General features: G+C 31.6%; 2 protein-coding genes and 2 long non-coding RNA genes across 10 annotated transcripts; 2 read left to right on the forward strand and 2 right to left on the reverse strand.

Annotated features, from left to right (window-relative positions):
• Nucleotides 1–3,931: 3,931 nt before the first annotated feature.
• On the forward strand, nt 3,932–26,924 carry LOC142334100 (uncharacterized). 3 transcript variants are annotated; one of them, XM_075381796.1, is made up of 4 exons: nt 3,932–4,022; nt 5,570–5,722; nt 6,512–6,661; nt 26,748–26,924. In XM_075381796.1, the coding sequence occupies exons 2-4, from the start codon at nt 5,573–5,575 to the stop codon at nt 26,757–26,759; spliced, it is 312 nt and encodes a 103-aa protein (XP_075237911.1). In that variant the 5' UTR covers nt 3,932–4,022; nt 5,570–5,572; the 3' UTR covers nt 26,760–26,924. The 3 variants fall into 3 exon arrangements, with proteins under 3 accessions (XP_075237911.1, XP_075237909.1, XP_075237910.1); XM_075381794.1 differs by lacking the exon at nt 26,748–26,924 and adding an exon at nt 24,461–24,608; XM_075381795.1 differs by lacking the exons at nt 3,932–4,022; nt 26,748–26,924 and adding exons at nt 4,033–4,253; nt 24,461–25,914.
• Nucleotides 25,953–58,119, reverse strand: LOC142334103 (uncharacterized). The gene is made up of 3 exons (XR_012758768.1): nt 57,922–58,119; nt 27,787–27,921; nt 25,953–26,346 (listed from the first exon to the last, which is right to left on the reverse strand). It is a non-coding gene; the product is annotated as an uncharacterized LOC142334103 (long non-coding RNA).
• On the reverse strand, nt 40,171–51,263 carry LOC142334102 (uncharacterized). The gene is made up of 3 exons (XR_012758767.1): nt 50,051–51,263; nt 47,546–47,956; nt 40,171–40,384 (listed from the first exon to the last, which is right to left on the reverse strand). It is a non-coding gene; the product is annotated as an uncharacterized LOC142334102 (long non-coding RNA).
• On the forward strand, nt 49,189–111,892 carry LOC142334101 (uncharacterized). Of its 5 annotated transcripts, none has more exons than XM_075381798.1 (5): nt 51,790–52,080; nt 65,054–65,238; nt 77,243–77,371; nt 81,319–81,447; nt 109,988–111,888. In XM_075381798.1, exons 3-5 carry the CDS (start codon nt 77,294–77,296, stop codon nt 110,090–110,092), a joined length of 312 nt encoding a protein of 103 aa, XP_075237913.1. In that variant the 5' UTR covers nt 51,790–52,080; nt 65,054–65,238; nt 77,243–77,293; the 3' UTR covers nt 110,093–111,888. The 5 variants fall into 5 exon arrangements, with proteins under 5 accessions (XP_075237914.1, XP_075237913.1, XP_075237917.1 ...); XM_075381802.1 differs by lacking the exon at nt 65,054–65,238 and adding an exon at nt 105,390–105,460 and having other exon boundaries at nt 51,791–52,080; nt 109,988–111,892; XM_075381799.1 differs by lacking the exons at nt 51,790–52,080; nt 65,054–65,238 and adding an exon at nt 49,189–49,220.
• The last annotated feature ends 27,887 nt before the right edge of the window (nt 111,893–139,779 follow it).

Here is a 139,779-nt window from a genome sequence, read left to right on the forward strand (position 1 = left end):
TTGTATACAGAGTGTATAAAAAGGTTCTCCCGGGATTTTCATAACATATTCTACACCTTAAATTTATGGAAAATTTCATATAAATGTATGCCCTAAAATGCTTCGTTTGTGAGTAACGGCTAATAACAGATTTCACTCAGACTTCAGCAACCCCGGTGAAACAGGTCATACTGAAATTTTTTGGACATTGATTACGGGGCAGAACTAGTGATTTCAATGGTTTTTTATCTTAAAAATTAAATAAAATACCTAGCAATTGTTCTTCTATCTCTGTATTTGAACCCTAATTTTTTTTAAATGCTGAACATTTTATTCCTGTCTACGTTATCGAATGGCTTTTCTAGGTCTATAAATCCCAAGTATGTTGGTTTCTTTTTCTTTAATCTTTCTTCTACTATTAATCTGAGGCCTAAAATTGCATCCCTTGTCCCTATACTTTTCCTGAAACCAAATCTGTCTTCTCCTAACACTTCTTCCACTCTCCTCTCAATTCTACTGTATAGAATTCTAGTTAAGATTTTAGATGCATGACTAGTTAAACTAATTGTTCTGTTTTCTTCACATTTATCTGCCCCTGCTTTCTTTGGTATCATGACTATAACACTCTTTTTGAAGTCTGACGGAACTTCCCCTTTTTCATAACTATTATACACCAGTTGTATAATCTATCAATCGCTTCCTCACCTGCACTGCGCAGGAATTCTACAGGTATTCCGTCTATTCCAGGAGGTTTTCTGCCATTTAAATCTTTTAATGCTCTCTTAACTTCAGATCTCAGTATTGTTTCTCCCATTTCATCCTCCTCAACTTCCTCTATAACATCATTTTCTAATTCATTTCCTCCGTATAACTCTTCAATATATTCCACCCATCTTTCCTTTTCGTAAACTTTCCTTTTCGTATTATATATTGGTGTACCATCTTTGTTTAACACATTTTAAGATTTTAATTTATGTACCCCAAAATTTACCTTAACTTTCCTGTATGCTCTGTCTATTTGACCAATGTTCATTTCTCTTTCCACTTCTGAACACTTTTCTTTAATCCAATCTTCTTTCCCTAGTTTGCACTTCCTGTATATAGCATTTCTTAATTGTCGTTAGTTCCTTTTACTTTCTTCATCACTAGCATTCTTATATTTTCTACGTTCATCCACCAGCTGCAATATATCGTCCGAAACCCAAGGTTTTCTACCAGTTCTCTTTATTCCGCCTAAGTTCACTTCTACTGATTTAAGAATTTTCTTTTTAACATTCTCCCATTCTTCTTCTACATTTTCTACCTTGTCTTTTTTACTCAAACCTCTTGCGATGTCCTCCTCAAAAATCTTCTTTACCTCCTCTTCCTTAAGCTTCTCTAAATTCCACCGATTCATCTGACACCTTTTCTTCAGGTTTTTAAATCCCAATTTACATTTCATTATCACCAGATTATGGTCGCTATCAATGTCTGCTCCAGGGTAAGTTTTGCAGTCAACGAGTTGATTTCTAAATCTTTGCTTAACCATGATATAATCTATCTGATACCTTGCAGTATCGCCTGGCTTTTTCCAAGTGTATATTCTTCTATTATGATTTTTAAATTGGGTGTTGGCAATTATTAAATTATACTTCGTGCAAAACTCTATAAGTCGGTCCCCTCTTTCATTTCTTTTGCCCAGCCTGTATTCACCCACTATATTTCCTTCCTTGCCTTTTCCAATGCTTGCATTCCAATTTCCAACTATTATTAAATTTTCATCTCCTTTTATGTGTTTAATTGCTTCATCAATCTCTTCGTATACACACTCTACCTCACCATCATCATGGGCGCTTGTAGGCATATAGACGTTAAGAATCGTTGTCGGTTTAGGTTTTGATTTTATCCGTATTACAATGACAATTGTATTACAATGAGTATCGCTATGCATTTTGAAATATTCTACTCTCTTCCCTATCTTCTTGTTCATTATGAAACCTACTCCTGCCAGCCCATTATTTGAAGCTGAGTTAATTATTCTAAAATCACCTAACCAAAAGTCGCCTTCCTCTTCCCACCGAACCTCACTACTTCCTACTACATCCACATTTATCCTATCCATTTCCCTTTTTAAATTTTCTAGCCTACCAACCTTTTTTAAACTTCTAACATTCCACGCTCCGACTTGTAGAATGTTATTTTTTAATTTTCTGATGACCCCTTCCTTAGTAGTCCTCACCCAGAGATCCGAACGGGGGACTAGTTTACCTCTGGAATATTTTACCAAGGAAGGCGCCTCCATCATTGCTATATGAAAATGCAGAGATCCACATTTTCTTGGAAAAAAAGCAGCTGTAGTTTTCCATTGCTTTCAGCTGCGCAGTACTCAGAGTACTGAGTGATGTTGATATGGCCGTTTAAGTCATCCTTACTCCCACCCCTAACAACTACTGAAAGAGCTGCTGCCCTCTTTCAGGAATCATTCCTTAGTCTGGCTCTCAGCAGATACCTCTCCGATATGGTTGCACCTTCGGTCCAGCTAATCTATATCACTGAGCACTCAAGCCCCCTCACCAACGGCAAGGTCTCATGATTCATAGAGGAGGAATAAATATATATTAATTTATTTATTTAGTGTATGGCTCCAACATGCAACACCAATTACAGTAAAAAATTACAAACAAACATTCAACAAATTAATATAAGCTACTGATTCTGGAATTGTCATCAGGAAATCTTCAGGATTCCCTTCATAAGTTGTCCTAGAGCAAACTTCTGTAATGTGTTTAACAGTATAATTTTCACCACATTCACAAAGTGGCGTCGGTGTTTTACCCCATTTATACAGGAAATAGGCGCATCTACCATGCTGAGTTTGTACTCTGTTTAGCGTTGACCAAGTCTTATGTGGCAAGTCAAAACCCGGCGCTTTTGAGTATTACATGGGATTTCGTTAGTCTGCTCTGTGGTCCCGTTTTCTCCTGGTCAGCCATCAGGACCTCCTGTGACTCCTCAAATGATCTACATTTTGTTGTTAGCACCCAGTCATCGGCCTTTTAAGCCGATGGGGAAGCGTGACACTTCTATTTTACTAGCATTTGGTTGGAGGCGCAATCTCCGGAAGTACTTTTCCAGTTTCTCCAGGTCAGCCATCAGGACCTTCTCCGACTCGTCAAACAATCTATATTTTGTTGTTAGCACCCAGTCATCGGCGTAGCCATGCATTTTAGATCTTGTCTCTGGCATGTCTGCAACACAGTAGCTGAAATGAGAGGCACAAGTACCGATCCTTGTGGCAGGTCGTTCTTGAGTTTCCTGGGTGAGCTTATATCAGATCCCATGATAACTTGGAACATTCTGTAGTTCAACATGTTATTAAGGAGGCGAGCTGTTACTGTTAGTTTGCATGAGATTACAGGGAGGACCTTACAAATCATGCTATCTTCCCCCCACACAAACATTAAAATATATGTTTAAATGTATAATTATATACACGGATTTTTGAAGACGGATATTTCAAACAGTGAATTTTGTTGTTCATATTCATAAACAAAACAAAATTATATATGCTTTCATATATGCTTTCACAAGCCGCCGGTAACCTTCCTGCCTATTAAATCGTCATCCGAAGAATTAATGGAAAAAACATACTCAAAATATATTCTATGAACTTGTTTTATATGACGAATATTTCAATCATTTTTAACAGTATAAAATAAATATTATTCAAATTATTAAGTGTTATTCAATTAAACTTTTATTCATGTATTTAATGTCGATAGTTTGACTCAAATATGTTTGAACGTGTAAAAACAAACAAAATTAAAGACACGCGTATTCAAATTGTAGAAAAATATTTATTAATTAAAACATAAATAACAAAGACAAAAGTGAAAATTGAAAACAGATTTTATTGACTGGCTCCAAAAGTTACATCGATAATCTACATACATCGATAAATCGAATTGGTGCGATACAACAAAAACTAAAAATGACGTAGTAATTAACCTAGTAACCTAGACGTAGTAACCTATTTAATATTGAATATATTAGAAAAAAAGAAGGTAAGAAAAGTTTAGTTATTTTTTTGTGAAATAATGGGTCCGAGTGATATTGTAGACTGTGGTGTATGATTACGAACACCCCAATAGCACAGTAGTATAACTGATATGCATTCCTACCATGTGCTGTCACTGTTTACACCCTCGGTTATATATATATATATATATGAAATCTATTCTGTGATCTGTGTGGTGTTTGGTAGTCATTAAAATTATTTTTACAGAGTGAAAGATGTATGTATTATTTACGTGTCGTAAGTACATTAATATAACTAAATATAATATAGTAAACTGTATAATAACAGATTTAATAATTAATCATATTTGGATACCCAGAAGGTAAGAAATCGCTATGTTACTTTTTGTGAAATTACGGAAGCTCACCCGGGACGGAGTCAGAGCTTAGCAAACGGGAAATTAGTCGTGAACACCAAGAGAGAGATATTCAGAATTATTCTGTAGGCGAAATAGTTTGAAGTATTCTCAAACAAGTATAATTAAAACATTAAACATATTTATGGAAATAGGCAGATTTCGATGTGCTTGTGTTTTTTCAGTTGAAATCATATCCTACATATAAATTATATTTTTGATTAAATTTGATGTACTTGTGATTGTTCAATTATGTAAAAGGTAGTTGTAGAAGGTTCTCATAAACTTTCTATAAGAAGAGATAATCTCATATTTTTATGTTAAATTTTTAACTTTTACACAATGGCTTCTTTGTACCACAGAAAATTAATGCAGTCTGGCTTTACCAGAAACACTGTAATAAATTTAGATGTTAAGTTAATCGAATGCTGCTCCTGAATATTTCATGCAAAAAATCTGTAATGTGTTTATTAATGGTTGGTTTGGTTGATAATGGCATATGAGAGTCTGCAGTTTTACAAGTTTTCATGTCTAATGTGACAAAGTTATAACTAGGGTCAGGTTAGGACACTCACTTTTGACTCGCATTCTTCTAATAGTTCATGTTATATATCCTTATTTTATGTTACTGGCTTCTTAACTCATTAATTATGTTTTTCTTCTGACAATTTTTTGATTGTCTAAAAATTAAATTTTTGTTTTTAATACAACTGAATTGACTTCCACTAGTACTTTAAAAACATGCAATAATCCTTGTTTAATTTAGCATCATAGTCTATATACATAGCATATAGTCTATATTTAGGTTTTCTTTTGCAAAAAATTGTATCAATATAGGTAATAAAAAACCATCACCTCTACTGTTATTGCCTACTCATAAAGATTTTTTGGAGATTTAGAAATTCAGTTATACCATAAAACTCTGGTTTTCATGTTGTCTTAGTTATAAATATAAATTATATGTATAGCAAATCATTTCCATACATAACTGATGCATTTTAGTGCTTTAAAACCCAGTTTTACACATAACATATCTTAAATTATCTTTAACAATATATGTAGTTCCAAGCTCTTAACTTCATCAGATGTTATGTTTCAGTAATATTTCATTTAACATGCTTATTTTAAGTCACACTTTTGTAGTAGGATATTAATATATATTTATATTTTTTTTGCAGAGTATGGATGCACAAACTAACGATTCAGTTTTGGAAGAAAATCCATTATCCTTGCCCATTAAAAAAGAAGACATGCATGAAACTGGGCAACAAGAATATTTGTTTGTACATCTTGCCAAGACTGATGATGATAAATTGACAATTTTTAAACAAGTAACCTATTTTCTTCTTTATTTTGGCTTAAGTGAAAAACATAAAAGCTAGTTATTGTAAGACTTTTCAATTTTTCTGTTCGTAAAGATATTTTTATTTACTGTTTTTAGCCCACATATTATTGAGCATTCATGTCTAACAAGAGATATTTTCATTTATAGTGTAAAAAACATTTATTAGTGGAGTATAGGGGGTTAAATAGCGTTGTTTAACAAATTGCATCTAACATACTATGGTAGATAAATTTTGTACAACAATACGTAACAAATAAAATACAGTGAGCAGATGCCTCATGCCTTAAACAAAGGTGACTAATTCATTTTATACCCACATTTAACATTGTTTATATAAATGTTTAAAAGAGTACAAAGCTATCCTTGCCTTTATGAAGCATGTTCAGTTACAAGAAACTTTGTTATAGGTTTCAATAATCCTTATTCTATGTCACTGCAATTTTTGTTTCCAAACAAGGTTGATGTGCTTCTTTATATTTGCACCAGCAACCTGTATCTTTTACCAAACAATTTAGATTGTGCAAACATTTTTCTATTGATCTATTAATTTAATGCCAATGCCTCCAATATTTCCCTTTTCTTGCACTATCATGTGTGATTATATACTGCAAATTCCAGTTGAATATTATTGTAGATGTACTCACACGGATGAGTTATTTCTATGAAAATCAATTTATTTTATAATTGTAAGAAAAATAGATATATTATTAATAGATGTTAATTATATAAAGATAATAAATTATTATTATTATTATTACTTTATATTTTGCTGCAGAGTATGGATGCACAAACTGATAGTTCATTTTTTGATGAAGATCCATTATCTTCCAGTATTAAACAAGAAATCAAGCATGAAACAGAGCGAACAGTACATTTGATTGCTCCTGTTGCTATGATAGATGATAAACTGACAACATCTAGACAAGTAAGATATTTTCATTTACTATTTGATGGTTTACCTAATATTTAGCATTCTAAATAATATCTAATAATTAGTTATTTTGATTAAAAGCTTAAAAAAAGTGATACCAAAGTGTATGTGAAATGATAAAACAGTATTTGTAGGATTGAGAAGTCACACGTCACTCCAAAAGCTACGAAAACTCGTGGCTTTTGATAAAGAATAACCATTCCGAGTGAGATTTTATATGAGGTTTCTTGTTTCTATCTTTATAGTGTCAAAATATGCTGTTTCTCATCACATAACAAACCTACTGAAATGCAGCTGATATATTCTTGCAAGTAAATTTATAATCTTTTCACAGAAACCAGTTTTATAAAGAACATTATTGTCCTCAGAGAAACTACTTCATTGTGTCTCTTATGATACTGTAAATGTGGCACAGCCAGAAAAAATTGTTTGTTTACCTCCCAACAGACAGCATGTTGCATTATTGCTGTGCAACATCCATAAAATCAATAAACGTAAGAAATATTGTACTTCTTAATACCATTCCTATTGGTCTTTGGTAACAGCCATGAGCCTACTATTCCAAAATCTGTACTTCTTGTATAGTTTTTAGTATGGTATTTATGAGTTTTCTGAGGGTTCCTTGGGATTTTTTAATGTCGTTTTATGCCATTTCTCTAGGGTTTTTCAGTACTCATGGATTGGAATCTTTTTTTCATGTGTATTAAATTATAATCTGTAATTATAATAAAATGATTATTCAATAGAAATATGACTATTGCATGATATAAATCTGAAAATTAGTAGAATATATTGAAATGCTACTATTTTTTAGCAAAGTATCAGCTTTCTCAAAACAAGGTTAATTTCTTAGAGTTTCTTTTCACAGAGAATTGAATTCATATTTAAATGGTAGTATAAATTAAATTTGTGCTTAAATAGTTGGCAGCTCACAAACATCCACTAGAAACTGTTGAAACCATTCCCAGTATTGAATTCTCTTTGCACAGTCTCTGGCCAATAACCTTTGAATCGCTTTATATGGGACAAGACTGAGCTTATTATAAATTGCCTTGTTGCAGCTGTTTTTCTGTTAAGCTAACTTTTGCACGGATTTGTTAAGACTACATCACATAGTAGTCGATACGTCTTCATCGAGTACTTATGGTCTACCACTTCACTCATATTTCTTTACTGATCCAATCTCCCCAAAGTGTTCGATTAGTGTTCTTACGCCATATCGATTAGGAACCAGTGTACCTGGAAATCTAATAAAATACTAATCTTTCATTGTCTGTATATACCCATTATGCTTATGAAGATGTATTAAATGAGAAATATTCACTGTTCAGTGTGCACATGGAAAGACAGCCTCAATCATTTAAATACAATGAACAAACAGTGACAAGAAAGAGTCGTATCTTCTTTAGTTGACACATATTCTTGTCACAACATCCTGATCGGGTCATGGAAGCTAACTGCATTCAATACAGAATTACAAACCTTTGTAGAAAACATTATTCATATTAACACAGAATAAAATCCCTCAACCTATAATCATTTTTATGTAGGTGTGTAGATACTTTTCGAATACACTGGATTATGAACTTCCTGTTAGAGCTCGCGCTTTAGAATGGTATATTTTCAAGTTAGATGGTAGCAATGAATTTAATTTAAAGAATGTGATAACTTCTGAATATTTTGTCTACAAAGATGCTAATCATGTTACTCAAAATTTTGTCACTAAAATAGCTGTGAAAAAATGCGTGAGTTCTTTGTGCGAGTTGTAAGGGTGAAAAAAATTCTCTCTCCTTCTTTAAAACGCAATCAACGTAGTGATTGATTTGCCCTCTTAACCAATTTTAGAGATCTTAGCAAAGAAATTTATATAATTTATTTATAAAGAGATCCTTTCATCATTACTCGAAATTTGATCAATATTGATTGTTGAAGAAAAATAAGTAACTTCATAATCTACTAATTTTTTCTAAATGATGTGGTATTGAATTTGGATCTCAGGTGTTAAATTACATGCTAAGATGCATTTTATGATGCGTTTTATCACATTTTATCACACATTTACAGATGTGTTTTATCACATTGTCTGGCCAAAATTGTGCAAGAGTTTTTCCCAAACCTTGACACAATGAACTGTAGCTTTGATACTACAACAAATCCACAATTAACTCGAAGTGATGTTCACTTTTTTTTTGTCTTTAGTCACTTGACTGGTCTGATGTAGCTCTCCAAGTTTCCCTTTGTAGTGCTAGTAGTTTCATTTCAGTATACCCCCTACATCCTACATCCCTAACAATTTGTTTTACATATTCCAAATGTTGTCTGCCTACACAATTTTTTCCTTCTACCTGTACGTCCAATATTAAAGCGACTATTCCAGGTTGTCTTAATATGAGGCCTATAAGTCTGTCTCTTCTTTTAGCTATATTTTTCCAAATTCTTCTTTCTTCATCTATTTGCCGCAACACCTCTTCATTTGTCACTTTATCCACCCATTTGATTTTTAACATTCTCCTATAGCACCCCATTTCAAAAGCTTCTAATCTTTTTTCTCACTTCCATATAAAGCAACACTCCAAATGTATACTATAAAAAATCTTTTCCTGTAATTTATATCAATTTTTAATGTAAACAAATTATATTTCTGACTGAAGGCACGTTTCGCCTGTGCTATTCGGCATTTTATGTCGCTCCTGCTTTGTCAATCTTTGTAATTCTACTTTCCAAATAACAAAATTCTTCTACCTCCATAATCTTTTCTCCTCCTATTTTCACATTCAGTGGTCCATCTTCGTTATTTCTACTACATTTCATTTCTTTCGTTTTGTTGTTTATTTTCTTGTGGTAATTCTTGCATAGGACTTCATCCGTGCCGTCTTCCATTATCATTGTTGCTGTTTGGTTCCTGTAAATGTTAGCAGTCATTCTTCTATCTGTATTTGAACCCTAATTTTTTAAATTGCAGAACATTTTATTCCAGTCTACATTATCGAATGGCTTTTTTAGGTCTATAAATTCCAAGTATGTTGGTTTATTTTTCTTTAATCTTCTTCTACTAGTAATCTGAAGCCTAAAATTACATCACTTGTCCCTATACTTTTCCTGAAACCAACTGGTCTTCTAACACTTCTTCCACTCTCCTCTCGATTCTTCTGTACAGAATTCTTGTTAAGATTTTTGGTGCATAACCAGTTAAGCTAATTGTTCTGTATTCTTCACATTTATCTGCTCCTGGTTTCTTTGGTATCATGACTATAACACTTTTTTTGAAGTCTGACGGAACTTCCCCTTTTGCATAAATATTACACACCAGTTTGTATAATCTATCAATCGCTTCCTCACCTGCACTGCGCAGTAATTCTACAGGTAAATAGCCTATTCCAGTAGCCTTTGTGCTATTCAAATCTTTTAATGCTTTCTTAAATTCAGATCTCAGTATTGTTTCTCCCCTTTCATCCTCTTCTTCTTTCATCCTAAAATTGCTTCCCTTGTCTCTATACTTTTCCTGAAACCAAATTGGTCTTCTCCTAACACTTCTTCCACTCTCCTCTCAATTCTTCTGTATAGAATTCTAATTAAGATTTTTGATGCATGACTAGTTAAACTAATTGTTCTGTATTCTTCACATTTATCTGCCCCTGCTTTCTTTGGTATCATGACTATAACACTTTTTTTGAAGTCTGACGGAAATTCCCCTTTTTCATAAATATTACACACCAGTTTGTATAATCCATAACACCATTTTCCGCTGTATAACTCTTCGATATTCCACTCGCCTATCGACTTTACCTTTCGTATTATAAATCTGTGTACCATCTTTGTTTAACACATTATTGGATTTTAATTTTTGTACCCCAAAATTTTCCTTAACTTTCCTGTATGCTCCATCTATTTTACCATGTTCGTTTCTCTTTCCACTTCTGAACACGTTTGTTTAATCCACTCTTCTTTCGCTAGTTTGCACTTACTGTTTGTTGTATTTCTTAATTGTCGATAGTTCCTTTTACTTTCTTCATCACTAGCATTCTTATATTTTCTACGTTCATCCATCAGTTGCAATATATCGTCTAAAACCCAAGGATTTTTACCAGTTCTCTTTTTCCACCTAAGTTCAGCTTCTGCTGATTTAAGAATTTCCTATTCAAGTTTACCCATTATTCTACATTTCCTGCCTTATATTTTTTACTGACACCTCTTGCGATGTCCTTTTCAAAAATTCTTTACCTCCTCTTCCTCAACCTTCTCTAAATTCCACCGATTCATCTGACACCTTTTCTTCAGGCTTTTAAACCCCAATCTACATTTCATTATCACTAAATTATGGTCGTTATCAATGTCTGCTCCAGGGTAAGTTTTGCAGTTAGCGAGTTGATTTTTAAATCTTTGCTTAACCATGATAGATTCTATCTGATACCTTGCAGTATCGTCTGGCTTTTTCCATGTGTATTTTCTTCTACTATGATTTTTAAACTGAATGTTGGCAATTACTAAATTATACTTTGTGCAAAACTCTATAAGTCAGTCCCCTCTTTCATTCCTTTTGCCCAGCCCGTATTCACCAACTATATTTCCTTCCTTGCCTTTTCCTTTCTTCATATACACTACATCATCATCATGGGCGCTTGTGGGCATATAGACATTAACAATCGTTGTCGGTTTAAGTTTTGATTTTATCCTTATTACAATGATTCTATCGCTTTGCATTTTGAAATACTCTACTCTCTTCCCTATCTTCTTGTTCATTACGAAACCTACATCTGCCTGCCCATTATTTGAAGCTGAGTTAATTATTCTAAAATCACCAGACCAGACGTCGTTTTTCCTCTTCCCATCGAACCTCGCTAATTCCTACTACATCTACATTTATCCTATCCATTTCCCTCTTTAGTTTTCTAACTTACCAACCTTTTTGACTTCTAACATTTCACGCCCCATTTTCATGATCAATTAATATAATTTTGGATCTTCAGTATATGACTCTTTCATTATTAACTTGATTCACCCATCCAGTACTAAACCTATTTTCTCTTATTTTTCATTTCATTCAGTTCTTCCAGCGGATGAAAATCTAATAAAAATGATAAACCGATCTTATTACTCTTGTTTGATTTTTTAAGAACAAATGTAATGACTTTATCTGGGGATGAGTTTGGAAAATATTTACACTTATTGCCAGGTTTCTATTTTCAGTTAATATTAACAAAACTAAACTACAGTAATTTTTTTTTTTATTTGCCATTATAAAATTGTCTGTTGTCAGACCAGTTTTAGTTTGTATGCTATGTAGCATGTAGTTTGGGGATTGTTAAATTTTGTTCCTTATATTTTAACTGTTTGTACTAATGAAATTTCTATCTTTGCTACTTTGAAACAAATATATTGTGCTTCCTTAAATATGAACATAAGATATTTAATATTAAAGTATAAAGTTTTCAATTTGTAGATTTGTCAATTCCGATAGATTTTTAACTTAACAGTTAAATTTTTTTTTTTATCTTATTGAAGAAATTATCGATGATGTGGAGGAAAGAATTACTGAAAGTAGTTTACAGACATCAAATTGTGTGGTTTGCAATAAATTAAAATATAATTGCATTTGTGATAATGTCATCGATGAAGAATATGATGATTTTAACAGTTTTTCTTTTAAAAAAAGTGCTTGCAAATTACAGAAAAACGTGTTAAAGAAAGGAATGTTATATCTTTTCATCTTCCTATTCACACATGTGTTCTTTGTCAGGAGTCTTTCACTCGGAGATGTATATTATAGTCACACTTATCTATTCATGTTGTAAAAAAAAACTTAAAATATAATTTTTCTAAAAAAACCTTTATTCGACGCAGTAAGTTAAAAACACATATCTCTACTAATACAAATGAGAAAGTTTTGTAAAAAAAACTTTTAATGAAAGCTCTAATTAAAAAACACATCTCTCTGTTCATAATGGTGAGAAGAAATTTACTTGTAATTTTTGTAAGAAAACATTTTGTCACAGGGATAGTTTAAAAAGACATCTCTATTCATACGGGTTAGAAAATTTCATTTGTAATTTTTATCTAGAAAGTTTTACTGAAAAGTCAAATTAGGTTACAAAGTGGTATAAATTGTCTCTGTTATAGGATCTTTGCAGTTTGTGGCTAGTTTTTTCTTTTTACATTATTGTATATACTACTCTAAACTAATTAGTTTATAAACAAGATCATTTGGAACCATTTATGTTATATATGTACATTCTGTTAATAAAGCTTTGAAATAACTTGCATATTACATAATTCGTATTTTCTTTATTTCCGGTTGTCTAAAAAGTACTGAGCCTTTGGAATCCAAAATGTAGAATACATTTATTGTTTTTGAAAAATTACATTTTGAGACTACCTGGACCATATTTTTTGATAACCTTCTTCCATTTTTCTGTCAACACCATAAATCCTACACTATAGAACTTCTAAGTTTTCCGTTCTTAAAATTGAGTTACAAGGTTTTCAAAGGCCTTTTTTGAAACTAATTTAACACCATTCAGGGAATTATTGCAGAGACTGAAACAAGTGCTATGCTACCGGTGTAGGTCCAGGCTATATGATGGACGCATCAAAATCTCCCAGTCAAGTTCTTGCAATTGTTGATAGGTTGTTAAAGATGTCGCTTTCTGGCGGTTATCAGTATGGTGTATGACATCCTTTCTATTTACTAATTCTGGCCGTTTTTTTTTTTTATTGATAAGTGCAGTCACACTAAATGCCAACAGTACAGGTTTGAGTCTATCATACTGCTTGGTAGCACCAGACTGTGAGACACGATGGCCTTCCAGTTACACCTAACACAACATAATCTTCCTGGCCATCAGTGTGGGCTTTGTCACAGACTATGGAGTTTCTCCTTGCTTCAGTCACAATCTTTTTCACCATTGTGTTCTTAGGTGATCCACTTTTCATCACTGATGATCATCTGGCTTCAGAAATGGCTCAGTTTTATTACGTTTCAGTAGAGATTCACAAATAGAAATTTAATTGAGTAAAGTTTTCTCAGTCAGATCATGTGGTACTCAAATGTCAAGCTTCTTTTTGTAACCAGCTTTCTCTGATTGGACTAACAGTGTTTGGTGATGGGTGTTAGGCCACTGACAATGTCATGAAGGCTCGCATGGCTAGACTTTTACCAGAATATCACTCACTTTTTCTGTGATTTTGTTGTTGGTCTTCGACTGCAAGGAGCATCTTGGACATAACAATTTCCAAAACAAAAGCGACTGAACAATCTTTTGGCTGTTGTGTTTGATGACATATCTTGCCCATAAACAGCACAAGTTTCTTCACGGTTCTGCGCAGCATTTGCATCTTTATCGAAATAAAATTGTAAGATCTCATCAGTTTTGCTGAACATCCACTGATTTTCATAGCACAATACCTTACGTCCAAGTATAAGAATTGCAACATTTTTTGCACATCTAGTAGCTTCAACTGCCAGCTGTCAAATAACATTCGGCCTGACTCACTGCAACTCATATACCCTGAGATTTAGGACATTAAACTATATAGTGTGCAAAACATTCATTACTTTTTAGACTTCCTATTATTAATACATAACAAATGAAAACTACAAGTTTAAGACATTGTTACTAAGATGTTCATTAAGTTAAGAGTATATTAGAAGTAATTGTGAAAGAATATTAAAAACTGTATCCAAATATATGTATAATTATAAAATAGCATGAGAGTCATTTATAAAAAACTTCTAAAAATACCTGATGAAGATTAATTTGAAATTAAGGAAATTTGTATACATGTCTTTCTTACAATGTAAGTGAGCACTAAGAAAGAATTCTGTTAAATTTTGAGTTTAAAGGTTCAAATTGAGTTAAATGTAATTTATTATTTTTAGAATTTTTCTTACCTCTACTTGATTTTTGGTGTGTGTGTGTGTGTGTGTGTGTGTGTGTGTGTGTAATCTTCATGTGAATATCAAAAGTGCAGGCAGTATATGGCATGGCAGCCCAACAAATACAGCTACTGCCACTCTTATTGTATGTACGATGTGATTGGCTTTACCAGCCTCTGGTTACTTGACTAAAAAACATAATGTTTTAAAAAATAATTGTCTATTTCACAGAATGCGATACAAAAAAAAAAAATATATTAAAAAACCTGTGTATTTTTATTAAAATTTTTAAAACGCCTTGACTTTAGAATAAGTTGTACGATACATACATATATTGTGTTTTTTGACCCTAAAACGTACAAATTTACAGAAAAAAACCCAATACCCTATATTTGACATGATCATTTTACTTCACCTTTCAATATAGCTGTTCTAGCAATATTTTACGGAAAAGTAATATTTATTTATAAAATAATGTTAAGCTAAAAACATAAAAAAAGGCCATTGTTGAAAACTTGTAAGTAGATTTCTTCACATAATTTAATTCAACTTTGATAGCTAAGATACTTTCTAATAGTATTTTATCTTAATCAAATCCCCATAAAGAGATGGGGGAAAAACTTGAATTTTATTATATCAATATATTCTGAAATACTGGCAGAGCAGGTACTACATATCTTATCAAAGCAATTTTATGTTTACATATGCACAAATTGATATCTGTTTCTATCTTTAATTTTTACTATTAAAATTCATAAAAACTATTGTTTAAATTTTTGCGCTAAATGAATGTTTACAAAGTTCATATTATATTAAATATATATATGTATTTATATAAATAATATCAATCTAAAAATCAATGTGATATTTGACATTCCATTTCATTGACCAGTGCCTCATAATTATTAGATCAGTATGATGATATTCTGTTCGTAAACACTCAACAGGATGCTCATCAGCGAGTTGAGATGTATATTTTATGTCTTCTGACACATTTTGATACTTTGATATTATTTGATACATTTTAATATTATAATATTTATTGTCAAAAATGATTCGCAAATATATATGGTAACTGAAAAATGATTCTGTCCTGCAAGCTACTCTTTTAAGAATGGAAACCTCTCAGTAGTGCAATACAAAAGTTCTTACCTGATACGTAGTATTTTAGCTTAATGTCATTACGAAGATTCAAAGTTGCTTGCCTCAGTTCTTACTTGAACAAGCTCTGCAAGGTGTGCACACATTCCTATTGTACTAGGTGAGTAAAAGGGTCCATTAAAAAAACCATTGGCTTGATGACTATTGACTATTGATGGCTATGAACTTTTTTTAGAATTTGAAAAATTGTATGCCTATTTAAATTAAATGTCGCCTACCATTTTTTTATATATTTAAGTATATATATATATTTTTTTTTTTTAATCGATGTTGTGGAGAAATACCATTTATGTACCCCCACGTGGTGGAGGAGTGTTGGACTCACATGGGTTCGGCTAGATGTTATAGAGCCTATGAATGCCTGCACCCTACCGCCGACTAAAACTCCGGTTTCACTGTTCCTTTCCACCCAGAGCCGGTTTTGCAATTAAGTATATCACAACACCGGGGGTGACAAGATAGGGGGGCTTAGCAGTCCTGTAGCTTCATCGCTGCCCCCACCTGCACAAGCGTGGACAGATGGCGACTCCACTGAAGGCTGTCCCTCACCGCCTCACCTTCTGGCTCTTGACGCTGCTTCTGACAGCTACATTATTCTGACTGTTTCTTCTTGGGCTGTTTTAGTTCACTGCTTGCTCTAATTAACTATAGTTTAATCAATAATCTAGATAATATAATGACTTCTACCAACTGTACTCACTTTAGCTAATATTCACACACTACATCGCTATTTACCTTCCTTTTGGACATTGGTTTCACTTGCAACTTGCTCAGAGGCTACTGGAGTCCCCTCGCTTCATCTACCACCCATGCATGTAAACACAAACGAGCGGCAACTGCATGAGGGGCTGTCTTTCACTCCCTTGCGACACCTGACCCGGCTGCCAGGGTTCTGTTGTATATTCAACTCGCTTGTCATCTAACTCTTCTTGCCTCATCATTTTCTTTCTGTTGTAACACTCTACAGACAAAATTAGCCACAGCTGCAAATCGGTCGCTTCACATCACATTGTCAGGATTAATTTGCCCTGTTACTGGTGTGTACTCACATCTTTCCTTCTCCCATCTACTACAGGAAAAGATGATGTATTCTGATGTTTCTGTTTCATTGCAGTACCGACACTCTGTACTATCTGTTCTGTGTCTTGCAAACAAGTACGCTCTGAAGGAGCTGTGGCCGGTTAGGAACTGTGTAAGCCAGTAGTAATTTATCTCGCCAAATTCTCTCCCGATTCACGGTCCAATCTCACATATTAATCGTCTTGTGTATTTATTTTTACACGAAACAGTCCACCCTATCTGCCACTTGTCTAATACCTCACGATATGTCTCTTCTTTACTCATATCATCATCTATCTTCACCTGTGAATCAGCCAACTGCCGCAGCAGAAACACTCTGGCAACCACAAGTAAAAGCCTCTGTGAACACCGAGGAGTAGGCACATGTAATTCTCTGAGCTATCCTCCTTTGTACTCCCTCCAGCTGTGGTCTGTTATGATCATACCTCAGAGATCTGTACCATACCGGTACACCATACAGCAAATTTCCTGCAGATATATTTGAATCAGTTTTCTCAGGTATGCAGGGACATTGACTTTTTTTCAACACCTTGAATATAGCCTTCCAACTGAGAGAATATAATATATTGTGGCCATCTACCAATATGACTACTGGGATTTGACACGTACACAGAGTACCTTTCATCGCATTATCGACAGTTTTCATCACCTCTTTTACAGCATCAATCGCTGATCTCCTCGACCGGAAACCAAATTGCCATTGACTAAGGGCACCTCTCTCTTCAATGTAATTCCTCAGCCTGGCCTCTAACATTCGCTCTAATAACTTGCAAAGATTTTTAACTAAACAGATCGGTCTATATGGTACTGCGCTCTCCGGCGCCCCAGGTTTCTGTATTAAGACCAGTTGTGATGTCTTCCAAGAAGTAGGGATAAAATCACCCTTTGTCATTTTATTCATTACGTCTAGAATAGTAACTGGAGCTTCCTCTACCAGGATCCGGACGACTTCAACCGAAATGCCAGCCGGACCCGTACTCTTATGCAGCTTCATTTTTTTACCTGCAGTCTTAAGCTCCTGCATGGTAAACAGCGGTATAATGTCAGCTAGTATTTCTTCTCTGAAAGGCTCTGTTTGTTTCAGAAAGAGCTTCCTGACGTATTCACATACCTTATCCTTCACGATCACCAGTAAACTGTCAACCTAATCTTTCTGATACCAACCGGTAGCCTTTCCCCCACAGATCTCTGTCAATGTCCTCGTGTAGTTCCTTCCAACATTTGGTCTTGGCTTTTTTAATAGCTGATGCATACACGGTTCTGGCTTTAGCATACTCCTTTTTTGCACTGTTTGGTTATAATAAAGAGTAGAAAAAGACGAAACAATTGTAAAACTGAAACGAGTAAAAGATTGATGAGCCTTATCTAGCCTTTACTTTTAAATTGATGTATAAGAAATCAAAAGAAAAATTAAGATCATGAAAGCTGTTTTTTTAAATATTTTTATTGTGTATTTTCCATCCAAAAACTCTACAGCAGGGAGGAAGCTTCGGCCTTGCACTGGGAAATACAAAATAATTTCTTTAATACACGTTTTAACACTTTTTTAGAGATTTACTCGTACAATGCTTCTTAAAAAGTACATTGTTTTATTTTGTGATGTAGAATTATCACAAAAGATGTACAACACTTTTCCCTTCAAAGTTAAGACGACAGGTGGTTTAGCAAAGCAGAAGAAATTTCTGGCTGCCTGGTGAGGGGGTAAAAATATTTTTTTTTGGTTCAACCGACGGCTCTTGAATAATATATTTTCCATTTGGAGTTAAGTGGTCTCATTTGTTCCACTCTTTGGTAACAATGTTTATCCCCAGCTGGGCTGTCCCGTTCGCAAAGAAAACACATGTACCTAGTATAGCCTAACTGCATGCCTAACAAAATAGCTGTAACTTTCAAATCACCACATATGTTTCAATTATGTTTTTTTATAATTTATTTTTTCAAGAACATCTTTCATCACATTGTATGTCTTTCAAATTAATACCATAAGCGATTGGTATCGAAGGATATTTATTACCGTTGTGTAGTAGAACCGCTCTTAAACTGTACTTGGATGAATCTATGAAAAGGCGCCAGTCCTCAGGTTTATGAACTTGTCCTCAGTGTGACATAAGCTCATCAATGTTTATCCAGTAAACTGAATTAATTTCATCAATAAACTATTAAAACAATTCTTTTTGTCAGTTTCGAAAACCCGAAATATTAGTATTTTTTTGAAGTAGATTCCAACCTTGCAGTCTTGATCCTAACAATTCAGCTTGATTTTTTGATAAGTTTAAGTCCCTAACAGAGTCGTTTAATTTACCTTGTGATATAAGATGCGGTATCGGAAGGTAATTCAAAATCAAAATCATTGTTGTCTTCTTCAGTACTGCCTGATTCTTCATCGCTGCTTTCAAAATATACATTCACAGGTGGCTCAGGAAATTGAATAATTTCACAGTGAGGCACAGGCCTAATTGCAGATTGCAATGAACGATATTTTACAGTATGTTTAGATTTTAGAAATGTTATGTAAAAAGTAGTGTTTTTTTACTTGATTTTTTTTTTGTTTAAATGATTTTTTAAAATAATGAATTTTATAAATTTAAAATTTCTCAAATAAAAGAATCAGTCAAAGATGATGTATTTAACTCGATGTTAAATAATGTAGATGTTGATATAATTGATGAAATTAGTATAATTAATGGAATTGTTGGTGCTATACAAATTGTTGATTTTATAATTATTCATTTTATTAAAAATCCTGTAGTTGGAGGTATACCTCTTATTGATAGTGATGAAATTATTAGGGATGTTTTTGTTAAATTTGTTTGAGTATTGATTTGGTTTAAAAAATTGATATTATTTTTTTTGAACGTGTTTATTATAGTTAAGTTGATTATGGTGTATATAATTAATAGAAGAATAAATTGTTGTTTTGAAATTATTAATGAAAAGATTATTACTGGTGAATTTGAGATTGATGAGTATGCTATTAATTTTTTTAGTGATGTTTGTTTTATTCCTGAGATTGGTGCCATAATTATTGATATTATTATTAGTTTAATTCTGGTTATTTGGGTTGCAATAATTGTGGGAATGATTTTTTGTATAGTTATCATTATTATACATATTTCTCATCTTATTATTTGCATAATTCTTGGTACTCATAGGTGAAATGGGATTATACTTATTTTTATTAAAATTCTCATTATTATTAAAATTCTTTCATTAATGGGGCAGTTAATGATAGCATTAATAATTATTGAGGTTATTATAATTGATGAGGATATTCTTTGAATAATTAAATATTTTATAGATTGTTCATTTATTTTATTTCTTTTTTTTTAAAAGGGGTAGAAAAGAAATTAAATTGATTTCTATAGATATTCATGAGAATATTATTCTGTTGGAGGATATTGTTATGATAATTCTTACGGTTATTGTTGTGATAAATATTGTTTTTGATAAATTTATTTTAATTAAAAAGAGAATTTATTCATCGATGGGGTATGAACCCATAAGCTTAGTTTAGCTTATCTTTTTGTAAAAGGATGTGTGATGCATTAAGAATTTTGATTTCCTCAGTTTCAGTTTAATTCTGGATTTTACAATTTAGCATGAGTGAGGTTTCACTTAATTTACTTCATCAAAGTAATCCTTTAATCAGGCATCTTGTTTGAGTATAAAAATCAATTGTTTTTATCCTTTTTTTTTTTTATATATCATTTTTTTTTATACGGTACATTATTTGCTTATTTGTTTTTTTTTTTTTTTTTTGCATTTATTTTGCAAATTTTTGCAATTTTTGATTTTTGAGTTTAATTTTTCAACAAAAATTTTTTCGTTATAATAAGATATTTATATTATATCATTCAATTGATTAATTATTATGTTACAAAAAAGAAAAAAGATAGTTATATTATAATATATATATTATATATGGTAATATATTTATTTAAATATATCTATTTCTCCCTTTAATATTTAATCTTATTAAGTATAATATTTTAATTCATAAGTGTTATATAAATTAAAATAATTATTATATAATAGATAACCTCTTATATTTAAATTAAGATTTTAATATAATATAGATTTTTATTTTAATGTAAAATAGTTTTTGTAAAGATAATCATCTAAAGTAAATTATTTAATTAAATGCATCAATAAGATATTTAATAAAAATCATTTTTAATTTTAATTAAATACTTATTTCATAAGAATTTAATTAAAATCAACTTTTAATTAAATTAAATAGGATTTTATTAAAAATAATTTTATTCATTTAAATAAATTTTAAAGTTTAAAAAACCTAAGGAATATAATTATATTCCTTAGGAATATTATTCCTTTGGAATTATATTCCAAAATCATCAGCAAATAGAGAACATGAGATAGGAGCCTGCACACATTTGGGTAATACTGTTTATGGCTGCAGAAAATAAGGTGGCACTTAATACACTACCTTGAGGCACTCCATTCTCCAAGATGACACTACCTGAGAGCGAATCGTCAACACGAACACGAGCTGTTCGGTGATTTAAGAATCCCCGGATAAAAGCAAGCATATTGCCCTTGATTCCCCATTCTTTGAGAGTGTTAAGAATACCACGTCGCCAGGCTGTGTCATATGCCTTTTTTATATCGAAGAAGATAGCAACGAGATGCTGGTGATTGAGGAAAGCGTTTTGTATGGCTGTTTGTAGTGACACTAGATGGTCAATGGAAGATCGTCCTTGTCGGAAACCACACTATTCTGGAGATAGAAAGCCATGTTTCTCCAAGTACCATGTAAGCCTGCAGTTTACCATTCTCTCCATTATTTTACACAAAACGCTTGTTAATGAAATAGGGCGGTAGCTTGAGGGATTGGTTTGGTCTTTATCAGGTTTTAGTACTGGTATAATAAATGCTTCTGACCAGCCGGGTGGGAAGACTTGTTTGGAAAATAAACCGTTGAAAATATTCAAAAGTTGTTGTAGTGCCGAATTAGGAAGGTGTGAAAGCATGGAAAGGCGAATGTTGTCCGGTCCAGGGGAAGTGTCCTGTGAGTTTTTAAGTGCATGTAACAATTCCTTAAATACGAATGGGGTGTTTAATTCACCAACCAAATCACCAATGTTTAACGATAATACTTCTATCTGTATCTTGTACCTTTGAAAATCGTTATTATACGATGAGGTGAGAGACACCGAGCGGAAAGATTTTGCTCGACTATTTGCCACTGCTGAAGGTGATGAAAGGAGTTCTCCTTCAACAATAAGATCGAGAATAGATTGTTTCGGTGATCTGAAAATTGCACGAATTTTTTTCCACACAGTAGACGTGGGAGTAGTGCGTGAGATAGTGCTCACGTATTTCGTCCATGAATTCCTCTTAGAATTCAAGAATACCCGACGGCACACTGCTCTAGCCCTGCGGTATAAATTTAGATGTTCAGCTGTAGGCCTATGATTAAATTTGCGTAGTGCCTGCCGTCGATTCCTAATAGCATATTTGCAATCATCGTTCCACCATGGAACGAAAGGACGTCTAGGATTACCCGATGTTTGTGGAATACATCTGTTGGCATTCTCAAGTATCATGGACGTAAAAGAGGAATATTGGTCAAGGATGTTCGCATCATCGTCATACTGCGATTGGAATGCTTTATGGTATCCATTCCAATCCGCCTTTTCAACAATCCATCTCCGTGGCCTTCTTTTAATCTCGCAATCTACATCGAAACCAATAATAATTGGTCTTTCACTACCGTGAAAGTCATCACAAACAGACCAATTAAAATGTGGGAGTAAATTCGGTGAGCATATGGAGAGATCAATGTTAGATACAGTACCAGATGATAAGGACATGAATGTGTGTGATCCATTATTCAGTAGACAAAGGTCAAAGTCTTGTCTCACTCTGTTTATCATATTTCCTCGAGTGGAGCAGAAGATTGAGCCCCAGGAAATATGATGGGCATTGAAATCTCCTACTATTAACAGTGGAGATGGTATTTGCGTGAGGAGATTTGAGACATCTAGAGCACTGAACTCAGTGTTCAGTGAGAGATACAGATTGCAGATATGCAATTTGAAGGGGATAGAGAGCTTTACTGCAATAGCAGGAATGATAGTGGTTAGTTGAATTCTTGTAGCCGACACCCCATTCTTCATGAAGATAGCCACTCCACCACTCTCCCTACTGTCTACTAGGCAATCGTATCTCTCACAGAACTATCCTCTGAGTGTAATTGGGTCATTTTGTAGAAGGTGAGTTTCTTGAAAACACATGATTAGTGGATCATGTGCATGCGCCAGTACTCTAATATCTTCAATGCGGGACCGAATACCTCTAACATTCCACAGAATAATGTTCATAAGCGTAGAAAAAATAAATAAAAAAAAATTAAATAATTAAATTTTGGAAATTATATAAAAATTAGCTGTACGTGATCTGGTTTTTATTTTTTGTATTTTTTATTTTAAAGAACTCTGATGCCCTAGGGTCGGGTGGTTCTTCAACCATATCCTCCAGTATATGAGGTGATGGTGGAGGAGATTTATTTGAATGGGATGCTGCAGTTGACATCCCAGAGGGGGTGGTTATGTGGGTTCCCTTTACGGGGAGCTTATTAGGTGGCTTACTGCCAGCTGTAATAGTCGCTACTCGTGCCGGTACGACTTTGGGAACAGGGACATTTGTATGTATCACACTGTTGGATTCACTAACTGCGATGGAGGACTTTTTATTCATTTTTGTCAGCTCTGAGATAGTGGCTGTAAGTGAAGCTACTTGTTCAGAAAGCATCTGAACAAGTTTTTTAAGCTCATTGCAGGATCCACACTGCTGATTATTAACATTTGTAGGAATTTGTTTAGATGTAACGGTGGCAAAAGATACATCTGGTTTAACCAGGTTCCGTGAATTGTTTATCTTTTTATATTCTCTGTGTGCAGCCGGGAAAGATAGTTTTTGCTCCGTACAGATTTTGAGAATTGCCTTTTCTTCTTTAAAAGTTGGGCAATCTCGGGAGCGGGCTGTATGTGGACCACTCCAGTTTGCACATTTTTCACTTTCTTCGCAGTTAGTGTCATTGTGACCTTTAGCACGTCGAGCACAGATCTCAGTTTTCATGCAAGATGTTGTAGTGTGACCAAAACCTTGGCATCTGAAACATCGCCGTGGGTTGGGTATGAATGGTCGTACCCGAACCGAGAGGTAACCTACTTTAATCTTCTCTGGTGGAACAGGAAGATTGAATGTTAGTATAAGAGACAGTGTCGGTTCTTCTGTTCCGTTCTGTCGTTTCATTATACGTTTCACTTCAACAACATCTTGGTGGCAAAGCTCATCAACTATTTCAGAGATATCTATATCTAAGAGGTCTCGACAAAAAATTACACCCCGGCTCGTATTTAATGTTTTGTGGCTTTCTGCACTTATATTTATACCACCCATTTTACGGAGATGTAAGATAGATCGACTCTGTTCATCATTGAATGTTTCAATCACAATCGATCCGTCACGTAATTTCCTGATATTCTTCGGGGAGCCACTTGCACCTGTTTTGGTTTTGTTTATTAAGAAAGGTGAAACCTTTTGAAGGGAGTCACCTTCCTGACTATTTCTGACAACAACAAATGTAATAATAATAATAATAATAATCTAATTTTTAGAATTCAGTTCTAATAATTTGCGGTTCTCTTTGGTAGGACTTTTATCCTCATCAGACAAAGCTGACCGAGGTCTCTTCACAAGACTAGATTTGGTGGTTTTTTCAGATGGACCACCAACCATCATTGTGTTTGTTATTGGAACTGAAATTTTGGTCCCACGAGTACCGGCGAAAAATGGACCACTCCAGCAGAGCGCATGCGTACTGGAGCTAGAGCTAAATACAACTAGGTTCCCTGGTGCCCAGTGGACATCGTTCGAGACTCACTACGTAGAGTCATTCACCCATCGGCACGATTTGTTCCCACCTTGGGTTACGGTTGCGTTTCATAAGATGTCGCAACACCACCGAGTGTAGATGTAAGAAATATAAGTATAGGTTGTTGTTGTGTAATTGTGTAAGTGTGTATGTTGTAATTTATGTAGTGTTCTTGGTGTAGTATATGTGTATTATGTAAAGTGTTCTGCAGCTCATTGTATAGTGGGAAGAAAAGCTGCAGAGGTCAAGAGAAAATTGCATCTTTATTCTGGACTACATTGGAGCATTCTCCATACAGTCTGGACTTATCGTCCAGCGATTATCATTTGTTTGGACCACTAAAAGTAGCACTTGGAGGACAGAAATTTGAAGAGGATGCTGCTGTTGAAGTGTTTGTGAGCAATTAGTTGACATCATGCTCACCTTCATTTTACGATAGTGGGCTTAAATGTTACCTTTGTGCTGGGAAAAATGTGTTTTCGAAAGAGGAAATTATGTAGAAAAATAATATTGTGCGTATATTTTTATTATCCAATTATAAAACAAAAATTCTGGTTTATATTTGATTCACCGTCGTATTAAAAAATAATGAATATATTTATTTTCTATATTGTTAATAGTCATACAATAGTTTGCGGTAAAGTGAGTGCAAGTTAATTTTTTTTTTCAGATATAAGTAGCGTTTTCTGTTTTTCTTTTGTGAACAGTCAATCATTATGTATGAATTAAATAATAAGTGAATTAAACAGAAGTACATGAATAATTTTTCAAGTTTAATTATTCACCCCAATATTATTAGTCTTAGATCAAGGCCCAAAAATTAATACCTCTAAGGTTAAATTAAAAATGTAACTTTAAAATTTTACAATAGACAATTAAGTTAAAGTAAATGTGTTGCATAGAATAAATACTAAAAAATACAAGTCAAATATTGCATTTCACATATTATAAGGACCAAAACCATATTATTGTTTGTTAATGTTCAGTCGGGTCATTTAAGTTGTAATCTGTGAACAAATATGGTAACTGATAATTTGATGTGTCTTTAAATTAATTTTTTTGTTAAATCACCTTTTATTTTTATTATTTTGCAATCGGTTATAAGTAAGAATGATGAGCTCTTAAGTGAAAAAATTACCTTGCTGGAAACTGAAGACTATTTGATAAACAAGGAGTCGGTTCCTTATTCTCTTCAAACTCATTATAAGTAAAATTAATTACATAATGAAAATACATCAGATAAAAAATAAATTATCCAAATAAATGTAATCTCATAACATTTTTAATAAAGTGTTTTCTAAAAATCTGTTTTTATTTATTAACTTAAATCAATTTTTGTAGAATTTTCTGGTATTATTATAAAACATTTACAAAAATATTGTTTGTTTTTTAAATAATACTAACATTTTAATTTTTATTTTAGAAAAAAAAATTATACAAGAAAAATACATATTAATGGCTTTAACCAAATTAATCACATAAGAGAAGATATTAATCTTATTGACTGAAAGAGTATTGATAAATTAATAAAAAAATAATCATACTTGCAACTAACAGCAGACATTCTCTCTCGACTTCTTCAGCAGAACCAGAAAATTCAATTGTTGAACTAGATAAATTCAACGCCTTACTAGCCTGTGATATTACTACCTGCTGACAAGATATCTGTAATAAATAAAAAGATATTTTTGTTAACGTTACCATAAGATTTAAATTTATTTTCAATAATATTAACTAATATGGTAAAAATCATTTTTAGTGTTACCATTTCTATCAATTTACTGTTCGTAACTCTTACAACAGGTAAGACCTGTCCAGGCCTGAAAAGAACAATATTAATATTTCACACCTCTAATTGACATAATTTTTTGTACATATTAACCTAATGACAAAAAGTTATAAAGCATTTTTTGATGTTTCTTAATGCTTTGTTTCAGATTTAAGTAGCAGTTTCCGGTTTTTCTCTTGTGAATCATTACATGTGTGAATTTTTCATAATTAAATTACATTTTTCAAGTCTTTTCCCTAATATTAAGTTTTAACCAAATTTAATTTTTTGTTTCTAGAAAGAAAAATGAGTACTGAAAAGGCAGAGGTAAATTACACATCTTTGTAAGTTGTTTAACTTCTTCAAGTTGATTAACAATGGTAATTAATTAGCAGCAGCAGCAGGTGCTTTAACATCTGGCTCAGTGAAATTATACAATGAATACATAGTAATAAAGATAGTTTTGCTTTTTATCTTTCATGTTTATTGATATTTAAATATCACTGGTAGAGATGTGCTCAACCTACAGTATGATTACAATAGGTACATAAGTACGTGGCAAAGAAATTATGTAATTATGCGACAATGTTATTATTAGATTTCCAAATTTATAAACATGCAATTACTGTAGATACTAAAAAAACAAAGCTTTCTTTTAAATGCCGTATAATGTAAACAGGTCCAAGGGTAAGACACGTAATTCAGTATTGTGTAGAATAATAGATAATAAAATTAGGTTGTTCTTGAAAAATCATTTTATTGAATGTACAAATCATAACATCTGACAATTTCTACTGACTTAATTTGTTATGCATTTTTAGTACAGCAATTATAGAAAGAAATAGATAAATGTATTAACTTGATTTATATATTGGAATAATAAGAATAATCATACTAAATTAAAACAAATAGAATATTTTACTTTATAACAAAATCACTTAATCCCCCACTAACTTCATGAGAGGGGATCAAATCCCATCTACAGACACTTTCACTCTCTCTCTCTCTCTCTCTCTCTCTCTCTCTCTCTCTCTCTCTCTCTCTCTCTATTCTCAAGGTCTTAATTGCACTTAATATTCTGTGTATTAAGTGTAAAATTTCTCAATTTGTTAAATGCTAATGAGTCAGTATATACAGTAAAACATCTATCATGTCTACTAATAACTTAACTTTAAGATTAATCTGTTTCCTTTGAGAAACCCTCTAAGCATATTTTAATTTAAGTTTACAAGCATCTACTAATTAGCATAGCTTTACAATTAATAACAAATTTTCAAGAGGAAAAAATACATTTCAACATTATGGTAACAGCCAAGAATTAATTAGAAACAGCAAACCTCCTGTTGAAGTTCAGCTATGCTTCTTTCCACTGCCTCCTGTTGCTGACAAATATCTTCATCTGAAGATTCTTCACATTCTTCTCTGAATCCATGATGTACAACGTGATGTTTTGGTGACAAAGGCTTGTGGCTCTGGAACGACAATAAAATATTTGCACATTCATTCTGGTTTAAAAAATAAATTATCAATTACAAGGTGAAATATAGATATAAGAAGAATTAAATACCACACAATCCTTAATTTCTATTAGATCATCACTAAAGGAACAGAGATACAGATAAGTGAGTAGTGATTGGCGCTTCTCGTTTTCATTGTATTATGAAACTCAAGAAGCATTTTGTGATATTAAAAACAAACACATTATTTTTATGAGTACTTCAGCAATATTGAGACTGATAAAGTGAGTTCTAGAAGAATTTTTATAGTGATATAATTGTAAATCAGATTTTTATAATTAGTATACCTGATTCAAAATCTGTTGTTTTCCCATTACCTAGTAAGCACTTTATATGTTCACAACTAATACACACACACTCACTATATGGTTCCACTATATGGTTCCTTAATATTTTGTTAATAACAAAATATTAAGGAACGTGGTGAAAGTAAAGAACTATATGGTCTGACAAAGGAGATAATTTAAAATATTTTTAGTTTATGAAAAAAGTGTGCAAAAGAGTAGCAAATGAAATTTTCCCCTGGGAGTCTTTAGAAAAAAGGAGCAAAGAATTTTAAAGGAAGCATTTCTTAAGGCAATTAAGAACATTACTTCCTGTAACCACACAAAAAGCAACCACAAGAAATAGAAACATAGGCATGAACGATTTTGTTAAGAGTATCATACCAAGTTTCTCCTTGCCAAAGATAAAAATTACAACTTTTCTTCCTGTATTAAATTTCATAACCAGAGAATACTCTATATAGAATATTAAATTTAGCAGGAAAAATCTAGCGTTTACCAAAAAATTGAAAAGCCTAATACCTACAAAGATAACTTCTCATCTTTGGGAATTAAAATGTAAAAATGATAATTTTATCCATGTTTACATAGATAAAATTTGCATTTTAATAATAAATTCTGAGCTCTAAATATAACATATAATAATTGAATTTTTTGTTCCTAGCAGTAATAAGAATGGTTTTGTTAAAATGATGTGTCTCATCTTCAAAATGGTTCAAAAGCCTGGAAATTACCATGACGTAGAGGAGCTTCTTAGATGAAAATAAAAGTTGATGATGATGATAGATTTGGTAGTCAAGAATCAAGTATGTTGAGAAAACCAAAAATTATTAATATAACCATCAATCAATCCATTTATGTAAGGCATATTATCTTTGAATCAATCTATTGAAAGATATAGTAGAAGCTCAATGATAAAGTCGGTGATGATTGTACAACTGATAAACTGAGGGTATGGAAATCAAATTAAATAGCATTTAACTTGCAACATTAAAATGTTTCTATATGAGATTATAAAAACTCCATTCCATAAACTTACACAATTAGCACTTACAATAATTAACACTGATTCTATTGTTTTTGCTATAGTTTTTTTTTCAAGGGATGAGGTATTTAGAATCAATTTTAGTGAATATGCAACAACCTATATTCTGATTTTTTAATTAGTCCTTTACATGTAAACACTATTGGCGACAAATAATTCCTGTTATTTCCTTTGTATATTCATCTCCAAAATAAAATCATAAATTAAAGCGGTCAAATTTTTCACACTGTAATATTAAGCAAAAAAATAAAATCTTCCTGTTAAGGCTAACATGTACTTCATTGTTTACATTTTTTTATTATTATTTTACTGAACCAGCAATCCAAAATTATTAACAGTATTGTGAATTAGCATTTTAGTTATTTAGTAATGGATGATGTATGTTTTTTGAGAACTACAATCTCTCCAAATTCATTCATAGAAAGCAGTAGTTGTTTTATAGAATTTGTTTTTACTTACAGCTTTGTGAGCTGTAAGTAAAAACAATGAGAACAAATAAATTTCAATATTACCTTCCATGATAAAATAATATTAAGCATGTTGTGAAATAATAATTACTTGTTATTATGCACCTTCAATAAAAAATCTTTAAGGATATTAAAAAAAATTATCTTGTTCCTCTTTTAAAATAAAATGTTTATGAAATAAGTTATACTAATATTTTAAAATTAGTACGATTATTAAATGAAGAGTTAAATAAAGTTTGTAGGTACAAATATGTATTAGGATATACAAGTTCAGAAACAATAAAAAAAAGTAGTGTAACCAAACAGGTATAAGTTTAATTTTATTGCTAGTAAAATATTTTTGTCATTAGCAAAAGAGTATATAAAAAAATGAAAAAAGACTATGTCATTCATTTAACAGAAAATCAAGAGGTTTTTATAAACCATTGGCGAATCCATACACAAAATTCCTAACAAAGAAAAATTTTTAATTAATATACTTTATGAAAGAAAAAAAAATTGCATAAAAGATACATAACTTAATACCTATCAGAATACAAAAAATTTCCCATACAAATAAACTGCTGTAGTTGTCAATTATCATTATCCTAATGGTTTAAAAAATTTAATTTTTCCACTGGCTGCTTTACTTTTCCCCTCATTATTAAATACTTTTACAGAGATCTCTGCTTTATCATAACATTTATATGGAGACTTAAATTAAAAATATAGGTTTTTTTTTTTTGTCTTCAGTCATTTGACTGGTTTAATGCAGCTCTCCAAGATTCCCTATCTAGTGCTAGTCGTTTCATTTCAGTATACCCTCTACATCCTACATCCCTAACAATTTGTTTTACATATTCCAAACGTGGCCTGCCTACACAATTTTTTCCTTCTACCTGTCCTTCCAATATTAAAGCGACTATTCCAGGATGCCTTAGTATGTGGCCTATAAGTCTGTCTCTTCTTTTAACTATATTTTTCCAAATGTTTCTTTCTTCATCTATTTGCCGCAATACCTCTTCATTTGTCACTTTATCCACCCATCTGATTTTTAACATTCTCCTATAGCACCACATTTTAAAAGCTTCCAATCTTTTCTTCTCAGATACTCCGATCGTCCAAGTTTCACTTCCATATAAAGCGACACTCCAAACATACACTTTCAAAAATCTTTTCCTGACATTTAAATTAATTTTTGATGTAAACAAATTATATTTCTTACTGAAGAATCACCAAAGATGCAAAAAAAATTATGATTTTGACCAGAGGAGGGCTAACTAGATTAGAAGTTAATTTTTTTAAATGGGACACATTTGCACCTCGAATTTGGATTCTAGAGACAATGATACATAAGTCTTGTCAGAAACATTTTTCCATAAAGTGGAATCTAACCTCTAAATAACCTTCGAACTTTACCTTTCTTTTCTTTTCTTTTTCCTGTTCAGCCTCCGGTAACTACCGTTTAGATAATACTTCAGAGGATGAATGAGAATGATATTCAAACTTTACCTAGTCCTGAATTCCTTTCAAAAACTCTTTTAAGCACCAAAAACTTTATATTTACAAAACTTTTTAATGTTTTCTATGCAAACACTATAAATAAATAGGATGTATCATTAAGCTCACCCGGGAATTTTGTAACCTATTCTGCATGTGAAAATAATGGAAAAATTCATACAAACATATGTCCTAAAACGGATTCTTTGCAAGTTACGGCTTGTGCAAAATTTCACTCGATTTCAGCTACCCAGGTGAAATGAGATCGTATTGAAATTTTTAGGACGTTAATTAAGGGACATAATTAGTGATTTCTTATGGTTTTTAACGTGAAAAAACTGTACTTATTTACAACAGAGAAATACACTGATGTGGTATACATTTTGGCTGTCTGTAATGGTAATGCTACAGCTGCAGCAGTAGAATATGAAATAAGTTTTCTGAATGAAGCCGATCGTCCAAGTTTCACTTCCATATAAAGCGACACTCCAAACATACACTTTCAAAAATCTTTTCCTGACATTTAAATTAATTTTTGATGTAAACAAATTATATTTCTTACTGAAGAAATATTCGTTTAGCTTGTGCTAATGATATGCATCATTAACTGCTAGTTCCATGTAAAGATTAAAAAGTAACGGAGATAGGGAACATGCTTGTCAGACTCCCTTTCTTATTACGGCTTCTTTCTTATGTTCTTTAATTGTTACTGTTGCTGTTTGGTTCCTGTACATGTTAGCAACTGTTCTTTTATCTCTGTATTTGAACCCTAATTTTTTTTAAATGCTGAACATTTTATTCCAGTCTACACTATCGAATGCCTTTTCTAGGTCTATAAACGCCAAGTATGTTGGTTTTTTTTTTTCTTTAATCTTCCTTCTACTATTAATCTGAGGCCTAAAATTGCTTCCCTTGTCCATATACTTTTCCTGAAACCAAATTGAAATCTTCTCCTAACACTTCTTCCACTCTCCTCTCAATTCTTCTGTATAGAATTCTAGTTAAGATTTTTAATGCATGACTAGTTAAACTAATTGTTCTGTATTCTTCACATTTATCTGCCTCTGCTTTCTTTGGTATCATGACTATAACATTTTTTCTGAAGTCTGATGGAAATTCCCCTTTTTCATAAATATTACACACCAGTTTGTATAATCTATCATCGCTTCCTCACCTGCACTGCGCAGTAATTCTACAGGTATTCCGTCTATTCCAGGAGCCTTTCTGCCATTTAAATCTTTTAATGCTCTCTTAAATTCAGATCTCAGTATTGTTTCTCCCATTTCATTCTCGTCAACTTCCTCTTCTTCCTCTATAACACTATTTTCTAATTCATTTCCTCCGTATAACTCTTCAATATATTCCACCCATCTATCAACTTTACCTTTTGTATTACATATTGGTGTACCATCTTTGTTTAACACATTATTAGATGTTAATTTATATACCCCAAAATTTTCCTTAACTTTCCTGTATGCTCCGTCTATTTTACCAATGTTCATTTCTCTTTCCATTTCTGAACACTCTTCTTTAATCCACTCTTCTTTCGCCAGTTTGCACTTCCTGTTTATAGCATTATTGCCGATAGTTCCTTTTACTTTCTTCATCACTAGCATTCTTATATTTTCTACGTTCATCCATCAGCTGCAATATATCATCTACCAGTTCTCTTTATTCCGCCTAAGTTTGCTTCTGCTGATTTAAGAATTTCTTTTTTAACATTCTCCCATTCTTCTTCTACATTTTCTACGTTATCTTTTTTACTCATACCTCTTGCGATGTCCTCCTCAAAAATCTTCTTTACCTCCTCTTCCTCAAGCTTCTTTAAATTCCATCGATTCATCTGACACCTTGTCTTCAGGTTTTTAAACCCCAATCTACCTTTCATTATTACCAAATTATGGTCGCTATCAATGTCTGCTCCAGGGTAAGTTTTGCAGTCAACAAGTTGATTTCTAAATCTTTGCTTAACCATGATATAATCTATCTGATACCTTGCAGTATCGCCTGGCTTTTTCCAAGTGTATATTCTTCTAAAATGATTTTTAAATTGGGTGTTGGCAATTACTAAATTATACTTCGTGCAAAACTCTATAAGTCAGTCCCCTCTTTCATTCCTTTTGCCCAGCCCGTATTCACCCACTATATTACCTTCCTTGCCTTTTCCAATGCTTGCATTCCAATCTCCAACTATTATTAAATTTTCATCTCCTTTTATGTGTTTAATTGCTTCATCAATCTCTTCATATACACACTCTACCTCATCATCATCATGGGCGCTTGTAGGCATATAGACGTTAACAATCGTTGTCGGTTTAGGTTTTGATTTTATCCTTATTACATTGAGGGTTGTAAGGTTCAGTTAACCCTGCATTTTTCCGCAGTTTATTTTATTAACTCTCAAGAAAAATCTATGATTAAAAAATGTTGTGGCACATTCTCATAAAGTCTTTGCCATGATCCTGCCTCTGTTCTGCCTACTTGATGCCAGTTAATAATAACATAAAATCAATGAATTCTAGATGAAAAGTTCGAATTTTAAGTGACAAAGCCTAGTGACAATATCATAACAAATTTTTTTTTTTTGTAACTTATTTAATGGAAAATTATAAGCAGAAGAAGCCATTTGGCATTCTCAGAGGTTAGACGTGGGAAAGGAGCACCTGATAATGTGGGAGTATATCTGGGTATAAGCAATTTTTCATGCAGTGCAACTTTACAAACTTCAATTGCCCTAAAGGTTGTCATCAGGAAGGGTACCGGCCATAAAATCCTGCCAAATTGCTTCTTCATAACCCAAAAGACAGGATGAAAAGAAAAAAAATGGAAATAAGAGTGCATATTTTTCATTGTTTTATTGTTCCAGACTCTTTTCAGTATATTAAAACACCATGCTGTACATCATGATAAAAATTGAGTATTTTGGTCTCAAACATCTATTGTGGAGAGGGAAGCAAGTTGGAAATTTTCATTATTAAAATACAGCGTTTAGAACTATATTTCAGTCATTTCACAATGCAACGAACAACATGTGAAACGACCGTAATTTGTTTGCAGTTATTTTTTTCTTTATCTGTAAAAAGTCTTTTTTTTAATTAACTGTTTATTATTAGGTTAAATTAAAGTTGTTTTTTTTTTTTTGTTTTTGAACTCTAGTGAAATTAATATTGAATCAATCCAGTTATTTGTCAAGAAATTAATTATTTTATTTTGTCTGTATTTACAGCTTAGATCTTGTTATTTCTTTAATTTAATAATCTAACTATTATCAACGTATCTTTAGTGTAGGGGACCAATACCTTGCTTTGTCTGCCAATACTTATTAAAAAATCATGATGTTGGTACCACCATGTAAACTCAGTCAGATACGATAATACAGCAACCTGGAGGGCTATATTAAATCTGCAATTTGGAACACCCCAAAACCTCAAGGTAGGTATGTTAGTAGACAACAGTATGTTGTGCAGGTAGTTGGAAATCAATGTCATGTTACAATTTACTAGATGGTTAAAACTGTATGGTTAAACTAGATGGTTTATCATGTTTTACACATGATAAAGTACAGTTTACCAGGCAACTGTGTGGATAATCATGTTAATCTTACGCATAGATATTCAGATGGATCATCAAACTAGTAAAGGTAACCCGTGAAGATGGAAAACAAGTCTGAACTGTTATAAATAAACAGAGGTAAGACTGAAGCAGTCCAACCTCTGTTTGTAAAATGATGAACACAGTATCAAAGTACGAGAAGATACACAAAATCATTTTGCAACAGAGAACGATTATAGATGATTGCAAATATTGATCAAACTTTAGTGAAATATTGGACAATACCTGTGTTCAGACATGAAATCAAGTAATGATTTCTTCTTTATTTAAAATTATTATTTTATCACTTATTATATCTTACACCTGTCACTTAATTTTGTTACATTGTAATACTGGTCTAATTAATTAAGTTTTACTGTGATTTCTCTTAATATATCCAGGTAAATGTTGGAACAATTTTTTTTTATCTGTGGAATATCATATCTCTTTCTTTTTTCTGTTTAGCCTCCCAAACCACCGTAAGGTATTACTTCAGAGGATATTTATGAGTGTAAATGAAGTGTAGTCTTGTAAGTCTCAAGTTAAACATTCCTGAGATGTGTGGTTAATTGAAATCCATGTAAAGTAATTCCCTTTACTAGGATTTGAATCTTAGAACTCTCAACTTTGAAATCAGCTGATTTGCAATGACGAGTTCATAGAGTATCATATATATCCATCCTGTATGTGATCTATATAATATGTTATGTAATGATTACAATAAAAGAATTATTTTAGTTGACAACTACATTAAAGAACTTGTGTAATAAAATATTTAGTCGATGTTAATGGATACATACCCATACTTATAGATAAAATGTTATATAAAAAAACACATTTAACATGAAATATTTAATGTTATATATAGATTGGTTGTAAAGTAACTATTTTAAATTCCTAATAGTTTTATATTTAATAATATATTATAATGAAACAGTTTTGTTCTGTTTCTTAGAACTTACTTGGGTAGAAATAGAACAGTACCTGTTTATCGGAGAATTTGCTCAACAATGCTTTATATCACTTCAGCTAATGCAGTCAGCCTTCCACTATGAAGTGTATTTAATATGAGTTCACCAATGGTAGCTGGACCACTCATCAAATATTGCTGTATTTGATCCTAAGAATATTACAAACTGCCATGTAAAGCCAATATGATCTGTAGAACAATCATATTGGCTTGATGCCAACCCTCTACATCCAGGTTGTGAGGTTTTATAAAAGGTGTGGGCTTTACTTGAACCTGAAGTCATACCCTGCAAAATTTTCTTAAGGAAGTGGATGTAGAAGTTTTATTACATTTTTAATTCTTAGTCGAGTGTTGATATAAATTTGATGCATTCTGATCAATATTCCACTGCAGAGTTCATGCTGAAATGCTTTGTAAACATTCTCAAAACTTACAGTCATGAGAAATGCTGGTGCTGATGTTATGTATTAATAAAATAGGTGATCTCTTATATTGTAAACATCTCTTATATTATAGCAAATTAAAATATGGAGGTAATTTACAACCTTTCTGTATACCGATAAAACTTCATAAAGATTTTTTGTGTGTAACTTTCAAAACTACACACAAACAAAAAGATTTACATTATAAGACAAATCAATAAAACACTGTTGATCAAACAACCCATAAACCCATGAGTATAAAATTAAATTACAGTACCTGTAGTTAATATTACATGGACAGACTGAGTGTATATTTTCAAAATACAAGGGACATGCACAAAAAACATTACTTCATATAAATGAAGTAATATATATTACTTAAATATATATATATAGATATATTTAAAACAGGTGTCCTAGACCTCCCCCGTCCTCCTTTTCTAAAATTGAAGGAAGTGATTTTTCTGGAAGATGCAAAAAAAAAATTATGATTTTGACCAGAGGAGGGCTAACTAGATTAGAAGTTAATTTTTTTAAATGGGACACATTTGCACCTCGAATTTGGATTCTAGAGACAATGATACATAAGTCTTGTCAGAAACATTTTTCCTTAAAGTGGAATCTAACCTCTAAATAACCTTTTCTTTTTCCTGTTTAGCCTCTGGTAACTACCGTTTAGATAATACTTCAGAGGATGAATGAGAATGATATTCAAACTTTACCTAGTCCTGAATTCCTTTCAAAAACTCTTTTAAGCACCAAAAACTTTTTAATGTTTACAAAACATATTTAATGTTTTTACATTAAATTTACAAAAGTTTTCAATGTTTTCTATGCAAACACTATAAATAAATAGGATGTATCATTAAGCTCACCCGGGAATTTTGTAACCTATTCTGCATGTGAAAATAATGGAAAAATTCATACAAACATATGTCCTAAAACGGATTGTTTGCAAGTTACGGCTTGTGCAAAATTTCACTCGATTTCAGCTACCCAGGTGAAATGAGATCGTATTGAAATTTTTAGGACGTTAATTAAGGGACGTAATTAGTGATTTCTTATGGTTTTTAACGTGAAAAAACTGTACTTATTTACAACAGAGAAATACACTGATGTGGTATACATTTTGGCTGTCTGTAATGGTAATGCTACAGCTGCAGCAGTAGAATATGAAATAAGTTTTCCGAATGAAGCCGATCGTCCAAGTTTCACTTCCATATAAAGCGACACTCCAAACATACACATTCAAAAATCTTTTCCTGACATTTAAATTAATTTTTGATGTAAACAAATTATATTTCTTACTGAAGAAATATTCGTTTAGCTTGTGCTAATGATATGCATCATTAACTGCTAGTTCCATGTAAAGATTAAAAAGTAACGGAGATAGGGAACATGCTTGTCAGACTCCCTTTCTTATTACGGCTTCTTTCTTATGTTCTTTAATTGTTACTGTTGCTGTTTGGTTCCTGTACATGTTAGCAACTGTTCTTTTATCTCTGTATTTGAACCATAATTTTTTTTAAATGCTGAACATTTTATTCCGGTCTACGTTATCAAATGCCTTTTCTAGGTCTATAAACGCCAAGTATGTCGGTTTGTTTTTCTTTAATCTTCGTTCTACTATTAATCTGAGGCCTAAAATTGCTTCCCTTGTCCCTATACTTTTCCTGAAACCAAATCGGTCTTCTCCTAACACTTCTTCCACTCTCCTCTCAATTCTTCTGTATAGAATTCTAATTAAGATTTTTAATGCATGACTAGTTAAACTAATTGTTCTGTATTCTTCACATTTATCTGCCTCTGCTTTCTTTGGTATCATGACTATAACATTTTTTCTGAAGTCTGATGGAAATTCCCCTTTTTCATAAATATTACACACCAGTTTGTATAATCTATCATCGCTTCCTCACCTGCACTGCGCAGTAATTCTACAGGTATTCCGTCTATTCCAGGAGCCTTTCTGCCATTTAAATCTTTTAATGCTCTCTTAAATTCAGATCTCAGTATTGTTTCTCCCATTTCATCCTCGTCAACTTCCTCTTCTTCCTCTATAACACTATTTTCTAATTCATTTCCTCTGTATAACTCTTCAATATATTCCACCCATCTATCAACTTTACCTTTTGTATTACATATTGGTGTACCATCTTTGTTTAACACATTATTAGATGTTAATTTATATACCCCAAAATTTTCCTTAACTTTCCTGTATGCTCCGTCTATTTTACCAATGTTCATTTCTCTTTCCATTTCTGAACACTCTTCTTTAATCCACTCTTCTTTCGCCAGTTTGCACTTCCTGTTTATAGCATTATTGCCGATAGTTCCTTTTACTTTCTTCATCACTAGCATTCTTATATTTTCTACGTTCATCCATCAGCTGCAATATATCATCTACCAGTTCTCTTTATTCCGCCTAAGTTTGCTTCTGCTGATTTAAGAATTTCTTTTTTAACATTCTCCCATTCCTCTTCTACATTTTCTACCTTATCTTTTTTACTCATACCTCTTGCGATGTCCTCCTCAAAGATCTTCTTTACCTCCTCTTCCGCAAGCTTCTTTAAATTGCACCGATTCATCTGACACCTTGTCTTCAGGTTTTTAAACCCCAATCTACATTTCATTATCACCAAATTATGGTCGCTATCAATGTCTGCTCCAGGGTAAGTTTTGCAGTCAACGAGTTGATTTCTAAATCTTTGCTTAACCATGATATAATCTATCTGATACCTTGCAGTATCGCCTGGCTTTTTCCAAGTGTGTATTCTTCTAAAATGATTTTTAAATTGGGTGTTGGCAATTACTAAATTATACTTCGTGCAAAACTCTATAAGTCAGTCCCCTCTTTCATTCCTTTTGCCCAGCCCGTATTCACCCACTATATTTCCTTCCTTGCCTTTTCCAATGCTTGCATTCCAATCTCCAACTATTATTAAATTTTCATCTCCTTTTATGTGTTTAATTGCTTCATCAATCTCTTCATATACACACTCTACCTCATCATCATCATGGGCGCTTGTAGGCATATAGACATTAACAATCGTTGTCGGTTTAGGTTTTGATTTTATCCTTATTACATTGAGGGTTGTAAGGTTCAGTTAACCCTGCATTTTTCCGCAGTTTGGCTACCAGACATGGCTCCCTGTGATTTTTGGCTATGCACCTTCCTATGTTTAAAATTCTGCTTAGAGGAAAGAAGTCTTGAAGAACAGAGAAGAGATCAAAAGAAATGCAGCAAAATGACTTATCGGTTCACTTAAAATGACTTTGGAAAAAGCTTCCAACAATAAAAACATTGCTGGGATAAAACTGTTACATCAAAAGGAGTCTAATTTGAAGGGAAAAAAGTCACTGAACTATGTTAACTATTTTTGTTTTTATGAGCCAAGATTGGATATTTTTTGTTTACACCTTGTATTTTACTTCATCTGAATATAAATCTGAAGCAAGTCTAATTTTACGTTTGTTAGTATCTTTGGATATCATTCCTTTAGTCTAGTATCTTACCAGTCAGTGGTTATCAGATGATTATTTTACAACCTAAAGAATTACAAATTTACACAACACTAAATTAATGGCCACTAATTATGGCTAATGAAAAGTTTTTTATAAATAAAATAAGCAAGCTATGAATAATAAAATTGTTTTTATTTGTTGTTGATTAGGGCTTAATGAATACAAGTGCCCATGTGTTACTTATAGCATGTACAAGGGATAAAATAATTTCTCACACATAAGATATCACATGAGAACAGAACCGATTGAACTGATGATGATCTAAACTGATAAATAATTTTTTTATAAAATCAAAATTATTTTCATAATCCTGTTAAGAATTCAAATCATTAATAATTTTAACCGTATAAAAACAATCTTTAGAAGTTTGAAAACATTTGAACTTAGGTATAAAAAGCTGCATAAATAATAAAACGTATTAGAAAAAGGTTTATTTGTTTATTTAAGTTGGTTCATTAAATTTACACAAACAAGGTTGTAAAATAAATAAAATGAATTTCAAATTTAGTCAACTGAAATTAACTTCCATGTATTTAGACTTTAAAAATTATGTTAAGAATATATTTAAAATTAACCGAAGTAAAATATTCCAACTGAGTAACTGGTTGGTGAAGCTGGAATTTAATTAATGGCCATACCTGTAAAAGAAAAAATATAAATATATATATATAACTGATTAATAATTATTTAAAAAACATATTTCAGTAAAAATGCTATTGAAAAACTAGCTTTTCTTCTTTTATACAGTCAATTCAGATGCTATACATGTAAAAAGATGATGCAAGGTTATAAAGCATGGTAATAACAACAAAGAATTGAATGATCCAAAAGTGAATGATGATTTTTAACAAAACAACCACAAATTGTAAAACTTTTTAACAGTATTTTGCTGTAGTTGAAGAAAGTGGAAAAAATTGAAAGATATATATGAGGGCCTTGCAGGCATAAGTCTTATTATGTTGCCGCATACTTTGCTTCATGTTGGCAAGTGCAGCAGTAGCCAGTTCAATGTCAATGTCAAAAACACATGGCTACCCCCGCATCCACCAATCTGGCCTTCCCCACCAAGCACTGGCAGCTATGTAAACAGCAATACAGGAAGGTGAAAGCATTTACTCTTGAATTCCCACCAGGGGGAGAAGAAAAAGATGGAAAATGTTTCCTGACCAGCCCAATGTGGGGCTAGGAGATCTGCTGATGGGATGCCAACATCCCCACCTCAGCAACAGGCCTGGTCGGCCCACCAAGTCACTAGGAGCAGACGGCACATTTCTGCCCCACCCTGCCAGGCTTCAAGCACTCTTGCTGGCAGCCTGACTAACAGGTTTACCAGCAGGAGCCGGCCCATCATGGGATCACCCAGCAGACGAACACATTCCCACTGGCCTAGCACAACAAAGCCTACTACAGCCAGGATACATAGTGGTGACAACAACAGATGCTGACCCAACACTGTGAGCACTGGGAGCCACACAGTATTGGAGAACAAACTGTCACTGAGGAGAAGCTCAGTCTGATTCCAATAAATGAGCTGCAACTCCCCACCAGCTGAACCAACCAACATCACCAGAGACCGGCAACTGAACTCAGCAGCCGTTTTCAGGGTTACCACATCAAATGCACAAATTGCACTTTTCAGGAACACCATTACAAAATCCCAAACACCCCTTTTCTGAGCTACAAGGTTGTTATAAGGTACCGTGTGCCATCAGAGGAATCTGGCAACAATTACAAAGAATCAATTCATAGAAGGTATTTATAAAAAAGTGATACTACAACCCTATAATTCTTCATACATTAGAGATGAGCAATGAAGAGAAGAAAAAATAGGCAGACAGCTTGCAAAATTAAATTTATTAATAAGGTATGTTGATGAGCAGGATCAATATTAAAAATGACCATGGATATGATGAGCAGTAATTAGAAAGAATAGGATCGTCAAATGAAATCATGATATATATTTTCTTTTTCAAAGAGTATACAGCGAAAAGGTTTTTACAACCTGAGCATCAAAATCAAAAGAATGCTATATTCAGAATTTATTGAAACAAGTATTTAAATTTTTGGTAAAGAAGAATGTTAAATTATTTAAAAAAGGGAAGACATTATAATGGTAAAAAAAAAAAAAAAAATGGGAATGGATAAGCTCCTTTTATTCAAAAAATTGTTAAAGTAAATGAGGTTATGTTAGAAAATAAAAACACCTTAACAATAAATAAATCTATTTCAGTTAAATCTACTGTCCAGATTGTTATAATAATATGAAAAAATCATGCACTAACTGCATTAACCACAATTCAAACAACAAATAACATGTTAAGGCAACTACCACACACTGACAATTTTCATGGCAATAAAGTATAATCAATTCATCATAGCTTATTATGTACAATATGTGGTTGCGTACTCATTACACTGCTTTTTTACCAGTATTTGTTACATACATTCTATCTACAGGCAATGACTAACTGTGGAGGCTATTCAGAAAGTAACTTCTGATTCGTTAATAAAAAAACACAAACTGATAAATGAAAAACGATTTCTCATGTACATCTTACAACTACTTTTCTACATAACTGCCATCTGAATTAAGGCACTTTCATATCTGTAAACAAGTTGTAAAATATCCTCATCATAAAACTTTGCTGTCTGTGAATTAAGCAGGTAGTAACACTGTTTTTCAAATCATCATTTTCAAAATACTGTGTTGCTGATTTCTTTATTTTTGGGAAAAGGTGATAATCACTGGGAGCCAAATCGGGGCTGTACAGAGGATGGTTAAACAAATCCCACTTGAAATTGTCAATTTGGCGTTGAGTGTGCACTGCAGTATGCGGACAAGCGTTGTTGTGAAGAAAAACAATGCCTGAACTCAGCATGCTGTACAGTCCTTCTCAATTTCTGTAACAACTCACGATAAGTTTCAGCATTGTCATAACTCTTTACATAAAATCAACCAATATCACACCTTCACGATTCCAAAAAACTGATGCCATCAATTTTTAAGAAAAAAGTGTTTGACGTGTCTTTACGGGTTTTAGAGAACTGGTGCCCCCACTGTATTGATTAAGCTTTTGTTTCCATGTTAACAAATTTAACCAATGTCACATCACCTGTTACAATGAGGTCAAGGATTTCATCCTTCTCGTTACAGCAACGGTGAAGGAAGATTAGTGGGTGACCTCATTCTCTTTTTTGTGCGTTAGTCAGAAAGAAGCTTAAGCACCTAGCAAAGCACAAAATTTGTAAAGCCTAACATATCAGTTACAATTTTACAGCACTTTTGCAATATGCAAGGAAAAAATTCAGATAACTCTGTTATTGATGATTTTCTCAAATTTTCACATTGACAATAATAATTGCAGGTGCTTACAAGAAGTGCAGAGTTAATCACTTCTTTCATTGTCTTGAATGTTTCTTCAACCTTTTTAAAAACATATAGCACCACTGTCTTACTTCACTGTCACTCATGATATTCTTCCATATACTGCAGAAAATTCACGATGAATTTCAACATCTGACAAGTTTTTTGCATGAAGGAAATGGATGAGGTCCACACACACTTCACAATCAATGAGATTTTCTAAACAGCAGCCATTTTGAATGATAGTTTTACAAGAACAAACAAGAGAGCGATATTTCCAGTAACACTACTATAAAACCTCACTGAATTGGGTTATTCAACTGTACAAAGATAGAATCACTATCCCCATTCCTTCACTCAATACCAAGGACCAGAAGTTAATTTCTGAATAGCCCTCCCAGTTCAGCGAGATGAGATGAGGAATTATTTTTTTCTCTGTGAAATCTAATTTCTCATTGCACTTGGTGATATCAAGCAAAATCTCTTTCCAAGATTTTAGCATTGTGTTCAGTTTGACTTTGCCAGTCATACAATTACATGAAATTGTGTAATGACAGTAACAATGAACGTGTTTATTGCACACTATGTACTGGAGAATTTTCTGTTGCACATAAAGGAAAGGGTGATATTGAAGACCATGTGAAAACAGCTAACCATAGGAGTGCTATTAATGGTACTGCTTCAGCAAACATGAGATTTTTTTTAAAGCCAAAAATGGGAATAACAATAAGAGTGATCTAGTGTGCTGTTAAAGAAGCTATAATTTCATACCACACTGCTAGACACAAACTCGGTTTCAAAACATCAGACTGCACATCTAAACCGGTTAAAAAGTTATATGACTCAAAATTTTCATCTGCTAGAACCAAAACCGAGGCAATTATTGTTTCACCATTTATTTGATATGTTGAGTTCTTTGGAAATTCATTAATTATGTAACAGTAATGATGGATAGCTCAAACAGAAGTGAAATAAAATTTGTTCCAATTTTGTACGATATTTCAGTCTGGAGGAGGGAATCAAGTTAAACTTTTAAATTTTGATGAAGTGTCAGGTGAAACTGCTCAAATTTAGACTCTGTATCTTTTGCAGTGTGTGAAAAAATACAAACTTGGAGAAAGGTTGATTTGTTATACTGCTGATAACACTAATAGTAATTTTGGTGGTGTGAGGAGAAGGAATGTGAAGAAGATGTGTTCAGAAAAGTTCAAAGTGATTTAGATAGACCTATTTTAGGAATTGGTTATTCAGCCTACATTGTACACAATTCAATACAAACACTCCTGGACGTAGAAGTTATTGTAATAAAAATTTATAAATATTTTCACATATATGCACTATAACTTATATTTTCACATATAACTTCCAAAGAATTCTGTGAATTTTTGGAAACAGATTACAAAAAGTACTATCTCATAGCAGTACGAGGTTCCTTAGTTTGATACCTGCAATAGAAAGAATTCTTTCCATTTTTGATGGCCTAAAATCATACTTATCTTGTCACAAATGCCCAAAATTATTATTTGATTTTTTTGGAAATCTAGAAAGTGAACTGCTTTTGAAATTTTTATATGGTACTCTACAATCGTTTAATAATATATTTCTGAAATTAAAAGCTAATTCTATCACAGCAACAGAAGCATTTCACACATATTCTGAATTAATTTGTCAACTTCAGGAAAGAAAAACCCACAGATTTATACCATCTTCTGCCAAAGAATTGCTATGCACTCTAAAAGAAAATGATGTTCAGGAACAAAAACAAAAATTCTTCTCAACCTTAGACAATTTTTATAATTCTGATATCGAATGCCTAGAGTTGTGGAAAGCCAGTTTTGACAAAGTTAATAAGTTTCAGTGGATAAAGTTACGAACTGAAATTGCCTGGTCTGATTTAGAAGAGTGCACAGGTTGTTAATGGAATTATAAAAGATTTTGTAACTATTGATGATCTATTTGATGAACTTACATGTTGAACCAGGTAATTCAAAACCAAAGGGTAGGTTGTGGTTCAAGTTCTGAAAAAGTACCAGATACTACTGAAAAGAAGTGGAAAGCAATTTTTAAGGTGTTTCAAAAGACTGATATTTCATGTTACAACATTTCTAAAATGGTGAGTTTGTGATGTCTTTGCCTGGGACATCTGCTCCAGTTGAGAGAATTTTTTCAATTACGGGGAATGTTTGGTCTGCAGAAAGGGGTAGACTTTCAGTATCTACTGTTAAACATCTGCTAAATGTTAAAATTAATTTAGAATTTTCTTGTTATGAATTTTATGATGTAATTAAAATAAACAAACCATTTTTGAAAAAAGTCATGTCTAATGAAAAATACAACTGAATAAAAATAGTTTAATGTTTCAGTAAACTGTTAAAACTTTTAAGTAATTTCAAAAATATGTCCTGGGTTGGACCCAAAAAAATATGATAAGCCTATTTATACTTAATAATCTCATATACTGTCATATGACAGTTAACATACTCTCATATACTATCATATGACAGTATATAAGATTATAAAGATTTCTCTTATTGCTATAGAAAGACACAGATTTTGTCCAGTATTACTGTACCAGTGTGAAAAATTCTGCAGTATTTTAAAGCATAATCCTTTCAAAGTTCATAGATTGATAGCAATCGTACATATCACCTCCCTATGCTTCAAACTTCATCCTTTGGTAGTACCCCTTCTAATATATATTAATAATATGATTAATATATATATTTTGAGAAAACCACTGATCCACTACACTTGCTATCCATTAAATTTTGTGATTAGATTCTTTATGGTCAGACATTCTGTTTTCATTCTTGGTTTTTCAACCAAGATGAAAACATTGTAACACCTTCAACTGTCTGATTTCACGGGGAAAAATAAAATATCATAGCATGTGAATTGTTCTTCAAGAAATGTTCTATTTTCAGAAAAAATTAAAAATCATAATAGGTCTAATATATTTGGGTCCCCTTGCTCCTCCATGGGACTCTTGCAAGAGTCCCTAATCCCTTTAATTAAAAAACTCTAGTGCCCTTAAATACCAAGAATTAAAATATTTGATGTTTGAATCATTCTCTTTGAAAATAATTTCTCTCAAAAAATATTTAAAAAAAAGCCGGGAAAAGTTTGCATATCCCAGGTTAACACTTTACAGGATATTTAAATATTTAGAGTACTACTGTGAAAAGGGTCAAAATGCTCATTAAAAAATTTTGATTTACTTGATCAACTGATGTTTTTACATTAAAAATTATGCAGTGTTAAATGCATAAATTTTTAGTAAAACATTTCCATCCCAGTAGATTCCCTTAACCAAATCATCAAAATTAATTTGATTTTATCATCAAAATTATTTTTATTTTAGAGTATAATTGCCAAAAAAAATTTTGGGTCCCATTTGACCCCCATCAGTCAACAGCTACTTCATAAAATATTTTGAATAATAGCCTGCAATTTGAAATCATCTCTGCTAAAAAGAATAGTCACAGATTCATAAATAATAACAATATTTACCTCCATCAAATCAGAAACAAAATGTTTTCATGTAATACAGTACAATACTTGGGCTTACAAGAAATAATGGTTGCATTGCCATTTTTAGTAAATTACTGGACCATTTAAAAACATTTCCCATCCATTTATTTAAAATATAATTAAAAAATGTTCTTTTACAGAAACAGTATTACTCTTGTTTGATGGATTTTTAAATAATAATTAATGAAAAATGAAAAAACCTGAATTTTCTGCATCTCTGTTCAACATATACATAAATGTAGGCTCATATAATTTTCATCACCTTTTGAATTGTGTTTATACGTAAATATTATTTCTAGTGTTTATAATTTTAAAAATACTGGCAAAGTATAACATGACTTTCCTGGCTATTAATAATAAAAATTAAAATAGTTAGAGCCAAAAAAAAAACATTATATATCTTTTAGAGTTGGGAATAAAATTTAAGGAAAGGTTTTCTAAAATTATTCATATATAGGTTAAGCTTAACAAAATTTACTTAAATAAAGTTTTCTCTAAATCTAACACCTTTTAATAACTCCTATAATAAGAAAAAACATTTTTTCAAAAAGACTTTTCTGCATTTTAGATCCAGGGTCTAATTTATAAAAAAATTATAGACATTTCTTGATGATCCTGTGTATGGTATATAAGTTTTAAAGATTTTTTGAAAACTGAAGGAAGTTGGAGCAAAAGAACAAAAACTTTCAATTTTAATTTACACAAAATCTCAATTTTAAGAGGTGGGGGTTGATTTTTAAAAAAGATCTTTTGGATTACTCATATATGCATTGTAGGTAATAAATTTACTTTAATACATTTTTCTCTAAAATGCCTTTGAAAAAAATCAAAATTGTTTTTATTGCAACCCCCTTAATGAAATTAAAAAAAAAAATTATCAGTATATATAGAAGAAATATTTGACCTGATTTGAAGATCCATTTGATCAGTCCTGAGAAGTAAGGTCAAAAGCGCATAAGTAGATTTTTTTTGGTTTAGATCAACTAGTTGGATCCTAAAATGTAAAAATTCACAAAAAATCATAAAAATGTAAAAATTTGCTTCATTTTCGACATGATCGCCATACCTTCTCTTTTAATAAAGTAATATAAACTTTATGATTTCTTTATTTTTATTTTTAACTTAATTAAATTAGTTTTAATTAAAAAGACTTGATCGGATTTTTTATTTTATGATTAATTGTTAATTTTTGAATACTCCTCTGTTTAAGGCTTTATCATGGATTCCCTCGATCCATTCAGGCAAGTGCTGGCGCTATTTATATTTCTTTTCTCTGTAGAATAGCTTATCTACCCATTGACACTCCAATCTGTAACTAAAATTCAAATGAATTGCTTCCTGAAATCTGTGATAGTATTTTGGTCCTGTTGTTGCAGGTACATTTCGCAGATATAAAGTGAATAAGAATATTGTTGGGTATGATATTCTCCTACAGAGAATTGCAGTTAATTCAGTTTTTCATAACTAATGACAGATAACTATCTTTCATTTATATGGCTTATGTTAGGATATTGAATTAGTAAATTATTACAGTACTCTTTCGGAATCAAAATGAAAGTAATTTTACCATTACTTGGACTTGAATGCTGCCCATAATATTGTGTAACAGCTGATCAGCAACAACACTGACGAAAAATGAAAAAACCTGAATTTTCTGCATCTCTGTTCAACATATAAATAAATGTAGGCGCATATAATTTTCATCACCTTTTGAATTGTGTTTATACGTAAATATTATTTCATGTGTTTATAATTTTAAAAATACTGGCAAAGTATAACATGACTTTCCTGGCTGTTAATAATAAAAATTAAAACAGTTATAGCCAAAAAAAAAAAAAACATTATATATCTTGTATCCGCATTAGTAAATCCTGTATCAGCAAGACAAAACTGTTTTGTTTGATAACAATTGGAAGTCTTGGGGTTTTTGATAAACTCCAGTACAGTTGTCATTTATAAATTTTTTTTCAGAATGTAATAAAAAAAACTATAATCATGATACAACTCTGTGCTCTTCAATAGGAATATCATTAAAGTTAATTTCTGTTTTATATTTATTCTTGCATGGAAGGTGTGTGTACATAACTCTCTGTCTGCCGGTCTTTCTGAGTGTGATTTTAGTGCAAAGGAACAAGCAGTAAGAATGGCTAAACCGTTTTTAACTGCTTGCTTGTACTATGTTAGTCTCTAAATTAAATCGGCTAGACTTATTAATTTTTTTGAGTTCTAAAGCAGATTTTTTTTAATGTGCTGCATGTATATAACTTAATCTATTATTAATTGGCCTCAGAATAGTAACCTTTCCCTGCCTAATTTAATTGAGAATGTAGAATCAGGTTAGATAATGTAAAAGGCCTGATGTGAACTTGTAAAAAGATATTACTGTTAAGCGATAGATAAAACTTCTTATTTGAGAAGTAATAATGGTTATCTTTTCTTTATTATAATGTATAAAATTTTAATTTAAGTTGGATTTACATAAAGAAAACTTGTATGTACATGTCTGTGTATGTTTTTTTTTATATTTCAGGTCTATTACGTACATGTATTTTCAGGATGTGTAATTAATAAGTGTAGTGGTGAGTGTACACACATATGATTAAGTTGCATATTATTTTTTAGTTACACTTAAATAGTACTTAAGCAGTTATTTGCATAGTTTTTAGATATGGTACATATTAATTGAATAGCTAGTTAAATAAATCAACATCACTATAAAATTTAAATAAGATATTTTTTGAGTTATCAGTTTACATTTAATTATCATTTTTAAACAGGCCATCTATTCGTTAACTAAGCCATACTTATTTTTCATTTCATAAATGTAAAATTTGTAATTATTTCAGCTGTTTATGCTCATGAGATGTTTCTAAAACTTTCAAGTTATTTTGGGAATTTACATTTGATGATTTATTTTTAATGAAATATTTTATAACATTTTCAATTTTTTCTGTTTATTTTTAAATTTATTCATTTATCAAAAAATCTTCCCTTCACATGGTCTTATGGATCTAATCGCAATAAATAGTACTTGTTCCAAGTTAAAATATTTCCTTCATCATTTAAAGTAGAGATTACCTTGTTCAAGTTGAGACCTCTGTTAATATTAAACAGTAAAAATATATTTTTTATTTTAAGACTAGTAAAAGGTTTTGAGAGTATAATGTTTACACGTGCCTGCTTCTTAAGTTCTTTTATTCTAATAATATGTATTGTAGTATTACTAAAAGTGATTTGTAATTTTTAAAAATAGAAAAGTTAAGACAAAAGATTACATGATCGTATATTATAATAATATTACTATTACGATAATTAAAGTATTACTAGTAAAGTATGTAATGTTCAGATATATTTGAACAATAAGAAGTTTAACTAATTGCTAAGTAAAATAATTAAATACTTTATTTACTTATGTAGTTAAAGTTCTGAATGACTTCCAACATGAAATGTTTATAATAATTAATTAGCAGCGATGCTAACAACTTGTCTATTTCATGGATTAAGTTATAACTAATTAGTGATGTTGCAGGATGCACATCCAAATTCAGTTTGTATCCAGTTTAAAGTATCATTACTTTTCTATATTCATGTTACCAGTGTTCTTGAACTGGTCACAATTTAATTAATTGATTTACATAACAAATGTCAACCTGAAAATTGGTGGCTACCAAGGTGATCACTGTTTTATTGTAACTAAAAAATACGTTGCTGAATAATCTTAAATTTAAAAATATATAATTGTAGTTACATGAGCTAAGTAATTTATATTTCTTTAATATTAATATAGTATAAGGATTCATTTATTTAGTTCATATTATGTGAAATAATTACTATTGATTATAGTCATATGGCATATAGTTAGAGTAGATCTATCTATTGCACAGATACTGGAAATGATTCACACCATCGCTTTTGGTGATGGAAATAATATATTGCTTTCAATCTTAATGTAAATTAGTAATAAATTAAAGATTTGCAGGCTGGAAATTGTTTTATTTATAAAGCAATGTTAAAAAAAGGGTTAAATCTTTATTATTGTAATATTCTAGAATTACATTTATCATATAGTAGTAAGTAATGTGAAGATAACGAGCTTTCTCATTCATATCAACCATTCCTACCCTATCCGGCTTCAAATTGAGAAAAAGCTTTTTCAGATCTTCACAGTTTCAGAAACCTCCATGCCTGCGTCTGAATAGAGGCAGTATTGACCTCAGGATGTTCCCTAGAAACAAATTAGGAATTTCCTGTTCTTCAGAAAATAAATGATTTAATGTATGTAATTCTGCAGTATTTGCAATTCAATACTCCCAAGTAAGATGTTGTCAGGGAATACGAGTTATTTTACACTTGGTGACCTTCATGTAACAAACCACTGCATTATCCTCAACTGAATACACTGTGGATACTGAAAGATTCATATTTCCTTATGTATTAATAAAGCAAGAGTACTTTAACACTTAGTGCTGGGGGTATCAAAATGTGCCTGTTTGTAGAATGGTAGCCATTTTTGCTTATATTTGTAACTTCGTAAATTTAGAACTAAAAATAATATAAAATTTGTACTTAAAACAACATATAAAACCTCAACTCTTCTAGTTTCAAATGATATATAATATATACTTCTACCATTTATGAATAAAAAGATATAGCAGATTTTTGAAAGCCTGTTTTTAAATAAAAAATTTTTATACATTCGGTTCACACTTAAACTATCACCAACACTAATATTTATTAAAATTACAGTAGGCCTACACCAAAATAGTTTTACTTTTTAAAAAATTTAATTTTTAGGTAATTTTTTTTTAATGAAAAGTTTTAAAACAAGGATCTTTACATAAAGCGATTTTGCATTCACAACATTGAAATGATTTATCCTTTCTTGTCACTTTCCCATTTTCATTCAATCTTCATCACTTTGTAAATAAAAAAAAAACATCGACTGCATCATTATACGAATTGTTAGATGCCATTACAACTGTATAAAACGCGAACGTAAACAAACACGTAATTTCAACGATTGTAACTGCACGATACCAAATCGATTTTATAATAATCGATATTACCAAAAGCGCACTCCTTGCCTTATTTAGGTACTAAAATGTATACGAAAGTAGTGGACTTGAATAAATCCAATCTTTTTTTTTTTTTTTAAATCTTTTGACGTGGCTTGCTAGCAATAACAAGATGGCTGCATGTTGTGTGGAAACTTGTCTTTCTAAAATTATTTTAAATTCAGTCAGATTGAATGCTAATTGACTTACTTATAAATAAAGTATTATTTTAATAAAGCTGTAGTTTTACTATAACATTTAACGTATATTAAAGTGTTACGGGCCGTATACTCGTCCGTTTGACTGTGATGAGATTCGGTGTCCAGGTTCATCGCTCGGCTCTACCCTGCGTATTTGTTTTTACATTAGACTGTTGTTATTGTGGGTGAGTACGTTACGTTAATTGTACATAATTGTTTTAATTAGTTATTAAATAAGTGATTTTATTGCATCATATAAAAGAATTGTAAAGAACAAATATGGCTGATGCAATACATTCGTTGTTTTGGTCTGCTTGGACAGTGATATTTTTATAGATATATTTTTTTTTTAATTTTATTATTTTTCCTGGATTGTAATATGACTTGAGTTTTAAATTATTATTTTTTCGATTATTTAATTGTAATTAATGTAGTGAGATGGACCAAACGTAAATTTATTTTCTAGCCTAACACTATAAATTTAGTGCGAAGTGTGTATTGAGTAAAAGTTTTATTTATTTTATTCGGTTAATTATAAACTTCGTGTACATTAAGTGTTTGGTGTTTCTGCCGGTGTATTGAGAATTTTTCGTTTCGCTTTCGCGTTCTTTTCGTCTCAGTATTATTAGTTGTCAAGTTCGTGTATTCATTATTTATTTTGTTAAGCCCTGTTAGAAATTTATAAATCATTACTTAAAGCATAATACATTTATAAAGCAATAACTTGTAAAGAATTTATAATTTTTTTACATTTTTATCTTTTGCAACTTTAATGTCATTTACATGATTTTATGGTGAAATGATTTTACCTTACCAGAGTAAAAAAAAATATTATATTTTAATTAAATTCATTCTTATTTTGTTGTAAGAATAATTCATGTAATATAGTGGTGTATGCCTACTTGCTGACATTGTGCTACAGTACCTGTACGTAATGTTTTGTAGCAGTATGAATTTATTTCTGTTATTTTTAATCCTTGGAAATTCCATTGAAAATTATTTTAATAGTACATGCTAGTTTCTTCTACAAATTTTACATATTCCTGAATTTGTGTTGACCATTGTGCCCTTCAACTTTAACATGTTAATTTTTACATATATGATAATGAAGAGGTAGGTTGTTTAGAAGTATACAGACAATTATTTATATCTACGTAGAATATAAAATTTAATTTTTTCATGCTGTGTATATGTGTGCTTACTCGATCATTGTCAAAAATATAGTATAGATATAAATTTTAAGATATCTTAAAATCTTTTTTTCTCTCTTTTTTAAATATAAGTTTATGTATATTTTATTGTATTTAAATTATATATTTATTTATGTTTTCTATTTTACTTTATGCTGTAAACTCAAAATTAGTTATTAGTCAGATAGGAGTACACCTCGGACATTTTTGTTACCACTATATTTTTTTTTAATAAAAAGGATTCTATTATTTGAACATGAGTTACGGTTCACTTACCGACTTAAAAATTATTTGCTTGACTTTTTTGTGGTGTGGTTGGTATAAATTTAATTGTTACTATTTATCTTCTTGATTAAGTTAACGTTACATTAGATTTTCTATTTTGTATGTATATATCAGGTGAACTTCTAATGTCATTACAATTAGAATCACTTTTACAGTTTGTCTGATGCCACGCCTTTTATGAATGTAATAACTTATAAAATTGTAAGCATTTTCCATAATAATTAACCGTTTGTCCAAACTAGAAAGTGCTGACTTTTGGAGTTCTCTACGAGTTGAAGAAAGATAGTTTCATAAAACGATTGTAATTATTGCTTTTTCTTAATGTATATGATTGTTTTGACTACTGATGGTATTAAATTGCATAACTAAAATTATTTAAATTCAAGAAATTTTTGTTGTAAAATATGGTAATTCTGAGCAATTGATCAACTTCAGTTTTTTTCATGTTAACATAGAAGATGTTTAGGATCTAAATGTCTGAAAGCATGTTTGGATAGCGGGTGACCCGTAAGTTCACACCATGTTAGTACTCTAGTCGATTAGTAATCAGTTTTTGGAGTTATTGAGATTTGTTCAGTTTACTGATTTGTTCTGTGTTGGGAGATTAGGGTTAAGGTTAGGAATAAACCGTAAACTAACCTTAATGGTCATTAGAGTCGAATCGAACTGTGATTCTGGTGTTGAAGATGACTGATTGTGTTTTTTGTAAGGTGACATCCATCATTCAAATGACTTATAGCATAGAAAATGTATTATAGTCTCTTTATAGTGACCATATTTCCATTTAAAAATAAATTCAGCCAAGCGTTATATGAATCCATTTAAGTATTGTCATACCTTGGTAATTTATCTCCAACCTCTCTTCAAAAAAGTGTAACCTTAACTCAACCTCATGACAGAATGGATTAGCATCTGAGCATGTATCGATGATTCACAGAACTGGTTGCTGATCGGTTAGACTACTGTGATAACACGCTGCTGACTTTAAAATTGCACAAGTCACCTGCTGACCAAACCTGCTTTCCAACATTTAGATTTTTTTCTCCTGATACTAAGCATATTTCCTATGATATATTAAAGTATGAAAAGAATTAAATTGATCTAGTAATTGCGCAAAATTACTTAAAATAAACTTTCCATTCTAAATTCTAATGCACGTTGAATCATTAAAACTATAAATTTTCATTTAATAATAGTAGATGATTTTTAAAACAAAAGTATGTTTATAAAGTTTCTGCATTCAAAATAGAATAAATCAAAATATGTGTGTGTTTCTTGAAAATAAAAATAAATATCGCGTTATAAGATAGATTAAAAATTTGTAAATAATAAATTACAGACTTTGCGTATAAAAATTCATAATTTCTCACTAGAAAATTTCTGTTTATCGAATCAGCATTTCATGATTATTTTATCTGCATTTAAGATAAAACAGATCTTCTGATTGTAAATGCTTTAGGATCTGTTTAGTGTGAGCAAAAAAGACCATTTATATCTTGGGAAAAATTTCTATTTCATTGAATATACTACTGTAATTTTACTAATATTATAACAAAGTAGCCGAATATTTCCAAATCATATGCTGTGTCTGAATATTTTGAAGTTATTCGGTTTGTTAAATTTATGTTTTCTATTTGTTGTAATTTAAACAGAATTAAATAAATTTTAATTATATGTTCATTTGGTTTTGTTGTTCAGTCAGAAACGATCTTCCCTGTTGTTCACAACCCTTCTCCCCCCAAAAAAGGCAATACATATATGCATTAGTTTATGATTACAGCTAAGACATATTTTCAGTTCTGTTAATTGACCACCACTGTTTTATAACTTACAACAAATATTAGTCTGCCATTAATTAGTATGCAACTGCACATTTACTCGCCACACACCTTTCTACACCTCCATCTCTCATGGTCGTCACTTACATCCGACACCGTATATTTGTAGTGATTTTTCTTTAGGTCAAATGTTAACATTTTGCATAAAAACAATACAACTATTTTTCGTTTTTATTAGCTCACGATTACTCCACGACTTATTATTTAAAACGATTAACTCCACTCTCTGATCGAACTAGTACAGTATTATTCATTTACAACAATGCACTTTGAAATAGAAAGGACCAGCCAGAACACGCTTAACTATTAAATTCTGCCGGTGTATGTGTATTATAAAAAATAGTAGGGAACAGCTAACAGAACCTGTCCCTTATTTTTTACGGTTTGTAATATATATTATTTAAAAAACAGTACATGTTACACCTTTTTGGGTCGAATGAATCGAGTCTTTTGACGGGATATTACACTTAATAACAAGTAAATATGAACTCCGTTAAATGACGTGATCCGCATTTCTCCGTAGTTACGACGTTCCGTCAAATGACGGGAACAGCACTCTAAGTGTTAAACTACAATGATTTGTGATTTTTAGACATGATGGTGAGGAATAATTGCATTATTTAATAAATAGGGGGTCTTAATTATAAAATGGCCGCCACATATTTGTTTCTAGAAGTAACAGTTATTACCGATAATTAATATCAATCAACTAATTAAAATACTATTACTAATAATAATAATAGTATCAGTGTTAATTAAGTATTTAAACATTTCACATATATAAACATACAAATATTTAACTTGATCGGTAAGTAAAGTATTTAATTATTATGTTTAATTAAATTCCCTGTTATAAAAACATATTCAAACGTTACATTAAATTTTACAAAATAGCCAATTTGGTAACTACCCCTAGTAATTACCTCTTAAGTAAGGGATGAATAAAATACCGAATTTACCGTCAACAGTTATTAATAAAAAGAAGGATTAACACAGTTTAATTTCATTTCATTAGATTATAATATAAAATTATTTATCTACGAAAACAAATATCTTTTTAGAAACACCTTAAATAAATAATTATATAATACAATTTAATGGAAAGTTGTGTTTACATATCGGTCTTACGTAAAAGTTATAAAAATTCCTCAAATAAATTTTTTTTAAATATTAGGCATAGAGAATTTAGATTGTCAAAATGTCTCTGCTACAAAACGGTCTAATTTTTACTTCCTTGTACGAAGTAAAGGAAGTATTGTAATCGCGAAAAGTGTCTGTTTTCAGATTTCAACGGAAATATCCATTTTCATCATCCCCGATTTCATTTTGACTAGTTTCGGCGTGACTTCTGTACGTCTCGTATAACTCAAAAACGATTAGCCGTAGGATGTTGAAATTTTTGGGTTTAGAACAGTTGTAACATCTAATTGCGGACCTCTCGTTTTGATTGCAATCAAGCGGACCAAAAATGTACAAAACAGCCCGAAATCCAATTTTTATTTGGATTTTTGAGGTTTCTTAATTGCAGTAATAAGTCCTCATCGAGAGCTTGTCAACGATATATCATAAGCGGTATTTATTTTCATCGGTTTCATAGTTATAGCTCAATAAAATTTTAATTAATGAAATATTTGGATCTTACAAAGGGAAAGGCACATCGGTTCAAATCTGATTTCATATACATATTTTTTTATTTATTTAAATATATTGATTTATTAATAATTATTAATCTCAGATTGTAATAATAGTTTTAAAATAAATAATGATTCAATAATAACAAAAAACTATATATATATATATGAAAAAAATCGGAAGTTATTAATGAAGTAAGATTTTATGTAATTTTCATTTAAAAAAAATATGTATATGTAATATAATAGGCGTACAAAGAAGTCATGTGGTGTCCACATTAGATATTTCCTCTATGACACAAGTACATCAGGGAGGCTTCATGGAGAAAATCTGAAGTTTTTAATCGAAAGAGTACCATAACTTAGAGAAATACAAAAAAACTATTTTAAAGTTAAAAAAAATTTAATTAAATCTTTGAATGGGTGGGGGGTGGATTTTTTCTTTACCTTCTGTTCACTAAGGATCACGTTTCCAAAATTTTGATCTCTTTTGCTTTCCAAAATGTCACATTTCTTCGGTCCATCTATTCAGGTTTATACCTTCTTTTTCTTTTTCACTAGAAACGTAGATTTTCAAATCAATTTTCTAAATTTATCTCTGTCTTTATACAGATCATTATAATGTTTATTATTTTTAAATCTGTTTATTTTTCTTTAAACCGGGCTCTGTTTATGTAGAGATTAAATAGGGTTTAGTCAAGCACCGATTCCGGTGGCGTCTCGTACTTGAAATTACTGGGGGTGCTGCTCCAGAAAAACCTTTTCTGGACCTTTTCAAGGGCGTGGTCAAATTTTTATGGAAATTAAAAGAACCGACAAAAATGAATCGAATAGAATAGCTGGAAGCAGGATATTAATCTAATTCTACACTTTATCGGTTTTTTAAGCACAGCACATTCTGCTTTAAAAATCGTATTCGGTTTAACCGTATTATTAATAAAATGTCAATACGGATAATATTTTTTAGTATTATTAGATAATAACTTAATAAAATGTCGGTTTAAAAACACTGCAGTCTAACGGTACTTAATTTAAATTTCTATTACATAGAAACAAATACGTAATTATTTTTTACTAATTACCTTCTCTTTTGCCCTTCCAGCGTATTTTTGGACGGTTGTGGCGATCAAAGAGTTCTTGCTTTACACAATCTTCTGATCGCTACTGAAAAACAACTAAACCGCTTTCGTATTCCTTCTACCGACTAAACTAGAAAAGGGAACGAACGTGGAACGTTCCACACACACGCGGAGTAAAAACAAAACTACCTTCTACCGGCACGCAAGGGTCAGAACTGCGGGAGCGACAGTGCTTTCTCTCCCTCAAAGCATCGTTCAGCGTTCTTTACGCGCATGCGTAGAATAGCCAAACAGTACGCCGCTGTAACTGTGAAGCTCACAGTTTCATATAAAGATTTTTGTATGTTTTCATACACGCGCAGTTTGTTTACTTGAATTCTATAAGCTAACCGAATAAGATATACATGAAAAATTGATGATTTTTGACATCGAAGTAACTTAACTAGGAAGATTTCCTTCAATTTTAACGCGATTCAATATAATTGTGTCAAGAATGCTTAACTTTTGAAAAGATTTAAATAAAACCTCTTTCTGCAATTCTAAATTATTTTATCAGAGCAAAGGTATTTAACTTTTCGCTGAAAAATAATAAAATAACAAACTGTAGTAAATCGTAATGATACCGTAATAGATTTAGACAGATCTTAGAACTAATAATATGATTCGACACCCCCCTCAATTTATTTTGTATATAATCGCATAATTGAGGGTATAAATTAAAATAAAGGACTGTATAAATTTTATAATTGAATTTATTCATACGTATAAGAAATTTTACACCGCAATAGATTCATTAAATAAAAAGTCGAACTCTAAATTCACTTCTTTGATTTTTCTCCTGTTCTTTCTATTTTTATTAAAACATTCCTTTCTTGATGTAATTAGCTTAAATTGTGACACCCTACCATGTAATGCATAGAAAATTGAAATACAGCATCTATTTTAATGACAATTGAACACCTACCGCAAAAAAGTTGACAACACAGTTGTAGGATTTTCCTGTCACGCGGATTTTCTCTGATGCACGGCTTACGCACACAACTTAATTTGAAATATTTATCATTTTATTTAAATATAATATTTTTTGTTTATTTAATTCGATGATTCTAACTAGAGTGCGCGCGCATACAGTGTATTATTCGCGCGTGTTAGGCGGTACTAGCGGTTACTTTAGATAATTTTTATACTTTAAACATAATTAATTAATTTAATTATACCGCTCTCTCTCTCTCTATATATATATATATATATATATATACTACTGCTGCATCAGAACATTTTGTAAGTAATATTGTTTCCTTAATTCATCATGTTCAAATTTTATTTTATCACTAGGATCCCTCGTCCGCGCTATATGCATAATTTGGCATATGAAAATATTACTACCAAATCGAATGTCGAATTTATGCCAATTACGAGAATGGCTTACCCTGATGATGTAAATTCTTAGTTCGGGAACTAAAAATATACAGAATGTTACTCTGTACAGCCGCAAATTTCTAAACTGTCGTCATTTCCTATAATTTTATTATCAAATTAATTTATTTTTACGTATATTATGGCGCTAATACAAACTGATATTTTATAGACGACGAATTAAATTTAGTAAATCAAATAATTACTGTTTGAAGTCGATATTAACATAGACATTAAATCTTGGTAAAGGAAGTTATAGATTTTTATCTATAAGGTTTTTATTTAATGATTTACATAGCAGTGAAATTGATGAGATTTAAACTGCGGTTAAGTTTCCAGGTGTCATAAGAAAGTTACAGGTAAAATTTCGTAATGACTGATTCATTAGTTTTTGCGGTTATCGGGAACAAATGAAACGCACGGCGTCAATATATGTATAGATTGAGGTTAATTATATTTTTTTTTTTTGCTGTTAACGTATATTTTTCGATTCCAGAAGATATCTGAAGAATTTTCCACAACTAGACTGTAACTTCTTCAATAGCTAATCATCAAAGAAAAATAACTGAACTACAAATTATTATAGATTATAAAAAGATTAACGAGTGATACATAAGGATGTAATGTGTGCGCGCTCACACACACACAGTGAGAGAGAGATTTATTTTTTATTAATACTATCAAAAAGTAATGTGTGAAGTTTATTCTATATCCACCACCGACAATTGTTTAGCCAGGTTTCATACATTAAAAAAAAATTAACAGGTCTTGAATTCAATTCTTGTCTTACAACGATCTTTTCAATAATTCCAATCGAAATAATGGCCACAAAGGATTTAAAAAAATAAATGCATCGGTGATGAAAACGTTTGCAATGTTAATTTTATATTTTTGGTTCGTTATAATTTTATAAAATACTGTAGTAATATATGGGATGCATTTAAGTTGTAACTGTGTAACCTTGAAAGGTTGTATGTAGTCGAAGTGACGAAGGGGGGACCTCCCTTCCTCATACAACGTACTAGGTTGCTAGGAAACCGATCGGTTTCCTAGCAACCAGAGTTGCCAGACTTACAAATACACCAACCAGAGTTGCCAGACTTACAAATATACATTACCAGATAGACAGCGGTCAAAGACTTTGTTATTATGTCTTCCGCGCTACTAAAACAAATATTCAATTAACGCGTCAAAATGCATCTATTAACAAACTTGAATCGACAGCATATCAACGTTCAATTATTATTTTTTTTTTTTTTTAGCATGCTAAAAATACAAAGACTGACTGGGATTCGACACCTTTATTTTAAAACGGATTATTTTTATAAACACAAGGGTCAACATTGTATTAATCTTTCATATTATACGTATTTTAAAGTTTATGTAATTTAACATTACATATTGTGTAGGGGGCTGATGATGATCGTAAAATAATAATAATAATAATGAAAATTATTTTATATTGAAACGGTTTTTTATACTTTTTTGCATTTGAGAAACACAAAACATTTGCTTAGATTTAATACATAATTTACTACGCAAATAAGAATCATAATGTTAGTATATCATTTTTTTCATAATTCACATATACTTCACACTCACACATTTACACTCCAATAAAAGTTATGAATTATTATAAAGCTAATCGTCGATTTTTCTTTCTCGCCATAATATCTAAAATTTCATCAGGATTAACAGTAATATCTCTACATGTAATCTATTATATCTCTAAAAGAAGCACAAAGACCGACATCATATTCATATCAATAATATTGCAATTCCTTTTGTATGCGTTTGTAATACAAACATCTCTTGTTTTGTGTTTGTTTTTTCTGTATCTGAATATGACTGGAAATGTCATTACTAGAAAAGAGAACCGAACGAATCGTCGGTAAAGTTGAATTTCATTTTATTTATTATATATAAACTATTTTATCATCGTGTTTTCTATTTGCTTAAGATTTGAAATTTTTTTTCAAAATTCAATTTGATTATAAACACGAATTTTCCTCAGTAACGATGGATTTATAATTAAAAACTTGCGCTTTACAAGTTCAAGAACGTTCACGATCGTAATTCTTCAACTTGCAGAAATCTGATGATTGCAATTTACATGTCCTCGGAACAGGTTTTGCAGACGTGCTCGAGATAGCAGGGGTGTTACATCTTGTACAATAGTTAGTTGTCATTCGTTTCTTTTGGTAACGGCACATTTCACAGAAGGTTCTCTATTTTTCTTGTCTTCCGGTCGGTGTCTGTGCTTCATTGTTTCCTAGGATCCCTCCAATAATTGTTTTCGATGACCGAGGTAAAGTAACAACTTGCAGAAGAGTTTCCGGCCAGGGAAATTTCATCTTTCATGAAATTTGTCCTTGTCATTTATTTTTGCGGTATTAAAATTTACAATGCGTGAAAAATGCCAGATTTTTTTTTGTGGGATTTGAACCCAAAACCTTCCCGATGAGTTAAAAAGAGCAATACTTACGCATCGTTTATTTTATAATTGAACATTTTTAATCATTTTAATTTTTCGATATCAAATAAATTTTTTATAAAGTAGGAAAATATACGGCTCTATAGTTTTAATTACTTTTATTATTTTGATTTTGTACGTGAAACGATTTAAATAATTCGATTAAGCTATCTCTCTACAAGAGTGAATGATTGTTTTAGCACTTTCCGACAAGACACGGCGCAGTACCGACATCGACAAGAATATTTTCACGTTACAAGTTTTAACTTAGTTGTTGTCTACCAGTTTCAGTGATTTTTTTTTTGTTTTACTACCCGACATTATTTTTTATTATAGTTTATTTCTATTATCGTCATTAAACTTATCCCACAAGCAGGGCTTACTATAAGTTCGATTAATGTTACTACATCGTATTTAAAATTAGCCATATTTTAGAGAAAAATTGGAGACGCAACCGGTACAAAACAACGAACTGAGACGACACAGTACCGACGCCGACATGTCGGTCATTGTGAAAGGTATTCGTGAGTTTAAGTTAATTCTTACGACCGCCGACAAAGTGTCGGTAAGTGTGAAAACAGCCATTGCCTGTAAAAAGATTCTTTAATTTTATACTACAAATTCATTACAAAATTTGTTGATAAGCAATGGCTCCCAAATTTTGCCGAATTGCGGCGCCCTTTTTCAGTTAAAACTTTTCCACGGCGCCATACCCTAAGTAAAATAATGACTACTCGTGAGTAAGAGATAAAAATAAATTAAACTCGTGTATCTTCATTACTTAACATTTTTTTTTTTCTTTATTAACGTTAAATTAATAATTATAAATGTCTTGGTTCAATTAATTATGAAGCTTTTACAATATTTCGAAGGGCGCCGCGGCGTCAGGTTTGGGAATCGCTGGTCGATAAGGTTTCTAACAAAAAGGTTTCGGTTACTGTCAATACGAAATTGGAAAATTATCCTCGATTAATTTTTCCTCATCGAGAAACAATTATTTCCATTTAAAAAGTTTTACTAGCGGTTTTAGCATTAGTTGCCGTTAAATTCAACGCGTATAAAAGAAATTTCTTCTACTAAAATAACAGTTTGTTCAAAATATTGTCATATGCTTTATTGTTTCAACCGTGTTTACATTTACGTCTGCTATTTTGTCCCGATTTGGTTGAAAACAGCTCGGTCAGTTATGTATTATTTTTAAAATACTTTTTAAAAAAACATTTCTATAAATAGACCAAAAATGTCAAATCTTTGCTTCGTGATAGTTATATCTATCTGTAGCGATATCATTTCTGTTTCTAATCTTCTTTTTATTTAGTCTGAAACAAATAAATTAGACGTTGAAATGGATTTTATTAGAATTCCTTTTTTTTCAGTAAAAGAAGACTGATCGGTGAATCATAAACGTAAGACCGCATGATAAGGTCGGTTATAGTTTATTTTAAATGCGTTAAAGTAGCTTGTTCCCCTCCTTTTTTATATTTTAAATGGAAGAGTACTCGGATGAAATATCAGAACGTTTTACTCTTCGGTAAAAACATTAATATAGTATTGAGGTATATTATTTGAACAGCAGGTATTTTCTTAGCGGTTTCCACATCGTTGAGGTAACGAAATAATAATTTAAAAAAAAATCATGAGTATGCTCAGAGCAGAGAATGAAATAGCAATCGATCGCGTTGCAAATAAGTTTTTAATATATATATCGCATCGACTATGTTTATATAATAATATTAACAAACAAACGAAACAAAATACACACCTGGGCTGTTTCTAAATTGGCCTCTAACTGTTGAAAATGTTTTGCAGATTATTTCGACTAAGCGGTACGGTCAGGAATGTCTCTAATCCTGTTGCACGACTGTCTGCCATCATCCGTTCTGTAGGGTGCCGGCAAAGCATCGTGTAAAGGCTGAAACTTGTCGTGCGCTCCCGTCAACCGTTACGAATATTGTACGATTAGTATTTTCTCCGGCAGAAGGAAGAACAGAGATCTGTCAGTGACTTTTTTTGGTCGATTTCATAAGAAAGCTAACTATTGTAATGATACCGTGGTTCGACTTTCGGAAAATTTCGACATATCTTCGCGTTTCACATCCTCCAGACTCCAAAACCACCCGGTTAAAAATGTTGCGCGCGCGCACACGCACACACACTTCACTTTCTTGTTGACACGATAATTTCCGTAATTTTGCGCCAATCTCTTTCAAATTTATACGTAAAATATAACCACCCAAACTCTCGGTCGAGTTTGTTAACGGGCAAAATCGGACCGTGGGACTGGAATTGGGGGCGCTTTTTTGAAAAAATAATACCTTTCTTATTAAGTAAAATATCGAATTCGTTTAAAGTTTCTACTATTCTTCGGGTAAGGACCTAGAACACCTAAGTAAAGTCTTTTGATATCACCGACCGTTGGCCCAGGGGGTGGAAAAAATGGGGTTTCGAAGACAAAAAAAATCGTACCTCCTTTAATAGGCACAGTGTCGAATAGGTTTAAAGCGGTAATTAGTTGTATAAACGTACCTAAAACTTCTGTCTTAAACAATTTTTGATATGACCTACCCTTACGGCAAGGGATGATCAAAATATTGCTGGAACTGTAACAAGATGGAGCTTGCCGTACGCTAAACATGTGAAACTTTTTTCACATGTACCTACTTAGCACCGGTGAAATCTACTACCGCCTTCCGACGTCTCGAAAGGAATTTTTTGTCATGAAATGTAGACGTTATTGTGCACTGAATTGTCACGATAAGTTTGGTAGTTACCGAACAATAAACACAAATAAATAACATTTATGTAAAAAATTTAAATATAAGGAAATAAACTCGTAAAATAAGAGCGTTACATGACGAAATTGACAAGTAAAATTCAAAAAATTACAATTAAATAATGAATAAACGTTATAATTAATTATTTTTTGGCATTTAGGGGTAACGTGATAGATGCTTTCAGCTGTCAAAGAATTTATTTAACATATTAAAACATTTCTATTTTATTACAGATTTTTATTTTCTTTTAAAAGTATACGCAATTTCAAATTTTTAATTTCGGTTTATATTTTTGATTATTCATTTCGATGATAATTCATGAAAAACAGTCGCGTGTCTTTCAAATATTACTCGCTACGCTCTTAAAAGTTACAGATAACTTCGATCAAGCTTTTTTTGAATGTTTAGGATGAGAAACAACTTGAAGAGGTAACCGCATTCGTATGATTTGACATGTGATTTTTTTTTTCAGGGAAATCTTCATGTTTTCTTCAAATCCAATCATCCTGAATTACCCCTCACAGGCGATTGAAAACTTATTTATTCAATTTCAAAAATCGGATAAAAGCTTTAGGAAAAAAAATTTGTAATTCTGAAGTAAATACCATCGTGAATGCATAAGAGTGAAAGCATGATGTTTTGAACATATTCATTAAGGTATGTTAAACATATAATAATAAAAATAAATTTTTTGTTAACTTTTTCTTTTTAAATACTATTAGTAACTGGGTAAACTCGAGTTTTAGCCCGATCGATGAACTGGAACTTTTACAAAAAAAATTTTATCGGTAAATTTTCATCTTCAATTTGTGAGAAAACTCTTTGTCGTTGAATTAAGAGAGAATTCTTAATAATTTTTTGTTAATTTTGTAAAGGTATTCCCTTAAGATTACGATGAACTGTAATCTTGTACTCCATGTTGCGCTTTAAAAGTAGGTCTGATATTACAGAGTGACAAATGCGCAAAGTCGTAAAGTTTCATCGATAAGATAAATCGACGAGTAAGGTTATCTATCTAATTTGAAATATTAAAAAAAATTGTACCGTTTAAAAATTGATTATCGGTATCTCTCTCTTTTTCCTGTTTAACCTCCGGTAACTACCGTTTAGATCATTCTTCAGAGGATGATATTATGAGTGTAAATGAAGTGTAGTCTTGCACATTCTCAGTTCGACCGTTCCTGAGATGTGTGGTTAATTGAAACCCGACCGCCAAAGAACACCGGTATCCACGATCTAGTATTCAAATCCGTGTAAAAATAACTGGCTTTACTAGGACTTGAACGCTGTAACTCTCGACTTTCCAAATCAGCTGATTTGGGAAGACGCGTTAACCGCTAGACCGACCCGATGGGTTGATTATCGGTATCTAATATTTCGTATCGCGTTGTTTTAGTCTCGTTTATACTGAGAATCTTTACTTCCTTATTCGAAGTAATAAGGAACCGCGAGAAATTTCTGTTTTCAGATTTCAACGGAACAATCCATTCTGATCATCCCTGAATCCATTTTTACTAGTTTCGGTGCGATGTCTGTACGTACATACGTCCGTATATATCTCGTATAACTAACTTAAAGTCGTTAGCCGTGGAATGTTGAAATTTTGGATTTAGGGCTGTTATAATATCTTTGGCACCTCTGCTTTTGATTGCAATCGACTAAATTAAAAAAGCCCAAAATCTAAAAAAAAAATTGGATTTTGGACTTTTTCTTAACTGCAGTAACAACCCCTCGTCGAGAGCTTTTCAACAATATATCATAACCGGTACTATTTTCGGTTGGTTCCAGTTACAGCCAAATACAATTTTAATTAATATAATATTTGGATCTTACAAGAAGGCACATCGGTTCGAATCCGTAATTACGTATATTTTATTTTCATTTTTTAATTTTAAATATATTGATTTATTATTCCTCCTCTATGAATCATGAGACCTTGCCGTCGGTGAGGGAGCTTGAGTGCTCAGGGATACAGACTAGCTGGACCGAAGGTGCAACCATATCGGAGAGGTATCTGTTGAGAGCCAGACTAACGAATGATTCCTGAAAGAGGGCAGCAGCTCTTTCAGTAGTTGTTAGGGGCGGGAGTCAGAACGACTTAAACGGCCATATCAACATCACTCAGTCCTCTGAGTACTGCGCAGCTGAAAGCAATGGAAAACTACAGCTGCTTTTTTTTTTCAAGAAAATGTGGCTCTCTGCATTTTCACATAGCAATGATGGAGGCGCCTTCCTCGGTAAAATATTCCGGAGGTAAACTAGTCCCCGACCGGGTGGCGACTACAAAGGAATGGGTCACCAGAAAATTAAAAAATAACATTCTACGAGTCGGAGCGTGGAATGTGTTAGAAGTTTAAAAAAGGTTGGTAGGCTAGAAAATTTAAAAAGGGAAATGGATAGGATAAATGTAGATGTAGGCAGGCCACGTTTGGAATATGTAAAACAAATTGTTAGGGATGTTGGATGTAGAGGGTATACTGAAATGAAACGACTAGCACTAGATAGGGAATCTTGGAGAGCTGCATCAAACCAGTCAAATGACTGAAGACAAAAAAAAAGGAAAAAAAAGATTTATTATTATTTCAATAATATGTTTGTATTCATATAATATGTTTACAATCAGAGGTTAAAAAATATTATTAATAAATCAATATATTTAAATTAAAGAAATAAAAAATAAAAATACGTGTGTGAAGTCGGATTCGAACCGATGTGTGCACGGTTACGGACTCGACACGTTGTCATTTGCACCACTTATCTACTTGAGCGACGCGAAACAAATGTGTTTTATTAATAGTTTCGTTTATTTTTCTAAAATATTTAATTTTTTTGTTTTGTAGTTTTGTTTCGTTTAATACCTAATAAAATCCGTCACATTTTTAAATATATATATATATTTTTTTAATAAACTTCTAAATTCTTTTGTTTCTGTGCAGATTATTCATAGTTTTACTCGGAATCAAATTCTCTACAAATTTTGTTTAAAACCTTAATGCGTTTTTATCACCGATTTAACAACGTTATTTTACACCAAACGTAAAATAGTGTTTTTTTCAACTCCGATCTTTTGTTTATTACCCCAGATTTCTCAAATACAAAAAAAAAATACAGTTATAAGACCTTTTTTCTTTTTCCTGTTTAGCCTCCGGTAACTACCGTTTAGATAATACTTCACAGGATGAATGAGGATGATATGAATGAGTGTAAATGAAGTGTAGTCTTGTACATTCTCAGTTCGACCGTTCCTGAGATGTGTGGTTAATTGAAACCCAACCACCAAAGAACACCGGTATCCACGATCTAGCATTCAAATCCTTGTAAAAATAACCGAATTTACTAGGACTTGAACGCTGGAACTCTAAGCTTTCCAAATCAGCTGATTTGGGAAGACGTGTTCACCACTAGACCGACCCGGTGGGTACAGTTATAAGACCTACCTTTTTTCAGTTTTTCAGGTCAGATTTCATATAAAACCGCAAAAGTTCCCCCTTAATTTGGATCCCAGTATTATAGTATAGCTTAATTTGATGGAAGGCACATAAATAAGGGTGAAACCTTTCGCCGGCCGACGTTTGTTAACGAAGCCGTTTCCGAACCTATATTTGTACAAATTTTCTTCTTTATTTTCATCGGTATTTCACGTCCTAAATGTTTGTTATATACTTCGTGAATCACTCTGTATTAAACAGGTAACTGATATGCGGAACGCTAGAACTATATCGAATGCTTTTCTTTTAATACAATATTCTGGAAATATATTTTTCTTAATTTGAGACCAGCAAGCCGAGTCTTTTGTCTATTTTGTGCCTGTAGCGTCGGAACAAATCCTGAAAGTTTGTGATATTTTTCGTGAATATCTCTTCTGTACATTCCTGTCTTGTAACTTCTCTAACGTTTATTTTCTTGTGCTATTTTTTTAAATTTAATTTCCTGATATCTCAAAACGTAAAGAAAATTCAATTTCAACCCTCACTCCCACCATCTAACCGAAAGTAAAAACCGTATTTTTCTTCGAAAATTCTGTAAAAAATAGATTTTTGAAATTCAGATTAATTGTTTAAATACAAACGCACGAAAAAATGTCGACATATCTACATGAAATATAAAAGATTACTAAAAAATGATTCACAATTTCAGTATTAAAGATTATTTTGACCATATATTTCAGTATACGTTGAACGGGAAGCAGCTAAATAGTGTTTTTTGTTGTTTTTAATTAGGATCATTTAAAATTTCACGAACAGAATAATATTGTTCCTGTAAAATAAATTTTTTTATCGCATTTTAAATAAATCGGTTAAAAGTTTTTTCAAATGAGATTGGCAATTTTTTAAAACGATAACATAATAAGGCCGCCCTTTCTCATAAATATAGTATCGAGTTATAAACGAAAACAGCTCCGTTGTCTGTTTTGGTAAAAGTGGATATTGTTATTTTTTTAATTATAAGTGACCGTTCTTTTGAACAAAAATTGCACATAGAATGCAGAAAAATTAAAAATATAGATTAAGAGATGTAAAATCTAAACTGAGTTTCCGATCTCTAGAATAGCGTTTTTTCTTATATTAAAATTATATTAGTCCTTTATTTTTTCTAAATGTATTTAACACTTGAATTAATAATTAAGAGTATTCTGTACCTATCCGTTGAGAAAAAGAAAACATTTTTTTATGTTACGATGTAGATATTAAAATATTTCTAAACTTTTTTAACCTATTAGCGTGAAATAAAAAGTTTTTATAATGAAATTATCGTCTTACTAGATTTTCTTTCTGAAGTTGTATTAACTGTATCTTGAAATTATTCATTTACTGCCAAAGTTAACAAAGTTTGCGAATAATTTTTCTTAGATATAATAAAAATATCAACATTTGAAAAGGCATAGTAATATGACTTTAATGAATTAATTTTTGAAAACCACAATGTCGAACAATATTAAGTCCGTAATCTAAGGAGACCTTGTAAACGTTTTCAATGCGGTCAGTAACAAACCTCTTAATCCATTTTAGCACGTAGTGAATGTGCTTAGTACTACCGGGTGATTCAAAAAGGACCGTAACTCTAAAAGCTTATAAAAGTCTATTTAGATAACTTACAGATTTAAGTTTCTATTCTTCTAGTGACTGTGATATATGTAAAATATCTCCTACAGTAATATTACTAATTAAGAGTAATATTTTCTATAAAAGTAATGATGTTTATTAATTAGACGATCCATTTGGCGATCGTAATGAACATTTTGAATCGGTATATCGATATTTAAAATATATATTCGTCTTTTGTAAGGACAGGAAACTATTTCATTTCTCATTCTATATTCCCTAGTAAGCCTGAAAAAAGGATTTTTTTATTGAAATTTTTTTGTATTTGTTCGGTCAAGAGTTTTGTATATACATAAAATTATTGATGAACAAGTATAGAACTGTAAGATATATATATATATATATATATAGTGTCTAAAACTCTTTTTATAATTACACTGCCGCTTGTGCTAAAAATCAGTTAAAACTCTTGACAGTAGTTAAAACAAAGACGCAAACGCTATTGTATGTAACCAATTCAAGGACAAGTATATAAAAAAACTACGTAACAGAAAGGCTTGTACATGACCACTGTTCGTGTCGGCAAGACAGAGGATGTAAAAAACAGGCCATCGTTAAAGATAAATCATTTATTTTAAGATTAATATTTGCTTTGTTTTTGTTTGAAAAAGCGTTTGTTTAAATCAAAGTTTATATATTTAAAATAAAGTAACAAAATAATCTGAATTATGTTGCAAAATTTTTTTAACTAAAATTTTTAATTTATCGACTTTAAATATGTTTTATTTATAAGTATTTATATGAACAGTAAAGGAAAACCACAACTGATAATTTTTTATTACGATTAAATTTATGAAATGTTTTTGTGTTTTGGTCAAAATGGATTTTACAGCAGTTAAAATGAATATAACGATTTTAAAAACCGTTTTTGTTTATAAATCGAGTAAATTTAATGTTTAAATGCAATTTTTATTTATATTTTATCTTAAATTCACAGTTCAATAAGAACGAATCCAGTGTATTTTCAAAACTAAGTGACTTATTATGTAATAGAAAATAATTTAAAGAAAAAAGTTAATTAACTTTATTTTAAATAAAGTTAGATTTAGTAATAAAAATGCATCTTGCATTCCTATTTTAATAAAAAATATTCAATTATAGATTAGGAAAAAATATAACATCGTATACGAATTAATTAACAAACACCGATTTTAACTAATTTCGTAGCGATGAAAAATTTGAATTACAATTTTTTTTTTGTCTTCAGTCATTTGACTGGTTTGATGCAGCTCTCCAAGATTCCCTATCTAGTGCTAGTCGTTTCATTTCAGTATATCATCCCCTACATCCCTAACAATTTGTTTTACATATTCCAAACATTGCCTGCCTGCACAATTTTTCCCTTCTACCTGTCTTTCCAATATTAAAGCGACTATTCCAAGATACCTTAATATGTAGCCTATAAGTCTGCTTCTTATTTTAACTATATTTTTCCTAATGCTTCTTTCTTCATCTATTTGCCGCAACACCTATTCATTTGTCGCTTTATCCACCCGTCTGATTTTTAACATTCTCCTATTATCCAGGAATCTGTGAATGACTTACTAATATATATATATATATATATATTACTTACTAAAAGTAAGTAATGACACAATTAATTTTCTTAATTGTACAAAATAGTAATGCGAGTTTTTGAACCTGTTTTACATTAATTATTTACAGTTGCACTGTTTGTAAATGACGACAGAATATTCCAAGGTAATAATAACAGCGATAGACAAAAAAGATTGTTTTAATGTTTCTCTAAGTGCGATACCACTTCTTGAATTGCTTTTTTGTGTATATTACAGATCTGTAAATACAATTTTTCTTTTAAATAAATAATGCTTCGATAGAATTAAGGGAATATATTGTTAAAATGTATAATTTTGCACGGCATACCTGCGTTAGAATAATTTTGCTGATGCTTTTCTTGTATAAATAGCATCAGGCACATCCTGAATTAATGTCTAACAGTAATCGGCTAGCATGTTAGTATTCCATTTCCCTTTATAACGACTTTCCATCACGTAATTGTCTTGGTGAAAACGTTCACTGTGTTCATCACTTACATCTCCGAGGTTATCCAGCAAAAAATCCAGATGTGAATGGAGGAAATGTATCTTCAAAGATGTATTACATCCCATAGCTCTTAATAATTAAGACCTATGGAACGGTCAATAATAATTCTTTTTATCTTAAAGTAAAAGAAAGTAAATTCCTTTATCTTAAAGTAAAATTATTATGGAATATTCTTTTGTTTTAAGTAAAAAACAGAAGTTAAGAATTAAGAAGTAAATTTACTATTATAATGAAGCAATGATGTGAAGTAAGAAGTTGATTAACAATATTGTGGTAATTGTTGAATTTTTGTTTGCCGAGAAAATTTTTGTAAATGTCCTTAAATGAAGCCCAAGCTGCACTTTCTACATTATTTAACATCGAGTTAAATACATCATCTTTGACCGACTCTTCTTATTTGAGGACCAACAAATATTCCATGATGAAAGTAACAAGGTGTCGCACACCCGGCGTTGCGCAGTGGCTCGCCCTAAAATCCTTTTCCCGCCATGATGTTTAAATTCGTTTATGCGGTTGGCGCACAAACAGAAGCAAGACATCAATGTGATTAAAGGCAGAATTATCAAAAATAAACAAACTTTTGAAACATAAAAGAATAAAATTTATTGACGTATATGAAAATTGGCGTCGAAATGTGGATTTTTACTCTAATATTTATAAATAGGAAGTGCCGTACTCACGTGTGCGTGTACACCCACTTCCAAATAAATATGGAGTGTAGGCTTTTTTATAAATTTTTAAATTTTATATAAAATTTAATCGACTGTATGTGGAGTCGAGAATTATGATCGGAATGATAAATTTCGTTTATTTCTTAACGATATAATAATTTCTAATAATTTTTCTTAATAAATAATTTACCTTGAATTAATTATTAATGTACTATTAGATACAGAGCGGTTCAGAAAATAATTAACTTTAATTATTTTAATTCAAAATGAAAATATAATGGAAACGTTTTAATGAAATAGAAAAAAAAAGTTTTCATTAACATAAAAACCAAAACCGACCCTTTTGCAATTGTTCTCTTTATTGCACGCGGTTTAAAATGGTTTACCTAGAAAATCCCTTGCATTTCATTTGACTCGTTAGAAAAATATGTTTATCGAATATAAAATTATTTTTCACTAAACAATTTTTTATTTTATTTTTATTTCGGTATTATAAAGTAATATTCATTTTGGTATCCGTAAAAAAATAAGTAATATCTCATTTTCCCGTGTAAATTAGATTATTAAAAGCAATTTCTTTCAAAAATTGTTTTGCGATAATATTTTTAATTAAACTAAAAAAATCATCAATTCTGAAGATCGACCAAAATAAAAATATCAGATCTATAGTTATACAATTTTGAAATAAGTTCCCATTTAGTTGATTTTCCATTTTAACAACATTAAATAGTTTCACATAAAAAATGGAAAATAATATTAGTAAAAAAAATATTTTATGAGCATAAAACAACTTTAACATCTATACCAGTGACCACCGTCTCTGTATCCTTACTGCCAGGGGCAACATCCATTGGTTGGACTTATTCTTTTTTTGTCATCAGACGCCTTCCTAGACATCACTGAAGAACGCTTTCTGTCGTAGCAGCTAGAAATGAATTCTGTGGCTTCATAAACTTTAAATGTTTATAAATTTTTACAAAAAATTATTTTTAACAAACCGAGTTCAGAAACTGATTACACAAAAAAATCTGAAATTTGAGTACCCACTTTCACTATTTGGGGTAGCAGGGGGGTTGGAAAATGTATAAACCTAAATCTGGGATATGATTTGGGGGATGTCAGGGGGTCCGGAGATAAATGAAAATAAAAAGAAGGAATTTCCCCTTATAGCTCACCTTAGACTTAGAAAATATTCCAATTGGCAATACCTGTTTAGAATATTGCCACAGCTGTACACTACAAAACTGACAGTAACAATCCTGTCGAATCTAACTGGCCACTCTTAACGTAAAAACACTATAACAGTTGAAGTACACTTCACTGAAAACGTGATTACTCATTTACTCATTAATTTACAAAAGTAAATTACACCCACTCGCATGAATCTTAAGAAACACTCATTTTACGTAATCTAACACTTGACATTACCAAAATCACAAATAACACCACTAAAACACCTTTCACTTCTGGGAGTACAATTTAATGAACTCCTATACCAAAGGCTACTCAACAACACCTTTTCTTTTCTTATTCCTGTTTAACCTACAGGAATCATCATCGGGTATTATTTCTGAGGATGATATGTATGAGTGTAAATGAAGTGTAGTCTTGTACAGTCTCAGGTAGACCATATCTGAGATGCATGGTTAATTGAAACCCAACCACCAAAGAACACCTGTATCTTCGATCTAGTATTCAAATCTGTTTAAAAGTAAACTGCCTTTACTAGGACTTGAACGCTGGAACTCTCGACTTCCAAATCAGCTGATTTGGGAAGACACGTTTACCACTAGACTAACTCGGTGGTTCGCTCAACAACACCTAGGATTTGTCTAATTAGCACACACAAAGATCATCTGCTTGACATCATCAAGGACATCAGGATATGAGAACAAATCGTACTCGCTGGTACAGATACGACATGAAGCAGTTATGACATGACAGTAACTGAGTAAGGAAATAAGTCTACCTCACAGCTGTTTCTCATTGGTTCCAAATGAAATTATTAGACGGTTTATGTTTTTAAATCGTATTAACATATTTTAGAATGTGGTTGAAATAAATAACAACTATATAAACTTTTTTTTTTAATGCAAGTAGATACCTATAATCTGTTTGTTCAGGACAATGAATAAATGTTTACAACTGTCTTGAAGGAGAAACCTGAACGGCAAAAGTTAATTCTTATTTACATCATACTTCTCATAAAAGGATTTACTTCTTAAAGATCTTGAATTTTAAAAAAGGTCAATTGGATATAAATGTCAAAGATTAACTGTCAGAACATTTGGATGACTGTTGAGTTTTGGTTAAAAAATTGAGATTTCTTCTGTAACTATAGGTATCTTGAATCGTGTACATTGTTATTTGTATTGTACAAAGTTGTAAGGAAATAAAGTCTACCTCACAGCTGTTTCTCATCGGTGCCAATGACATTATTAGGTGGTTTATTGCAATGTGATGATGTGTAAAACTTTGTATTGTATACATAATATAATTATATTAGATCCTGTTAATATTTCTGCCATAAGTCCAGATCAAATTTTCGATGGCTTTGTAAATAATCTTGTTCAGAGATAATTTTGAGTTTCAATTTAGAATCCAGTACATTTGACAAAATTTAGTAGTATTCAGTTGTTCCTTTTTTTCCAAATGTGAGCCTTTTGTCAAGGTAAATACCAAAGCATTTTGGTATTCACTAAAATGCTTTGGTGAACACTTTAGTTGCTGCTTTGAAAATGCATAACTAAAATGTGTACTTTTAATTTTCATTAGACTTTATTTGTCACAACTTCTGCCACGCTTCAATGTTGTTAAACTCTTCTTGAAGGTGCTGTGAACTTGTGAATTACTTTTACACACTACAAGCAAATCGCTTATAAATATGCTATTTTAGTGTTGTGAGAACAAGCGTATTGGAAGTGCGTGTAGAATACACTTCCTTGAGCATTGCCTACAGTTACGGAAAATATTAGAGATAATTCAGTCTCGAATGTAATCTTGAAATATCTATTACTTAAAAAAAAACTGATAATGTAGATGTCGGATTAATTTTATAAAGGCCAGCATGTTACACTTCTTAAGAGTTGGCAGATATCAAGAAGAACAAGCAGAGCAGAATTTTTTGTCTGAAGCTGTGAATATTAGGGAAAATTTGATGAATCTGTTGGTTGAATGGTACTATGATCTGTTTGAAAGCCGATCATATCATACTGATATGATGTTATAAGAGAATTAGCATTAGTTATGCAAAAGCAAAAATTCTACTCGTTTATTAAAGACAGAATAAAATAATCTTATGCTGTCTGATTGTATATGTGATTTTTCACTCGTCATATTTCTTATATGTGCATGCCAACAATCTGGAAGTTTTTTAAACAACTTTCAAATTAAAAGTCCTTTTGGATGGTATTTGGGATAAATTTAATACATATTCTTAGAATTAACCTTCACTTCGACAAAGCAATACTTGTTGACACTTACTATCTCTTTTAAGAGATCTAATCCGTGCTTAATTCCTTTGGGCAACCAAGTTACAAGGTCGTGGGATTTTTGTACAGAAATTAAAAAAAAAAAACATTTAAATGACAATTTTTTGAATATACATTTTGTACAATGTTATTATACCGTCCAAATTTAAAACCCTCTGTACTATCATACTGTTGAAATCTAACATTAATTTGGTGTAAAACATGTTTATATTTATACTACAATAGTTCTCATGTGTATCTGTATATGTAATAAGACACAGATCAATGACAACAATTTTTGTTGAAGAGAAAAATCATAACAATTATTTAGAAGGATGATGCGCATTCAAAAGTCAATAGACTTGGCATGTGTTGTTATAGTCATCATGGTTATTATCAATAAACAAGAAAAATGGGTCGCTCTACAGTAGTTTTTAAATGTTACAATCTTTTTTTTTTTGTAATAATGATCAATTTTTAGTTATATGTTTATGACAATAAAACAATTACTGTCGTTTTCATTCAATCATTTATTCTTGATCTGTATACCGACTGGTAGAGATTGATTTGTTTTTGCAGTCAATAGGAAGTATAAAGTTTGTAGGAAATGTTTATTATGTCTACATATTTCCTCTATAAAGTTTAATATCAAATCTTGGCACTCCCTCAAAGTCAGATTGAGCTTTTAAGATAGAAAATTGGGCTGTCTGATCATTAACTGGTGTTTATAAGTGAAATTAAATATCCTTGTGTTTATATTTATGGATGTGCAATCTTTACTAAAAACAATTGTCACTTATTCTTAAAAAAATAACAATATCCACCTAAACTGAACCATATAACAGTACTGTTTTCGCGTAACTTGACATGGTACTTCAGATTACAAGAAAGGGGCCTTTATGTGCTTCTGAATTCCTGAATCATTTGAAAAAATCTTCCAGCAATTTATTTAAAATACAATTCAACATTTGTTTTATGGAAACAACTTTCCGTTGTTGATGAATTTTTAAATAATACTAATTAAAAAAAAATCTCAATTTATCTGGATTCCGATTAACATGTATTTAATTTTCAATAGTGCCCTCTAAATTGTGAATTATCATTTTGTGACTTTTTATTTTTAAATATTTACCTTAACATTATTTCATGTGTTTTTATAAAAAATTTGTATAGACTTTAAACACATCTTTTTTTATCGTATAATCTGTTTTATTATTACTAATTTATTTTATGATGACATAATATAATTATATAATGGTATTATTAAGTTACATTCAGAATAAAAAAAGACTATTTGTCGAATAATAATTAGTTTTTCAAATTTTTATAAGGTTTTTTTTTATCTTATTTAAAGGAGTCTGAGATCTCATTAAATGATGAAGTTTCACCACAGATTAATCTTAATATGAAAATCATTGAACGTGAAATAAATGATTTACACACTGTGAAGACAGAAGAAGAGATGGAATTTTATCCGGGTCATGTAAGTATTTATAATTATTGGATATTATAACAAACATGGGTTAATCTCTTGTTAATTTCATTTCTGTGTGTGTATGCGTGCACGCGTGTGTTCTGTTATAAAAAAAATTGTTTTTAATCCTCTTTCTATTTAATTAATATCGACTTATTAAGTTGTGTGTGAATGATAAACGGTTAATGTTTGAGGGCAAAAGTGTTGTTTTTAAACTTCAGTGATATCAGAAATGCGTGTATTTTTAACTTTTTCATAGAGTTATCATTTTAATAAGCTCTGGGTAAACGGTTGTTATTTGTAATGGCTTTTCATATTTGAATATTTATCAAGTTAGTAATAAAAACCTAACCTGATGCAGATTCAACAGAGTTGTGACATATAATTTTATTATTGAAATAAAAATAAAATAAAATTTAATTCTGTATTTACATTAGGAAAACTTAACATATTTACCATATTAAATGATATTTTAAGTTATGAGCTAACTTATAAGTTATGAGTAATGATATAAGTTATAAGCTGCTCTGTGGAGCTGATGCAGCAATGCTAAAGAAATCATACTAGAGTCACCTGGTGCAAAATGTTGTCAATAATTTCAGTTTTTTGTTGTGAACATTTGCCTTCAGTTATTGATAGTGCAATTTCAAAAATATGATAGTAGCGCAGAGGGTTTTATATTTGTACAGTATTATAATGTTATTAAAAGTTTATATTCAAAAATAATCATTTAAAACTTTTTCTAATTTTTGTAACCCTGTAACTTGGTTGCCCAAAGGGATTAAACACATGTTAGGTCTCTTATAAGAGACTAGATGTCTAACCAGAACCTGGACCATTCGAGGCTCAGGTCAGCCCATGCGAATCCCAGAGCCAACTCGGGGGCCACCTCAAGGTCTACCTCATGGCTGCAGACATCGCTTCAATTGCCATTCCCAATTTTCCAGGGGGACTGGTGTCCTGGACATCTGTAGATTTTCCTTTGGTTGTCGTTTCCATCTACCCAGGTGACTCCATATCCTAGACTCCCGCACTGTATGTTATTCTCATGGTTATGAGAATAATACTGATTAATAATAGTTACAGTATTCAGGCTTCACAGAAATCTGAAAAAGGAACTAAATTACAATAGGTAGAATAATGGGAACTATAGTAACTAAAGTACACACACCTTTGACGATGAAAAATTCTTAACTTATTTCTTTTTAAGGGCAGAAATATAATAATGAAGTAAAAGGATTAGTTTATTTTTTCCTTAATGAGTATCTTTAATTCATAACTTCACCCACCTTGGGGGCGAAGTTAAGTTATATCTTAACTTACAAGGGAGTTAGGGCCTCGGGTGATGGTTTAAAAGCTTCTCTGGGATAACATGAATGTATCCTGCAAATTTGAAAGTAATTGCTATTTTGTTTTTTTATCATTTTAGACGTTAACCAAATTTTCAATATTGTTGTTAGTGTAGCAATATTTTATATAAATATTTTCATCAACACTTTTATTATTTATAGGTATCAACATGCTTTTATTATTAGATTTAAAATTTTGCTTTTTATAACTATTATCAATTAATGACATGTTATATCCATTTTTTATTGTAATAACTTTAATCTAGTTTTTTTTTTATTATTATGTGTGTAATGTATGCTCTATTTAACATGTGTAAATTTATTATTAATTTTATGCGCCCAAGGATGATTTGAATTTTTGTTAATAGTTATTTTATTAGTTGTTGGTTTTTTATATACATGTGTTATAATTTTATTACGTTTACTAATTTCTGTCAACATCTAAAAAAAATTTTTTTCTGTATTTGTCAGTTTCGAATGTAAATTTTAAATTATTATAAGAATTAAGTTTTTTAAAATTATTAACTGTTCATTATTTATAATAGGTTCATAGATTACCAAAATATAAATATCATCCACGTATCAAACCCGTGTTCGAATTTTATAAATATGGGTAATACCATATACTATTCTACTCTCAAATTCCTGTAAATAAATTTTGTTCATAACGGCCAATGATGGAAATCCCATGGGTAAAGTATTATCTGGCGTATAAAAATTTGTTGTTAAACTCAATTATTTGTAAAAGTGCTGTCATCTACTGCAGCTTTGGTTAATATGTACCTTTATAAGTTTATTATTTATAATATATATATTCTCCATTTGAATTTTGAAAATCGGATGATTGTGTGCAAAGATATTATAACAGCACCACATTGCATCTCCTAAAACAGCGCCCTAGGGGCGTCCTGTTTGTTACCAGTGATGGTAATAATTGGTCTAGCCTCCCATGAGGTGCTCATATATCTCATCACTCTAGCCTCACACGCAGTCCCCGCTGGAAGTCCCATGGCTAAACAGAAATTTTATTACTGTAACAAAAATTTGTTGTTACAGAAATTTTTTTAATATTACTCGTATTATTTTTTTAATATTATTCAATTGACCGATATGAATCATTCATTTCAAACCCAGGTCACACAGTGACATCTCTGTCACTGTTCATTAATTCAATTCTCTCAGTTCATTAATTCAATTCATTAAAGTTTGTGCTTGAACCCATAAATCTCCACTACTACATACACATACTCATATTTTTTTTTGTTGAGATTGTTCATATACCATCTAATTCATAAATTACCTACAATGTGAACTTTGATCGTCATAACGTTCTTGTTTAGCTAGTTTTAATTATTATTGCTTTACATCCATTCTCAAAAATAAATATTTTCTGGATCTATGGAAAATAGCTGAAACCAATCAAACTAGGAAAACCATCTAATGATATAACATCGTATCGACTGATAAGCTTGCGAGGTGTGTGGCAGTAATGGACCCGCTAGACTCAAACAAGTAATAATTTTTTGAAGTACTTTCTATAATTTTGCAATTTTCTTTGTTGTTAAGAGCTAATTTTCCATTTTTATCATCAAGCAAAGGCTGAGTAATTGGTATTTGATTTTTTTTTCAATTTCTGTAAGTGTGGTAAATGTTTAACATCATTTATTTATTTAATTCAGATAAATGGGCATGAAACCATAAAAAGATCATAAGTACATAAAGTAGAAGATCTGTCATCATTTTTGTTAGTAGATTTAAAAGAAATATTTGGAATCATTAGATAATGATTCCTCAACTTTAACAGTATAATTAAAAATTAAATCTTTGTGACTAAAAATTTTACATATACATTGTTGTTAAATAGTCTTAATAATAAGTAGATCTATATTATTTTTGAAGCTTATGGAAATTTTTCTTATTAATAACTGTGATAATAAGTTCACTATAGAACCGCTTTGATAATTACATTTTTGTATAAGTATATTTGGTACATGACAAAAAAATTTCTGTATTGGAGATTAATATCAAATCCCAGTCAGGCATGGCATATGCTGCAAAATTCAGCTTCCATGTTCCATGCACAAACTTAAATATTACCAGGCAGTACAAAAAATAAATAAATATTATTTACTATCAAACTCTCATTTAGTAAATGTTGAACGTTACAAAATTTATATTTTTATATCTGGTAAGAATTTATGTAAATCTTATATTTATATTTATAAGATTAGAATTCATAATTGTAGGTAACGTTTTCTCTAAGATAAATGATGTTTATTATGATAAAAAATTTCACCATAACCAGTATTAACATCAGTGTCAGTAAGATTAGAAAAAACAAAATCATGAGAATTACCGCAAGAGTTTTAACAAATTATTTGATTGTTAATTTGTAGAAAAATATGAAAGGTGAATAGCAGCATTTTTTGATAACATTTAGCAAAACCTGGCATATTAAAGTCGCCTAATAATATTAGTAATAATTTAACTGTGATTGCACTATTTATGTGTGTTAAGCGAATTAAGAGATACAATTATTTTAATTTTATAAATTATACAAAAAAATCACATTTACTTTGAAGCATTCATGTTTGCTTTTTATTACAGCAAGCAGATTTACTGCAACTGGAAGTGGAACTGCTTGATATTAGTAATGGTGATATCATAAAAGATCTTTTAGCGATTGAAGAGACTGACTTGGTTAAATCAGAAAATTTAAAAGTTGAAAATGAAATGGTAAGAGTGTTAGATTTTGCGTACAGTGGAACACCAATTATCCAGATGGACCTTTGCAAGGCCAAATCTGGATAATTGAAAAGGACAATTTAAAAAAGTTTTATCATATAACACTTCACATATCATTCAGTTTAATGTGTAAGATACTATGTAAATAAAAAATACATAAAAAAAAATTAAATGTATTTTAGTAAAATTAAAAAGAAATTTGGAACATATGTACCATGTAAGAAAAAAGAGATTCAGTAATACGGTTAAAGAAAATAGTGTGTAGACATTTGCTTTTATAATTAGTTTTACAAAGGCCAAAACACACATTTATATTTTTGCTAAATGACTTGGAAAAATTAAATTAAAATTTCTGTAAAAGTAACATCAATAAAAAACATTTGTATTGCAGCAAAGATTTATTTGAATAGTGTTTAAATTTTTTAAATAATGTATTGGTTTTTTTAAGTTGTCTAGTCTGGATTTAAGCAGTGCAATTAGTTGGACATCTGGAAAATTGGTGTCCCACTGATATCTTTTAGTCATCAACTCCTATGGTCATTAGCCCCAAATTTTCATTATTATTATTATTATTTTCATCAACATTTTTTTGTTATATAAGTGCTTTATTACAAACACTGCACATTGGTCTTTCTTCGCCGGTTAACAAATATAAATTTCTTATTCGTGTTTGACCAATTGTAAGTCTGGTCACCACCTCTTGTTCTCAGCGAGTTTTAATTCACGTGCCTCTTCCATTTATATGAAAAAGTTTTAACTGCATTTAGTTTTGTATTTAATCTTCTCCATTTATTACTCTACCTGTTTCTTATAGTATTAGACAATTTTTAACATCGGCCACTCGTACAGGAAATATATCAAAGTTATCACAGACTATTGCTGTACTGGCAGCTTCATCTGCGCTTTCATTTCTTGCAATGCCAACATTTCCTGAAGTTCATACAAATACACATCGCTGTCCTCATCGATTTAAAATATATAAAATGGACAGGATGTTTGCAATAAGAACATCCTTAATGTTCTTGTCCCTGTTTAGCCTCCAGTAATTACCATTCAGATAATACTTCAGAGGATGATATGTACGAGTGTAAATGAAGAGTAGTCTTGTACAGTCTCAATTCGACCATTCCTAAGGTGTGTGGTTAATTGAAATCCAACCACCAAAGAACACTGGTATCCACGATCTAATATACAAGTCCGTGTAAAAATAACGACTTTACTAGAACGCTGGAACCCCTCTACTATCAAACCAGCTGATATAGGAAGATGTGTTCACCACTAGACCAACTCAGGTGGGATAATGTTCTTGTTCCGAATTGCAGTAAGTGCACTTAACGAAACGAAACATATAAGCACCATCTCTTCGCGGAAATGTTCAGAGTAGTGAACAGATTGCTGTATGGCAATAACTTCTGCCGTTTAAACACTAAAAATTTTTGGCAGTTACCATTAATGGACTTTTCCATTTACATATATGGGGCATCCAACACCATGTTTGGTTTTAGAACAGACAGTTTAAATTACTATACATTATTTGTAACTACTGATGGTTGATAGAAATTCCTGTCAGTTGATTACTGCTTGCTTGTCTTTTTTTTGCCCAAGGTATAAACCTCCCTAAAAAAATTAAGAATCTTTAAAATAAAAAAAATACTGTGTTGCCACCGGTATATTCTCTGATATATTCAATATATTTTAATAGATTTGTATATATGATTTTATTATTCTTTTTTTTTTCTTTGACTGATGAATCAATTCGTCAAACGTTGGACGAATTGATAGGAAATAGATAATCGAATAGTTGTAAGAAATAGATAATTGTGTTTTTCACTTTTTCAATTGTGTTTTTAAGTATTGTTTGTGAAATATGTTTATAATACATAAATTGTGATTTTTATGTGGTATAAATAAATAACATTTTGTCCTTAATATAAACAATTTCAGAATTATGTACTATAACATCCACTTAAATATTTAAGCAGATTGATTATTGATTAATTTCGAAATGTACATTAGAAATTATTTATTTTTTAATTTAATAAACAAAGTTACACAGAAAACAGGTTGTTTCTTTATTTTAATCGTATACCATTTCTTTCCATAAAAGCAAATCAATTGTATTATAGTGCGGACTGGATGCAAGTTTATTATTTATCTTGTAATAGTTATGATGTTAAACACTAAATCAAATCTTCCCAACCTGCATACTGAAAGTGGTACTAATGTGTGTCAACAGGTTTGGGGGTTTGAATCTGAGGTTGGTTTTGAATTTTTTATTTATAAGTGCCTGCAATTATTTGTCAACCTGTCTGTTTAATATTTTGAAATTTTTTTATATCGACATCATTTAAATATGATGTGCAACCTTACTCTTTCTATTTAAAATTGTATTGTTCCAACCATGGGAGTTTGAGCAGTGGTGGATTTCTAAATATGCTAGCTAGGCTGTAGCCTATTGTGGCAAATTTTCAAAGGCAGTAATGGGCTGCCAGGAACCGAGTCAGGTCCCGGACACTTGTTGGGATATAAGGTGGTTACCGTAGATTTAAGCTCATCAAGCACTACTACTATCTCCCTCCATTCGGTCTCTACAACTGGAAATAATCGTTTCATCTTCTCAATCGCCATTTCACCCAGGAAGAGGAGCTCTTATTCATGATAACGATTTAATAACCCACCTTATGCATAATGAAGAGAAAAATTATATTTGTAACTTTTGTCAGAAATCATTTAATCATAAAAACACTTTTAAAGACACATATTAATATTCATACAAAAGAGATAAATTATGTTTGCAACTTTTGTCAGAAGACTTTTAATCAAAGTTCTAATTTAAAATTACATTTAAATATTCATACAAAAGAGAAAAATTGTGTTTGTAACTTCTGCTGAAATGTTTTCAGTCAACCTTTTACTTTTAAGGCGCATATATTCATACAAAAGAAAAAAATTATATTTGTAACTTTTGTCAAAAGTCATTTAATCATAACAGCAGTTTAAAGACACATTTTAATATTCATACAAAAGAAAGAAATTATGTTTGAAAATTCTGCCAAAAGGCTTTTAATCATCTTTCGAATTTAAAGAAGCATATTAATTTACACACCAAAGAAAAAATTTGTTTGTAACATTTGTCAAAAATCTTTAATGAGAGTTATACTTTAAAAAATTACTTCTTTTTGTTGTAATGATGTTGTGTTTCTAAGGCAGAGATTATGTGCCGATCTCAATTATACTTAAGTTTACGTGAAGATATTGGTGCAACTTTTACTTTTCCTGATAGTTGTATAGTGTCAAAATTCCAGCTTGGAGCTACTAAATGCTCTTATGTCATCAATCATGATCCTGTACTGTACTTTGATGGCATTCTGCAAATACACTGGACTAATAATCACAAAATATTTTTCAAGTAAATATTAGTAACGTTTGTTTTCTGTACAAAATAAGTTGTGATCATACATATATTTTTTGTTAAATTGAAATCTGTTTATTTTAGAATTTTTATGCAAACCAAGTTATTAAATATTGTTTTCTTTTTACTTGGCAAAATAATGTAGGCTAGTTTTTGTGAAAAAGTTTAGCAATCTTATGTAGAAGCCAATTATTTCTAAAAATGTCTTTAGTTAGTTTTTATTTCTTATCTATGTTACTTTTAGTTACCGTGATCATTTTTATGCAAGAAACTTGTTAAATTTTTTTTGTACTTCAGTGTAATTTACTGAAACAATTTATCACAAAAAATGGTGTAATTTTAAATGTATATTGTAAAAAAATCAATAAAAAATAAACTTTAAGAATGAATGTAATAATAAATAATGAAAGGTACGAGTTGGGCAGCTATAGGGATGGTAGAGGCTGCAAAAAAATAAAATGTTTATTTTTTTTTCAGAGTAAACTGTGATAGCATACCATTATGAGAGTCAGGAAATTTTTATCAAGGTCAGTATAATAAGTCAGTGAAAAAAACAATCCTTAAAATTCAGTGGGAATCCTGTTTATAAACATTTTTACAATCCTTCTTCTTAGAGATCCTTTTTAATTGCTTTTTATCTAATTTACTTTGGGTTTTTTTTCAGCAGAAATCTGTTAATTTTTAAAGCACAAAATAATATTTCAAAATTGTTGCTATCAGTGTAGGTATACAATTTACAATATTAGGTACTTTTCTTTTAACATAAGGGGGGCTCACTTGCTTTTTTATTTGTGGATTTTTGCTTCTTTCTGTTACACAGTAAATACCTTGGTTTAATTGAGTTTAGGTTGGATGAGGAAATGTAACTGACGATTCAGAATACCGAACTTTGTATCGTATTACCATTGCGTTAACCTTGTCTAATTACATAAACCCGCGATCGATGTGATTTTTAGTTTTTGATAATTGATTATGTATTTTTTAGCGCTGAATAGAAAATAACCTTCATTTTTGTTTCATCATGTCAGGATTGCAAATTTCAATATTATCAAAAAGATTAAAAATTACAAAAATGTGATACAATAAAGTAGACATTTTTTTTTTTAATAATAAATTAATGTAATATATATAATATTGTATTTTATGTGCTTGTTTGGCTTATATTATGCATTCTTAGAGCTAAACAGTTGAGTGGTCTGAAGAGGGGGGCAGGTGGGGTCATTGACCCCTAAATTTCTAATGAAAATTGCCATAAAATAAGCCTAATTTCTATTATAGTGGTTAATTTTTATGAGGTATGTAGTGCCTTAGGAAACCACTCCCCCTCTTCACCTACCTTTCATGATGAAGTATGTAACTTTTATTTCAAGTGTCGAACTTTCTTTGGACGGCTTATACTCTGCTTTGCGCTTTTCCTTCTATGTTCTCTATAGGGTTCATCTTGGTGTAACAGCCAGGCAGTAGTCTGCCATCATTATAGTAATCCATTTTCCTTGATATGTCCTTTCCATTTCTTTCATGTCCTGATGAAATTTCTCACCCGTCTCGTCACAAACGGCACCCAGATTTTCAGGAAAATAGTTCACATGTGAATTTAGGAAGTGAACCTTCAAGCACACAGAACAGCCTAAATTTTTGTACTTCTGCAGCATGCTCGAGCGGTTGATTTGAAGTTCAGATTCTTCTTATTGGCCAGAAACTTGGTTAGTACTTCTTTAAATTCACCCCCAAACTTCTTTTACTGCAACTTCATTTGTTTATTAAAATTACCTTGTTTGAGAAGTTTTCTAATGTCAGGACCAGCAAAGACATGCTGTTTATTTAGCATTTTATAAGACGGGAAATTTGTCGCAGATCTATTTACAACATTTACCTTCTTTTGGTAAGGCTTTGACCAAGCCTAACTTGATACGCAGAGTTGGAAGAACTTTATTCTGAACCGGTCTACGTACATCGGTGCAGAAGACTAATTCCTCCTTCTGAAAAATGTGTAAGAAAATCCTTTTCTCTATACCTGAACCAGGAAAGTAAGGTGCCAGCTGCTAGTAGGTTCTTCACTTTAATCTTCAAACCAAGCAATTCTGAATTTTCTTTGATCAGATGTAATTCTCGAACCAAATCATTTAGTTCAGACTGTGAATAAAACTCTGGTGCATAGCTATCTCCAGGTTCATACACCTTGACATTATCTTCATTTAAATCGCTTGTGGAACCATCTGTTTCAGTTAAATTTTCTGATGGAATTGGCACTGGTATGTCTGGACCATGTGGAACCAGACATAAAGCGTATGGCATATTTGGATAAACGATTCTTTTTTATTCTTTAAATTGAAACCATGGATACCAGTTCAAACAAAAGTAACAATCGTCGGTGTAATTTTGTGACTCCATTAAAACTCCAATTCTGTACGCTTCTTGTTCCCTTTGACCATCATCTAAGTCCTTCAACACATGTGCAGCAAACTTATTGGGATGCCCAAGTTTTGCCTTGATCTCCTATTTTCACCTGAAATATGACAGGTACACTTGTCAATCGAAACTTGTTATTTTTTTTTGTTGCCTTTTCACCATTAACTCATCACAAATGTAACGAAAAGAATCTTCAGCCTCTTGAAGCCATTTAGAAAACGGAAAGTTTGCTTATGGTCTGGAAACATATTTTCCACTGACAAAAACAGCAGTGGCGGATAGCTGCCAATAAAGTATTACATCTTGTTAAGTGTTATCGCAACCTGTTGACCAAGCTCTTCTTCCACTGTCTTGTCATCTTCAACCCAACCCCCCCCCCCCAACCATTCTCTTCAGACCACTAATCTGTTTAGCTATATGAATGCATAGTAAAGGCCAAAAAAATGAATATGTTTTTTTTTATTTTTTAATAAAAAAATAATGTTTTATGTCTATTTTATAGTATCACATTTTCAACTTTTTACAAATTTTGAAATTTGCAATTTGTGAAAAATTCTGACATGATAGAAAAAATGAAGATTATTTTTGGATTCAGTGTTAAAAAAATACTTAGGAATTAATTGTCTGTCAGTAGTTAAAAAACATTCCTCTACATCCCAAATTTTGCAGGTCTGTTATATATACAAATTTGATACAATTTATTTATAAAAAAAGCAATAATTAAACTAAACACAATAATAAAATTTGAAAAACCAGAAACTAGTGAAAATCAAATGGCCTCTGTTAATACAGAAATACTTAATACTTTTTCAGGACAATGTTAAGTTTTTAACAGCTTTTCTTTTACGATTGATGTTTCTGTTTTGTTTTTTTTATTACATTGTTGTCTGACAGGGCCGTGCATGTTTGTAAGTAAGATTTCTTCTTGTGATTTTATTTTTAAGATTTTTATAATCTGTACAATCTAATGTATTACTTTAATGCAATCTAACCAAAATAATAAATGAAAAAAGCAGTTTGATTTTTTTAAAACGGGTTGGTTGTAGATTTCTGTCATATTATGTATATGGATAAGTAGATATGAGTTATAAGCTGAAATACTTGGTTACTATTTACTTTATAATTAAAAATAATACAATATAAAAATTGTTGTTTTAGGTCTCTCTGATTATATGTTTGCGGATAGGTACATTAATGTTATTTTGTGATAGAATAATAGTGGAATTAAAATTGCTGGAAAATGATTAATGTTCAGTAATGACACCAATTTATATAATATCAATGAAATATTAGCAGTTTATAATTTGTACAGTCAAATACTTCAAAAGAATAAATAAAAAGTTGGGGATAGATTATTTTCTTTTTAAAAATGGATGTTTAGACATAACTTCCCTTCAGCCAAAATTGTTGTCAAAGATCTCTCTCATATTATATACATAAACAGATAAGAGTTCAGTAATACACAGAAATACATTTCGTTGCTATTTATTTTATAAAGTACTAGCTGGCCGTCTAGCCAGAAGCTGGACCCTCTGGACTCAGGTCAGCCCAGGCGAATCCAGAGCCAACTCTGGGTCAATTCTTTTAGTTGGTTCTCAAGTGATGCAATAACAAACAAACAAACTTTATATATATATATATACACATTTTCGAATAATCATGTCAATTTGTTAGATTGACAGTGTACCCTGATGCATGTAAAAAGTTAGCCTTCAACATACTAACAAAGTCCATGTTTGAATTTTGAAAATCTGATGACTTTCCAGAGATATTAGAGAAGCACACCATTTCACTTACCAAAACAGCACGCCGTTTGTTACCAGTTAATGGTGATGATTCATCATCATCATAACTTATTCCAACCTGTTCTGCAATTTCAGATACTCTCAACCTGATCGTCTTCAAGAATGCCTCAAATCGCACGAGTGTTTTTGTCTGTAATGCTGGTCCGAGGACGGTGATCGTGTTCTTGATTTTCCACTTGTTTTCGTTCTTCTTTGAACTCTTTATGCCAGGCAAACGCAAGAGTCCTTGACAATTTTTGGTCCCTGAACTGTGCAGTCAATATATGAAAAATTTCCAACGCTTAAACTTCATGAGCAAGAAATTTTATAATTATACATTGCACGGTGGAAGGGTGCACCTATTGCTGCTACATTGTGAGCGTTACTGACGAATTGGTTGGAAGTGTGGAATGGCTGGCTCTCCCCACTCATAATGACTCCACCCAAGCATACTAGAAGCACAGGCCCAGTCCTACCAACCGTAGATCCTCTGGAACAAAAATCCCGTTTATATTTGATTTACCCTCGCATTTTATTTAACGTAAATTTAATTCTATTATGTTTGTAATATTATTCCTTTGATCGATTCGAATAATTCAGTTCAGTTCCAGATCATAAAGTGATAGAGACTGGTAGTTCACAATTCATTAATTCAGTTCATTGAAGTTTGTGCTTCAACCGGCAAATCTCCACTTTTACATATATATTAGAGATTTTTCAGAAAATATATTAGAGAGCGCAATAAAAGAAAACAAATAACACAAAGAAATAATAAAACGAACATCAACTCAACTCAGGAACAATGAAAACAAATGCACGGTATCAGCTGTTACGAAGGATAGAATAGAGAATCAATATGCTACTAGTGCTTCAGTGTTAAATTAGAATAAATATGGAACTAGACTCACACATTGCAGTAACTCATCAAGAATAAAGCAGATCAGTTCATAATAACAAATTACTAGCAAAAAAGTGGATGATGAGTTATTTCTTCAAGGGCAATTTTTATTAAGGTAGTTAATGACAAGTTATCTCTTCAAAAACTGGTAAGGGGTTAATGATTATTAATCATGAAAATAATGTTTTTATTGATTTGGGTGACTTAATACCGAAAGCAAATTTGACACGATATCTGAAGAGAGCGTAGAAAAATTTGGGTCTGATTAGGTTCCCCCCCGCTTAACACGACATTAGTCAGGTGTAGAGAACTTTTCTTGTATTTGACATTAAAAAAAAAAGATTTATTTTGTCCCAGATATGTTTAGTTCTTGCAAGATATAATTGCGAATAAGATATTAGACAAATGAAACATCACTGGTAAACAAAAATTGAGCTATGTAAAAATAGTTTGATAGAAGTTACATGTAATCAATATTTACTTATTGTTTGCATATTACAAAGATAAAACAATTTGCTTTGCTTTATATTTAAAAAATTAACATAATTTCTTATAAATTGTTTTAATTCAGTCACTGTCTTTGTTGACACATTCAACGCAGACAAAGACTGCCCTAGATACTGGCTCCTTATAAATAGGGGCTCTGCACTTGTTAGTGTACCTGTTCTTTCTTTTAGGGCAGTACTTGCACTTTGGAGGCTTTTGATCGTTAGGTTCAGCAGGCTAATTTTAAACATTGTAGGCAAGGTCTACAATGTAATTTTTTGTTTTGCGGGAATAGTCAGTGTTTTGATTTGTACTCTTTTCAGCAGTTGATTTTTCACTAACTCTTTTCCAAGGTCCATCAAAATCATTTTTTCTTCTTATATTCACATGTATGTTTTGAAAATAATCAGAGCATTGATAGCACTGACATTTAGCATACCATTAAAAATAGTAAACGGCCATTTCAACCGACAACCGAATGATTCATGATACACAATATTCAGTTTTTAGACGATCGGTGATCCACCTTTAGTAACATTACAATAAGTTATAATTTCGGGTTTCAGAGCATGTCCACTACTTTCATACCATGGAGAATAGGAAGTACAAGAACAAGTTTCTTTTCTTTCTTATCCAGAATGCAAGAAACTATGGAACAATAATTTGGGGGATTTGATAAAGCAAATATAGATGAACATCTGGGATTTTTTGAAACGTTGAGAAGCTCTCCTGGAATTTCCCGTTTATCTTTGCAGAGAATCCAAATTATCGTAAATCCGTGATTGGCGTAGAGATCGTTTACTAAAGGTGTAGAGGTGAAAAAATTATCCATAGTTGCATTTCTTCCTGTACCATCTATTTCACTGACACAGAGTTTGACTACATTTGATACGGATAAAGGGGGGCTGTCTTTAAGTTGTTGACCTGTATATCTCTGTATGTATTTGTCTAGATGGTTCTTCAGTCTACGGTAGCATAGATTTTATTCTGTATCGACACAGTTTACTCTTCATATACACTAAATTTACAGCGTCCTCTGAAGACCTGCATCATCACGTCAACCGTGACACTTTTTCCTACACTGTATCTTTCACTACATGTTTTTACAAATCCATCAAAAATATTACGAATAGGGGCTAAATTATCAATCTTTTTTCATTCAACGTGTATAGAGTAATCATTAAATCTCAGTGCTTGCGGTAGCAAACGAAATCTTTACTGGAACATAGTGGCAGTAAATATTTCAGTTGCTGTTACATCTACAGCTCAAAGATCATTTAATTCAATGCGATTCTTTTTTTAACTCCAATGATATACATTAACCCTAAAGATACAGCTAATTCTGTTTCATTAGTTAAATAACAGTCCTGTACAACTCTTGAATATTTTATATTCATTTTAGTCCAATTTCTAATTTGTAAAATTTATGATTTCATGCATCATTGAATCCAGACAAAAGTGTTTCCAGCACTCCATAGTTATTTTGTTGTCTTTTGCTACTACTCTTGCTAGTTTAGTAATGTTTTAAGAATGAGCATCAACTAACTGCCACGACTACAGCTCTTATAATTTTGGAGAAATTCCTAGGACGGTTTCATCCTTTTCCCAGTAGAGCAGAAATGGCGTATAAAAAGGTGAGGTTTTTTTCTCACAACCTGACTAATGGCTGGTTAACCAAATGACATTTTTGATTATTAAAATTATGCAATATAATCACAAAAAAAAATTGTAAATTCATTGACCTCTTTGCTGAACAGCTACCTCATGTGACATTTTTAAAAACAGCCACAGCTTAAGAAAGATGAAGTCTGAAAAATTGTTTATAACCTCTTTTTTTTTTAAGTTTGCATTTCATTTACATTAATACAATTAGATTTTTGATCATGAAATTAAAAAAAATGATTTTTTAAGTATGGATTTCATTAAGCCCTGTTGATTTTTGGGCTTAAAATTGTATTTATCAAAGTAATTATTTATTTTGATAAGTTACCCAATTTGATAAAGTATTTATTATTCAACAAAGGTAAAAAATGAAAGTTTTCCAAAAAAAATATAATCAAGTCATCTATAAGCTGGTAATATAAGTTGGTCTGAGATATTTTCAAGTAAACAAAAATCAAATCCACTAAAAGAGAAATTAAATTTATTAAACTAACAAAGAGAAGTCAAAGTATTAATTAAGGAGCTCTGTAATATTATTAAAGGTTTTCAATGATGTGAAAATGAGACTTTAAATAAAGACTTGGAAAAAATCACAAGTTATTACAGCATTCAAAATAGTGCTACACTGGTTGCAATAAAAGAATGAGTTCTTTGTAATTTAATGATAGTAAAAAAAATTTATATTTTCTATTTAAAAAAAAGACAAGCCGCAGCCTGCCCCGATCCAGTCTCCTTAGGTTACAAACCTTTGATCACTAACCTGGCCTTGGGACAGACAGTCCAACTACTTTTACACCTAAGCAGACCCCTCGTCACCAAGGTGACGTCGATGTAACTTTCCCCCAGTTCAGAAGAGAAAGGTGGCGGTTCTGCCTTGTTAAGCTTGTAGAGGTTCCTGGCATCAATGAACTGTGCGACACTGGGGCCAGCGAGTGGTGAACCCCAGGCGGAAGACTGCGTTAGCAACCAGCATTCTTGATGCCCGGGAGATCGTTCAGAATCTTCGCCAAGCCATCGGCGTACTCCTTGTGACTCGCACAACGGTGAACTACTCGTCAGAAAACTGAGGAGAACTCTTCGTCCCGGCGAAATATACCATATTTCGCTCGTTAATATTAGTACAAAGATTAGTTTCTCCGCGCCAAGCTTATTTTTTTGTTTAATTACAATAATTGAGTAATTATTCAAAAATACAAAGTATCTTAAAAAGAAATGAACACAAATAGTACGAATTGTGCACGAGTTGAAAAAGTAATAGGAAAAATAAAATATATACATAAATACGTACAGCCAATGGTAGATGTATCTTTTGCCAGCATATGCGTATACTGTTTTTAAAAATGTAATTAATCGGTCTACTTATTATAAAACTACGCCAATAATATTTTTGTTTTGCTTTATTTTATTAAACGTGTTGAAGGTTCATCTAATAGATAAATGCGATTGTTTGTGAATCTGTCTGTTTGCAACAGCATTATAGGAGAACCAACCGACCGATCACTTTAGTTATAACTCTAGCCTCACACAGAGCCCCAACGGGAATCCCATTATTGTTAAAAAATATATCATTGAAATATCAATTACTTAAAAAAGAACTGAAAAGGTACATGCTGACTAATTTTAAAAGAGTCGGTGTGACACACTTAATCTAAAGGCTTGGCAGATATCAAGGAAACCGGTAGAGCAAACGTTTTTTTTGTCTAAAGCTATCTGAATATTAGCAAAGTCTCTATAAATCTGTTCGATGATACTATGATCTGTTTGAAAGCCAAAACGGTAGTCGGATAGTTTGTTTAGTTGTAAAAAGGTTCTTCTATATCTGAAAAAGACAGGATCGGTATTCAAGATCGACATTAGGCCAATTCATTAAACATAGTTATTTTTTATAAATCATCAATAAAATAAATATCTTTCTCCAATCTTATCTGTTTTAACGTAATTTAGGATAAAAAGTAAATAAAATTGATTAAATTTTCCTAGCTTCTTTAAATTCAAATTTCCATTATCAGAAGCATACGAGATCGACTTTAGATGAATTCATTAAACATAATTGTTTATATATCATCAATAAAACTAAATATTTCTCTTTCAATCTTACTTTTTTTAACGTAATTAAATTTAACTTCATTTTTTCACATAGGGGGTAAACGTATCCTGCAAATTTGAAAGTAATCGGTCGGTTGGTTCTTGCATGATGTGATAATAAACAAACATACAAACTTTTATATATATATAAATTTCCGAATAACCGTGATCTGTTAGATCGAGAGTGTACCGGATGCATGCAAAAGCTAGCCTTCAACTTTCTAAAAAATACTCTGTTTGAATTTTGAAAATCGGATGACTGTAGAGCACCCATTGTACCTTCCAAAAAAGCGGCACAGTGGCATCCCGTTTTATCAGTTGATGGTGATGATTGGTCTAGCTTCCTGTGAGGAGCTTGCGCACCTCACCACTCTAGCCTCACACACAGCCCCAACGGGAATCCCATTATTGTTAAAAAAATTTATTTAATGTGGAGTTAATTCTATTATTTTTTTATATTATTCATTTGATTGATTCGAATCATTCAGTTCAAACCCAGTCCACACTGTGATACCCACCGGGTTGGTCTAGTGGTTAACGCGTCTTCCCAAATCAGCTGATTTGGAAGTCGAGAGTTACAGCGTTCAAGTCCTAGTAAAGCCAGTTATTTTTACACGGATTTGAATATTAGATCGTGGATACCGGTGTTCTTTGGTGGTTGGGTTTCAATTTTCCACACATCTCAGGATTGGTCGAACTGAGAACGTACAAGACTACACTTCATTTACACTCATACATATCATCCTCTGAAGAATTATCTAAATGGTAGTTACCGGAGGCTAAACAGGAAAAAAGATTCCACACAGTGATAGACACTCGCAGTTCACAGTTAATTAATTCAGTTCATTAAAGTGCGTGCTTCGCTCAGCAAATCTCCACTACTATACATATAATTTTTTTTCGAGATGAAATACATCTAAAAACCTTCTCGGTTATGCCAAGAAACATGGATAAACAAATTTGGTCGTAACTGATTGAGTAGTTACTTTGAGTAGTATCCCGAACAAAAAAAAAAACCTCTTCATCTTTTTTATAATAGTATAGATAGAGTACAGTATCTTGCATCTCTTACAGTATTTTAAATGCAATTAAAAAAACTTTTGAAGAACTAATATTACTCTATCGATGCATTTTTAAATAATACAAATAAAAAAAACTTAAAGTTCTGCATCCTTCACAGTGTGTATATAAATGTCCTCAATTACTTTTTGTTAATGCCTTCTGATTTGAAGCTCATGACTTTTTCTTTTTCTTTCTAGCCTCCGGAACCACCATTAATTATTACATCAGAGAATGAATGAGGATGATATATATGAATGTTAAGTGATGTGTAGTCTTGTACAGTCTCAGGTCGACCGTTCCTGAGGTGTGTGGTTAACTCAAAACCCGACCACCAAAGAACACCAGTATCCACAATCTAGTATTCAAATCTGTATAACAGTAACTCTCTTTACTAGGATTTGAACCTTAGAACTCTTGACTTCAAAATTAGCTGATTTGCGATGACGAGTTTGAAAAAGAAGTTGCTACTAGTAACTTCTTTTTTGAACTTTTTTTCAATGTCACTACTAGTGACTTCTTTTGATTTGTGATGACGAGTTCACCGCTAGACCAACCGTTGGTCTAGCTTCCTGTGAGGAGCTTGCGCACCTCACCACTCTAGCCTCACACACAGCCCCAACGGGAATCCCATTATTGTTAAAAAAATTTATTTAATGTGGAGTTAATTCTATTATTTTTTTATATTATTCATTTGATTGATTCGAATCATTCAGTTCAAACCCAGTCCACACTGTGATACCCACCGGGTTGGTCTAGTGGTTAACGCGTCTTCCCAAATCAGCTGATTTGGAAGTCGAGAGTTACAGCGTTCAAGTCCTAGTAAAGCCAGTTATTTTTACACGGATTTGAATATTAGATCGTGGATACCGGTGTTCTTTGGTGGTTGGGTTTCAATTTTCCACACATCTCAGGATTGGTCGAACTGAGAACGTACAAGACTACACTTCATTTACACTCATACATACGGTGAACATTTACATACATACGGTGAACTCGTCATGACTTGAAAGCTCATGACTGCTACACCATACGTCCAACAATGGACATGTTTCAAAGCAGCAGCTTACTGAGCAGTTCGTAAACTCCAACAATTCATTTGCTGCATTATATTAAAATTTCTTACCATTCATAACAACGGTTTAAAGAAACCGTCTGCAAAATTTTTCATTCTTTGTCTTGCACAACAAATAAGAGACAAAAGAGATCACATTGGCGGCTGCTGCAACTGCACCAGTTGTATAATTTTCATTGCGAGGACTACTGTATTTGATAGAGACTTTGCATTGCCATCAACGTTTAACACGCGGTGAGACAAAGCATAAAATGGCAAACATTGAAGTTAATGTTTGAAACAAATTTGAGATCAATGTTACATTTGTACATTTCTTATTATAACCCGAATGTATTCTGAAAATTTAAGTAAATTTTTATTTTATTAAACTTATTTAACTGTTACGTGAATGAAAAATTATTTATTAAGTCTGTTGTGCAATATCATATGTGTGTGTGTGTGTGTATATATATATATTTTTTTTTTTCATCATTATAACCAGATATCGTTTGTATTGAAATATACAATTACATGTGTTGGCGTCACTGTTTAGTAGATTGGGATCATTTGTTTATAAGCGTTGTTAAAGTGAAATTTGTATTGTAATATCAGTATTATTTATTTGTGTTCACTTTTGTTGACCAAGTAAGTAATTTTATACCATTCTAACATAAATTAATAGAATTTAAGTTTGAATTTTTTGTGTTTATGAACTGAGTGTAGCTTTAACTTGTGATGAAAATTTATTTAAGTTCGACGTAAAATCGTTTATTTAAGCAGCACATTAAAAAATTATTATATCGTGGGCATATTATTACTAGTCGTTTTTTAATTAGTAATTTAGGCAATTAAGCAGTTTGTTCCACCTTAACTTTTGTATCGTATACGTTATTACTCACGTGGTGTAAGGCAAGGTTAGCCTGCGTAGGTTAACCCACCGGGTTGGTCTATTGAACGCATCTTCCCAAATCAGCTGATTTGGAAGTGGAGAGTTCCAGCGTTCAAGTCCTAGTAAAGCCAGCTATTTTTACACGGACTTGAATACTAGATCGTGGATACCGGTGTTCTTTGGTGGTTGGTTTTCAATTAACCACAATTCTCAGGTATGGTCGGACTGAGAATGTACAAGACTACACTCATACACATCATCCTCTGAAGTATTACCTAAACGGTAGTTACCGGAGGCTAAACAGGAAAAAAAAGAAAGAAAAGCTTGCGTAGGTTAAGTTTCGTTGAATTATATTTATAAAATAAATAAATAACAGTGGTAATATAATGGTTATATTGGATGATATTAACTATAACCCAAAAGTTTGCTGTTTATAATTATAGATATAAATTAACCAAATTTAACCTCTGAATCTTAAGTCACTCTGAGGTCAGAGCGTAAAAAGTAACAACTTTTTACTTGTCTAGAAAATAAACTCCATAACTGCAGTCTGCATATCTAACCTTTAATGATTTTACATCAGATTTTCTTCTTTTTTTGTCTAGAATCCAAGCAAAACATTCAGTTCAAAAAATTCTGAGGTAGTTGATATTCACTTCCCTTTTCAGAAACAACTCAACAGAGGCATTTCCTTTCATTTTTGTCAGTGCTGTTCTATTTATTGTATATGTAGCAGAAAGGACTGCTTCATTACTTCACCCCTAAGCAATTTGGGTAAGTTGAGTGCAAATGCAACCAGGATCTTGCCACCTCACAAATGATTCTGTTTTCTTTCTCAGCTACTCTAGATTGTTGTGGAGTATTAGATACCGTCATAAAATGTTAACACTTGCATTAATTTTTCCAAGCCTGATTCAACTATAGTAAAGTGTTGTTTTATTAGATGGACATTCATTTGATTTATGCCATATAATTTGCTTTTACAACAAATAAGTCCCACTTAACAATTTTTAGAGAGATGACCTAATTTTCTACAACAAAAACATTTCTTGCCATTGTGATTAGCCTTAGCATGACTCCCTTTTGCTAAAGTTTGATCTAGAAGCATGCTTCCTGGGTTGACTGACAATCAACCTTGAGTTAAAGATGTTTCGTATCATAATCCCAACTCATATTTAAAAGTAGTTTTGCAATTCAGACCGTGTCTTCTGTTGGCAAGTCATGCCATGTGATGTAAATGGGGTAAAACACATGAGGCAATGTTTATTAAAGCCTTGCGCACGCCATTCTCATATATTGTTTTGCCTAGGAGTATCACTTCATTTGAAGTTCACTGTACTTTGCAAGAGGAGTGTCAGATTTATTTTAATTTCAACCATACTTTGTGGGCAGTAGGATGTAACTCTACCCAATAAAAAATTTCTATCTAGAGAAAGAATAATTCTTTCTTGACTATTCTTCTTTTTTCTATTTGCTATGATCCATTCACCAGTTTCTTCTGATAATCAACACTTCCAGTCTCAGGCTTTTCAAAGGTTCTATTAACAACTTGAACAAAAATATGTTGCTCTAAACATGTCTGCACAATAATATGCCCATTAGTTTTTCAATTTTGTTTTCTTCTGATGTCTGTAAATATTCCATGATTTCCAACTAGATGTAGAAAAAAACACCCCATCGCTTGATAACCGTAAACTTATATTTACAACAATATAAAGGAAAAACCTCCACGTCAATTTTCCATCTAATGTGTTTACCGAAAATTGCCTGCTCACCTACTATATTTGGTAAAACTCGCTAAAAAAAATCTGAGATCGGTTACAAAAAACTATTTCTTTAATTTTTGATTGTGAGATCCATGTAATCCTTACATAAATAAATTTTAATATTATTTACAAAGTATTCTTATATATTAAAAAAAAAAGTTATATTTATAACCCTTAAGGAAACTACCTATGTACATCTCTTAACTACTACTGCTATTATTACTTACATCATACTATGTTATAAAAAACTATTTACAGAAAACAATAACATTTCATTATATCTATCATTTAATTATGAATTTTGTTATAAATAATTCAATACAGATTTGTTTACACAAAATCATGATCACAACAACGTTTCAATCAAAAGTTTTATGAGATAACAAAATTAGTTAACAGCTGAAGCAATTAAGATAAAATAAAGCTTCATACACATAACATTTTGTCATTACCCTTTTGATAGTTTTTGTTGAGGTTTCTCTGTCTTCTGTCTGCATCTTTATTTTTTAGTAGCCACTGCAGCTCTGTCTTGCTGTTTTGATGACTTCTTACCTTCAGTGTTGATAAGCCTATATACTGTTGCAGTCTCTTTTGTAGCTCCATCTTGACTGACTTAAATTTGCATATCATTGTTAAAAATTTGTAAAAAAAAATGTAAAGTCAATTCTTCCCTAAATATTTTGGTTCTCATTGGAAGTTTATTACTTTCTTTAGTACACAGATAAAAGTAATCGATGCTGAACCACTCCCTTGTCTTAGTTCTTTTTAATTTCTAATTCTTCTGACAATTTTACATCTGATTTTGTGTTTAGAATAGTCTGTCTGTTTAGTAATGTTAATTATGTTGAGATCCTTACCAAATACTAGAACATTAAATAAGGAAGTTCTATAGATCGAGTTGTATGCCTTGCCATTTTTTCTCCTTATTATTGTTTTAAGGGTTGTTTTTGTTGTGCATATGATCATAATTTTCTGAATCCTTCATGTTCTCCCAGTTATTAAGTCTATGATTAATTCAATTCTATTTTGAAGTACTTTTCAAAGTATTTTATTTGTCAAAGGTAAGAGGAAAATCCCTTTGTGGTTGTTTACTTCTGTTTCATCTTTTTGTTTGTGTAGTAGATCTATTAATACATTTTTCTAATTTTCATGGGATTTTTCAGTTTTCCATATCTCTTCTAGCAAGTTCTTCAGTATTTTCTTGGGTTTTTCATGATTCTTTCCATAATTCCATATTTTTCAAGCTATCACCTGCTATCTTGTTATTTAATTTCTGGCAAATTTTGTCTATTTTCATTTAATAATTTTTTTTTAAATTTTGCAGTTTATGTTGTTAGATTTTGGAATTGAAATCTTATCTTCTTGGTAGTGTAATAATTTTTCAAAGTACTTGCTGGAATTTTACAGTTGTCTTTGTTGTTATGGCCTATGCTATCAAATCATACAGCTAAGTCTTTAATAGAAGATACCTTTTGTATTGCAGTATTATTTTGTATTATTCAGTTGCACAATATATCGGCATTTGCAAACCTTCAAAATTGAGTATGAAATCAATTTTCTTTTTGTAATTTAAAAGAAATACTAAAAGAAAAAAAAACTAAAAAAAGAAAGATGTGAGTAGCTTATGAATAAACTGTCATTTATAAATACTATGAAAATTAGAGAACCGAAGTGCATGCCTTGTCTTACTCCACATCTAGCATAAATAGACTTAGAAATAAAATTATCAGTTTTAACATAGGGAATTCTGTTTGTACAAAAGGAATATTTTATGGGAAAAACACATCGTTGTAATCATTGAAACAATTTGAACAAGATGACTATATTTTGAAAATAAAGTATTTAATATTAAGCTTTTTATTGAGGTCAGAAAGTTATAAAAATATTCTTCCAAAAGTACAGCCGCAACTAGTAGTTTGCATGTATCCTGTTTGTTATAATAACCAGGGACACACAGTCATGGTTTAATAATGCCTTTCGTACAGTTTTATCAGACTACTTTATACTTCGTTGACATTAATATTATTATTATTATCATTATCACATTATTATTATTGTTATCATTATCATCATCATCATTATTATTCGCAATATTTCTGCCAAAGACTCATCTGTGTAAAAAGAATAACAAATTTAAAGACATTAAAATCATATCAGTAAACATTGTACAATTTAATATAATGGTGAAATTTAAAAAAAAAATATGTAAACGCAGTTGCAAGCAACCACTTTTTCTTAAAGCCACTGTTTGATTTCAGCTTTCCTTCAGTTGTTGTGGTAACTTTATTATTTACAACTTATTTACACACTCCACAAAGTACAGAATGAAAGAATATTCATACCTTACTTTTTTCACATTAAAGCGCTTTCGGGCATAAGCCTTTTTTTTTTCTTTCTTTTCTTTTTCCTGTTTAGCCTCTGGTAACTACCGTTTAGATAATTCTTCAGAGGATGAATGAGGATGATATGTATGAGTGTAAATGAAGTGTAGTCTTGTACATTCTCAGTTCGACTGTTCCTGAGATGTGTGGTTAATTGAAACCCAACCACCAAAGAACACCGGTATCCACGATCTAGTATTCAAATCCGTGTAAAAATAACTGGCTTTACTAGGACTTTAACGCTGTAACTCTCGACTTCAAAATCAGATGATTTGGGAAGACGCGTTAACCACTAGACCAACCAAGTGGGTTTCGGGCATAAGCCTGTCTTCAGTAATGTTTACTGAATTTACACATAGGTAACATTTGTTAAAATTTGTTCAGTCAATAAAAATTTCGTTTTAAAAATTTTAATGTTATTAAAATTTACTTTAATTTGCGATCTTATGTTAACATATTACTGTACTGATTATCTAATTTATATGAAATTGCTTATAAATTATAAATTACCAACTTAAATAATATTTATAAGAATATCCCTAGTGAATTCTGTCTGCAGATTCATTAAGCTGAATTTACATTTGCGTCTGGTTTAAAAGTATCTAATTGTACAGTGTATATTAAGAGAACAAACAACTCTCCCTGTTTTATTATAGGTTATTCAACTTCAATGTATGCACCTTTTGTAGCTTGGCAGATGTCTAGAACAATAATCTAACTCTTGGCAGATGTTTAGGAGCATCTGCGGCATTATTAGACATATGAGTAGTATAGAAACCTCGGGTTCAACTGTCATTTTGCTTTCTATGAAAGTAGTGATTATTTGGAATTGAACCCGATGTCATGTTTTTTAGATGAACATGTGTTTGTAGTTAAATTTATGAGCTGAAAGAGTGGATTTACTGCAAAATATATAGCCAAACATGGATTTGAGATGTCCCCCAAAATTACAGTAAATAACCAACAATCAAATGAAGTTTGAACCTGAAGGTCTCTTTTCACGGGTTTATTAGATACATTAAAGAACGGCTACTCACAATGATGAATGTGTGTTCACGTTAAATTTACATGTTAAAACAGTTAATTTATTGAAAAATTCATAGTAAAACAATTGTTTTATTCATTGAATAGTTTGATGCTGTCATGGGGATTCCCCCGTCTCTCTTAATAATGATTTCTCAACTATTATTTTATTATTATATTCTCATCGAATCCAATCTTTCATTTAACTGCAATCACCATGATTAAGTGCAAATTGTATTATGATATTTGGTCATCATTACTTTCAGCGATTGTGTAATATATCATTGATTATTATTTAATGTCTATAATGTCAGTTTAAACTTCAAAATCATTGTTAGTTCCTTATCTCGAAAATGGTGTGTCCTAGGCCAATTCTAACACGATTTTGAATGGGTTAACTGAATGGGTACTTTCCAACTTCCTGGAGCAATAGCTGCTAGTTTCATGCGTCTAGGTCCAACCATTCTCAAGATATGCTTTTTCTTACAATATTTTTTGTATTTGATGATGAAATAAAATAAAAATATGTTTTTATTATCTAGCAGTCAACAGGTTAACAGTTCTAATCACTTTTAAATTTATTACTATGTTTTGAAAAAATCTGTCATCATTACTTTAAGCGAAAGCGGGATGATATGTGATAAAAGTTGTGGATTGTTCATTTTTTTATTGTTGAGATAGCTAATGACATTATCTTATGTATATTATACATAAAAAATTGATATTTATTATATTAAATAATGATTTCTAAAAAAGGGCGTATCTTGAAAAGGGTGCGTCCTACACAATCTTTGATGCGATTTTGAAAACCTTAACGGTTTAAAAGAGTACTTTCCAGAACAATAGGTCCTAGTTTCATGCATCTAGGTCCAACCGTTCCCGAGATACTTGCGCTAGTAGAATTCGCTAATGTCAGTTCACCTCAAACCTATTTCATTATCAGTTTTTAAAATAATCTTCTTTATAGTATATGTTCCTTCAGATTTGCAAGGCTAAAATAATTTCATATAAAACCGGAAAAAAACAGTAAATGCTGAACAAACTCTATAATGCTATATTGAACCCGACGTTGAATGTGAACGTGTTCAGTGTAGCAAACGTGAATAGCATAATATTTATACTCATCATTAGCTTTTTGTTTATTTAAAATTACAAGGCAATTATCACTTTCATCATGTGGGAAATGTGTGATTACAAATATGGTGTGGGCATGGATTTTTACATTACCATTTCGTTAATTTGCAACTTGCGTTTTAAATTCTCATCTCCAAGTCTATTATTTTCTATATATTACAACTTTGAATGCAGCTAAATATTATCGTTTTGATATGAAAGTCTTTGATGAAATAATCTTTCATATCACATTTATCATAAAACTCTTTTGATAGCCATGAAGCAATATCGAGTAATAATAATATTTTATAAACATACGTGTACCAGTAGTAATTGTGTTTTATTTTATTATCACCCGTAATCTCATAAAAAGCCGATCCAGGATTCATTTAATTCTTTAGATTGTTTTTTTTTGTAACAAATTATCAAACTGTTTCCCTTCATCATGATATAACTTTGTCGCATTAAAAAAAGGGCCGATGAGATTTAATGTAATAATAGTTCTTTAGATTGACTCACCTTAACATTCTTCTTTTACTGTTGCTGTGATTTGCAACTTATTAAACGTTTTTTTCATATAACATCTAACTTTTATATGTACCAGAAATTAGTAAATCTAATTGATTTTTATTACATTTTAGACTAACTTCATATATAGTGTTTGACTCATCGGAATTCTGAGTAGCCAAAAATAATAATAATTTATCTAAAAATAATAATATATTAAATCATCTAATTCTTGTTTTAAACTATCAATGTCGATTGCTGTATCAAAATGATTGCCTTTCCTTTTAAATTTAAGATCATGGCATGCATAATTGAAAAATTTAATACTGTTTGGCTCTTTTACTTTTCGATATAGGATTTCATAATCGGGATCTTTTTTTTAATTTAAAAGAATCATAGAATAATATACGAATCGTCTGGTTGTATCTATAATTACAATACAATTATCTTCATTATCGTGTGTAAATGGTACTGCCATAGTTTTATGTCTCTGCTTTATTGTTTAATCTATCATTTTCAAACATATGATTTGAATATTCATGCACAGTTGTTTTCTTTTTCGATTTGATGTAATCAATCCTCGATATTTTCAAGTTCTTTTAATTTTGCTTGTAACCGAGTGTTACACTCAGATATATGCATCTTGATATAACTTAAAATTTTTGATGAAAAAATCTATTAAATTTTATTACATTTAATATAAAACTTGGGGATATCCAGGAAGCTATTGATAGTATTAAATTATCACAAACCTTTTATGACATTCATAAGACATTCTCTTATTACATTCCTCTTATGATTTCACAGTTTGACCAGTGACTTTAGACATTTCCACAGCAGCCGGAATTCCGGCTGAGATCAGTGTTGTAGTTGATATATGCAACAAATATTTATTACCATTCATTGTTTAATATGAACTATTTTATTGTAATTTCAACTGTATGTAAAACATAAATTATTTATAAACCTCATTTATAGTTCAAAAATGATTTTGTAATTTACTTATTACAACAGTAATTATAGGTACTTAGTATTAACACCACCACAGCTATAGCTTTATTTAAAAACAAAGTAGTCAATCGGATTTCGGTGGAAAATGGGCCGAAATTAGAGTTTAATATAAATAAATATTTATTTTATAAATATAATTTAATCAAACTTAATCTACGCTCGCTAACCTTGACTAATTAACATCGTAATTTTTTGAGTATTTATTTAATAAATTCAGTAATTATTGCAATTTGATTATTTAAATAATAAATAATTGTAATTACTGAATTTATTAAAAAAATTAGGGTGTTAATTAAGTCAAGGTTAGCGAGCGTAGGTTAAGTTTGGTTAAATTATATTTATAAAATAAATAAATATAAATAACCATTTATATTCTGTTTTGAATCTGTTTCAGCCCATTTTCCACCGAAATCTGATTGACTACTTTGTTTTTAAATAAAGCTATAGCTGCGGTGGCGTTAATACGTGAGTACCATAATTATATATTAAAATGATCTCATGTTTACAGATTGCAGATATTTTAGAAAAATATGATGATTCTACATACAATATATCTGAATATCTTACATTGTTATATTCAAAATTACATGAAACTGTAAATGTTATTGATTATAAACTTAAATGTAAAAATAAAACTAAATATAAATTATATTGAACATGGAAAAATTGTCCAAGTTTACTATACATAATTTTCAATATAAAAACACAGCGTCAAATATATTGCATAATATTGCTTTTGAATTGGTATATCGGAAAGAAAATTTAGAAAACGAAAGAAATCCTCTTTTAAAAAGAAGTTTATGTTTAATGTAAATCAAAATGATTATGTGTATGAAATGGTAGTTGAATTATATAAAAATTTAAAACCTATAATAAACTTTTTTATAATAAATATTCTTTATATATTAGATTATAAACAATTATATTCATATATCCAAATTTGTATAAAGAAATTTACAGTTCTAACCATATAATGCACCTACATAAACTATCAAGTTTTGTATATAACCAGTTTCTGATTGAATTAGCATACGTCTTAATGCCAAAGGGTACCGTTTTTATTTTACTAAACTAGTTCAGCCTACCTTTCCAGTAAACTTTAATCAATCGCTAAATTTTTTCATGTGTATATACTTCTCTGAATCTGTTAACAAGATAACAGGTTTTATTTTTTGGAGATGGTTAAGTATTATTATCATCAGTAAGGTGGAGGAAATGTGACAGAAGTTTGGCTCTTATGGGATAATTTTTTTTCAAATCCAAGAGTTGTAAAAAGGGATTTGTGTCATAAATTTGAATTTTTGGCTTCCAAACAATTGCTGATAGCTTATATACAGCTGCAAATAAAAGCATCTTATAATTATCAGTCTTTTTCCACAGGTGAAACCTCAAAAACCGGTTTAGTATTTTTTTTTTAAAGAAATTTTTGACATGAAGATTAGTCTGCTTCATAGAATATCAACTAATTTATTCGTAAAAAATCTAAATAATGAATACATTGAATAATATATTGTTAGGGTCATCAATTGGAAAGTTTATTCCTGGAGTTCCAGTAAATATTTGAGCATTACAAAGCTTTGTGGTAACATCGTATGTCAACCATTCTAAACCCAATGTTTTGTCTCTTTTTTTTGGCAACAGATATTCAAGGTCTTTTACTTATTTGAACAGGAGGCTGTAAATCCTGTCCCTTATCATGCTCATTATCGGTAATATCCCCAAGAAAAAGAGCAACTAACATCAGCCATGTACACAGAACCCTTCTTTAGTTATACTCGTTGCAATGCCAGTAGAGCCTGTCAAACTTTCTGGAGAAATCACGTTGTGGAATCGTCTTCAACTATTCGGTACAAGCCCTTCGGGTGGCTGGAATTTCATAGACAAAGCAGACATCCTATCGTCATCGAAATTTACAATGCAATCGCTGAGTTGAACCATCACGACACACAAGTGAGTTTCTGTTGGATCTCTAGCCATGAGGGGATTCTGGGTAATGAATGTGCAGATTCCGCTGCTATAAAGACGCATTTAGTCAACCCTCTTTCACTACTATTGTTACTACATCCTAATTTATTAACTGTGTAAAACTCACACTTTGCGCAAAGCGGCTAGATGACTGGATTGCTACAGTAGACAAGTGTGAGGGCAAAATGTTGTTTTTAAACTTCAGTGATATCTGAAATACATGTATTTTAACTTGTCGATAAGTTGTTTAAGTTTAACTTGTTCTCATTTTAATAAACTCTGGGTAATCGGTTGTTAATTGTATTCACTTGTCATATTTGAATATTTATCAGATCAGTAATTAAAACTTGACCTGATACAGATTAAAGACAGTTGTGACATAATTTTATTAATGAAATGAAATTAATTATGTATTTACATTAGGAAAAGTTAACTATCATATTTACCATATTATTACAAAAGATATTTGAAGTTAGTGCCCTGCAGAGCTAATGCAGCAACGCTAAAGTAATCATACTGAGAAACACCTGATGCAAAATGTTATCAGTGTAAACGTTCGTTTTTAGTTATCGATAGTGCAATTTCAAAAGTATGATAGTGTAGAAGGTTTTATATTTGTATAGTATTATAATGTTATAAAAAGTATATATTCAAAAATAGTAATTTAAAAGTTTTTTTAACTTCTGCATAAAATTCCCATATTCTTGTAAGGTAAAAGGATTAATCTATTTTTTTCTCAATGAATATGTTTAATTTACAACTTCACCCACCTTGGGGGCGAAGAAATAATGAATATTTTTAATATCTTAATCTTCAAAGGAGTTAGGGCCTCTGTTGATGGATTAAAACCTTCTCTGAGATAACCTTCCTGCAAATTTAAAAGTAATTGGTCAGTTGGTTCTCTGGTTCTTGCATGATGCATTAACAAACAGACAATAATATATATATATATATATATATATATTATTTTTTATTTATTTAATCAACCAAAGTACAGAATAAATAAAGTAGGATGACTTAACTTATTATACTACAGCTGCATTATATATTCATCTCAAATTACATTACAAACTTCGTAAAATATAACATATCATGCATTTATTTATTTTATTTAAAATTTAAAACCTTTAATCTTTTTTTTAAACTTATTCAGTTAAATTAAAAATTAAAGAAAGTAGTAATTAGTAAAGTAGTTGGTGAAGTAAGTTCAGTTAAATGGACAACATGCATAATTAATTGCTTTACTTAAAATTATTTTTTTAATTTTAATTTGATTTTATGCCTTGATGTCATATTTTTAGATATGTTAAAATGTTTAAATGTTAATTTTAATTTTTCATATTTTAAATTTTGTTTAATTTTTAATTTAACCGAATAAGTTTAAAATAAAAATAAAAGGATTAAAGGTTTTAAATTTGAAATAAAATAAATAAATGCATGATATGTTATTATATTTTACGAAGTTTGTAATATAATTTGAGGTGAATATTTGCATATATAGTGGAATAAGGTAAGTTATTCTACTTTATTTATTCTGTACTTTGGTTAATCTAATAAAATAAATATATTTACATATAGTGCAGAGGAGTATAATTCTTAAAAGAATTGTTTAAAACAAAAAATTTATATATATATACATTTCTAAATAATTGTGTTCTGTTAGATTTTGAGTGTACTTTGTGCATGCAAAAGTTAGCCTTTAACCTTCTAACAAATACCCCATTTGAAAATCAAATGATTGTTTGCAGACATATTATAAGAACACAACTCTGCCCTCCCAAAACAGTACCTCAGGGACATCCCATTTGTTACCAGTTGATGGTAATGATTGGTCTAGCCTCCCACGAGGTGCGCTCATATATCTCACCACTCTAGCCTCACACGCAGTCCCCACGGAAAGCCCATTATTATTGTTAAACAGAAATTTTTTAAATTTATTTAATATTATTCTTATTATTTTTGTAATATTATTTAGTTGAATGATACGAATAATTCAGTTCAAACCTAACTCACACAGTGATAGAAACTCACAGTTTAATTAAATTCAAACTCTAATTCAATTCATTAGAGTTTGTGTTTCAACCGGCAAATCATATACTTATATACTCATATATATATATATTTTTTTTTTTTTTTTGAGATTGGTATAATATCTAAAATCTTCTTAGTTATGCTGAGAAATGTGGGTAAAAATCTGGTTTCATTGATCGAGTAGTTTTTTTTGTGTATCTCGAACAAACAAAAACCCTCTTCCTTTTTATATAATAGTATATAATAAGAATATACTTTGTTCTTAAATAATTTTTGATAATAAGTAGATCCATATTGTTTTTGAAACCTATGGAAGTTTTTCTTATTAAAAATTGTGATAATGAGTTCACTAGAGAACCGCTTTGAAAATTACATATTTTTATGAATATTTTTGGTATGTACCAAAAATATTATAGTCATGTGACTAAAAATATTGAATAGTCATGACTATCAATATTTTGATAGTCATGTGACTATCAACAATATTATTTATTAATACATAGTTGCAATTCCTAAGCAAAGATTTCTATATCATGATCAATATCAAATCTCAGTCAGGTGAGATATTTTTCATATCCTGTAAAATTCCGTTTCTATGTTTCACACATGAGCTTCATGCTTATGTGGCGATATAAAAAATAATTATTATTTACGATCAAACTCTCATTAAGTAATTGGTGTATATTACAAAATGAGTTTTTTTATAATTTGGTAAGTATTTATGAGAAATAAGATAGAATTCAAAATCTTAGATAACGTTATCTGTGATGATGTTTGTGATAAATGAAAAATTTCACCATAAGCAATATTTACACTAATGTCAGTAAGATGAGTAGCAGCATTTTTTGATAACGTTTAGCGAAACTTGGCATATTAAAGTCACCGAATAATAATAGTAAGCAAATTAGATATACAATTTATTTTTATTTAATAAATTTTACAAAAAATCATAAACATATTTACTTTATAACATTCATGTTTTGCTTTTTATTACAGCAAGTAAATTTACTACAACTGGAAGAGAAAGTGCTTGATATTAGTAATGGTGATATTGAAAAAGATCCGTTAGCAATTGAAGAGACTGACTTAGTTAAATCATAAAATTGAAAAGATGAAAATAAAGTGGTAAGGGTATTAGATTTTACATAGAGTGGAACACCAATTATTCAGATGGACCTTTGCAAGACCAAATTTGGATAATTGTAAAGGACAATTTAAAAAAGTTTCATCATATATACTGCAGATATCATTTTAATGTTTAATAGGTAAGACACTAAGTAAAAAAAATAAAAAAGTAAATGTATTTCCGTAAAATTAAGAAGAAATTTGGAACATATGTACAATGTAAGAAAAAAGAGATATAGTAATACGGTACAATGTGTAGAAATTTGCTTTTATAATTATTTTTACAGAGGCTGGTATCTATGTTTTTGCTAAATGAATACAAAAACGTCAATTGAAAAACTCAGTAAAATAATTATCAATAAAAATAATTTACATTGAAGCAAAGATTTATTTTTTCAAATAATGTATTGTTTTTTTTTTTAAAATTGCCTAGTTTGGATTTAAGTAGTCCAGTTAGTTGAACATCTGGAAAATTGGCATCTTACTGTATTTTTCATTGTTATTACTTTATTTGTAAATTGTAAATTTTGGATTACATGCAGTTCATTTCTTAACTCATATATATACACATATATAAAAAATGTTTTTGGGTCCATGCCCATCTTTAATGATATTTTTTATTTAATAAATTCTTCTTTGTTTACATTTACACATTAATTTTAAGCTTTTTACATTTCATTTTTTTAAAATTGTTTGTTAATAAAATTAAAATATTTTAAAACTTTCAGAACAAATATTTTGTTCAGTCAAGAGAATGAAAACGTATTCCAATCTTATGATTAAAATTGATGTATGTATATATACACATTAATCAATTATATAATATATAAATATATTTATTTATTTATTTATTATCACATTTGGGTGTAACATTTAAGATCAGACTTTCTAAATTTTCTTCAAAGTAACTTTTACAAAAGTCAGATTGAGCCTCCACAGATTGTTCCACATATAGCTGTTGGCTATATGTGGAACAAACATGAGAAAATTGTCTGGTGAACTGAATCTAAACAAACTTCATAGCTTCATTTATCATCAAATCACACCTCACTAGATCACATCTAGAGTTGTAACTCAGGACCTAGTCTCACTACAGGTGAATGAGTTGTCTATATATATATATATATATACCATCATTTGTATGTTTACATAACTAATTTATCTCCTTGTTTTTTTTTCTTCAAAACATCCAATATTTAAATCCAGTAATTAAAATTGTAATTAGCTGCTATAATTTTGTTGAGCTCATGAACTAAGTATTGCATTTTCAAGGTTTCTCTTTACTGTATCTACTAGATTTATTACTATAGTTAAATTAATGTTTTTACTAACAACAAGGTCTTAAAAACCTTTGCTGCTGAAACTAAAATAAATTTGTAAAATAACATTAATACTTTTTTATTTTAAATGAATCAACAAAACTATATTTCTTTTAAAAATGTATAATGCTTGTATTGTATTGAATTTTGTATTATATATTTTAATGTATTTTGTTATTAAATAAATTAATAAATAAAGGTGACAGAAAAGTTAAATATTATTTGTTTATTGCTGACAAAATATACCTACATTTGTTATTCTCAATTGTGATATAACTTATATACATCACACTCTTTTTGAACTAGCATGAATAAGCTTGGTTCACTGCAAAATGACACACCAATTAGGTTGCTAATGGCAGCTTTAGAATATTATGGGCAGATGTAATTTTATGTATATGCATATTATTATAAATGTAATTATGTAAAATGTATAAATAATAATTTACTAATCGAATGTTAAGTGTATAAGTGCCCCTGATTTTAATATATATATATATATTTTAATTCTCTGATTGTTTTTTGTTTTTTAACATTATATGAGCTTCAGTAAGAAATATAATTTGTGTACATCAAAAATGAATTTAAATGTCAGGAAAAGATGTTTGAAAGTGTATGTTTGGAGTGTCGCTTTATATGGAAGTGAAACTTGGACAATCGGAGTATCTGAGAAGAAAAGATTAGAAGCTTTTGAAATGTGGTGCTATAGGAGAATGTTAAAAATCAGATGGGTGGATAAAGTGACAAATGAAGAGGTATTGCGGCAAATAGATGAAGAAAGTAGCATTTGGAAAAATATAGTTAAAAGAAGAGACAGACTTATAGGCCACATACTAAGGCATCCTGGAATAGTCGCTTTAATATTGGAAGGACAGGTAGAAGGGAATAATTGTGTAGGCAGGCCACGTTTGGAGTATGTAAAACAAATTGTTGGGGATGTAGGATGTAGAGGGTATACTGAAATGAAACGACTAGCACTAGATAGGGAATCTTGGAGAGCTGCATCAAACCAGTCAAATGACTGAAGACAAAAAAAAGGTCGTAAAAAAAGGAAGTTAAAAATAAGCCAGACATAAGCTGCGTAACCCACTGAGTGGTGAACGCGTCTTTCCAAATCAGTTGAGTTGGAAGTCGAGAGTTCCTGTGTTCAAGTCCTTGTAAAGTCAGTTATTTTTACATGAATTTGAATACTAGATCGTGGATACCGGTGTTCTTTGGTGGTTGGGTTTCAATTAACCATACATCTCAGTAATGGCCGAACTGAGACTGTACAAGACTACACTTCATTTACACTCATATGAGTGTAAATATCCTCATTCATTCTCTGACGTATTATCTGAAAGGTAATTACTGGAGGCTAAACAGGAACAAGAAAGAAGACATAAGCTATACTCGCTAACCTCGTGTTAAATACACAAATTATATATGATATTCTCTAACACTCTGGAGGCGATTAATCAAATTCACCGCATTCAGTATGCACTGATGGTAGAAGTTGAATAAAGATATTTAAAAAAAATTGAGCATTTTTGAACATTATCGTTCATCAATGCACTTAGCATATTCTTTATATCCTGATTGGCCCTTCCAAATTATAAAATGTGGAAAATTTGATTAATTTTTTTTATAAATGAGGTGAATTTGATTAATCGCCTCCAATATTAGAGATTAACATATATAATTTTTATATTTAACGTTAATTAGACGAGTTTAGCGAGCGTAGGTATGTTTTGCTTAAATTTAAACTTTTTTTTTTAGAAAGGTTTCTCATAAAAAATTATTTACCTTAGAGGTTGGTATTAGATGATTGTTTTTTTAATTATTATCGTTTCGACCCTCACCATAGGTTAACTGTGTTTGTCGACATATACCGGCGAAAGTCTGAATAAACAAATATTTCACTGACTTATTTGGTATGTGTCGACATTCAATGGAGAATATCGATATGTGCCATATATTGATTTTTCACAGTAACATTATATACTAAGCTTTTATTATGATGATTAGTCAAGAAATTAAATTGGTATTACGTAATAGATATATCCGCCGTACTGTTGTGAAACTTCTATTTCAAACTTCTATTTCTATTTGATTTGCTCATTCGACATCTTTTCGGTCAAGGAGATGACGGAGTGTGCCACTCTTCGCTTTGTTTCAGGATCGTACTCAAATATCCAGGATTCATCACCTGTGGTCACACGATTGAAGAATTCTTGGTCATTGTCAATCCTCTCAAGAAGATTAACGCACACGTTTCTTCGATTGTTCTTCTGTCCCGTTGTGAGGATTTTTGGCACCGATTTCGCATGTCCAAATCGTCTGTCAAAATTTGATGTACGGTGAAAGAGTCTAAATTTATCTGTTCACTCATCATCCTTATAGTTAAACGACGGTCTGATCTCACAAGAACCTACACACGCTCAACGTTTTCGTCAGATTTTGAAGTTTAAGGTCTCCCTGAGCGAGGTTGATCTTCAACGTGTTCTCGGCCTTCCAAAAATGATTTGTGCCAGCTGAAAACTTGTGCTCTTGATAAGCAATGTTCCCCATAGGCCTGTTTCAACTTTTCAAAGGTCACACTCGCGAATTGCAATAATAATTGATAAAAATATAGGTATAAAGGCAAATATATAATATTGAAAACATATATAGAATTGTAAGATAACGTAAAAAGTTCTTTCTTGAGATATTAACAGATCAGTATTATGTAAGCAAAGGAATCATTTATGCTGCTAAATTGCATGAAGTAAATAAATAAATGTTTGCTTTCAGGCTTTTATGCATGTTAAAAAAGCCGGCAACCAAGCACTCAGTTCATTTGTTTTGAACTTCAACTTGACTGATCAAACCAATTCTGAGGTATCGCTGTGAAATATATACACAAACATCTAGGAAAAATTATAAAACATTTTTTGTTATTGCAGCTTAAAATTGAGGGGCCGAACTGCAAAACTCATATTCTTCATCCTTTTCTGAAAATTATATTTTAATGGATTCTTGTATTCTATGTTGAAATCTACATTTCTTTAACGTCAATATAAAGCAAAACAAACACTATCCTATTTAATAATGAATATAAAATCTGGGTTACCGTCAAAAAACTCACATTCTCCTTAATGTCTGGCTGAAAAACTGATGTTCTCTTCGCCAACCAATGAGAGGCTTCGACTTTGATCACATGACATCAGCTGTTTTCAGCAAGCCTGTTGTTCAGGTAGTAGTGTTGCGAGTTAAAATATTTGTTTTTCATTTTATTTATGAAATTTTAATCTTCAAAAAGATTGTTATCCTTTCCTTTGACTGTAAAAAAGATCAACCTCTTCCCAACCTACCCGACCAGTCTAGTTATTACAGTAGACAGCTATATTTCAACAAAGTTTGTTTCGTTAAAGGACACTCAACTCGAAATCTAAGCTTACAAAATAAAATGCAACAGCCTGTGTTTGGACAGAAAATGAATACAGTAAAAGATCTGATGACATCTCATCCTTCTTTTTGATTGTTTGAATGCCACTAACCTTGAACCCTAGGGCACTGTTCGCCTTATAAGTGATGGGTGTGGAGAACAAAATAACAATTCTATTTTGACAACTATGATAGGTAATCGGTTATAAATTGCACCACCCCATATTGCAAAGCTGCAGATTGTATTTCCTATGACCGGGCATAGTTTCCTATCTCTGGGCTGAGTATTCAGAAATATCGAAAAAGGAGAATAAATATGATAAATATAAATATATAAATACGATGCTTTTTACGATAGAAATAAGATGAAAATAATTACAATGCAAACTTTTTTTAAAACATATAATATACCATGAGGTTGACTGAAGACTTGAGGTTGTGTTTTGTTCTGCCCTGCGATAGTACAATTTGTGATACGGTTTTATGTTTGTTAAAAAGGATTGTTTTACGTATTAAGATTATTTGGATGATGGACTATAACATGTTGCTGTGATTTTTGCGATTGGACCTGTTACACATAGGATACAATCTTTTTTTATATATTTTATTGTATATAGTATGTTACTATAGTATAGTTTTAATAAGAAAGAGATGTTTATTTGTTTACTGCATCGGCAGTAAACAACTTGTTTTGTTTGAACATTTAAATTAAATTGTTTCTTATCAGTGATTAATAATTTATTTTGACTTTAATAATAAATACTGCTCGAGGCATTCCAGAGGTCACCTGTGCGGAGTAGAAGGCCGCTCACCTTGTGGACTTCCTTCGAGAAGTCTGTTCCAGACTACTCCCCAAAAGATAGTTGGAAGAGGCCATGAAGAGAAAAGAATGTTATCGCTTTAGGAGACTGGCGTCGCGGGCGTATTACTACTCTATGAAAGATCTCTACACTGTCCGGTACAGAGAATATAGAAAACAGCGAACTCTACTTATTCGAGTCTCGAAAAGGGCGGCGGCTGAGGTGGACGCTGACTGTTGCGGGAGACCATAATCTATCTGATACCTTGCAGTATCGCCTGGCTTTTTCCAAGTGTATATTCTTCTAAAATGATTTTTAAATTGGGTGTTGGCAATTACTAAATTATACTTCATGCAAAACTCTATAAGTCAGTCCCCTCTTTCATTCCTTTTGCCCAGCCCGTATTCACCCACTATATTTCCTTCCTTGCCTTTTCCAATGCTTGCATTCCAATCTCCAACTATTATTAAATTTTCATCTCCTTTTATGTGTTTAATTGCTTCATCAATCTCTTCATATACACACTCTACCTCATCATCATCATGGGCGCTTGTAGGCATATAGACGTTAACAATCGTTGTCGGTTTAGGTTTTGATTTTATCCTTATTACATTGAGGGTTGTAAGGTTCAGTTAACCCTGCATTCTTCCGCAGTTTATTTTATTAACTCTCAAGAAAAATCTATGATTAAAAAATGTTGTCGCACATTCTCATAAAGTCTTTGCCATGATCCTGCCTCTGTTCTGCCTACTTGATGCCAGTTAATAATAACATAAAATCAATGAATTCTAGATGAAAAGTTCGAATTTTAAGTGACAAAATCATAACAAATTTTTTTTTTTTTTTTGTAACTTATTTAATGGAAAATTATAAGCAGAAGAAGCCATTTGGCATTCTCAGAGGTTAGACGTGGGAAAGGAGCACCTGATAATGTGGGAGTATATCTGGGTATAAGCAATTTTTCATGCAGTGCAACTTTACAAACTTCAATTGCCCTAAAGGTTGTCATCAGGAAGGGTACCGGCCATAAAATCCTGCCAAATTGCTTCTGCATAACCCAAAAGACAGGATGAAAAGAAAAAAAATGGAAATAAGAGTGCATATTTTTCATTGTTTTATTGTTCCAGACTCTTTTCAGAATATTAAAACATCATGATGTACATCATGATAAAAATTGAGTATTTTGGTCTCAAACATCTATTGTGGAGAGGGAAGCAAGTTGGAAATTTTCATTATTAAAATACAGCGTTTAGAACTATATTTCAGTCATTTCACAATGCAACGAACAACATGTGAAACGATCGTAATTTGTTTGCAGTTATTTTTTTCTTTATCTGTAAAAAGTCTTTTTTTTTAATTAACTGTTTATTATTAGGTTAAATTAAAGTTTTTTTTTTGTTTTTGAACTCTAGTGAAATTAATATTGAATCAATCCAGTTATTTGTCAAGAAATGAATTATTTTATTTTGTCTGTATTTACAGCTTAGATCATGTTATTTCTTTAATTTAATAATCTAACTATTATCAACGTATCTTTAGTGTAGGGGACCAATACCTTGCTTTGTCTGCCAATACTTATTAAAAAATCATGATGTTGGTACCACCATGTAAACTCAGTCAGATACGATAATACAGCAACCTGGAGGGCTATGTTAAATCTGCAATTTGGAACACCCCAAAACCTCAAGGTAGGTATGTTAGTAGACAACAGTATGTTGTGCAGGTAGTTGGAAATCAATGTCATGTTACAATTTACTAGATGGTTAAAACTGTATGGTTAAACTAGATGGTTTATCATGTTTTACACACGATAAAGTACAGTTTACCAGGCAACTGTGTGGATAATCATGTTAATCTTACGCATAGATATTCAGATGGATCATCAAACTAGTAAAGGTAACCCGTGAAGATGGAAAACAAGTCTGAACTGTTATAAATAAACAGAGGTAAGACTGAAGCAGTCCAACCTCTGTTTGTAAAATGATGAACACAGTATCAAAGTACGAGAAGATACACAAAATCATTTTGCAACAGAGAACGATTATAGATGATTGCAAATATTGATCAAACTTTAGTGAAATATTGGACAATACCTGTGTTCAGACATGAAATCAAGTAATGATTTCTTCTTTATTTAAAATTATTATTTTATCACTTATTATATCTTACACCTATCACTTAATTTTGTTACATTGTAATACTGGTCTAATTAATTAAGTTTTACTGTGATTTCTCTTAATATATCCAGGTAAATGTTGGAACAATTTTTTTTTATCTGTGGAATATCATATCTCTTTCTTTTTTCTGTTTAGCCTCCCAAACCACCGTAAGGTATTACTTCAGAGGATATTTATGAGTGTAAATGAAGTGTAGTCTTGTAAGTCTCAAGTTAAACATTCCTGAGATGTGTGGTTAATTGAAATCCATGTAAAGTAATTCCCTTTACTAGGATTTGAATCTTAGAACTCTCAACTTTGAAATCAGCTGATTTGCAATGACGAGTTCATAGAGTATCATATATATCCATCCTGTATGTGATCTATATAATATGTTATGTAATGATTACAATAAAAGAATTATTTTAGTTGACAACTACATTAAAAAACTTGTGTAATAAAATACTTAAATAATAAAATACATTTAAATCTTTTAATGCTCTCTTAAATTCAGATCTCAGTATTGTTTCTCCCATTTCATCCTCGTCAACTCCCTCTTCTTCCTCAATAACACTATTTTCTAATTCATTTCCTCCTTATAACTCTTCAATATATTCCACCCATCTATCAACTTTACCTTTCGTATTACATATTGGTGTACCATCTTTGTTTAACACATTATTAGATGTTAATTTATATACCCCAAAATTTTCCTTAACTTTCCTGTATGCTCCGTCTATTTTACCAATGTTCATTTCTCTTTCCACTTCTGAACACTTTTCTTTAATCCACTCTTCTTTCGCCAGTTCGCACTTCCTGTTTACAGCATTTCTTAATTGCCGATAGTTCCTTTTACTTTCTTCATCACTAGCATTCTTATATTTTCTACGTTCATCCATCAGCTGCAATATATCGTCTGAAACCCAAGTTTTTCTACCAGTTCTCTTTATTCCGTCTAAGTTTGCTTCTGCTGATTTAAGAATTTCTTTTTTAACATTCTCCCATTCTTCTTCTACATTTTCTACCTTATCTTTTTTACTCATACCTCTTGCGATGTCCTCCTCAAAAATCTTCTTTACCTCCTCTTCCTCAAGCTTCTTTAAATTCCACCGATTCATCTGACACCTTGTCTTCAGGTTTTTAAACCCCAATCTACATTTCATTATCACCAAATTATGGTCGCTATCAATGTCTGCTCCAGGGTAAGTTTTGCAGTCAACGAGTTGATTTCTAAATCTTTGCTTAACCATGATATAATCTATCTGATACCTTGCAGTATCGCCTGGCTTTTTCCAAGTGTATATTCTTCTATTGTGATTTTTAAATTGGGTATTGGCAATTACTCAATTATACTTCGTGCAAAGCTCTATAAGTCGGTCCCCTCTTTCATTCCTTTTGCCCAGCCCGTATTCACCCACTATATTTCCTTCCTTGCCTTTTCCAATCTCCAACTTCTATTAAATTTTCATCTCCTTTTACGTGTTTAATTGCTTCATCAATCTCTTCGTATACACACTCTACCTCATCATCATCATGGGCACTTGTAGGCATATAGACGTTAACAATCGTTGTCGGGTTAGGTTTTGATTTTATCCTTATTACAATGATATTATCGCTATGCGTTTTGTAATCCTCTACTCTCTTCCCTATCTTCTCGTTCATTATGAAACCTACTCTTGCCTGCCCGTTATTTAAAGCTGAGTTAATTATTCTAATATCACCTGACCAAAAGTCGCCTTCCTCTTCCCACCGAACCTCACTAATTCCTACTACATCCACATTTATCCTATCCATTTCCCTTTTTAAATTTTCTAGCCTACCAACCTGTTTTAAACTTCCAACATTTCACACTTCGACTCGTAGAATGTTATTTTTTAATTTTCTGGTGACCCCTTCCTTAGTAGTCCCCACCCGGAGATCCGAACGGGGGACTAGTTTACCTCCGGAATATTTTACCAAGGAAGGCGCCTCCATCATTGCTATATGAAAATGCAGAGAGCCACATTTTCTTGGGAAAAAAAAGCGGCTGTGGTTTTCCATTGCTTTCAGCTGCGCAGTACTCAGACTGAGTACTCGGACTGAGTGATGTTGATATGGCCGTTTAAGTCATTCTGACTCACACCCCTAACAACAACTGAAAGAGCTGCTGCCCTCTTTCAGGAATCATTTCTTAGTCTGGCTCTCAACAGATACCTCTCCGATATGGTTGCACCTTCGGTCCAGCTACTCTGTATCCCTGAGCACTCAAGCCCCCTCACCAACGGCAAGGTCTCATGATTCATAGAGGATTTATTTTCAGTCGGTATTTAAAATTGATACATTTTTTTCTTTCGACATGTTTCTTGTTTGACATGTTTTGTTTAAGTTTCTTTAACATTAGTAGGGAAGGATTGGCTAGTTTTTTTTTTATTATTTATATACATATATATTTTTATGATGACAGATATAAATTAAATTATAAAGGTAAGGGATTGATTAAATAATTCTAGATTCTTGCCAGTTGTTGAATCTTGTTTCAAAAAGTAGGTATGTTTATTAACAATTGGTTGACAATTTATTACTGGAATACAGTTAAATTAATGTGTTACAAAGAAACTACTTTTATATTTATGTATAAAAAAAAAAAGAACTTATATCCTATAGTTACAATATGAGGGTGAAATATTCTGTTTTGCAAATATGCTAAGTCTAACTAGGATTCAAACCCACAAACTTCCAGATGAATAGTTGAGAGAGATCTTACTATTGTTTTAAAAAAGTTGATGGTATTTTAGATGTATTTTATAAAAAAATAATTTATTTTGATTTTTTTAATTTAATTGAGAGAATAACATGTTGGTAATGAAATGTGTCTATTAATGTGATTAATGTAGATTAACTGTCATTTGTCGGTTGTTAAGAAGTAAATAATCTTAATTTTAAAAGTTGTAATTTTTCTTTTATATTATGTTAATAAGGTAGTAAAAAATGTATGTCAGAAAACTTTAAATATCACTATTTAATGTTTATTCGTTACATGATGCGTAGAATAAATTATATACATATACATATATATATATATATATATATATATATATATATATATATATATATATATATATATATATATACATATATATATTATATATTATATATAAATAAATATTATTATCTATAAATAAATAATATATTTTAATCATAAAGATATTTAATTGTATTGATAATATACACAAATTTTGTTTTAAATAAATTATAAAAGAAGTATATGCAGATGAAATAAGAAGAGCAGAAATTATTGCATTTTAGTAGCAGATGCTTTTTTAAAGTTTATCAGAAAAAATTAAAGTAATAAACTATTTTTTAATTGTTATTGTTAATGTTATTGTTAAATAACATAATAACATTGTTATTGTTTAATTGTTATTGTTAATTAGTGGTGATATTATATAATATAAAATGAATTGTATATTTTAATGCACGCTTATGTACTGTACTGTTCACAAATTATTTGTGCCCTAAAATTTAGATAGTGTGCAATTCATAATTAATGAAGTTAATTGTTCCTTCAGTGATTATATTATTTAAAATTAATTATGTTTCATTGAATTAATTATTAATTACCATAATTAATTATTTTAATTTAACAAATTATTTATTATATTTTATTATATAAGTAATGGAGCTAGTCATTAATTTAATGTTTTGTATATATAATTTTAGTGTCAATAAATGATAATGATTTAACTGACTTTTTTTATTGTTGTACAATCCTGATTATCTGATCTACATCTTAGTCTGTATAAAGCATTGAATATATATTACAGAATTATATTCTTCATTTTTTTAAATTAATATCTTATTTATAAATATAATTTCTTTTCAGTAACATAAATAATAAACATGTATTTTTGTGTATTTTGAGAATAATGGTTTTTTCACTTAGTTCAGTAATCATGAAATGGGTTTATCACAAATGGCGTATTTAATTTTTCAACGAATTTATCACTTGCAATGGAATATGGCTTTCTTCACTTGTTTTATGCACTAGTTCATCCTTCGCTAAAGGAGAACAGTTTATTTTTAATGAATTACCATTAATTTATAATAATAAATAATTACTTACATATTTTAATCTTTGAAAATCCGATAGATTAAACTTATCATAATAATTTCCAATTATAGATTATCCTGCATCTTTGGTTGGTATAGAATTCTATAACTACATTAAAATATATTCTTTTAATAATTTGTTATTCCAGATTGTTTTCTGTTTTGAAATTTTGAATTACATTAAAAAATGTACCTGTAAACTTTGCTGTCCAGTACTGGAATGATTTAATCTTTGAAATACCTTTAATTCTTAAAAGAATACATTCTTATAATTATACAAGTAAGTATATTAATATAATATAAGTGTGTCCCAAAAAAAAATCATCTGATTTGAATTATTTATATTTTGAAAACTATTCAATATAAAAACATAACATTAATTTTGTATTAAAGTTTTTCTACATAGAAAGTCATGGGTGCTCAACATACTCGAAATACATCCACACTAGTTGAATTCATCCCACACTTTTTTCTCGTTGGAATTGGGAAATTTGCCTAACCCAAATGCCCAGCAGCCCATACATACTGGGTGTGTGGGGTTCACCGTCTACTGCAGTGGTACCCACTAAAAACCACTCCCTCATGTGATGTGGTGTTGGAATTGCCATTAAAACATTACCTCAATATCATGTGCATCCACACACCTTACATTCATACAAAATACATCTCATTCACATGCTACTGTACACTGTATGCAACTCTTCTAATATATACAAACTTCACTTATTTACATTTTTTTTTTCACCCTACTCCCCTGGGCCAGACATACAATTAAGTAAAGCTGAGCCCAGGGTATATATATTTATTCTTTTTTATTTTGTCCTTTTACTCTAAGGCAGCCAACCTGCCAACTGGCAGTAAATCTGGAACGGCAGTTCGGCCCCCCCTGTTCAGATCTTTCATCTTTATTTTGCCTGCCTCTAATCTCCAGGAGGGAGTAACAAGGCCCAACTATGTCACTCCTGGGACTTTTTTTGTCCTTCAGTTTGAAGATGGCTGCCGTCACCTCATCTTGTGTGAAGCGCTTTCTGTCACACTTGATGTATTCAGTAGCACCGTTATCTTTGCAAGAAAACAATCTAATCAGTGGGAGTCTCTCTATCTCCTCCATGAGGATGGGGAGCCGCCTACTAAATCGCTTCATAGCGATTTGATAGGCTCGCCCTCATGGATCTGAATTGAGCTCTCTGCAGAATTTTCTCCATTTATTTTTTTAGACTGCTTGATTTCATAATTTAGTAAGTGTCATGAAGCTACATATCTTTTTGCGCAGCCTCTTCATATGCATCTCCTCCTGCAACCCTTAACCGCTATTTTTGGCATCATAAACTCTGAAGATCACTTTGCATATGCACTATTTGCACGGTCCACAAATATACTGAGTAAGAGCATCAAATTTCTACCATCTCTGCTCTGTCTGGCAACATTTTCAACGACAGTTGCAACTTGCCTTCATGTCAGTCTTAAAGGTTTCTGAATGGCTATCACACAAAACAATGGGTCTTCGATTTCTAACAGTGTGGCCAAGTGATTACTTGCCGTTTTGTCCTGCAGGACTGTCCAGTTACACTTGGAGCGCTCCCATCATCTGTCCATTATGGTTAAATCCAGAATTGAGATATGTCCCCTCGCCACACAGGTAGGTGTGTGGTCATTTAAGCAGTAAAGACAATTCACTGTCATGGGGTCTGAAAGAACCTTGCCGTGCAGTTTTTGTAAGGACTACTGGCCATCTCTGCTCTTTGTAAGGACTTCTACCATCTCTGCTCTGTCTGGCAATATTTTCAACGACAGTTGCAACTTGCCTTCATGTCAGTCTTAAAGGTTTCTGATTAGCTATCACACAAAACAATGGGTCTTCGATTTCTAACAGTGTGGCCAAGTGATTACTTGCCGTTTTGTCCTGCAGGACTGTCCAGTTACACTTGGAGCGCTCCCATCATCTGTCCATTATGGTTAAATCCAGAATTGAGATATGTCCCCTCGCCACACAGGTAGGTGTGTGGTCATTTAAGCAGTAAAGACAATTCACTGTCATGGGGTCTGAAAGAACCTTGCCGTGCAGTTTTTGTAAGGACTACTGGCGACAACAGCCTTACAATTCAAGTAACCCATCAGGATGATCTTCCTGGGCGTTTTGGCAATGACATCGTTGAGTCTACCCACAAATGCCTCAAACTCATAAAAATTCACAGTTGGGACTGACATAGGCGGCGCCTATGTCAGTCCAACAGATATGATTTATGCGAAATCAGATATTTTTGCAAAACGTGGATTTCCTAGATGGTGGTAGGGTACATGATATCCTAAAAAAAATTTATTTTTTTTAGGATATCATGTACCCTGAGAGCGTGAGAGACATAGAGAGAGAGACAATGAGTGAGAAAGAGAGAGTGATAGTGAGAGAGAAAGAGAGAGAGCGGCAGAGAGAGATAGAGACAAAGAGGGATAGAAACAGAGTGAGAGAGAGTGACAGAAAAAGAGGGCGAGAGAAAGAGACAACAACAGTCACAGAGAGAGAGAACGAGACAAAGAGAGATAGAGGGGTGGAGAGAAAGACAGAGAGCGAGAGAGACAAGAGGAGAGAGTGATACAGTGAGAGAGGCAGAAAGAGAGAGAACGAGAGAGAGAGAGAGATAGTGACATACAGAGAGAGAGAGAGACAGATAGAAAGTAACAGACAGAGCCAGAGAGAGAGAGAGAGTGAGTAAGAGTGTAAGACAGACAGAAAGAGACAGACAGAGAGAATGTGAGAGGCACATATAGAGAGAGAGAGAGAGAGCGACAGAGACAGAGTAAGAGTGTGAGACAGACAGAGAGAAAGTGAGAGGCACATAGAGAGAGAGAGAGTGTGAGAGACAGTGGCAGAGAGGCAAAAAAACAGAGAGAGAGAGAGTGAGAGAGAAAGAGAAACACAGAGAGAGAGAGAGAGATATACAGTGACAGACAGAGAGAGAGAAAGAGATAGACAGTGACAGACAGACAGATAGAGAGTGAGAAAGAGTGAGTGAGACAGAGATAGAGAGAGACGGACAGAGAGAGAGAGAGAGGCAGAGACAGAGAGAGCGTGAGAGACAGATAGAAAGTGACAGATAGAGAGAGAGTGACAAAGAGGGATAGAGACAGAGAGAGAAATAGAGCGAGGCGAAAAGACAGAGAGAGAGAAAGAGAGAGAGATTGACAGAGAGAAAAACACAGAGAGAGAAAGAGAAAGAGAGCGAGTAAGAGAGAGAGACAGAGGGAGAAAGACAGAGACAGAGAGACAGATAAAAACAGAGAGAGAGGCAGAGAGTGAGAAAGACAGAGAGAGAGACAGAGCGAGCGTGAGAGGCAGACAGAGAGACAGAGAGAGCGTGAGAGGCAGACAGAGAGAGAGAGAGTGAGAAGACAGATAGAAAGTGAAAGAGAGAGAGAGAGAGTGACAGAGAGCAGGAAAGAGAAGGAAAGAGAAAGACAGATACAGCGTCACAGACAGAGATAAAGTGAGAGAGAGAGAGAGTTAGAGAGACAGAGACAGTTAAGACAGAGATATAGGCAGAGAGAGAGAGAGAGAGAGAGAAAGAGATAGAAAGAGAGAGAGAGACAGTGACAGAGAGGTAGAGAGACAGAGACAGAGATATAGGCAGAGAGAGAGAGAGAGAGAAAGAGATAGAAAGAGAGAGAGAGACAGTGACAGAGAGGTAGAGAGACAGAGACAGAGATATAGGCAGAGAGAGAGAGAGAGAGAAAGAGAGAGAGAGACAGTGACAGAGAGGTAGAGAGACAGAGACAGAGATATAGGCAGAGAGAGAGAGAGAGTGTCAGAGTAAGAGAGTGAGTCAGAGAGAGGAAGAGGGAGATAGAGAGTGACACAGTGACAGAGACAGATATAAGCAGAAAGAGAGATAGAGTGAGAGTCAGAGTAAGAGAGTAAGTGATGAGAGTATGAGTGAGGGAGAGAGGCACAGAGAGAGAGAGAGTGTGAGAGAGACTCACAAAGAGAGAGCAAATGGGAGAGAGTCCGACCGAGACAGAGACAGCGACACAGAGAGAGAGATTGACAGAGTTTCGGATTGACATAGAGAGAGGGGGAGACAGTGAAAGAACGAGAGAGAGATAGGGAGAGTGGGGGAGAGAGAGACACAGTGAGAGAGACAGAGAGAGAGAAACAGAGAGAGGCGAAAATACAGCGATAAAGAGAGAGAGACAAAGAGAGTGCGAGTTACAAAGAGAGAAAGAGACAGATAGAGAGTGAGAAAGAGAGAGAGGCAGATAGAGAGAGAGAAAGAGAGACAAAGAGAGAGAGACAGATAGAAAGTGACAGACAGAGAGAAAGAGACAGAGAGAGAGAGAGAGAAAGCGACAGAGAGAGCGTGAGACAGAAATAGTGACACCGACACAGAGAAAGACAGCGACAGAGAAAGAGAAAAACACAGAGAAAGAGAGAGGCAAAGAGAGAGAGTGATACAGTGAGAGAGACAGAGTGAGAGAGAGAGACAGTGAGAAAGAGAGAGACAGATAGAGCGTGAGAGACAGAGAGACAAAGAGTGAGAAAGAGAGAGTGATAGTGAGAGAGAAAGAGAGAGAGCGGCAGAGAGAGATAGAGACAAAGAGGGATAGAAACAGAGTGAGAGAGAGAGACAGCGACAGTGACACCAACACAGAGACAGGGAGAGAGAGAGAGTGAGAGAACGAGAGAGAGAAAAACACAGATAAAGACAAAGAGTGAGAGAGAGAGAGAGAGACACACACACAAAGAGATAGAGAGAAAGAGAGAGTGAGACAGAGATAGAGAGAGAAAGAGAGAGTGAGGCAGAGACAGAGAGAGCGTGAGAGACAGATAGAAAGTGACAGTGAGAGAGAGTGACAAAGTGGGATAGAGACAGAGTGCAAGAGAGAAACAGAGACAGAGAGAGAAATAGAGAGAGGCGAAAAGGCAGAGAGAGAGAGAGAGAGTTTGACAGAGAGTGAATGAGAGAGAGAGAAAAACTCAGAGAGAGAAAGAGAAAGGGAGAGACAGACAGAAAGACAGAGACAGAGAGCGAGTAAGAGAGAGAGAGTGACAGAGAGAGAGAGACAGCGACAGAGACACAGATAAAAACAGAGGGAAAGGCAGCGAGTGAGAAAGACAGACAGAGAGAAAGAGTGATAGAGAGACAATGAGAGAGAGCGTGAGAGGCAGACAGAGAGAGAGTGAGAGAAGATAGACAGATAGAAAATGAAAGAGAGAGAGAGTGATAGAGACAGAGAGAGATAGAGCGAGAGAGAGAAACACACACACAAAGAGAAGAGAGAGAGAGAGAGAACGAGAGAGTGAGAGAGAGAGCGACAGAGAGAGAGAGAGAGAGAAAACGAGAAAGAGTGGGAGAGAGAGATAAGGAGAGAGAGAGAGAAAGAGACAACAACAGTGACAGAGAGAGACAGTAATAGTGAGACAGAGAAAGAGCGACAGAGGGAGAGAGAGACAGACAGATTAAGAGTGTGAGAGAGAAAGAGACACACAGAGAGAGAGTGAAAGACAGAGAGAAAGAGACAGACAGAGAGTGAGACACACACAAAAAGAGCGAGTGAGATAGAAAGTGGGATACAGAGATAGAGAGAGAGACAGAGTGAGACAGGTACAGAGACAGAATGAGAGAAAGTGACAGACAGAGAGAAAGTGAGAGAGAGAGAGAGAGAGAGAGTGAGACAGAGATAGAGAGAGACAGACAGAGAGAGAGAAATAGAGAGAGGCGAAAAGACAGAGAGAGAACGAGAGAAAGAAAAACACAGAGAGGGAGAAAGAGAGAGACAGACAGAAAGACAGAGACAGAGAGCGAGTAAGAGAGAGAGAGATTGAGAGAGAGAGAGACAGCGACAGAGACAGATAAAAACAGAGAGAGAAAGACAGGGAGAGAGACAGAGAGAGAGAGAGAGAGACCGAGAGAGCGTGAGAGACAGTGAGAGCGAAGATAGACAGATAGAAAGTGCAAGAGGAAGAGAGAGAAAGAGTGTGAGACAGACAGAGAGGGAGTGAAAGGCACATAGAGAGAGAGAGAGTGATTGAGAGAAAGAGAGAGAGACAAAAAGAGAGAGTGATACAGTGAGAGAGACAGAGAGTGAGAGAGAGAACGAGAGAGAAAAACTGAGAGAGAGAGAGAACGAGAGAGAAAAACTGAGAGAGAGAGAGAGAGAGAGACTGAGAGAGCATGAGAGACAGAGAGAGAGTGAGAGAGAGACAACGGGTGAGAAAGAGAGAGAGAAAAGAGAGAGTGAGAGAGAGAGAGGCACAGAGAGAGAGAGAGAGTGAGAGAGAGACTCACAAAGAGAGAGCGAATGGGAGAGAGTCCGACCGAGGCAGAGACAGCGACCTGTGTCGCTGTCTCTGCCTCTCTCTCTCTGTAGAGAGATAGATAGATAGATAGTCTCTCTCTGCTATCTCTCTCTCTGTAGAGAGAGATAGACAGAGTTACGGATTGACATAGAGAGAGGGAGAGACAGTGAACGAGGGAGAGAGAGATAGGTAGAGTGGGGGAGAGAGACAGAGACAGAGAGAGAGAAACAGAGAGAGGCGAATATACAGCGATAAAGAGAGAGAGACAAAGAGAGTGCGAGTTACAAAGAGAGAAAGACAGATAGAGAGTGAGAAAGAGAGAGAGGCAGATAGAGAGAAAGATTCAGAGGCAGAGAGAGAGAGTGCGACAAAGATAGAGAGAGAGACAGAGAGAGAGAGAGAGAGAAAGAGAGACAAAGAGAGAGAGAGAGACAGATAGAAAGTCACAGACAGAGGGAAAGAGACAGATAGAGAGAGAGAGAAAGCGACAGAGAGAGCGTGAGACAGAGACAGCGACACCGACACAGAGGGAGACAGCGACAGAGAGAGAGAAAAACATAGAGAAAGAGAGAGGCAAAGAGGGAGAGTGATACAGTGAGAGAGAGAACGAGAGAGAGAAACAGAGATAGAAAGAGAGACAGTGAGAAAGAGAGAGACAGAGAGAGCATCAGAGACAGAGAGAGAGAGACAATGAGTGAGAAAGAGAGAGTGATAGTGAGAGAGAAAGAGAGAGAGCGGCAGAGAGAGATAGACAAAGAGGGATAGAAACAGAGTGAGAGAGAGTGATAGAGAAAGAAACAACAACAGTGACAGAGAGAGACAGTGATAGAGAGAGGGATACTGACGGAGAAAGAGCGACAGAGGGAGAGAGAAAGAGAAAGAGAGAGAGACAGACAGAAAGATACAGACACACACAAAGAGAGACAGAGACAGCGACATAGAGACAGAGGGAGGCAAATAGACAGAGAGATAGTGAGAGGGGGTGAGACAGAGAGAGACAGAAAGAGAGAGTGACAGAGAGAGAGACAGTGTGATAGAGAGAGAGAGGGGAGTGGTAGAGAGTGCAAGACAGAGAGAGAAACAGAGAGAGGCGAAAAGACAGAGAGAGAGAGAGAGAGAGAGAACGAGATAGAGAAAAACAGAGAGAGAAAGAGAAAGAGAGAGAGTGAGAAACAGAGAGAAAGAGAGGGACAGAGAGACAGATAAAAACAGAGAGAGAGAAGAGAGACAGATAGAAAGTGAAAGAGAGAGATAGTAACAGAGGGACGCAGAGACAGAGAGACACAGTGAGAGAGAGAGACCTACAGAGAGAGAGAGACAGAGCGACAGGGAGAAAGACAGAGAGACAGAGTGAAAGAGAGAGAGAGTGTGACAGCGATAGAGGGGGAGAGCATGAGACAACGAGAGAGAGAGAGACAGTGAGAGAGAGTGACAAAGAGGGACAGAGACAGTGAGAGAGAAAGACAGAGTGACAGTGAAAAAGAGAGAGAGGGAGACTGAGAAAGAGAGGGATAGTGAGAGAAACAGAGAGAGAGTGAGCGTGAGAGGGAAAGACAGCGACAGCGGGAGAGAGAGAGAGAAGGAAAGAGAAAGACAGAGACAGCGACAGAGTCACAGAAGGAGAAAAAGACAGAGAGAGAGAGAGAGAGAGACACGCACACACACACACACACAGAGACAGAGAGTGAGAGAGACACAAAGACACAGACAGACAGACAGCCAGTCAGACAGAGACAGATAGAGACATAGACAGAGACAGATATTCAGACACAGACAGAGATAGAGTGAGGAGGGAATACATCCAAAATTGCCTCGTTTGCGAGTTATGGCTAATGGAAGATGTGGCTCAGATTTCAGCTACCTCTGTGAAATGAGGTCGAACTGAAATTTATAGGATGTTAATTAAGCGGCAGAATTAGTGATTTGTTATGGTTGTTGAGCTTTCTTTTTTCCTGTTTAGCCTCCGGTAATTACCTTTCAGATAATACTTCATAGGATGAATGACGATGATACGTATGAGTGTATATGAAGTCACAAGTCTTGTACAGTCTCAGTTCGACCATTCCTGAGATGTGTGGTTAATTGAAACCCAAACACCAAAGAACACCGGTATCCACAATCTAGTATTCAAATCCGAGTAAAAATAACTGACTTACTAGGACTTGAATGCTGGAACTCCCGACTTACAAATCAGCTGATTTGTGAAGACGCATTCACCACTAGACCAATCCGGTGGGTTATGGTTGTTGACCTAAAAAAATCGAATAAAACAGGTCTCAGAACCATAACTTCAGTAGGTTTTGAGAAATCTGCGGTGAAAACCAATAAATTGGGAGGAAAAAACTCCATTTTTTACGTTTGATGTACAATAATTTTGTTAAGTGGGTTATGAACACATAAAAATTTTAAGCAGAACTTGTTGACAACTTAATTAATTATGAACAAATTAGTTTAACATAAGTTGAATAAAATAAACAGAATTTAGAAAAATTAGAATCTTTAACACTAGACCAAAGTGTATATGTAGAGGTTTATAAAAGATGTTCAAAAACGAGCCCGGCATTTTCAACACATTCTTGGCACACCTCTGTACTGCTTTTGTTGCGCTTTTTAGTTCTCAGGGCTGTCCTTTGTTGGTCAGCCGCACCCATAATGCGGACAATTAATTCCTCAAGAGAATGAATTTTTGTTTTTTATACAATATTTTTCATCCATCCCCAGATGCATTTCCAGATTATCGCGTTTCACGGAACTATATTCTGAATATGAACGAAATCAGACCATAAATATGTTTTTTTTTTTTTAATATCACGGCCACACCAACACCTAGGAGGTCCATGTTTTGCAAAAATATCTCATTCATGTTACTAATATATATTCTGTACCAAATCTGAACATAAATAATATTTTTTTGAAATATCTCGACTCCACCGTCTTTAGCAGGTTCATGTCTTGCAAGAATATCTCCTTTAACGTAACTAAAATTTATTCTGAATATCAGCCAAATCGTAGTATAAATAATTTTTTTGGGAAATATCACAATCTCACAACTACCTAGGAGATCCATGTTTTCCAATAATATTTCGTTTCACTTCACTAATATATATTCTGAATATGTAACAAATCGGACCATAAACACATTTTTTTTTTTTAAATATCACGACCCCACAATCACCTAGCAAATCCATGTTTCCCAAAAATTTCTCCTTTCACGTAAGTAATATATATTCTGAATATGAACCAAATTGGATCATAAATAAATTTCTTTTGAAATATCATGACTTTAACACCACCTAGTAGGTCCATGTCTTGCAAAAATATCTTGTTTCATGTAATAATTATTATTTTGAATATGAGCCATACCGGACCATAAATAATTTTTTTTTATATATCATGATCGCACTACCATTTAGCAGATCCATGTTTTGCAAAAATATTTCGTTTCACGTAACTAATATATATTCTGAATATGAACCACATCTGACCATAAATACATTTTTTTATATATCATGACCCCACCACCACCTAGGAGGTCCATGTTTTGCAAAAATATCTCGTTTCATGTAACTAATATATATTCTGAATATGAACCATATCTGACCATAAATATTTTTTTTAAATATCGCAACGCCACCACCATATAGCAGGTCCATGTTTTTCAAAAATATCACGTTTCAAATAACTAATATATATTATGAATATGAACCAAATCGGACCATAAAAAATAATTATATTTTAAATTTAAAATATAATATTTAATTTTTTTTTTAAATATGACGGCCCCACAATCATGTTTGATGCCAAAACTTAAAGGTGTTAGATCAGGCGATCTTTGCGGCAAGGAATGTTGACTTGCTCGACCGATCCATTTCTCAGAGAATTATTTTAGTGTGTGGAATCGGCACAAGAGAAGCGGAGAGGCGTACCACTGTGCTGGAAGTATACTTTGTGTCTCAATGCTAGAGGAACATCTTCAAGCAAATGTGGCAATTCTTCTTGAAGAAAGTACAAGTAGACTTTAGGATTTATGCGGCTAGATAATATGAACGGTTCAAACCGCTGATTGTAGGAGAAAATACATTGATACTAAATAAGTGTTAAAAATTTCCTTCCACCGTTACATGAGGTTTTACTTCTTGTCATGTAATGATTTAAACACTGACATAGTATTGCGCATTGTTGATGGGCTGTTGTTATTTTATTGCCAGCTTTGAAATAATAATTTTACAAATAATTTATTGTATTTCTGTCATTAATAAAAAAATTATTATCTAATGAATTTTTATTTATTTTATTAAATAATAAACGAAGAATTGTATAATTTCCAGTTTTTTTTAATAGTAAATTTTGATTTTACAAATTTTTCCAAATTAAAAGTAACATTTAAACGTGTTACGTTTTATGTGTTTATAACCCATTACAAAGTTATTATATGTCAAACATAAAAAACAGGATCTTTTAACCCCAATTTATTTATTGGTTTTCACCAATTTGACTAAACTTTTTTGTATTTAATATGTTTCAAATCTAATTTTGTTTAAAGTTAAAACAAAATATTTAAATTATAAGTGTACCTACACGTGACTGATCGTGTAACTACACGATCAGTTTTGTACAAGATTATAATGTAAAACAAAGCAATTTCTCATAAAAAAAAATTTAACCAAAATCTACTCTTGCATCAGACTGAGTAAAGAAACTGATCATGTAGAGAGAAAAGAACGTTACACTGAGACTGTGTACAGATGTTAAGCAGAGATCACTTTCATAATGATACAAGAAAAAATATTTAAATACCTCTTAAATGTAATTTACGTCATTTCATCAGAAAACACACATTTTTATTTTAAGTATAATACAGATTTACTCCTTAGATGTTGCTATCATAAATTTGTTGATCTATTCTTCAATCTCTACCAACAAAACATTGACACACTTGCTCTTGTATATTTGAACACAAATACCTTTTTAGCAGTTATTAAAGTATTCTGATTATTTTTTTTTTATTTTAAGGTCTCGCTTAAAATTTAGCCGATGAAATTTACATACCTTTCTTTTTCTTTTTTATTATAATTTCTCATGCATTCATCGGTTAATACATTTTTAGTTAATTTATTATGTTCATAAAATTTTTTTACCGTAGCTAAAAACAGTAATAAATTTATAATTTGCAATGTTGTCGAAACAGTAGTATATACTGAAATGAATATAAGTCTTGCTGAAATTGAAAACAAACACCCACATGAGATTTTCATTATTAATCGATCAAATAAAAAAATTAATCTCTTATTCTGATCGGTGTACAGTAATAGATTATTTTGATTAACGCCAAGAACGATTAGGTTTATTACTCTGCTGATAAAAAAAAATTTCCAAGCATTAGACCCGATGAATCGAGATAAAACCTTGATCTAAATAGAATGAGACAATCCAGCCAGAATTAATTGTAAGATAAAAAAATAGAAGTCATTAGACTCCATATTAATTATTTAATGTATAAACTCGAGAAATGATAAGAAAAAATGTGAAAATATTAAATATAAGAAACGATTATAAAATAATTTACAATTCAGGTGTTAATGAATACTACTTGAGTAGAAGACTTTGTGTTTACTGTTTAGCCTCCGGGAGTTACCATTCAGGTATTACTTCAGAGGATGATATGTATGAGTGTAAATGAAGTGTAGTCCTGTACAGTCTCAGTTTGACCGCTCCTGAGTTGTGTGGTTAATTGAAACCCAACCGCCAAAGAATACCAGTATCCACAATCCAGTATTCAAATCTATATAAAAATAACCGCTTTTACTAGGACTTGAATGCTGGAACTCTCAACTTCCAAATAAGCCGATTTGGGAAGACATGTTCACCACTAGACCGACCCGGTGGGTTACTTGAGTAGAAGATTAGAAAAAATAATTCTAACCTTGAACAAATGCAAGAAATGAACATTTAAAAATTGTTTTAAATGCTTACAAAAAATTTAAATTCTTTAAGACTGTTTAAAAATTCATTAACTGTGTAATATTGTTTCTGTAAAATAAAAACCTTTCGTTATGTTTTATAAATAAATTGGTGGGAAGATAGTTTAAATAGTTCAGCAATTCATTAAAAATGGCAACAGAGACGTAAGACTCTTTCTTATAAGCTGAGGTATTGTGAAAATTTACCTGTAAAATGTTCTTTTGTCTGGTTTGGAAATTGTTATTTTTTTTTAATAAGCGATTTTTTTTCTGTTAGTGACTGATTTCATAATTATAAACACAAGTATTAGTTAAAATTTTTAATTTTCTAAATACACAATCCATATTTATAGCCATTTTTTATTTTGAATACTTAAGTTTTTGAGGGAGCCCTAAGAAATGACATTACACTTCAGAGAGGAATATACATAAATATTTATATATGTTTAATAATGATGATAAACTCAGTATTCTACTAAGGTACTTCAAGTATAACAATACAGTTTCATTTTTTTAACTAACAAAATCAATTTGTTCATTCCAAGCAAATTATTCATCTAATAAAATAGCCAAAAAGGAGATGCTGTTACTGTATGAGACTCAAAAATCCTGTTATTAGGTGATGGAAAAATTATGCAATCAGCAATGTTAATCAAAAATACTGTCATGATGTTCTTAACAGCTGAACTCTTGTTCTTCCAATCCACGCTCTATTTTTTTTTATTCCACTTAATAATGGTGAATCCACATCTCATCATAGGTTAGAATATTGTCAAAAAGCATCACCTCCTGGGTGAAACCATTATTTCAGTTCTGGGCATATGCAAAGTGTTGTCTCCTTATGGTGGTCTATCGACTCTTTTGGAAACCATCTTCTGTTTGTTTTACGGTATGTGCTTTTAGGCAGTCCTTATATTCACAATTATATACCAGTATATAACTGTGAATATATACATAAATTTTTAAATGTTAACTTACCCTTAATTTATATTTATGAATGTGTAGTCTTGTTAAAAAGAATAGTAACTTATCGTTTACCTTATTGTTTCTATCAAAAAACGACCGCAAAACCTTTTTCCTCTTTACGTATTTAACTCAATACTTGGGCTCACAAGAAAGGGCCTTATTATGCTTCTTATTCCATATCTAATAAATTATCTATCTATTAAAAAAATCTTCTGACTAATTTATTTAAAATACAAGTAAAAAATCTTATCTTACAGAAACAATATTACTCTGTTGATGAATTTTTAAATAATACTAATTTAAAAATTGAAAAAACCCTGAATCTTCTGCAACTGTTAAACTTGCACATAAACATGTGCTACAATAATCTTCATTAATGCCTTTTGATTTTTGAATTATTTGGCTGTTATCTTTTGTATTTAATATCTTCATACATTTTACAAAACATAATTTCATGATTTTATATTGTACGTAAATAAATAATATGGACTTTAATCGCTTCTAATTTTTATTTTCTAATCGTGCATTTTGTGATGCTACTCTGATTGCATGTAATTATACAATAAATTATTTATAATAATTATAATTAAAATAATCATTAGCAGAGGATGTGGGGTGATGAGACGTATAAGGATGTGGATTTATTAAGAATTTTCGTTTTCTTAATAAATTACCTGTTGCAAGCAACATATTTGAAAAATTAATATATGTATATCGTATCAAACATGTTAATCACAGAATATAATTAAAGTTAGAAGAGTAAGCCAGTCAAAAAGTAAAATAAATCTTTATTATCCTCAAATAACACAGTTACAATTAAACAAGATACAAAACTCAGCCGATTATTTCAAGTACATAACCTAATCTTTATTTGTAACGTAAACCTAATCTTTATTTATAATTATAACATTCAAAACATAATTATTTTAAATCTACATTTGATTTGATAAAAAATAAAAAGACATTTCAATCCTATTTTCTCCTGTATGCATCACATTCAGTTTAATATTCTATTAAACTGTATAATTTTGTCTCTATATTTTAGTATAAATATATATTATTCTGATTTGATTATAAGATAAAAAATTACGCTAAGCAAACCGTGTTTTTCATGGTACTGAATTAAGGATAATTTATATACACAGTATTCATGAAGTATAGTAACACTGAAATAAATTTCAACTCTTAAAATGAGATTCAGCAAATGGTTTTACCTAAAAAAAAAAAATTTTTTGGTTAAAAAACCTACCGCATCCCAAGGTCCCCTTCCTCTTCAGGGCCAATTCAAAAATGTTTAAAGGAAAAAGGAAAGGTTAGAGTTGAGATACGTTATTCTAATAGGTGACTCTAACTAAAATGGTGGTCATTTAATTTTTTTTCAGTTATGTACAAAAGTAACTCTTAAACAGCAGTTATTATTATTTTTTTAATACTGGTAGCATGTCATTTTAATAATTAAATACGAATGTTTTAACACGATTTGAAATGTGCTGTTGTATGAGAAAATAAATGAAATTCAAAATTAAAGAGAAAGAGATGAGTTCATGGGAAATTAGAGTTGTTTTAGAGGATACATATTAACAATATCTGTAATCAAACAAACAAGAAGAGTAATGAAGTTTATTAAATACGATAAAAGAATTTCAAGGTTTTTTGTTTGTATGTTCATTAATAAATTTAAATTATACTATATAATATCATTTCGTAACATATCCTTTATGATTTTTTTTCTCTGAGCCCCCTTCAAAAAAAAATTCAAATTCCGACGCCTATCCCTCACTTTTTCTGTTTAGTCTCTGGAACCACCTTAAGGAATACCTTAAGTAATAAACTCTGAAGTAATAACTTCAGAGGATGAATGAGGATGATATGTATGAATGTAAATGATGTATATTCTTGTACAGTCTCAGGTCGACCGTTCCTGAGATGTGTGGTTAATTGAAACTGAACCGCCATAGAATACCAGCACCATCTAGTATTCAAATCAAAATAAAAGTAACTGCCTTCACTAAGGACCAATCTAAACCAGATTTAATCGGGAAGATTTCCTGATATATTTTTGCTTTCAATTTTCATCATTCAAAAAATATTTTTCACACAAGATGTACAGTTTTGAACACCTAATAGTCTCATTCCAAGACGTCGCCTGCCAAGGGAACCCACCCTAGTTTCAGAGGGCATGCCATAGGCACACCGGGAGAAGCTACTAATATAAATTAAAATAATTAAATTAATAAATAGCACACACAATAAATAAAGAACCCGACTTAATAGAGAAGGAGATTAAAGCTGGCAGAAAATAGTGATACATTTTCTGTCATAAGTTGGATATTTGTCAATCGATTTTCAAAACTAAGGTGTCATTTTGTTCTAAAAAAAATGCTTAGCATTTTCTTAAGAACACATAATATGATAAAAATTTACACGGTAACCGTTAACATTAATATAGTGAAATACTAAAATAATATAAATAAATAATTAATAAAATGAAATATTTTATTTATTAGACAATGTTGTTAAAAATGTGTATGTATCATCCTCATTCATCCTCTGAAGTTATTGTTCACTTCTCAATCCGATTTTCATATATAAATTTATTAATAAATACAAAATGCCGGAGAGAAGGAAAATCGAAGGGAAATGTAACATTTTTCCTTAAGAAACTTTCTGTTCACTTTTACACCTAGAATCTGTAATGTATAAGCCTACTGTTTTAGATACACACCTGTTTACAATTGGCAATTCTTCAGAATGTCTTAACATCACTCCCAAGTGCAAAATAAAATTCATTTCACAACAGAAATTCTATGAATACCTTTAAACAGTATCAGAAATAAGTTAAATTAATTAATATTTTTAATAATTTTTTTTATTTTAATTTCTGCTGACACAGGGGGAACCCGATGGGTTAAGTCCTACAGGATAATTTACAGAGAGGTAGTCAGTCAACTCCCATGGATCTTGGGTCAATTGATGTGCTGCTTAATGGCAGTTTCGGTTGCTCCAGGGGTGCTTAAATAAAATTAAGGGAGAAAAAAGGGAATGTTGGTATTGTGAAGCCGTTGTTTTTCACATATATTTATGTTTTATTTAATTTTTAAATTTTAATATCGGGGTCCTTTGCATCCTGTAAGTATGTTCAGTGTTTGTGTCTAAATTTTCTGTCTTGTTTAGTTTGGTGTTTTTAAATAAAATGTAAGGGCCCTTTCCACCCTTACATATGACAAACCTGATTGTGATTTAATCCCTATTTTAAAGAGTGTGATGAGGGCTAATGACTGTAGCAGTTGATGCTCATATAACCAAAAAAATAATAATAAACATAAAATGGGTATAATTCGTATTAAAATAATCAGAAGTACAAAATTTTTTATATTTTAATTTATTATTCAGGAAAAATCACAATATTTAATTAAACAAAAGCTATGAAAATTTTAACATCTTTTTTTTAAATAATAGATTTTTTTTGTACAGATATTATATGTTAATCACTTTAAAACTGATATTATTGTGAATTAAAATTGCATAAAATTATAGAATAAATACTAACTTATACCTGTTATTTCAATTCAATTTGTATAAGTATTTTATTATAAATAAAAATAAATAAGCTATATTAATTATTATTTATAATTTATACCTCCAAGACGGATGTCAACAACTATAGAAGTATTTCATTGTTGCCAGTGACTTATAAAATACTGTGAAAATGTTATTGAATAGATTAGAACCCCAAATAGATCACATATAGAAGGGTGTGAAGAAGGATTTAAAAAAGGACGATCATATTCAGAATAAATACAAAGTCTGATGGATTCTAAAATATTACGTATCCAGAAACAAACCTTTCTTATATCTTTTACAAAATTTCAGAAAGCGTATGATTTTGTGGACAGAGACTTTTTTCAAATTTTGAGAGAATATGAGTTGACCAGAAAAATTTGAATCCTCATTAAACTCACTCTTACAAACACATTCTCTAAATTTAAAATTACAGCAAATATAGGCAAACCTTTCCTAGTCAAAAAAGGGCTGAGACGAGGTGATGAACTATCACCGAACCTATTTAAACTGGTTTTGAACAAAATAAAGAAAATCTTTTGTGAGATGGATGATTTGAGTGCAAAGATCAGATACAAAAACCGAAACATCAAAATAGGATGCCTATTTTTTGTTGAAAACCTATATAAATAATTATAATATTATAGTAATATTTTACATTCACAATAATATTTTATACAATGATATTTATTTAATACAAACATTTTTATTATTTATGTATAAATGGCAATTTTTTAATATATTTTTTTAATTTTTGTTAACGTTTTTAACATATGAAATGCCATACAAAAATATAAGCTAAAACAATAATTTTGTTATATTTTGGTTAAAACTATACCTTTCAATCCCCATGCACAACAAACAGCTTTTGTCATAATGCATTTCATTTTGTAACACAAATCAATAAATATTAATACATATCAATTAGTTCTGTTTTATCAATCTATCCAACCACCCCAAGGGGCCTGCACCATATCAATGATCAACTGCAACGATATCAATCTGTAGTTAAAATAAACATAACAATTACTTAACAATTACAATTATATATATATATATTTTGTATATTACAATAGAAAATTATAAGAAACTTTTATCATATTCGCTGTTATATG

This window comes from Lycorma delicatula, chromosome 13 (assembly GCF_047948215.1).
Source record: "Lycorma delicatula isolate Av1 chromosome 13, ASM4794821v1, whole genome shotgun sequence".
Taxonomy (NCBI): domain Eukaryota; kingdom Metazoa; phylum Arthropoda; class Insecta; order Hemiptera; family Fulgoridae; genus Lycorma; species Lycorma delicatula.

Excerpts from the sequence above, each read along its gene's own strand:
- LOC142334100 (XM_075381794.1), top strand. The coding sequence starts at position 5,573 with ATGGATGCACAAACTAACGATTCAGTTTTGGAAGAAAATCCATTATCC. Across the intron at positions 5,723-6,511 it reads AATTGACAATTTTTAAACAA|AGTATGGATGCACAAACTGA; the intron begins GTAACCTATTTT and ends ATTTTGCTGCAG. Across the intron at positions 6,662-24,460 it reads AACTGACAACATCTAGACAA|GACTTTTATCCTCATCAGAC; the intron begins GTAAGATATTTT and ends TCTCTTTGGTAG.
- LOC142334101 (XM_075381799.1), top strand. The coding sequence starts at position 77,294 with ATGAAAATCATTGAACGTGAAATAAATGATTTACACACTGTGAAGACA. Across the intron at positions 77,372-81,318 it reads TGGAATTTTATCCGGGTCAT|CAAGCAGATTTACTGCAACT; the intron begins GTAAGTATTTAT and ends TTTTTATTACAG. Across the intron at positions 81,448-109,987 it reads TAAAAGTTGAAAATGAAATG|CAAGTAAATTTACTACAACT; the intron begins GTAAGAGTGTTA and ends TTTTTATTACAG.